The sequence below is a fragment of the Phaenicophaeus curvirostris genome, chromosome 18 (assembly GCF_032191515.1).
Source record: "Phaenicophaeus curvirostris isolate KB17595 chromosome 18, BPBGC_Pcur_1.0, whole genome shotgun sequence".
Taxonomy (NCBI): domain Eukaryota; kingdom Metazoa; phylum Chordata; class Aves; order Cuculiformes; family Cuculidae; genus Phaenicophaeus; species Phaenicophaeus curvirostris.
The window spans coordinates 6,427,194-6,568,338 of record NC_091409.1 but is presented as its reverse complement, the minus strand read 5'-3'; the positions used below and the strand labels follow the sequence as shown (position 1 = coordinate 6,568,338).

Genomic DNA, 141,145 nt, shown 5'->3' with positions numbered 1-141,145 from the left:
TTGGACCCGCTGGAGGTGAATTTATCGCTGTTTCCTGACGAGGCAGATAAGCAGCTCAGTGCCAACCCCTGGCAGGAGAAACTGGAAGTGTTTCAGCTGGGGCTTTGAAGGCTGGAACCATCGTTACTGTGCACGTGTAACAATGTACAAGATAACGCAGGAAACCTCACATATTTTCAGCTGAAAGAGGGGAGACTGAGATGAGATCTTAGGAAGAAATGTTTTCCTGTGAGGGTGGGAGGCTCTGGTCCAGGTTGCCCAGAGCAGTGGTGGCTGCCCCATCCCTGGAGGGGTTCAAGGCCAGGTTGGATGGGGCTTGGAGCCCCTGATCCAGTGGGAGGTGTCCCTGCCCGTGGCAGGGGGGTTGGAACAGGATGGGCTTTGAGGTCCCTTCCAACCCAAACCATTGTGTGATTCTGTGATCTTTACCTGAGAGAAAAAAGCAACCAAGGGTTGCCCTGCCCCAGCCATTTGGACTGGCTGACAAATGCTTTCAGAGTCCCTCCTGGTCTTAGACGATGAGGACCATATGCAGCAATCATATCTTAGTTGGTGGCAAACCAACAGTGATTTGGGTTTTTAATCACCAACCAGCTTCAGGTGTGGAGGCTCCATTGACTTCAGCTGCTGCAGTAAAGCCCAGCGAAACCAAAGGCTCCTGAGGCCACACGCCAGGGTCAGACCAACCCCAGCCGGGCAATACACGCAGGGGGGTTTGGGGGCAAATCCCCCATCAGAGTCAGGGAGGGGTAATGAGCAATGGAAAATGACGTGGAGAACCCTTAGAGGGAACATCTCAACGCAATCCGAGATCAGATGCTTGCAAGTATAAGCAAGTGACCCCCACCTGCCTAACCAGCGCTTCTGCACCCACAGAAATGGGCCATAATCTCTCCCATTACCTACAGCAACGCGGTGCTGATTAATTTGAGCTATTGATCCTGCAACAATTGAGGCGACCAAGTAAAACGCAGCAGCCTACGATGTGCGTAGCTATTTCCTATTATTTAGCCACCAAGATAGTTTTCTAAATTGTGTTTTTCCCCCTGAAGCAAAGGGAGACCTTTATGAGTTTTCTCACTGTCTGGAGCAGGTCTGAGCTCTCCTTCTTCTCCCAGCAGTTATTGCATTTTAACGGGATTTTAAAGTGATGGTTCTTCCTTGGCCCTAACTCCCTGTATGGCTGTGCACACTGTAGGATGGAGAGATAAAGACCTGTGCAGCAAAACTAGTCTTTACTCTGCTTCTACTGACAATATTACCGAGGTCTATTGTCTGCAGTGAGTATTTGCAGCTAGGAAAAGCAAAACCCACGTGCAGCAACGCTGGTGCCTGAAGAAGGTACAGGTGAGAGGAGCACGGCTCAGGGCTAATGGATTGAACCCAGGAGCAGGCTGAGAGCAGCCCTGGTTTCAGGGCAGGGGGGCAGGAGGGGATGCTGTGAGCTCCCAGCCTTTTCTCTCGCCCCGGAGAGGCCGGCAGGGTCACTCCAGCCCCAGCACTGGGGCACGCAAGGAGGTTTGAGGGGTCAGAGGGGGAGGCAGCCTGCTTGAGAGCAGAGCACAAAGTGCCACGTGGCTCCTTCCAAGAGCAAGACACCACTCAAAGCGCAGCTCAGACACAGAAGGGACTGCCAAGCCGAGCCGTTCTCCCAACAAGCCTCCTCCCCAGCTGATGTTTTGGCAAAACGCCTGTGAATTATTTTCTCTTGACTTCTATTCTTTTTCAAAACCACCACGTAAGTCACTGGGTATATGACATGGTCACAATGCTCCCTTGGATTACTACTCCATTCTATACGTTTATATTCTTTTCCTCTATGTTTAAATGCATCAGTAGAGGCTTCTGCTCCAAACAAGTGGGGAGTATAAAGACAGCTTCAGACGACCACTCGCTCCGTAGGCAGCATATCCAGCTAGGAAAATCCACTCAAATGAGTGTCAAATGTAATCACGAGCTGCCCACACCCACCTGAAAGCATGGCAAGAATTATTTCTCTGCAAGGACAATGATGTGCTTGCATCAGAGGAAAGAGCTTTGTAAATGCATTTTCTCCTAATTATAGTTATCAGAGAGGCTGCCGATGAGTCAGTGTTCTGCTCAGCACAAAACAACAACAGCAAAGCTTGTAGGAGAAACCTCGACTAGCATAAAAGGGAAAAACTAAAACTCTCCTTCAAAAACTAAGGAAAAACTAACAAATCAAATAGTTTTTGCAGGTCACACTTAGAGAAGCGGAGCTTCACCAGTGTTAACAAATTAAATCTAATGGTTTTACTGATGAGGGAAGTAGAGATAATCTGTGCTGGAGATAACCAGACTGAGTCAGAGTAAAGCACATCGAAACCTAAGGAAGTCACAGCCATTGGTGTCATCGGTGTCACCTTTCCCACGGACAGACTCAGCATCTCCCCACAACCTTATGCTGGTCGTGGCCGACCCCTGGCTGTGTGGGGCAAAATCTTCCATCAAAAAGAACTGCCACCTCCAAACTATTGGCAAGGAAATCACTGAGGCTTGTCAGAAGCCACCTAATTTCCTTAATTGGGTGTCACATGAGGGTGGCAGCTCCTCGCTGCCCAGTCAGCGCTCAACTGACCTGTCATGCCTTTCTGCTTACAAAAACCAGGCACTGCAGGTGCATCCTCTTCTGCATTTCACTGAGAACCTCCTTACCGAGCAAAGCAGCCATGCAGCTAGAAAACACTTCTTATTTCATAAACCTTCAACCACCACCCAGACAGACCATAACAAGCTCAAGCCCTAATGACTCTTCTGGGTGGCTTCCTCTCGGGCAGCAGTCCTGTATTTGAGCGGCTCCGTCTTACGTCCCTTCGTTCTCCTCCTCCAAACGCAGCCCCATGCACTGGGTGGTCACAGCCTTGCTTCAGACCATCCAGTGATTCCCTTGTGACCCCGCTCCTACCAACCAAACAGGTCCCCCACCTCGGGCAAGGCGGTTAAGACTGATTTTCAAGGATGCCTGAGAGCCCCAAAGAGGCAAAACCAAGCCGAGGTGCTCTGCGGCAGAACGAGAACCAGCAGCACAGGGTATCTTTATTTGCAGTGTTTTCCTGCTGGAGGAATTTCTCCGGTACATGCCACGGAGCAAATATTTATTTAACTTTATTTCTCTTGACTTGACTCCCTCCTTTCCACCTCTCTGCAGGTCTGTCTGTTTGCAGACACTGCAGGTCACTGTTCAAACGGCCTTGCTGGAGTTTAGATTATCGATCGGTTCACAGTTTATCACCCCCCTCAAGGCATGAGCCTGGACCATCAGGTATTTTCAGGTGGTGAGAGAGCTGTGCTAGACAGCATGCCTGCAAACAGCCCATTCCAGCAACAGAAGCCGTCTCCACGGTTTGTGGGTGTTCTCCATAACTGGAATTGAAAGTGGGAGAAGAACTGGGAGCTGCAGCTCCTGAGCTGCGTCAGAGCTGTGCCGTGGCTAAGGTGGGAGCAGGTACTGGCGGTGGGGCATATCACCGACCCCCACAGCATCTCTACCTCAGTTCTCTTCTATAAAGAGAATAAAACTAGCTCTGTGGGAGATGCACACGGGGGGCACCTCGGCTGGAGCCACCTCCAGTGCCCCCAGCCCGCTCACTTGTCCTGGCTGCCGGCAGCAGACACTGCCCCATCCCTGCAAGAACCTCAGAGCAGGATAGGGACGAGCCCTCGTGGTGATGCTGAACTCCCAGCGCGCTGGAGAGCCACCAGCTCCAAGCCAAGGGCGCCCAGCAGCACAGGGCCACCTCCCAGGGGAATGTCCCCAGCATGTGCCTGCAGTCCCAGCTGTGCCTGCCTGCCACACGGCTGCCTGGGGACATTCTCCTCCCCATGACCCATTCCCAAGCCCACTGGGAGCATCCCCCTTCAAAAACCTCTTTTCCAGCTTACCTGCCTGTGGCTTTAATTTACAGTCATCTCCAACACGACCACAACCTGACTGACGTGGCGTAAACACAGCAGCCGTGCTGCCGCTCTCCTGATACCCAGGTAGTTATTTTTAACCAGGTTTGACAGTCCTCTCACTTGTCTCTCTGGTTTTCCCAACAACGATTTCCCCTTCCCTTGAAAATCTAACAGGCTTGTCGAGAGAGAGAGACGTTTTTTCCCCACCTCGAGTTGATTTTGTCGTGCTGCAGACTGGCTCCAAGCTAATGATTTGTCGCTGTCAGAAGTAGCTTTGGGGTTTCTAGGAGGGTTGTTGTTTTTTTCCAATCCACCAGCTAACAGCCAACGAGAGCAGCTCAGAGGACACAGGGCTTTTTTTTGCTGGGAAAGCTGCTGGTTTCCTGTCAGCCTCCTGTACACAAACTCCTTCCACAGAGCCACAGATGGCAACAAAGTGGTGTTCAGCAAGCGTGGCTCTGAGTTTATTCCCTCTCTTCATTTCTTGCTTTCGGCAAAAGCAAAGATGAAATTAGATTTCAGCAGCTCGTATGAGCTGGAAATAGTTATTAAGTCCAGGCAGAGGCAGTGGGAAAACATAATAACAAAGCACACGCGTGCTTTGCACACTGATCTAAGGGCACATTAGGATCAGCCAGGAATGAAACATGTCTTGCTTACACTTTTCATGTGAAAAAAAGTTCTTAGCAAAAGTATGATTAAAACCAGGGTGAGGAACTTACACAGTAAAAAAACTTCAACCATCGGAAAAAAAAAAAAGCCACTAAAGCTGTAATGTTGTGTTGACAAAAGATCAGGGCACAGAGCTCAGAAAAAAAAAAATGTGACCGATGGCTCTGGGCAAAGAGTGCAGTCAGATGAGTGGAGACCAGCTTGAGGCCAGCAGAGCAACCCCTCTTATCTCTGGAGCTTAAAGAAACTGCTGTAATCATCCCTTGTCTTCAGGTGTAGCCAGAGGCTGGGAGATGCAGAGGGATTTCAGGGGTCATTCACTTCCCAGGACACTCTGCCTTTTCCATGTTGTATTTCTCTCCTGGAACCACCATCCAAAATGTGATTTTCACCTCTACTGCTGGACCTGCCCATGGCTTTGTGTACAACCTTTGGCCATGGATTTCTCTTCTCAGGGCTTCAGTCTTCCCCAGTTAAACCAGAGGTGCTGACACACATCTGCTGCCTGAGGAATCCTACTTTGGCACGTTAAGATCTCCATTAAAAAGTCCTACCTAAATGTCCAGATGCACTACATGAACAAGAGGGCTTTTCCAAGCCCCAAACAGAAATCCCCAAGCGTTTTTCTTGGAAGAGCAAGACGTGTGATAACAGAGCCATTGGAAACCTGCAGAAAAGTTAGGGAAAGGCAGATGGAGAGGCAAGGGCAAGAACAGTGGAAGAGGAAGGAAAAGCCAGTTGAAAAAAAAAGGGAGGACAAAAGAAGAAGCAGCATGAACAAGGATGGAAAAATAAACCTGACGACATAACTGTTTATCTCTCCTTGCACTGATGGTGCAGGCAGATCTTGGAAGGCTGCCTGGCATGTGTTTTGTTGGAGCACGAATGGAGAACCCATGTCACTTCCCCCACTTGATGAAACCTTGCCTCCATGGCAATAACTCATTACTTAGAAATAGTGAGAGCTATTTATTTGCATAAACTGTCCACCCAATTGATTTGAAACCATCCAAGGGCGTATTTCATACAACTCTACCAACCTGCTTGCAGGATCTGGCGAATCGCTCCCCCTTCTTGTTCCCACCCTCCACCACCCTGTTTACTTTAGACCATAAAGCTTCCATAAAGCCTCAGCAAACAAGGGCTGGGACCACGTGTGTGCATCTACACCAAACAATCTATCTCTGCTTTTGTGAATTACTGCAATAGAGATAACGATCTGATTGGAGTCATGTTTATCCTGCCTTAACCAGATTCTTGCAATTACCAGCAGCACTTAAGATGGTCAGAATCCCTTCAAATATGTCCCTCTTGATAAATAAATCACCTCTTTTGTATTGAAAAGTGTTATGCATTGTTTGCATTTTATGAAGAGAGTTGGGAAATTTGAAGGTTCCTTCTGGCTAAATGTATTTATCTTTTTTTTTTTAGAGGAAAAGCATCTAAACGGAAACTTTGTTACATGAAACTTTGGGGCGGGTTTCTTCCTCTCCCACCACTCCCGTTCCGCACAGACTCAGGGAAAAGGTGGGAGTGGGGAGACAGAAAGAAGGAATTTTCCTAACTTGGGGGAAAACCTTCAGATTTTAAGCAACTCTAGTGCCAAAGGTCTGCTTTTGAGACCTCCCCCTCACTCTCGAGACAAGCACGGGTTTCATTAGACTTCCAGGTCTCCGATGGCAGGAGAAGTCTCCCTCAGGAAGGCAGTTTGAAGCTGGCTATCAGCCTGCAGGAAGCCATTGATGATAAAGCTCAACTTATCCAGCAGCTCATTGTTAATTGTTCCTGGACAGGGTGATTCTTCCTCTTTGGCTACGTGTCCCTGTGCATTGGCACCAACGTCACCTGCTCCGTGGCCGCTCCCGCTGGGGTGAGCTCGCCCGGGTCACGCTGGCCAGGACACGGCAGAGCCAGCCAGACATCAGCTCCTTTTCGCAGCAGCGTTAAACCCAACCAAATTTCAAAAGCACGTGGGCAAGACAGCGGAGCCCAAAGGCTCCCAGTTTAGAAAAAGCCTCTACCCGTGGCTGCCAGGTGCCACATGGCACTTCTGAGTGTCCATCTCACCTTGCCCCAGCTGGGAGAAGCAACGGATCCTGAGGTGGAGGTGCGGGAAGCCTTTCCCAGAGGAGCAGAGAGGAGCATCCCACGTCTCCCAGCTCTGTCTGGGGTTCGTAGCCTCTGCTCCAAACACAAACCCACCCTAGGGCCCTGCTGTTTAACGTGGACAGCTTGGGCTTAACGCCGCTTTTAACTATTTTATTACTGAACTTCAATAACAGTTCGTGCCGCCCACCTGCTGCCCAGCTACTATCCGATACTTAATCTTAATTAATTACTATCGCCCGTTCAAACATCCCTGCTGGAGCGCTGCGATAGGAACCTCATACTGATTTTAATGACACGTTTAAATAACTGACTGCAGGCCAGAAATCAACTCAAGAGGCTTTTCTCTTCTTGTGTTTTACAGTAATTCTCTGTCTCCCCGCTCTTCTCTGTTGGAGCCAGGGACAGGGGCCGCCGGGGCAGCATCCTCCGGTACCGGGAGAGGTCCCGGACCTGCCGCATCCCGACACCTCCCGAAACCGCCTCCTCGGTACCGACTGGGGCTGCCTGACCCCCTCCATCCCGAAACTGCAGCTCCTCCGGGAAGGGGCCTCTGGCTGAGCTCGCCCGAGGATGCCGGGGGTGCAGGCAGCGGGGGTACCGGGGGATGCGGGAGTACCGGGAGATGCTGGGATACGGGGTACAGGGGTTGCAGGGAGCGAGGGTCCCGGGGGATGCAGGAGCGGAGGTCCCGGGGCCGGGAGGGAGGGACCGGCCGGGGGATGCGGGATACGGCGGTCCCGGGGGATGCGGGGAGCGAGGGTCCCGCGGGATGGGGGATGCGGGGGCCCCGGAGCCGGGAGGGAGGGAGGGAGGGAGGGAGGGACCGGCCGGCGATGCAGGAGGGGGAGCGGGGGTCCTGGGGATGCGGGAGAAGGGATCCCGGGAGATGCGGGGAGCGGGGGTCCCGCGTGATGCGGGAATCCCGGAGCTGCGTGGGAGGGACCGGCCGGGGGATGCGGGGATCCCGGGGGTCCCAAGCGAGCGCTGCAGGCGGGAGGAGCGGCTTTCCCGGAGCAGCCCTACCTGGACCAGTAGGGGTCCGCGGCGCCGTCCCTCCGCATGCCGCCGCCGCCCCCCGCGGCCATGCGGGCAGCGCCTTCCGCCTCCGCCACCGCTCACATCGCGCCGGGCCGGCTCCCTCCCCGCCCAGCCACGTGTCAGCGCCGCCCGCCGCCCCCGGGCAGCCTCGAACCCGCGGCCCCGCGCGCGGCAGGGGCCGGAGCGGCCGGGGAGGGACCGCGGAGAGCATCCCGCCCCACGCCTGCCGGGCACGGACCCTCCCGCTGCTCCCAGCCCCATCCGACCCGGCCGGGGACACCCCCAGGGGTGGGGCAGCCACCGCTGCTCTGGGCAGCCTGGGCCGGGAAAACATTTCTCCCCGAGATCTCATCTCCATCTCCCCTCTTTCAGCTTAAAACCGTTCCCCCTCATCCTCTCCCTGCCCTCCCTGATCAAGAGCCCCTCCCCAGCTTTCCTGGAGACCCTTTCAGCGCTGGAAGCTGCTCTAAGGTCCCTGCAGAACCTTCTCTTCTCCAGGCTGAGCGACCCCAGCTCTCTCAGCCTGTCGTCGCACAAGAGATAGAATCACAGAATAACCAGGTTGGAAGAGACCCACCGGATCATCGAGTCCAACCATTCCTATCAAACACTAAACCATGTCCCTCAGCGCCTCGTCCACCCGTCCCTTAAACACCTCCAGGGAAGGTGACTCAACCCCCTCCCTGGGCAGCCTCTGCCAGTGCCCAATGACCCTTTCTGTGAAAAATATTTTCCGAATGTTCAGCCTGACCCTCCCCTGGGGGAGCTTGAGGCCATTCCCTCTCGTCCTGTCCCCTGTCACTTGGGAGAAGAGCCCAGCTCCCTCCTCTCCACAACCTCCTTCCAGGTAGTTGGAGAGAGCAATGAGGCCTCCCCTCAGCCTCCTCTTCTCCAGCCCTCTCATCATCTTCATGGACTCGCTCCAGCAGATCCGTGTCCTTCCTATGTTGGAAATGTCTCTCTGTTTTTATGGAAATAGATAATTCAATGTGTAGATAAAATATAATTGCACCTACGATATCAATAATTATAGATAAGTATATAATTAAATATGTAGACAACTAAGATCATGGTTATCTCAGTCCAAAACAACAAGACTTGTGACTCACTCCAGGAACACGAGCAGGTGGAGTTCAGACACCGTTCAGGTGATCCGGTAGCAGCTTGGATGCAGGCACAGCGCAACATCAGGTCAGCAAAGCACGGAGGAGCTGCCGCACAGCCTGACCGAGGTCATACATGGCCCTGGGGAAAGGTATCAGTGCTTCTGGGCTCTGCCAAAAAGCACAAGGCGCAGGTGCAGGGCAGGCATCTCCCATCTGCTGCTCCTGCAGCCAGAAGCCTGTAACTGTTCATTAAAATTAAGCCTGTAGTAGACTAACATTTAGCTAACACACCTATTCTTCTCCCCCAGGAATACTTTGCAGGTCCCTGAAGAGGGACCAGCTACTTAAATCAAGAGTGGTAACTATTATTGTGCTAAACCTTAGAGAGGGAAGTAACAAAAGCTTCCTCGCACACTGCAGAGACAACTCCAGGAGAAGGAGGTCACCAGGGCTGAAAAAATCAAAAAAAATAAACATAAAATCACATTTTGTCCCTAGCTTCAGCACTTCTTCCTCAGAGGAAAGATCTTTCACAGTCACACACAGCCACATTGACCTGTGCCACCAGCAGAGAAAGCAAACAGGGCAGCACGCTTGGGTACAAGTGGAAACAGAGGAGAACCACATGTAGTAACCACAGGGCTTACCCTCAGTCCAGCTGTGGGCTTTCCTCCCTCTATTTGGGCAGGAAACGGAAAACTAGAAAGTATTTATATTCACCTTGCTACTGTGCCCGTTTCCAGAAGAGGGAGCCAAGTCATGGCAAAACGCAGCCAAAAATCCGAACCACTGTTTAATTGGTTTGTGCATGGTGTGTTTCACATCTTTTTTACTGTTTTGTTTCTTTTAAATGGTGCCTATATTTAGAGTTCTGTTAGTTCTAGGCAGGAGGAGATGAGTGCTGATGTAACTACAGAAATGAAATGCACATAGTCAGCTCAGAAAAGAACCACAAAAAGCCTTGGGCATGGTATAGTGATCATAGATACACAAAACTTATTAACTCATACCCATGATTGGCTTAATAGCATATTAAGTTTCATTGCTAGGGGATGTAAGCACCTTCAACGCAGACACTATAATGCTGGCCACTAACTTGCTAAAAATAGTGATAAAGCATGTCACAGTTTTCTTTATTTGTTGTACCCTCCAGGTCCTCCTTGTCCTGCTCAGCACCACCTCCTCAATGAAGAGCTGCTTTGACTAATGTACTTCTCACATAAGGAGCTGATTTCAGTGTCAAAAATAGCTGCAGTTAAAAACAGTGTTTGAGCAGAGCATCCATCACACGCACATGTAAAAACAGAGACATCGTTCCTATCACTGCTGGATAATTTTCTAGAAGCAAACTCCCACCAAGCTGATTAAGCAAATGGAATCTGTTCAGGAGTTAGGTGCTGACTAAAGAAAACAACCTTATGCAATAAGTCTCCTCTTGTTTTTCCTGCGTTCAGCTTAATTTGTCAAAAGATTCGACGAAACAAAAGATGATTGGGTTAGTATTCACACTGACATTTAGCATCATTGATGTTTACCCAGACAATGGTTGTATTATTTGAAGATTTTATGAAGTTAAACACAGATTGAGACCAAATCCCGAAGGGGTGTGAAAGGAGAAATAGGCACACACATTCCATAAAGGACAGTTGCTGTCTCCTGTAAGGACAGTACAGTGGTAGCTGGAACGGTCCCTGCTAACCAAGAGTATTTTCAATGTGACTTGTCCATAGCCAGAAGGGAATGCACATATTTTCTAGTACGAAATAATGCAACTTTGCAAAACTGCTGTGGACAGCAATATGCTGAAAAATAAATTATCAGAGTTGACAAATGGACATTGGTTTTGAGTGAGCAGCAACTCCCATGCAGAAATTAACCCAGACAGGTATAAGGTAGCAGCATTTCGGTGGAATCCCCCATTTAACACGAAGAGCACAACAGAGAACACCGTGGGGCTTCCTGGCTCCGAGACGCCCGATCGTACCAGCCTGCAGCTCACTGGTACTTTGACCAATCTTGTCCTTAATGTAATTATATGAAGGTAGGAGGGGAGAGGAAAACAAAAAAAAAAACCACCCCAGTTTTTAGCACTTAGAGTTGTCCATTGAGAAATACAAATCCTTTTGAGGATGCTATTTAAAAGCTGTGTGTTTTGTTTCTGCACAGCTGAGCACTTAAAGCAAACCAGCAGGGCTGGGGACACTTGCTCACGCAACAGCTATCAACCCTACTCATCCCTTTTCATCAAGAACATTAGAGCAGAAACAATCACTGACCGGTGACATTGCTTCTGGATGGAAGAGATCTGCAGTGCAGGGCAAAACCCTTCTCTGTAGCCTAAAGAAAGATTTAGGGATGAACGACTCTATATCCTTTTATATTCTTCAAAGTAACTGTCTCAAGAATGCTTTCCGCTGCTGTTGACAGCAAGAGGCCCCATTACCCATGAAGATAAGACACACAGGGATCACGCTCCAACTCGGTTTAATAAGCTTTGTAACAAACTTGGACAGAAAGTGGTTTGAAATAAGTCGAGCAACACTCATCTACTAGTCAAGGAGGTTTTTTTAAGTAATGCTTTTAAGCGTATACTCCAGCATACAAAGCATAAATGTTACAAATTAAAAACAATAAAATCATCCTAGGATAACGTAATGGCTTCCCCATATGTACAAGGAGTGGAGAGGAGACACAATTCCTTCCAGGTAACTTCACACACCTCAAATGCTACGTAAGTGCTCTCTGCATTAATTTCAATTTTCCTTTAAATGTGGGTGGAAGGAGCTGAAAGCGTTTGGATGAAATCATCTCAAAGAGAGAGAAAGGTACTTCACCTGAATTCAAAGTGGATGTTTGCCTCTTCGAAAGTCTCAAGAAGAAAGGCTTGCTTTACCTAAAATTCTGCTGTTCATTTCTTTGCAGCAGCCACTGCTTTCCCAGCTACAGAAAATTAAACAATTGGGTAAGTATTTCTCAGAAGATTCTACCAGTGCTCCATCTTCATGGAAACCCTTTATTCCCCACCCTTCCCAAATGACTCCATCGTACAACAGAAGCAACGACCTTTTAGCTTAGATTTGACAGGCAGAAGAGAGACATGGTAACAGTGGAAACAACAGTTATGAGGGAGGTGACAGGTTTTGGAAAAGGGGAGAGATTTGCCGTCTAATCAAAACACACCTGATACGCAGACTTTCCGGAGAGGCATATAAGACAGGATATTTTACAACTCAACTTCTTCATGTCCATAATATTAATAAAAAACCGCTTATTTGCTATCAGACAAAGGAACTGCTGGGGGAGGAATGAGCGTAGTGTACCATGTTTAATCACCAGATTTGTTTGCCACCACTGAGTTTGGAACAGATCTTCTTACAAAAGTTATTTTCATATTGTTCTAAATTAAGTGGAACAAAATATGTATTTTTTTTACACTAAAGCAAACTGATCAAAGTGGCATTTAATAATATTTGTTAAAGTGGTTATCTAACAAAAATGGGTTAACAAAATCCCATTCATTAGTAGTCACCAAATAAGACATTTCTCATGCATATGACAAAAGTTCATTCGTGTACTAAGAGGTCTGTTTACTGTGCACAATATTTCCATAAATTATGTTTCACAGCCCCTACCATTCAATATTTCAAACAGATTATATATTATATTTGTATATGCAAACTATTTTATATACACTAATATAAAGATCCTTAGAAGTACCATTATCACTACCTTTATGCTTTCTCTAAAATGCATAGCTTTCGAATATTTTCTTGCAGTTACCAAAAACTTTACAGATTAAAGCTGCTTATCAATGTGGCATGTTCATAAAAACAAAGTGAAATAGTTCTATATTAATTTTATATTAAACCCCTTAAAAACATATTTTTAATGGGAAAAAAAGACAAGCTAGTGAAAATTCAAGTAATCTATGCTGAATCTATGCCCAAATACTATACGAAATTAATATGTAGCGTTCTAGAAGTAGAGTGAACTTCTCAACCAGGACTGTAAATACAGCATTTCTCATGGAGAAAAATGCCAGTCGTGCCCCAAAAACGCACCACTTTGCACTTCATCTGGGAGAAGCTTTAGATGAGATTTAACAACTCAAGTGTAAAAACACAGGAAAAGCTGATCAGTTACATAGGAAGAAATAGAGCTATTCCAGTTTTGTTTCTGCAGTTTGTTATTAAACAAAGTTATATTAACCATACAGTTTCTCACAAACTAAAAGTTATACATGGTTTTCAGACATCAACCGACTGGATAAAAAAACAACAACAAAAAAAAATCAACCAAAAAAAAACCCCAAACCAAAAACCCCACAACTGTTAAAAGTTTGGTGTTAGAATAACCAGCCTGGTGAAGGAAAGCCGCTGTTGGAGTTGCGGGGCTACCGATAGCTTTTGTGATGTATAAACTTTAAAACCTCCATACCACAAATGCCTCAAAGTGGAAAACAGAACAATCAGTAACACATGGGAACAAATCGTTTTGTTATATCCATTATTTAGCTTAATCTTGGCGCTCTGCATCCCTAATAGCTGCTTAACAAACAATGGTTTCCCCCACAAAAAATAGCTACACAAGTAAACAGTGTTCACAGTAATGCAATCAGTAACAGGTTTTGTTAGTTCCCGCAAGTCAGGTGTATCTGCAAAGCTTTATACAGTTTAATGCGTAAGTATTCCAGTAAAATTAAGTGAAAACTAGGTTTCATTCTACAGGGTAATATTTACCATACAAGACTAGATTATGTACAGTATGGGACTGGTGTGACAACTGCCAGTGTCTCATGATGTTAAGCTATTCCACCCATCGACTCGGTCTTTGTTCAGCAGATCTGTAATAACGTGATATACAGATCTAAAAATCTACAGATCGATTTGGCAAGATTAGTGCTCACTACCACTGGATTCACACCAGTGCTCAGTGCTGCACAATCAGGTCGACCAGAACAACCCATACCCAGAAGATTACAATTTGTTGACTTGAAAGTCTGGACTTCACGTATAAAACATTAGAACTACAATCCTAACTGGAGTAAGGACAGTTATTAAACAAATATAGGTGAAGATGAACTGCATCTCTTCAGAAAGGTATGGAACAAATGAGGGAACGGAAATTTCTGGGGTTAGACAGCCCTGCTCTGCTCAGCTCAAGGCAGAAAAACAGCCCAAGTAGCTCTAAAACTACAATTCTTACTCAGCAAGCGCAAAGGAAGATCCTGCACAAAGTGATGCATCAGAGGCTTCAACAAGCACCTCTCCCCCACACTTAATTCCCTAACACAAGCATTATCTCCCAGCTTACCAACATCCAGTGGCCTCCAAAGCTTTACCAGCCCACTGGAATCACTGCAGTGTCTACAGCTGCAAATTCAGCATAGGGGGAAAAGGCCCATGTTAACATAAATCCTCAAATGCCTTTGGGGGCCATTTTGGTCATTTGTGAAAATTAAGGAAAAACAACCTATTTCCAACAATACTCATCCTGAAAAGATGGGTCACTGATCCATTATGAACATAGCTCTCACCATATAAAGCACCAAAAAGTCAGAAACAAGGAAAAAAAAAAAAAACCAAAGTCCTTAAATTAAGATTTACAAGTTTGTACACTATTTCCTAAGCAAAAGGTTGACCTTACTGCAAAGTTTATAGATGAAAACTTGACCAGTTACTTTTAAGGGGAATGTATATCTGGCTATAACTTAAAGGTAGAAAATATTCACTGTTCTATATACACATTTCAAACAGGAGACAGTTAAACTTAACTGAATAGTTGCCAATATAACTCCATGTTAACTCACTGGCCACTAAACTAGGCATCAGTAGCCAATTAGAAAGTTTGAGTTCTGTACTTTTAAAAATGCTATATTTCCTGTCCTGCTTAATTTTTTTTTTAAAAAGGTATTATAGTGCATAGCCTAAGTCAGACTTTCAAAGAGATACAGCGCCTTTCAATGCAGTTTTTGCAGCATTTAAAAGGGACTTTTCTCCCTTCAAATTAGATGTTCATTGAAAAATCTGAATTGAGTGCTGTACTGTAGTAAAAATATTTCAGTCACAGACTGATATAAATGTATACTGTGCAGTACTAAGATTGTTTGATGTCCATCTGCACACATTTTACTTGGGTTCTTCAATCGTCCCCTTGCTGAGGTCTGTCATTTTGGGATATTTCACCTTCTTCTGGTCCAGCTCATTCTGAGCCCACAGTAGTAATTTCAGTAATTTTGCCAACTTGGGTGTCGATTCACGATTTTCATAGTCTAGAACAGCTTGATTAACCTCACTCCATACCTGGAAAAGAAATAGTGGAGTTCAGTAATAGTTTCCCTAAGATTAACACTGCTAATGTCACACTGACACTGAAAAAAATCATGCCTAGCATGCTAATTCCTCAGAAAATGGTCAGGACAAAGCTCCACAGCCCATGAGCCTGGAGAAAACAATGAACAGAGCCAAGCAGCTGAAAATTTAACATCATTTTTTAAAATCTTGCTTAAGAAATCACAGAATGGCTTGGGTTGGAAGGGATCCTAAAAAGCCATACAGTTCCAATCCCCTGCCATGAGCTGGGACACCTCCCACTGGACCAGGCTGCCCCATCCAACCTGGCCTTGAACACCTCAAGGGATGGGGCAGCCACGTCTTCCTGGGCAACCTGTGCCAGGGCCTCCCCACCCTCACTGTGAAGAAGTTCTTTCTAAGGTCTAATCTAAATCTTCCTCCTTCTAGTTTAAAGCCATTTCCCCTCATCCTATCACTCCAGGCCCTTGTAAAAAGTCCCTCTCCAGCTTTCTTGTAGCCCCTTTCCATACTGGAAGCTGCTCTAAGGTCTGCCCAGAGCCTTCTCTTCTCCAGGCTGAACAACCCCAACTCTCTCAGCCTGTCCTCATAACAGAGGTGCTCCAGCCCTCAGGTCATCTTCACGGCCTCCTTTGGACCCGTTCCAACAGTTCCGTATCCTTCTTATGTTGGGGATACTTCTGTTCTTTTGCATAACACTGCATACGTTTTTTCTAAAAGTTTAAAAAATATTCAGCCATCATTTTCACCACATAGAAATAAAATACATCAATTTCCTTTTGAGAAAGGACTACCTTCTGTCGTTGCATCATGTTAAGCAAGTCTCCAAATGGTGATTCTTCGGGATTATCAAAGGCAAGCAAAGCCAGCGTACGCTCCATTTCTGTCAGGCATTCCCTGCTCTCTTCGCCTTGTTCTGCTAATTGGGTCTGAGCAAATTCCAGAGCTGCTTCTGTCTCACGCTGCCGAATCAGTTCAATCAAATGCTGCTGCTGCAAACGAAAGACAGAACAATACTAGCTTAAGAAATTAACGAATCTTCAGTATTTCAGGACTGTAATCTTCAGGCATTAGCGTGTAATTTGAGACCAACATCAAACCATAATTTGACAGTTTGAGGTCAGTTCTCAATGTGTGAGACAAAGAGCAGCAGACTCGTCTGCAAAACCTACTGGAAAAGGTAACCTGACGCGTTCGAGTAACAGGTTTTGACAAGATGTGTTAATAAAGGAACTACTAGAAATTCAGACTAACAGTTACTGGAAGTTCATAAGGCACAGGCAGTGCTGCTGTTACGAGTTCTCATATTATTAATAGTACAGGATGGTTCCCACATCACACTACAGTTTCTCATTGCTATAAAACAATGCCAAGAACCAACACCTGAAATTGCATCCAGGTTCAGATGCAAACCTCCCAATATTCATAAAATCTGTACCACTCTCCCAGTCTCTCAACAATCTCTAAAATAAAGTTTGCCACCTGTCCTTACCTGCAAATGAAAGTAAAGGTATCTGTTGGTATCTAATAATTCTGGATGGAGGCTGTTTATTAATGCAATGGCTTCTTGAATCTGTCCTTTCAATATCATTTCTCGAATTTTTATTCTTTCATCAAGAGTCTCTAAATCAACACTGGGTTCAATTCCAGACTCCATCCGAAATTTCTCTGCTGCTTCTTTGAAGCCCTCTGAAACAGAAACATTTTACCTATAAAATATATGTTATGAAACACTTCGAAGAAAAAATGGTTTAAATTAAAAGACTTGAACATTGCTTGACATTTTAGGACTTTAAAGATTAAATTTGAACTTCTGAAAAATTCTTATCTATTTAAATAGACGTTTATCCAACAAGCATCTAAGAGCACAGGCTTAATTCATTCTTAGCTCAAGCACCTTCATTCTCTAAAGACGCATGCGACTTGTAATCCAATATCTCTTAACTTGAAAGCTTGTTTTATACTTAAATAGAGCAGCACACTTATTCCAAAATGGGATTTTCAAAATCACGTTTTCAAAATCTGGGTGGATTTGGCTTCTCCCTCCTGCCCCCAAATCTGTTTACACAGACCCAGCAGTTTTACTGAGAAGAAAGAGAAGATTAATTTTGCTTTCTCATACTATTTTTCTTTTAAAGCTGCAACAGCTGTGTTAAATCCTAAGTCATGCTTCCATGATTTACACAACTAACATGCTCTTTCTTCACTCCAGAGGCTACACCTCCATGCCAGCGTAAACAGGGGTGTAGATCGGATGCAAATGCCTCCACCCCTGCACAGCGTACTGGGATGGCACGCATCATAATTGCTAGGGACAACCTCCAAGGGGTTTTGGTTGTCCTGAGTATAAAGTTCAGCTGTCTGCTGAAAGGGTTAATACTTTTGGTTTCAAACCACTTTGACAACAGTGTTGTTTAAGAGTCTATCTTTCTACCCCGTTAAAACTTGCCATGATCATTGTCAGCTTGCAGCTTTCAGAAAACTATCTAACAACTGCAACGTATCATGAACTCTGTTTGAACTGCACAAAAAAGGACACAGTAAAGAAGCAGGTCATGCTCATTATCAGCATTCCAGAAAACACTTTCTTTTCTATCTCTTTTAACGAAAGAGTTAATAAATATCACTTCCATTGCACAGTAACTGCTCAGTTGGTTCCTGAATCTTACTCGGGTTCTACTTAAGAGAACTCAAGAGCAGTTGTCCATTGCTAAGGGAAGCCAACAGCTATCACAAAGTCCTCAAAGTCCTTCATTTCACTCCACCTAGCCCAAATCATTTGTCTTGGCAAAATAAGCCACACACATTTAAAAGCTTCCTAGCATTATCACTCATTTTTTACCTGTAACAAGGTAGTTCATGATAAGGCGGTTCATATCTGCTCTCTGAATATGCAAGTTATTAAGTTTTTCCATCCATTCATCTTTCGTAATGTCATCAGGTTTTTCTGTATAACTCATCCTGGAGTCTTACTACAAGAAAAGAAAAGCATCTCATTTAACGTGATTCAAAAATAAGTTCAACCTGTATCAGCACCATGTAACTACCAACTTTACAGAAAAAAATTTTATGAGAACTTTTAAGTTAGCAGTCCAAAAGAGATCAAACAAATTTTCATCTTCTTCTTCGTGTTCCTGCATGTTTCATAGAATCACAGAATAGTTTGGGTTGGAAGGTATCTCAAAGATCATCCAGCTCTAACCCCCTGCGATGGGCAGGGACACCTCCTCCTGGATCAGGCTGAGCCGAGGCCCCATCCAGCCTTGTTTGCAACAGTTCTCCTGGCTCAAAGCTGCCTTCATGGACCGTCAGAACACAAAAGCCAAATACCACCTTCTCGTTCTTACTCTTAAATGCACTCCATGTTTACAAGTTATAGAGAACACATCACAGTGTGAAACAAGCGAGTCAAAGAGTTTGACATCTACGCAGAAAAGCTGTAACAAACCTTTAAAGCAAGGCCTGAGTAAACACTATGTGCTTTAAAGTTTTCACAGGACAGCGATATAATCCATACACTATCCAACCTACACCTAAAGACTCACGCTACCTTAGCTTTGCTGCCCGCAAAAGTCCTCCTGTCAACTCTACTAAGATAACTCTTCGTATTATTTATCGATTGATCTTTTCTTCTCAGATCTGGAAGCGAGGCGCGCTGCTAACCCGGTGTTTAACCATTTCCCACCATCCAGTCGCAATCAGAGGCGGCGCGGAGGGGGCCGAGGCGCCGCCAGCAACAGGCACGGCCCCCGTTTCTGGCACACACGAACCCGGCCCCGCTCCTCCCTCTCCCCGCACGTTTTTCCTCCCTCTCAGCCACCTCCACAGCCCGGGGCGGGTGGCGGGGGGGCACGACCCGCCGGGGCCGCGAGGCGCGCGGCCCCGCGCTCAGGCCGCTCGCAGCCAGGCGGAGCCGCGGGGCTCGCACCGGGCAGCCGAGCCTTCCCCCCGCGGGCACCGAGCCGCCCGGTCCCCGCTCGCCACAGGCCCGGGAGGAAAGGGGGAAGGGGAAGGGGGGGGCAGGGCAGGGCCCCGGCGGCGCCATCTTACCGCGCCGGCTCCACGCACCAACGCGGGCGCCTCCGCCGCCTCCGCCGGGCCGCACGCGCGGGTCTCGCGAGAGCGGCGGCAGCGGCCAATCAGGGCGGCGAGAGCGGCGCCACCAGCGAGACGGCCCGGCGGGACAGAGCGTACGCGGGCGGGTGGGCGCCCTTCGGTGCGGAGGCGCGACCATAGAGACGAGGCACTGGCCCCAGTCCCACCGGGGCCTAGTCCCACCCGTCCTCAATCCCACTGATTCCCAGTCTCGCCCATGCCCGGTTCCACTGGTGCTCAGTCTCACCGGTGCCCAGTCCCACCGGAGCCCAGTCCCACCAGTGCACAGTCCCACCAGAGCCCAGTCCCACCAGAGCCCAGTCCCACCAGTGCACAGTCCCACCGTTGCCCAGTCCCACTGGGGCCCAGTCCCACCGGAGCCCAGTCCCATCCGTCCTCAATACCACTGATTCCCAGTCTCGCCCATGCCTGGTTCCACCGGAGCCCAGTCCCACCGGAGCCCAGTCCCACCGGTGCCCAGTCCCACCAGTGCCCAGTCCCACCGGGGCCCAGTCCCACCCGTCCTCAATCCCACTGATTCCCAGTCTCGCCCATGCCCGGTTCCACCAGTGCCCAGTCCCACCGGTGCCCAGTCCCACCGGAGCCCAGTCCCACCGGTGCTCAGTCCCACCGGTGCTCAGTCCCACCAGAGCCCAGTTCCACCCGTCCTCAATCCCACTGATCCCCAGTCTCGCCCATGCCCGGTTCCACTGGTGCTCAGTCTCACCCGTCCCCAGTCCCACTGGTGTCCAGTCCCACCCGTGCCCCGTTGATACAAATACATAAATATTTTTGAACTATATATAAATATATAAAAATACAAAATAGTAACTACTAGTTACTATTACAAAGAAGTAAAATGTTTTATTTCAAGCTAAAGTAAATTTAAGTTTATTTAAGTAACTGTATTTTTTGACAGTTAGACAGAATGTCCCTCTGATAGCGTGCGTTTTTTTTTCAAACGCGTTTTTTCCAGACGCTGCTCATTCTTTGCAGATTATAAAGTCTTGTGTTCATATGATCTGTGCTGAACAGATGTCTTCTACAATCACCTCTGTTTGCAGTCTCTCCCCATCTCAAATGCAAAGTCAGGCAGAGCTGGCTCCAAAGTTCCAAATTAGCAAGAGTTTTGACTGTTGTGAAGTTCATAATAACATTAAAATGAGGCGTTGGAAAATTTATCCATATGCGTGTAAGTGGGAAATCTATTCTGTCCCAGCTTTTGTCTCACTGCATGTGATCGATGGAGATCACTCCTCGTGTTGCCCAGGCCTGATAAAGGATGCTTGCTTTCTAAGACTCCAAAATGAGTCTTAGAGAGTTAATTTGCTGGCATTTTTGATATCACGGTCCCCTCCACTGCCTGTTCCTGGCAAAAGGACACCTTGGCTGGAATATGGACATGGAGAGCAGGGTTAAGGCGTCCTGCTTCTTGCTGCAAATGATCTAGGAAAAGTGTAATTTTGCTTTTAGACCAATAACCCAGGAGTAAATTTCCCAAATAAAGGGAAAAAAAAAAAAAGAATTAGGGAGGAAAGGGAACAAGGCAGGGAAATGAGGTTTAAGTGAAGGCAACAGAAGTGCTCAGTTGGCAGAGGCAAGTACTCAGACTCGGGCTTTCACACAGAGGTGGGGATTTGGGGATTGAAGGTGTTGTGTGCTTTACACAGTGTTCACTGTTGGTGCACAACTCTTTGTTTTGCATGTTCCCTTTCCCTTGGTGCATAATTCCTGGGTTTGAGCAGCACCCAGATGCTAACTTTATCCGTTAACATGTAATTAATTAGCTCTTCCCAGGGCATAAATCACAGTGCTGCTTGATCTACCAAATAATAAGGTATTTCCTCACCACATGCCTTTCATTGATTGTAGCTTTTTAGCTACCAAACACAAATTAAACTTCTGCTTGCCTTTAATAATGGTGCTTTGTACATTTGTACAGGAATCTGTTGGGTTTTTTACCTCTTGGTGTTCCTCTGTGAAGTAAGTATTCGTACTGCTCGGTTTTACAGGTGAAGAAGGAAGCTGATGGTGCTATCGGGCAAAAAATACCTAGTTGTAGCTTTTGCCAACATTACCCTGAGCTTTTATGCCCAGGAGGTTTGGGTATAGTGGCTCTGGAATGTCGACGTCTAAAAGATGTAATGGAATTATGATAGAATCCTGTGGTACTATAGAATTAATGCTAATATGTTTGTTTCCTCATGTTTTCATTCCTTAATCTATCTTGGCAAACACTGCACTTGTCTGAAATCCAATTGAAATCAATTTTATCAACCCATGAGGAAAAATGTGCAGGATCAGGGTGAATCAAAGATAAAAACCTCACACCCCCAACTGCCTGAAAGGCTTTGCAGGTGTCCAGGAGTCTTTACCTTGCCTCACAGACCCTCCTGTAAACCTGGAGGCCCTCAGTGACTCTGAGATGTAGGTGTTACTGGTTGCCAATACCACAAATGCTGGCAGTAGGAACAAAACATGTGAAAAAGGAGTTAACTCTATTTATAGCATCTTGGATCTGGAGTTTTCAGAGTAGCCTAGCCATTTCTAAAGAGCGTTAACAGGGAAGCCTCCATGCCTCCCTTGGGCAGGGACACTTCCCACTGGATCAGGGGCTCCAAGCCCCATCCAATGTGGTCTTCAACACCTTCAGGGTTGGGGCAGCCATCGCTGCTCTGGACAACCTGGGCCAGGGCCTCCCCACCCTCATCATGAAGAATTTCTTCTTAATGTCTACTCTAAATCTTTCCCCTTCCGATTTAAAGCCCTCATCCTGTCACTACATGCCCTTGTAAAAATATCCTTCCCCTAGAACTACCTGAAAGGAGGTTGTAGAGAGGAGGGAGCTGGCCTCTTCTCCAAAGTGACAGGGGACAGGATGAGAGGGAATGGCCTCAAGCTCCGCCAGGGGAGATTTACGCTGGACATTAGGAAAAAATTCTTCACAGAAAGGGTCATTGGGCACTGGCAGAGGCTGCCCAGGGAGGGGGTTGAGTCACCTTCCCTGGAGGGGTTTAAGGCACGGGTGGATGAGGTGCTAAGGGACATGGTTTAGTGATTGATGGGAATGGTTGGACTCGATGATCCGGTGGGTCTCTTCCAACCTGGTTATTCTATGATTCTATGATTCTTTTTGGTAAAGAAAACCAGGAGCAGCATTGTAGATCCCACAGAGCTGTCCTGCAGAGGGTGGTGACCAGGGTGGTTTGCCTTCCTTTTTCTGCATCTCGAGTATTGTGTTCAGTTTTTGTTCTGTGAGTACAAGAAAGACATTGAGGGGCTTCAGTGCATCCGGAGAAGGGGAACAGAGTTGGTGAAGGGGCTGGAGAACAAGTGTTATGAGAGGCACCTGAGGGACCAGGGGTTGTTTAACCTGGAGAACAGGAGGCTGAGAGGAGACCTCATCACTATCTACAACTGCCTAGAAGCAGGTTGTGGTGAGGTGGGCGCTGGGCTCTCCTCCCAAGCGACAGGACTAGAGGGAACGGCCTGAAGTCGCACCAGAGGAGGCTCAAATTGGAAATCGGGAAAACATTCTTCACTGAAAGGGTTCTCAGCTCTGGCAGAGGCTCGCAGGGAGGTTTTGGAGCCCCCATCCCTGAAGGGGTTTCAAAGAGGGGCGGATGAGGTGCTCGGGGATGGTTCAGGAGTATCCACGGGTATGCTCGCGTTCGATCTCAAAGATCCTCTCCAACCAAATCATTCTACGAGCCTGCGGCCGCTTGGGGAGCCGCGGGGACCCGCTCGGAGCGGCCCGGGCCCTCCCGCCCGGGGGCGGAGCCAGCGCCACGCGGAGTCCTCCGAGGTGCCGCGCGCAAAGGGCGGCGGGCGCTCTAGGCCGCCGTCTGTGCTCTCGGCGGGCGCTCTAGGCGGCTGCGCGGGCCGTGTCTATGGGCCCGTGGGCGGAGCGTCCCCGCCCCGTGCTCCGGAGCGGCTGCGAGGAGGAAATGGCGGCTGCGCTCTGCTGAGACCTGCAGCGAGATTTCTCCGTTCCCCCCCCCCCCGCGGTGAGTGAGGGAGGCGGCCGGAGAAGCACCGGCACGGCAGGAGGAAGGGAACGGCGCCTCTGTGGCGGCGGAGTGGGTCGCGGGGAAAGGGGCAGGGGCGGGCGGGCGGGCGCCTCCCGCGGCCTGGGCGCCTCTGGGCTGGGCGAGAAAATGGAGGCGGGGGGGGGAGGGCGCGGCGCGGCCTGTTTGCAGCGGAACCGGCGGCGCGGAGGCCTGGCCCGCGTCCCCTGGAGGTCGGAGAAGCCCGGAGGAAATAAAAAAAAACAAACCCAAAAAGCCGCAGCTCGGCGCGGTTGGAGAGGAGCGGAGCGGGCTGAAAGCGGTGGGGGGAAAGGAGAGGACGGGTGCGCTCCGAGGCGATCGACGTCATAGTCAAGCAAGCTTCTCCTTCACGACGACTGTTAACGGCCGCTCTCGTTCTGTTGGCACCATTGCCCGGCACCGGACCAGGGGATCCCGGTGGGCGGCTGCCTGCGAGGCAGCGCCCGCAGTTTGGGCTCCGCAAACCCGGCCGCATTCCCGTCTCGGAGGGTGGGACTGGCGCTGCCCTGCTCCCAGGGGCCCCTCGCTGTCCCTGGGCGGCGGAGGGGACCTCTCGGCGGTGAGCGACACGGGAAGAGCCGGACCGCGGCGGCGCCTGGAGACTTGGTAGGGGAAGGAGGAGGGGGTTGGGTTTTCAGGCAGCAGTAATTGTTGGCTGGCCTTACATGCACATTGAATTCCCTGTCAGTAGCTGTTCCCCACCCCTTGCACTAGCGTGCTCAGGTGCTGCTTTTTGGAGGGGATGGTGCTTTGGAGCTGTCTGTTTGGTTTCCACAAAACCGTTCTTCGGTGACCAAATGTTTCTTTTTTTTTTGTGCGGTTTGTAGAATCGTACAATGGTTTGGGTTGGAAAGGGATCTTAAAGATTGCCCGGTTCCAAACACCCTGCCATAAGCAGAGACATCTCCCACTGGATCAGATTCTTCAAAGCATCATCAAATCTGGCCTCCAAGGATGGGGTAGCTGCAACTTTCTTGGGCAACCCCATCTCCCCACCCACATTGTGAAGAATTTCTTCCTAATGTCTAATTTAAATCTTCTCCCTGCCAATTTAGAGCCATTCCCCCTCGTTCTGTCACTCCATGTCCTGGTAAAAAAGTCCCTCCTCAGGTTTTCTGTAGCCCCTTCAGGTATGGGAAGGCTGCTCTAAGGTCTCCTTGGAGCCTTCTCTTCTCCAGGCTGAACAACTCCAAGTCTCTCAGCCTGTCCTCACAGCAGAGGTTCTCCAGCCCCTGGATCATCTTCATGGCCTCCTCTGGACCCATTCCAACAGTTCCATATCCTTCTTATGCTGGGGATTCCAGAACTGGGCACAATGATAGCTACATTTTAGTAGCAGGTTAAGAAAACTAGGTTGTAACTTTTATCTGGGAAAAGAACATTGCAATCTTTTTAAGATGTTACAAAATGAATGCTTGTTAAGCTCTCCCTGCTGTTTGTATGTTCAGTAATTTGAAATGTAACATGCTGTTTTTCTTGCATGGGCTTTCATGTTTTCTTTCTAGGAAATTCAGGGAGACAAAAAAAATGCCAATTTTTTTTGTTCAATTGAAAAGTATGTATATGGCATTCACGACTTCCCTAGTATTTTTTTGTTGGTTTTTTTTTTTTTCCTGGATAATCGGACATTTTCTTGCATAAAGAGCTCTTTTGAATACTTAATCATCACAGCCTTGTTTAAGTAAATTCTTTGGCAGCTGATGTTCAACTATATTTTGTTTTATTTTATGGGAACTTTTTCACTGTTTGCTTTTTTGTCTATTTTACAGTTTTTTGTAAGCAGTAATTTGAATTGATTTAGCTTCAACTGTCTGGTTGCTGCTTCTGCAAACAAAATTCACTAGATTTTAAAGCAATATAATTGCTGGTCAATGAATAATGATAATGTGTAGTTACTGTATAAGTGTAGCATATACTGTGTTAATTGTAGTCGTTATTTTGGGTTCTGCTCCACTTTTATGTATGCCAGCTGCTTGTTATAATTTTTTGATGTTTGAAACTTTCTATAGGAGTAAATATAGAAGTCAGCTCAAAATAGCTGTGCAGTTAGGCCTTATTTTTTTTTCCCTTGATGGCTCCAGAAACATACTGCCCATACAGGATTTTTAAAGCTCTTTATTGCAAGAATGTAGGCTCCTGTTTGCCTTCAGCCTACTTGAGACCACATAACTGCAGTGATTTGCAAATTGAGTAATTGTTGATTTCTAGACTAGCATTTAAATAATTTTTCTAGCAAAGTTTGTGTTATTTGTGTTTTTTAAGGAATATTTTTGTTGGTTTCTGTTGGTGTGCGCGTGAAGCTTTTGCTGTGCTGCAAATTTCTGCACACTACAAAGAAAAAATTTTAAATTGTTCACATATAATACATTCCTTCAGAGGGTACTTTTCATAGAACTAAAAGGTCTTAGGAATTTTAAAAAAACAACCTCCAAAACAATGTTAATAGGTTTGTATGAGTCCAAAATAGTAAATAAAATTGAATAAGTATTTTCAGTGTCCAGTGGACTTGTCAGAAGGCAGTGCTTAATTCAGCTTCACTATTAAGATTTTCTGGCATTAGATTGTTATTTGATTCTGGATAAAGTTATTGTCTTTATAGTTGAAATTTACAGGTGTAGGATTTTGTGTAGCCTGGAACTTCAGCTGAAACTGTTGAATGGAGAGAGGAAGGGCAAGGATTTAGGGGTTAGGCTGAGAGTTTATCAAATCTAACCAATAAAACGGAAGAAGCAGGGACTGCACTCAGCATGAGTAAGATTAGGTAGGGCTTAGTTGGCAGAAAGGTTTCTCTGCACTGTTTTTATTCACTGGTGCAGTTTTTCTGCCCCATGTCTCTTAGTGCTGCAACTGGTAGGACAGTGGTAGGAGACTTAAGGAGAGGATTTAAATATAAGTAAGGTTTATCTAGTTTACGCAAGAACTGGTTGATCTTTCTTATGTGCTGGCAAGCCGCTCTCCTTACTAGGAGAATATTTAATCACCTGTCAGTTAACATGCTGAGGGTTGTACTACTATTAATTTTTTACCTAATACAGCTTCCAAATCAAGTGAGTTCTTCACAGTTACTAATGGAGGGGGTCTCAAGAGCACTGGTAGGCTTTGAGGTTAAGAAAAATCTTGCCTTTCCGGTTAGGGAGCTAATGCACAAAGATTAAATATGCATTATGTGTGTTCTCACAGTAAATCCTAATCAAAATTGGGAATGGAACTGTGTTTATGCATTTTTAATAATATCATTAGTATGCTGTAATTACTGTTTCACTAAATTCTGAAGAAGAAATTTCTTTGTTTTGCTGCATTTAATGAAGCCTTTTTGATGGAATAAGAATGGAAATTACAACTTGTTTCAGATATTACATTTTATCTCACTTTTTCGAAATGAAATGATGGAAAAACAAAGTGTAAGCATGGATTTTTTTTTTTTTTTATGTTCTTCAAGGGCTGCGCTGGTAGGGTCAGAAATTATAATCCTCCGGTTGTTTTGAGTCCATTTCTGTATTTACAGTTCTATTGACAACAATAACTGGGCATGACGAATGATTTGGATATTTTAATTATAAAAAAAAAAGTCACACATTCCAAATATTCTATGTAAAAAGAGGTTATCTAGTTAATGTACTGTAATAAAGGCCAGCGTGACAAAAAGGCATACAGCATTACTGATTTGCATAAAACTGTTTGAAAAGAGGGAGTTCTAAGTACAGTGTAAGTATTCAAGCTGAATTTTGACAGTTGTAGAATTGTGCTCTTGTATGTTTAGAAATAAACAGGCTGTGAGAAGTTGGAGAGTTAAACTGTGAGGTTTTCGGGCTTAGCCCAGTAACTGTTGCTGTTCAGAAAACAGCCATGATAAAGAACTCATTTCTCTGATACTTCAGCCAAGGAATGCCAGGCTGTGGGGATTCCCTTTCCAAAGCACAATGTTTCCTTTGCAGTTGCTAAAAATGTGTTTTCGGTGCTGCTGGAGAGGTCCCATTCAGTAGCAGAAATAGAACGTTAGACAAATTAAGTAGTGTATATTTGTAAAATGTTTTCATTCAAGATGTTGAAAAGGGATGGTAAAGATACTGTATATTGATAGCTACCCAATCACAGTGCAAGTTTGTGGTGGATATTTCTGTTGCTTAAACTTTGGACCATGTCTTGTAAAATTGGCTTGTATTGGGGCCTTTCAAAGTTTTCTTGTACAGAGGTGGTTGTGTTTGGGTTTTTAGTTTAAGATTTTGACCACAGGAAGCTGTGTTTTTACTCCTTAACCTATAGAAAAAGGAAAAAGAAAATTAGTAGAGTTATCTGTGCTGCTTGTGATTCTGGTCACAGCTTTTTCTAATGGGTAGGATCTGTTTGCTCTCTCATATTTTGCCCATACTGTTCAGACCCTGAGAGCAGAAGTAAACCTGACCAAAACATGTAATTTTATTTTGTTGTCTTTGGGTAAATTTTCATTGTTAGGATAGATACGAGAGTAGCTTACTTAGAAGAACATGGATAAAGGCTTCAAAAGGTACTATAGCAGCTGTGAAAAAGCCAAGTGTCAGTCAGTAATCTAGGAGAGTGTTTCCACCCAGTCTTTTCAACAACCGTAAAGCTCTGGACTAGAAAATATCAATGGCATGTATATAATGCTTTTCTTTCCTCATTAAATTAGTTAATGCAGAAAACACTGATCTGAATATGAGTTTGTTTATCAAACACAATTAGGGGCCTATGGGTTGGAGGATGTGCATCGTGCAAGTGGCGTGTGTTAAGGTTTGTCCTTCCCCGAAGTTCCCTCAGTACAGTCGTCACTCCTGGTTTTCTCGTCTGTTACTGACACTGTGTTGGCCAAAGCTGTCACGTGTGCACAAGTATTATAGAATCTAGTTGCTCACATAAGGAATTTGATTGAACTTCCAAAGTCTTGCTTCCTCCTGAGATAAACTGATTCCCTACTTGGAAGAGCCTGCACTAGTGTGTTGATTGTGCTTTCTGTGTGCAGCCACACTGATAAGACTTGGCTGCACCAGGATGGTGCACACCTACTGCTCCACCCTGCAAACAGAGCAACTCATAGAGGTAAAAATAGTTTTGCAGGTATATTTACACCGATAGGAGGTGCTTACACCAGCCCAGCTCTGTTGATTAGGGATTATACCCCTTAATGTTTTTGATTTATGCAGTTGTGACAGTCAAAATCTGTAGTGCAGATCTGATCAAAGGCTTGTCTTTTATTAAATAAAATCTTAATGTTTGCCAGATTTCTGGCCTGCTGCAAAAGTGCCTTGAGTGTTTCCATGAACAATTGCTATTTAGCTGTGAGTACTTCACTCTGGTTCAAAGAAACAATTTTTGCTGCTTACCCAGAATAAAACATACTTCTAATACCTGATACTGTTCTCATTCTGCCGCACTACTGACTGAGTGGTACATCCCTCCTTTAATTCATGTTTTTTTGACTGTGACTGTTCTGAAACTGTTTGATGCAAACTGAAATAAGTTTGTATTTTTTTTTTTAAAGTTTTACTTGGGGAGATCTTTTTTTAGTGTGACAGACATCAAAATAAAACTCTGTGTGTGTGTGTACTTTGTTTTGCATAAGTCGGAGAGCTACTTCATCGGTTTTACGGAGTAGTTATGTCGTGCTGTGGAGTTGCTCTAGTGTCTTCTGTCTCACTGCTGCAGTGCACTAGAGCCTGCTGTGTGATAGTATGATTCAGTGCACACACATTAAATTCCATGCTTCCAGGTGGTCCCATGTTCACTGCAAATGGGCAGGATTGCTGTCCTGTATGTGCGCAGTTATCCATCATGTGAGGCGATTGCCTTCTTATGAGGCTTATGTAAGGTAAGTGAGAAGCCTGACAGAAATCATGGGAAGAATATGGAGGTGCATATTGTTTCCAGACATACGGTAGGGAGGGTTTATAATAGTGACTAATGACATTTTAATTTGGAAAGGTTCATTCCTTTATTACTACAAGCACAGACACTAAGTGAAGGTAGTATTGGTTTTAAGGGAAGCAGTTTCTGTTATTTCTTGGAATGATTATATTTGCCTAATTATTTTAAAAAGTAAGCTGTCAAGTTTGTAAAATTTATTGTCAGCTTAGCATACTTCAATACCTCTAAAGTGGAAAAAAAAAATGATCTTGTGAAATTTGTAAGCATAGAGTTTTGTTTTTCACGAGAGAAAAATCTGAACGAACACTGAGCACATGTTTGTGCCTTTGGAAATAAAAACAAAAAATAGTTAATGTTTACATTTAAAATATCATCGGTTGATTGGCATCAGCATTGTGTATTGGTAGTTCTCAGTGACACATAAATGTGCATTTCATGGTCTCTCCTATACCGATACAGAACAAGTGTTTTGCACCGTGCCCTTGACATATGAAATAGATTTCAACACCAACAAAAGCAGCTGCATTTAAAGTCAGAAAGTCTGCAAACCACAAAACTTCACTAAAATAGTCTGTCTTGACAGTAGAGATGTGCTAGTGAAGGACACTACTGAGTTGTTTGTGATTACGCTTCATTACACCACAAGGTCTTAGAGCGAGTTCAAGGACTTATTGATAAAATGTTGGTGAAGCTGTGGAAGGGGATCTCAACGGAGGGGCAGAAGCCTTGGGTTTTTTTTTTCCTCTTCAATGCCCCCATCCCAGTCCCCCGTGAGGTCTGAGAGCACTGTATGCTAGGGTGTCCCTGGGAAACTTGACCCTTACACTTTCTGCCGTCTTCAAAGATTCTCTATCCTCTGGTCCAGCTATTTCTATCCTGGGGCAGCCTGATCTGTCCCACGCTAGTCAAGTGAGTTCTCTCCATTACTTCTGGTGGGGAGCCAGCCAGATGGGGGAACTGCCTGACACTGAAAAATGAGGTTTTACAAGTACTAGAACCTGTCTTTGTACAAGGGGATGGGGAGGAGAGAGGAGAAGCAGCAGGTTTGAATGGAAGGGTGTGATGCAAGACTGTTGTAGAAGTCAGTGGTGCCATCCCTAACAAATTAATACTATGTGTAATGTGTATCTGGGGTTGGAATACTGTTCTGATGCAAGCTACCTTAAAACTAGGTCTTGGCAGTGCTTTGTCCTCATTTGGCTGCATAGCACTGTTCTTATTTGCCTAGAATTATTCCTGCTTCATGCAGTATGTATGGAGAGTACGTTTCCTAAATTAGAATGGGGTGTTTCTGAGGAATGTGGCTGTATTAATGAATCTACATAATGCAAATTCAAAAGCTTGTTAATGTGTTAATTTTTTAAATGGGAATAATGCATTGACTCTGGAATAGGAAGGATTTAACTACCATTTTAAAGTTGTTAGAATTGTGGGTAAGTGAGGTGGTAGGTTTGTTTCTAATCTGGGAGTTTAGCGTGTTTAATGATAGTGAGCACAGCATTTACAGTTAAGTGTTATGGATTTTGCAGCATTATTTCTGTTTGTTTTTATTCTTCTAGGTTAACTACAAGTGTTGACGTTCTTAGATTTTTATACAAGTTTTATTTTTAATGTGATCTTTCAAGTGTAAACTTCTGGCATAAAATCTTTGCATTTACTTGGGATGTCTGCACTTTTGACCTTGAACTGCAGCTCATCTGTAGCAGTCAAGTAATGAGAGTAAATTAGTTGCAGGGCAGGGGAAGAGCTGAGGATCAGAACAGTTTTGTCTCCCTGTATCAAGATTTGAGCCTTAAGCACTGCTGCTTCTCTTACTCTTCAGCTCTCACTGCTTGTCTTGTCATAACATTCGCGTTTCACAGCTCTTTGAAAAGTGTTTTCCTTCTTTCAGAAGGGCGATACTTAAATCAGTAAGCAGTGGATATATTCATAGGAAAATAAAAGACCATGTAGTAGTTCTACTTGGTCATCTAATTTTCTCTTGCTTCTCATGTAAGTAGCCTGCTCTTGCATCTTTTGTGGATGAACAGCACCACAGCCCTATGCGTAGGTGGCTTTTGCCAGTGCAGAACTTTTTTCCTGCCGTTCTTGGGGTTCGATTGATTGTAAGCTTTATCCATGGCCTGAATGAAGCTGCTCATTTATGTGCAAAGGAGGTTTTTGCCCTACTGACTTCCTTTGGGCTGCTTTTGTAGGTCTTGTTGATGCAAGGGATTAATTTTGCTGCTGCTTAAGTAGAAAGAGCTCAGGTTTCCCAGATGTCATCTTTGACAAATACTCAGTGGGATCAGTGTTCTGAGTGGGAGTGTCATCAGCTAAGCCATAGCAACATTTATTTTATTTGCATCAGAAATTGTGTCCTTAACATGAGTTCTCAGACAATAAGGTTTTTTCTTATGTGATAATAATATATTTGCGCATTAGGAATTTTTTAACACCTGGAGAAGGCATGGGACAAGCCCACTGCCTCTTTTACACGGAATAGAATGAGCAAACAGTGTGAACTGTAATTGGAATCACTGTTAGGCTATTCTGGAATGGATGCTTTCTGTTCACATAATCCTGCAGTTTTGTTAATATTTAAGGAACCCATCCTGGATATTTTTGATTCTAGCCAAATACTCTGCATGTCAGTCCTAATTCTGAAGGAACTCACAGAAACGTACAGCTAAAGGCCAGGTCTAAGCCATTCTGATTGAAGCTAATGTTTTGCGTCCTGGCACAGACTGAACTTGTGTCAGGTTGTGGAGATGACACTGGTCATTGATGAATTATATGTGCTTTTAAAAGCTGGTGTACGAATACAATATAACCACAAAGATGAGAGAATGTTGATGTTCTTTAAAAGCTTTGCTCTGTCATCACCAGATTAAGAAGTTATATTGGGGCATCTTGAAAAGGGTTTAATGAAGTCAGCATCAGCCGATCCAGGTGTCTGAACTGCCTATCCTGCACTTAACATCTCTAGGCTCTGTGCTGCTGGTGTAGATAATCTCTCCTCTTTGCCTGAGATTTGTGGGTTACGAAGACAACAGTACATTGTCTGCTTTTCTTGGGCCTTTGCGATTTTCTCTGAATAAGACAGTGATAATGTATTTACAAGAAGTGGAGTGAGATTACAAGTTTTCTCTCTTTTTAATTGTTGCTTAATAAAGGTGTGATGGAGGTTTGGGTGGTTGTGAACAGGTGTTGTTGCAGTAGCAGGGTTTAGAATTTCATAGAATAACCAGTTTGGAAGAGACCCACTGGATCATCGAGTCCAACCATTCCTATCAAACACTAAACCATGCCCCTTAGCACCTCGTCCACCCGTGCCTTAAACACCTCCAGGGAAGGTGACTCAACCCCCTCCCTGGGCAGTCTCTGCCAGTGCCCAGTGACCCTTTCTGTGAAATTTGGGAATATGCGTATTTTTGCAGTAGTTGGAGAATCCACAGCGTTGGTGAATGTGAGTGATGGCTTCTCTAGTCCTGCAGAGTGGGCAGTCCTGTGTTTTTGGGTTTGTTGCTGCTTGAGAATAGTCGACCAAACTGCAGTCAAAAGCTTCTGGCAGTTCTGTGATTTTGCTTGGAAAGGATGCATTTGTACTTCAGTTGCTTTTGGAATTTAGGGCCAGAATGAATTCAAATGCCTAACTTGTTTTAGGGAAACTGGAACACTTTACCTACAAACTAGTGGGGGAGGAAAAACCTAAATAAATGTTTTCTTGGCTGAATATCCTTATGATATCGTGCATGAGCTTTATGCTCTGCTTTTAGGGAACTGACTGTTCTGTTTCACTGGAATGCTCACATTGTTATGGTTTGCAAGCTAAAAGCAGAGCCTTGACTGATGGGGCAGATAATGAAATCCTGCTGGTAAAATCTGCTGAGCACTTGCTGTGTGGATGATGGTGTGCGTGCAGCAAGGTGCTACACCAGCTCAGCCTGCTTCAGGGGATGTTGTTCTCTATCCCTGTTCTTCCACATCTTTGTGCTAGTTATGATGTTAATTACTTTTATCCTTTTGGATCACTATTTGGTAGGTTCATGTTCTGCTGGATCCAGTAGTTGTGTGTTTCTTAAGGAGTTGTGTGACTGTTTCTGTGGCAGAGGTGTGTGGGTCCAAGTAGTGTTAAATTTGTACTTTGTTCTTTACAGTCTGTAAATATAGATTTAATAACCGCTGGGAATCTTTTGTTTATGAGGATCTGCTGTGTTGGTATGCAACCATTTAAATCAACCTAGGGATTGTATTGGCAAGCTTTGATGTCCACGAAAAGAGATTTTTCCTTTAAGAAACCCTTGATTTGTGTTTCTAACTTCATTTATAGTCTGTCTCAAAAACCTTTCGTGTTTTCACAGTGGGTATTGGTTATCATAGAAGTCGTTAACCTAAGCAAAACCAGAGGGCTTTTGTATAAGCAATGGTATATATGTCTGTTATTAACATTTTTTTGCCTTTCTGTGCCCCATCGTTTAGAGATTCTTGCCTCAGGTTTTTCAGAGGTGCTTAATATACTTTCTAAAGGAGAAGTAGCAGAAAAGGGAGGTTGATGCTGGTAGGAATTGTTTATTAGGGGAAGTGCAATAATCTTCTGTTTTCAGCTAGGACTTGCACTTTCAGAAATGTAGTTAATGTACTGCATTAGGAGGAATAAGATGAAGTTGATCTTGGGTATTCAGTTCATTTAAAATGAGATAGCCAGGTTGCTGCTTCAGCTTATGTTTCTATTGATATCTCAACTTTAATTGAATAGTTGAGAGGAAACAATAAAATGAACAAAAAACCATACTGAATTGGGAAGAGAAACAGATATTTGGAGAATTCCAAAGTTGCCTTATATTGTAGTAAATAGTTTAACAGGCAGTTAGTAGAGCATTTGCTTGGAAGTACCAGTGAAGTTGTTAAGGTTTAAAAAGTGTAACTGTGAGTTAAGGCCTTTTGCTTTTAAGTTTTGATAATTTTTGATTATTCGACTTTTTACAGGTGATGTTTTAAATTTAATCCACATTAAGATGAACTTCTGCAAGACCAGATTCAAGTTTGAAACTTACTCTGTTTTTCATGAAAAATAATTTGGACCAATGAGGAGAGGAAAAAAATGAGATAGTGAATAATAATAAGAAATCAAGCGTTTTATAGCCAATGTAGGGGGGCTGCAATTTTTGTGGCTTAAGTGTGCTGAAGATTTAACACCTCTCAAACTTGAAATTATCTTGAAATTGCAGTTCTGTTAAAGTGTTTTTGTTTTGGTTTTTTTTTTTTCTCTAGCGGTAAAATTACAGACAGTAATAATGAGATTACATCTTTGAATGCAAAGAGAAGCATGATTATTGCATTGAATATCTTAGTTTTCAATTATTATTTGTGTTAATGATGCTGTTTATGTTACATCAGAGCTGTCGCCTGTGCACTGTGCAGCGTTGCCACTGGGTGGGGTGTGACGAACACTAAAATGTATTCTGTTCAACCAGTTGGAGGCTCCTCAGAAGAGAGGATACAGATTCTGGTTTTTTTGAAGGCTTAAGTGATACTGACTCTGTGGCTCCAACGTAATTGTGAAGAGCTCGTTGCACACAGGACCTTGAACATGCAGATCGATAATTCTGCACTGTTAAGACAATCTCTTAGACAATTCCTTCTTCAGCGTGTTACATTTTTCAAACGGGATGCACTTCTATCGTGTTCTGGCATGGTTTGCTTTTATAGTGTACTATTGAATTGAACAAGAAGTGTTTAGCTGACTTTCCCTCTTCCTTTAGGTGTATCACTTAAAACTTGCATGATGTGTGATCAATTGGAGGTTCTCATCAGGGAGATCTGCTCTAATATGTAATTTGTCTGAGTCAGTGAATATATCCAGGGAGTCAGTTACTGATGGCTGAAGCCAAACTGAGTTTAAAGTGCCTTCTTCCACACTCTTGTTCTCTAATAACCTTTGAAAGAATTACAAATGTTACAGTTATTTCCTACACCTACTATGGCAGTTTCCCTGCATCTGTAATTGCAGAACACTGGCACAGAGTCAATGTCCAGTCATGTTCTTTTGTTTTTACTCTGTTATTTTATAGGCCAGGTCAAAAGTGACTTTTTCCTGTCCTGTGTATTTGTTCCTCCTTATCCTCCCAAATTATTTTCCCGTATAGCTCTAGTTTGATAGATTACTTTGTTTTAAATACAAGCATTTCCTACTGCTTTTCAAGTTCATGTGGGCTGGGAAGTGAGCAGTCAGTGCTGACGTTTGATTGATGCTCTGTGGGTGAATTGGGACCCTTGAACTAAACAGTTGTTCAGATGATTTAAATGAATACCTTGTGACTTTGAACTTTTTTGCAAGGGTTAACTTTAGGGAAGATGTGTTGTAATTGATGTAATCTGCTGCCCTTGAGAGAAAGCTTCTGAATTATTCTATATCGCAAACCTTATTGGTGAAAGGGACAGTGATAAGGAATGTTCCTTAATTCTGAAGTTCAGCTGTATGTTTTTATTATCCTACCTTGCAAAAACACTGAGTAGCCACTTGGATTTAAGTCCTCAAAGCTGCAGATGTTTTCTGTGATTAAATTTAGTACAAACTGGTAAATGTTCCCTGCTGTAATCTTGGGCAAGCTGATGGAGTTTAAAGTGTTTCTGCATTTCCCTCTTAGAATGCTATTAAATACTGTAAATGGAATAGCCTTGCTAATTACGGTTTGTTACTGTTCTTGTATGTCTTTAATGGGATCTAAATGAATTGATGAGAATACAGTTGTATTTCTTGTAATTGTTTCTAAGGTCTCGGCTCTTGGTAGGTGGTGGAGGTGGCATTGCCTGACTCTGACTCACCATTCTGGCTTTGATGTCTTTCTGAAAGTAGAAGTGTCAAAAAGGCAAACTGACTTATAGTGCTTTGTAATGTAAAAGAGGCAAAACCAATTCCAAAGTTATGTTTAAAATTGTAAGATAAATTAATAAATATGTAGTTGCCTTATTTTGTCTCTTTTTATTTTCCCCAGGAGCCAGTAGGAAAAGGAGGATCAATAGCGTTTGGTCCTACTGACAACTCTGAAACATCTGGCGCTTCTGCATGAGGACATTCAGCATGTGCTGGAAGGATAATGCTGAATGACTCCGATCCTTTGCTGCCCTCTTCTGGCTCTCCGTTCCTTTCAGCTTTGCAGGGAGGAACCTCTCATGCTGAGCCAGGTAAAGCATATAGAGGACATTGAAGACTGCTTATTTCATTACATTTTATCTAGAATGTAAGTCTCAGAATTTGGATTACCTCTGCCTGTAGCTTTTAGTAGTTCATCTTCCAAGGTAAACAAATATGTAAACTGTAAATGTGTTGACTTGTTCTGTTACTCCCATTGCAGCAGTTTACTCAGGTGAATAGAATTTTGATGTTGCTTTTAAAAAAATATATAGTTAATGATTTGTTTTGCCAGGAAGCTTAATGGAATTTCCTGCTGGATTTAATGGGTTTCAGGTTTTTACCTGTGTAGTACAGGCTTAAAATTCACTTTTTTTCTGGCTGTTATGTTAAAAGGCAATCAGTTACTATTGAAATTGGTGTTCTGGAGTGTGTTGCTTTACAGCAATCTTAGTAGTATCTCACTGAAATGACTCTTTAAATTACAACTTCAGTGTTAATTTCCTTAAGGTATCTGCCTGGCTGTTTGTTTCCACAACATTGACAGTTCTGTTTTAACATTGTTAAATATAATACTAGAAAGCAGGGGAGTTGCGGGATTGTGTTTAATATGGCAGAACAGTAGTGCAACCAATGCAGCGTGTGAAATAAGGTGTTTATCACCAGTGTACACCGCAAGACTGGGAACAGCTTACTAAGGGATGCCTTGGAAAACTTGTAGCTCTGACACATACAGCTGTTAGAAATACCTTTGATTCTTTCAGCAAGTAGTGTTGCTGAGGTATTCTGTTAATCTTCTCGTTTGGCTCACCTGTGCAATTCCTGAGCCAGGAATATGTAGATAAGTACTCCAAAAACATGCTTGAGGGAGAGTCAGGGGGTTTCTTCTTGTTGTTTTAACACACTATTTCTTTTTATTGTAGTTTTACTGTATATTGTAGTTTCACATGAGCAGCGTATTTGCAGTGACAGCAAAACATAGTTTCTGCATTCATCTAGGAGAGTATTTACGTGGCGTGCAACTCATTTAAAACATTGCACCGTGGTACCATACTAACTTTAATACTTGTTCAGACAAGGTTATTCCTGAACTGCTTGAAATGTAGTCTCCTGTTTTTCAATTATTTCTCTCACTTCTTTCTGTCCTCTCAAACAAGAGTCTCCCAATATGCTGGAAAAGACTTTTGAGGGGGGAAGAAAAGGGATCCTGGCTGTCAGCATGGATTGTATTTTGTTTCCTATGGGTCCAGCTGTGATTGCTGGAGGTTCTGTGCTCGATATTTTTTTTTTGGCCATTTGGGTAGATGGTAGAGGCTGAAAACCCTTTTGTAAATAATCTTATCAAGGAGCTGCCTTTCTCAAGTTTCATCCAACATACTTTTTTTTTTTTTCACCAGGGAGATGTTTGAGAAGATTTTTATTTTATTCTTTTCTGTATCATTTCTTTTATCCTATAAACCTTGTTAGAGATATGATGAAGGGAAAGTGTGTTGCTTTTTCCTGAATTACCTACCGGTATTTCTGAAACAACTTAAAAATGGCAGCTGAACTGTTCAATAGACAACATAGAGACTCATTTATTTTAATAAGCAACACTGGAATGTTTTTCTCTGTGTTTACTTTTTGGTGAAAACCCCAAGCCTCGTTATTCTTAGGCCAACACTGTATTATCTAAACAGCAGTAGCTTTGGATTTCTTTAAACTGGCTGCTGTTTCCACCTTGTTTCTTATCCTGGGGCGGGTAATCAGCAATCTTTTCTACCAGGAAGTGTTACTGGTATCAAATACTATCCTCACTGTGAAAACAATAACCATGTCTCTGTGTGTTTGACTCCTTGGGCATTTGGTCTGCTGCAGGTGTGCTTGCTGTGGCCGTGTACAGAGTGGAACTGCTATGGGGTTTTCCACAGACAAACCCCAGGGAATAGATTTATATGACAAAAGGATTTTTCGAGAAATACCAGCAATCCTTAGGCTATTTAATAAAATACGTCAGTATAGTGTCCAAACCCATATGTTTAACTTCATCTTTGAAGGGATTCGGTCAACTTTTTGTTGATATTCAGTGACTATTGGTAGCTTGAAATTCAAATTAAGTGTTTATTACAATAACATAATGCAGTTAAATGAGAATATTTAATAATCACTTAGGCTATGAGTATTTTTGAGTCTGAGTTTTGAACCTTATGTTTCTCTTCAGCATTTCGGAGTGAGGACAGTGGTGTCCATACTATGGAGCAAGCTGTAAGTTCACAGCCAGTGCCATTAAAATCTGAATCTAATACTGACAACATGGAAAATAGTTCACCTGGTAAGATTTTTTTCTCTTTAATTGGTCAGAAAATATGCTCATTTGTCCATTGTGTGTGTACATGTATGTATATGGGACTGTAGACATGTATTTTGAAATAACAGAAGTGCTTGTAACAGCTGGACTATGTTGGCACAGTGTTTAACGGTCTACTTAATTGCTATTGCTGTGGTGTTACATTCACAAAGCATTTTATATGTTTTTAGGGTTGTAAAATAAGATGGAGATGATGTATATTATCACAAAGGAAATAATACTATGCTGAAAAAAACTTTAAGAAAAAGCTTCTTCCTTCACCACCAATTTAATAACTGTTCCCTTGTTTTTAGCATCAGTTTTGGATGAGAAAGGTGAGCAAAGCAATGAGGAGGAACAAAAAACTATCAAGCCTACAAGTAAAGAGTTCAGGAAAACCTGGGGGTTTCGAAGAACTACAATTGCTAAGCGAGAAAATGCAGGAGATGCTGATGTGGATTCTAGTGAGCAACAGCCACAACAGCAACAAAGCCTAAATCTCAGGCGTAGTGGACGGCAACCAAAGCGAACGGAAAGAGTGGAAGAATTTCTTACAACAGTAAGACGCAGAGGTAGGAGGAATGCTCCCACTGCTTTAGAGGATTCAAGTGAACCAGCATCTTGTCCAGCTACAGATGCTGAAACTGCTTCTGAAGATAGTGTTGAAAGCACTCCAGATATAAAACGTACAACTCGGAGGATTTGCACTAGGAGTAGCAAGGATCCGAAAGGCCCTAAAAGGAGACACATAAAAGAGGAGGAAGAAGAAGAGGAGGAGGAAGACGAGGAGGAAGAGGAGGAAGATGAGGAAGATGATGATACTTCCGATAGCGATAGTGATGGCTTAACACTGAAGGAACTGCAGAATCGACTAAGAAAGAAACGTGTTGAACAGAAGCCTGTGCAGTTGGCATTGAGGGATATACAGAACCGCCTGCGTAAAAGAAATTCGGAACAAGAGCCTGCTGAAACAGGTGAAGTCCAGTCTGAAAAACAAGTTGAGTCTGAGTTGCCTGTCAAACAAGAGCCTGAGACTGCAGACAGCACCGAGATTGCAAATCAGGTGGTCGTGTCTGAGGAAACCACTGATGATCTTCAGGTTCAGGAGGAGGAGGTAAAACCTTCCCCTGGCACGGAAGGGATCACAGATGAAGAACCTGAAGAACCACCCAAAAGCAAACCTGAGTCTGAGATTTATGACCCAAATGCACTGTACTGTATCTGTCGTCAGCCTCATAACAACAGGTGGGCAAAGGTTTCAGTTAAAAATGCAAGTGGTTGGAGTTTTTCTATGATGAAACATTAGACCCAATGCTAATGTTTACTTTTTGAGTATGTGTAAGTGAGCTCTTAGGTTGGTTTAATGTTTGGGGTGAGTGATATGAAATATTTAAAAGAGGGAATAAGCAAGTACGGAAATGAACAGCAAAGTATAACAGTATGTAGGTACGTTGACAGGGTACTTAAGATCTTTTGCTTGATATCTCTGTTCAGCATTGGTTGTCTTCATTTCACAATGTTTTACTGTTCCCTGCTTTTCTTTTTTCAGGTTTATGATTTGTTGTGATAGATGTGAGGAATGGTTTCATGGTGACTGCGTGGGTATTTCTGAGGCTCGAGGGCGATTGCTGGAGAGGAATGGTGAGGACTACATCTGTCCAAACTGCACCATTCTTCAAGGACAGGATGAGCCCATTTCAGAAACAGACCAGCAGGAAGCAAAAGTAGGACAAGTAAATGTGGATGGCACAGAATGCACAAGCATAGGAACAATTGAACAAAAATCTGTTGAGGACCAAGGAATCAAGGGTAGGATTGAAAAAGCTACAAATCCAAGTGGGAAGAAAAAACTAAAGATATTTCAACCTGTAAGTATTTTAACTGGTTATTTTTCATATTTCACCAAGAACGTTGAGATAATGGCTTACTTGTGCAGATGTAAATCTGACTGCTTTTTTTAAAGCTAAATATTACGGTTCAGCAGAAGTTTATCCATAGTTCTGTCAGTAGAGGAACTAAAACTCGTGTTAATTTGAAGTTGGTGTATTTAAGTTTTATGTAGGTGTAAGGAAAAGCCACACTACTAAGCTTCGCGTTATTCCGCCCTCTGTTTTGGATGTCCAATAATAAGTAATTCTTTTCTAAAAATATTAGAAATATGGGCTAGTTTACACTAGCTTTGAAATAGTCTCAGTTTTGGATGTTTTCCACGATAGTGAAACTTCTCACTAAACATTAAGGATTTAAGTCCAGCTGTGCTTCCCCTTAGTCTTTAAAGCTCTGGGTTTTGTCCTGATGCTTTTCAGGTTATTAGTACATGGAGAATTGTTTCATGCTGCCATTTTTAATATAGAAATGTGTATTTTGCATTACTGTGAGTCTGGCATAAAGGAAGTTTAAATTTTGTAATAGCAAGTTCCATGCCCCTTTCAAAAGCTTCTTCAATGTATGCAAACTAAAAACTTTGTCCTACAGTGGTTGTCTTTGTACTGCCTAAGCTACTGTAGTTATTTCAAGCTCTTGAACTTGTTCCTTTTGTTCTTACTGTGCCTTCAAAAGCATGTTCAGTCTGTTTGCTGTTAGAATCCTACAGCTATTAATATTTTTTTCTGTATGAGGCTTTGATGCCTAATCTTTAAACTTGGAAATTACCTCTAGAGTTTACTCTAAGTATTACAAGTTTGAACATAAGCATATCTCTGGAGATCATTTGGGTTATAGAATGTTTTCTACGAACCACGTCTGGAACACCCCCTGCCTCCAGTCTATTGAAATAGCAGAGCTTCCTATTGTCAGCACAGGAAACTTAACGTAGAGATCAGAACGTTTGAGCTTAATATACAAATACTTACTATTGTGAGATAAACGTTTTCAAGAACAGTGTTGTTCTCAAACGTTTTCAAAGACAGTTCTGCTGGTGGTGTTCTGCATTTCACTGACAGGTTTACTGTTAGTTTTCAGTTCTGTTTCTGAGCATCCCCAGTTACTCTTTGATGTTAGCATGCTAACAAGTTACTTGAATGTGTTGGGCATCTCTCATTTGGTGAAAGAAAAACATCATGACAATTAACTTCTTGCCTCTTACGGAGGAGCGGCTAATATTTTGGGCCTCCTCTTGGCATTTGGAATTGGAATGCAGTGCTGCTCTGTGTTGCCAGGTGGATCCCAGGTTCTGAGAGAAATGAGCAGTCAAGGCTGGCTGCATTTTAGCCTCTGGTGTCTCTCGGACTTCCGTTAAGATCCCTCTGCGGCACCACTCTCTTGCTGCAGGTTTTTCTGTCCATTCTAGGCAAAAAGATAATTGCTATTTCATAGGTTGGTGTGCTGAAATCACTATATTACGGTGACTGAACAGTCTTGTTATTCAGTTTATCAGTTCTCTTACACCAGTTTTCTGAGAACTTGGAGAAAGACTCCTTTGTGTAGCTGTCCATAAGCAGCTGTAGTTGTGGAGTTCTGGCTCATAGTTAAAACTCCTAGAAGTTATGTAAGTACAGACATCAACACTGAAAGTTTGATCTGAGTAAGTGCCCTTAATTAGAAGTGACACCTCATATAATCTGAAGTTTGAGGTACTGCTTAGGGAACTTGAATTCACACTTTGTTCCTGTACTTCGCACTGAAGTACATGATAGAAAAGTATTGTAAAGCGTAAGCTTAATTTTTAGGAGAAAATTCCCGAACCCAGACAGCAGTATATGATGCTGTCATTACTGACTTTTGATAGGGGAAAAATAAGCCATGCTATGCAAATAATAGTTTTTTAAACTGAACGTATTCCTGAAAAAACAGTTTTGGTAATTAGAAATTACAGTTTACTTATAGGGGAGAGACTGTCTAGAACTACAGTAGTTCTGAGTGTTAGGTGAGTTGTAGGAGATTTTAGGAGTAAAATAGAAGAGCGAGACTAAGGCATCATACCTAGGAGTGATACGTTAGAACCTAAAGGGCTTTCAAATGTTTCTAGGCTTTCACCTAATGTATTGTTTTCAAGAAATGTGCTGTTTTGTACATCTTAACATTTGGAGAGGAAGTGCTTAGTAAGTAACCTTTGAATGTAAATGGAGAGTGATGGTGATGTAGAGGAATCTATGGATGGCATATGCAAACTTCTAACTCTGCGACAAGTATAGGCCATGGCAAAATTGCCTAGGAGAGTGGTTTTGTTTATGTAAGCTGGAGATTTCTAAAATTAAAACTAGTAAATCTCTAGAGCAGGAATTATCTGTACAGCTGAATAGCTGAGTGCTTCCTTTTGCGTGCGTGCGTGGTTGAGGACAGCTACTGACGGTGATACATAAGTAAAATGTGTTTTAGAAACCTTGCTCTTGAGAAGCCAGTTCTGTATTATTGAAGGGATTTCTCACATGATGTAGAGAATCAGAAAAAAGCATTCGTGTGCTTATGGGATTGGAAAGTTTAGGAAACAAGCCTCACATAGTTCACTGCTGGCAGACCAACCACTTGAAAATACAACACGTTCTGAAAAGAGTGTTTTAAGAGTGAAATTCTTATATTTTGCATGGGTCGTTTCTGTTATGTTATAAATGAAAGTTGTTTTCATGCTGGCAGTTGTGCAGGTCACTAATAGTCAAAGCTGCAGTGTGCACTTACTATGCGTAAGCATTTCTTTATGTTATAAGGGTGTGTTTCTGTTGTTTCTTCTTTTGAAGTTTGAACTCGCTCCATTTCAATCTGTAGGTCATCGAAGCTCCTGGTGCATCCAAGTGCATTGGTCCTGGATGTTCCAATTTGGCTCAGCCTGATTCTGTGTATTGCAGCAACGACTGCATTCTCAAACACGCTGCAGCCACTATGAAGTTTTTGAGTGCTGGCAAAGATGCAAAACCAAAACCAAAAGAGAAGATCAGACCAAAATCTGAAAAACCTGGCATGTCAAAATCACAGCAGCAGGTAAGCTGATATTCAGGATCCAAAACAGTTGTCCCGGAGCTGGCCTCTTCTCACAAGTGACAGGGGACAGGACAAGAGGGAATGGCCTCAAGCCTCCGCCAGGGGAGATTTAGGCTGGACATTAGGAAAAAATTCTTCACAGAAAGGGTCATTGGGCACTGGAACAGGCTGCCCAGGGAGGTGGTTGAGTCCCCTTCCCTGGAGGTGTTTAAGGGACGGGTGGACGAGGTGCTGAGGGACATGGTTTAGTGTTTGATAGGAATGGTTGGAGTCGATGATCCGGTGGGTCTCTTCCAACCTGGTTATTCTATGATTGTATGATTCTCCTTTTTGAGACAAATAAAATTCCCAGGTCCTGCATTAAAGAGGAGCTTTCTGGTTCTGGGTTTCTTTTTTTCCTCTTGCCTTTTCTCCAGTAAAAGCATTGTTTAATTCTTCTGACAATAAAATGTTTTCCTGCCACTTTTAAAAAATCTTAATAACTGCCTCTATATAGAGATGGTTTCTTGAAGGACCTTCTAGATGGCAGTGCACCATTTTTAATAAAAAATATTTAAAATTATGTAATTCAAATTAATTTAGCTTTTAAATATATAGGCAGTACACCATTTTTATTTTAATTCTATTTCAAATTAATTTTACCTTTATAAATTCCAAATTGCTGTGCTTTGGGCTGTAATGTGGAGTTACTGTGAATTGTAAGCTAATGTGACTGCATAATGTATGTGCTTTGGGAAGTAAAAAGATGAAATCAAAGCCTTGTTTCCTTTTCAAAGCCGCTATAAACCAGGCAGTAGTTCTTCAAACAAAGGAAAAAAACCCACAGCTTGATTATAAGTACTGGTTTGAGGTGGTTTCTTTAGCATTCTCTTCCTGAAGTTACAGTCCATATTTGCTTTATTGACTTGAATGTGAAATATTGACATTTCAGGTGTATCTGCAGGAGCTTACTATGGAAGAAATCTGTGTGAGTGTATGTAACTCTGTGCTTGTTTTTAAAATAGTTATTTAATGATTATTATTAATTAAGCTTCTTTTAATCATACAGGCAGGCATTAAGCCTCTTTCAGGCCAGAAGAGACAATTTCCTGAGAAAAGAGAGATAAATATGAAGAAGACTGTTTTGACAACTGCCAAGACTGAAGCAAGCGCCCAGCCTATTGCCAAAGAGGCAGTAGCAGAAAACAGCACACCGTCCTGGGCAAGCGATCATAATTACAATGCTGTAAAGCCTGAAAGGACTGCTGCCATTTCATCTTCAGTATTGTTCAAATGTATGTATTGCATAGGGATATTCCTGAATAATCATTTACATTTTCTTGAATACCCATCCATTCTTGGCTCTACAAGACTAGGGAGTTTAGGATTTGGGTTTAGTTTTTTTAGTATGGCACCAAACTACTTATCTTCACCTTCAAAGATTCGCACACAGAGATACACACAAATGGGAGACACTTGTAGAAGTTTCAATTGTATCGTATGATAAGAGCCTGTCAATCTACCCAACTGATTCCTGTATGAGAACTACATGATTAAGGTTTAATTTTTTCCCGTAAAGACAATAACTGTTTCTAATCTAGAAAAGGTAAGTATGGACATGTTTGTGTTAAATTTTACAGGAAGGCTGCACAGTGTGTGCACCGTGAATCGGCAATTGACTGTACTGGTTGGGGTTGTATTTTTGTAATTTTGGTTTGGCACCTGTGTCAGGTGTTGCATTTTCAGTGCCAGTGCCGAGAGTGAAATCTTCCAACGTGGTATCCAACGATACTCTTCTGCGGACAGCTTTTACCTGTCAAGTATATCCAAGTTCTTCCTGCTGTTTTTCTTCCTTACATGAAGTAATTTAAGGACCATTCTTTACTTTTTACGTTTGGGGGGAGGCACTATTCTTTTTTCTCTTTCCTTTCTTTGTATACGTTCATACTTCACACATTATCCACGCACACAAGAACACATCGTAAGGGGATATTAGGCAGAGATATCGCCTTGCATATTTTTGCAGGTTTTGAATAGCATCCTTGTAACTCTCATAAAGGTAAGTAATGACTGCTTTGTAGCCTGAACAAGTATTTCTGCTAATGACATTTTCTGAATGACTCAAGTTAAGTAGTTTTATAATACAGTGGTGGAACTTCAGATGAAGTCTTACGTATCGCACCTATAAAACACATGACCTGGTGTCTTATGTTTACTCATTTGAAGATTAATGAATTCTAAAATTGAATTCTCACAGCTTTCATAACCACACTTTAGCCAATTTTATATTTCATGTTCAGAAATAAACCTAGGTATTAAACACTAACTTTAGATGTAAAGTAACTGATAAGTTTATAAATTCTTTATGATGAGATTTTTTAGATCTGATTTTTTAACAGAGGAAACATCAATTACCCCAAATTACTGCTAATTATTATAGCATGTAGTAGACTTACTTAGTATGTTTTAATTGTTTACCCACATCAAATGTTGAAAAGGTTATAATTTTTCCCTGCATATATTTGTTGTATATTTTGTTAGTTGATCCCTTCACCATTTTTATAGTGAGTTATTAAGATAGATATTTTTATAAACTTCCATTTTAAGCCTCTCTTAAAGAAACTATAGCTTTTTGCCAGAAACAGTAATGATTTAAACATAAGTAGAATTAGAAAGACTTAAATGAAACTTAAAGGGCTTATTTTTCATGGCAAATTTTTATGGCACTTTCTATCTTGTAACCATAGATCACTTCAAATGTCCTTATTGCTATAGTATTTTTTTCTATGAGACAGGAATACAGGTTTTGAGGCAGCGAGTTTAGGGATTTTTTTAGGGGGGTTGCTCTCAAGATTTACTGCACTAGAGGTGATAAGGATTTAACTAATTCCAGTAGAAAATTGGATTCTTGTAGCTAAATTGTTCATTTGGCTCAAAAATATGTGTATGTATGTATTAGTAATGAATAGAAAACAACTTAGTTGGTGTGATGAAGAACTCTCATATCAAAAGCAGGGAAGAACTTCAGATTGCTGTTACTATGGTAAGTTGTACTAATGTGGAGACTCGGTGCCATTGCTAAATTCCCAGGTGAATTGTATGTTTGTGAAGAAAACTACTACTTTTTGATCAGGTGGGCTTGAGCTGTAATCTTCCTGAGAAGCTGCTATTGCATCATCCTTAAAGGTCTTCTACAAGATTTTATTTATTTAACAAATCTTTATATGCTGCTCAAGACAGAAGTTACAGCATCATGGAAATTCGTGAGAGTGTCACTTCGCTTCAGGTATCTAAAAGTTAGAACTCCTCAAGCCTGAGCTGATGTGTCAAGAAAAGCACCTGTGGACAAAGCATATCTGGTTTAGATACTAATCTTAGAACAAAGTGGCTCCCTGTTTAGAAATGCTTATTTCTGAACATATTTTTCAGAAAGACATTTAAGATGACTACTTCAGACATCTAAGTGTCAAATTTTGGGGCTTAAGGTCGCCTAGAGGAGGCCAAGCATACAGTATTCTGCATACAGTATTCCAAAATACAGCCTGCACTCCAGAGCTTCAAGCCATGTCTGCAAATCTTTGTGATTTTAGTGCACGAGGCCCCTTAGGAATTAACAAAACTTAACATGATTAGCAGATTCACTCTAATACTCTTTCCATCAGGCAGTTTGTCATTTCAGACATGGATTTACCTCATACACTTACTCTCTGTTTGTCAGGTACAAGAATTTGTTACATGATGGCAGCAGTTTCATTAAGTAGAAGCAAGAAGAAAATCAAACTTCTCTTACAGATGTACTTGGTGATAGGGACAAATAGTATATTTGCATCTAAACCCTGCCACCAAGCCCCCTTTTCTCCTCCCAACCTGTTTTGCGCTTAAAAAAAAAAGGAAAAAAAGATATTTGGTGGTAGTGCACAGCCATATAGAGCAGTGGTTTCTTTTAATGTGTCACCCCATTAGTTTTTCTTCACTCCCTGTTTTTTTTTTCCTGTAGCTTTTTGGGGGCTGGATTAGGGTTGTACTTGGAAGTGACTTTGTACACCAAAACCTGCATCCTGATAATGATGCTGTCTAACATCTTGATGTTCCCAGGGAAAATATTCCTATTTATTCATTTAATAACTGCAGTAGGAAATACCTTGAACTTACTTTGCCAAATGAATATGAAGTACAGTACTTTTGAAGTTGCAAGTGGTGTTTGAACTACACATACAAGAGGAAGGCAGGTGTGAGTTAACGTTCCCTTTCAGAAGCGATTCTTTTAATTTTGTTAGGAAAATTAATCTAATATACAGTGCTCAACTTCTGTGTTGAATTTCAAGTCATCCTAGCTTTCAGATTTGTCCATTACGTTCACTGCTGCCCTTTAGAAAAGGAGTAAAGGAACACTTCAAACATGAAGTTTGATGCAAAGGTTTATCAGCAGTATCAGCGTGTATTTCTGAAGCACCTGAACTCAGGTTTTCTGCGTGATAGAGGAAGACTTGAAGGGGACCGTTTTCTCTGTTTTTGCTGTTAATTGTCAAATAAGAGGCAGCAGCAAATGTATTGGCAGTTTTTAAATAGAAACTGAATCCAAAAGGAGGGGAAGAAGGTAGATGTTTTGAGATATCCTGATTTTTAAACTACCCAGTCATAGTTACACGAAGTATTTGTCAATGCTTCAAGCCTTTATTGAACTTCAGCTGATTTATCTTATTAGACTTAAAAGAAATAGATGAACTGGTAATTTACTCAACTCAGATGCTAAAGCTACTTAAGCATCTTAACTGCGCTTATTGATAAATGTATACTGCTGTTGGCTTAGCTTAGCTAGTAAAAATATTTTCCTCAGAGAAGCTCTTCTAAAGTCATAAATATGTTTGTCTGCAAGGACTGATTTAGTTAAACTTGATGCCTCTGTTTTGGTGTGAGTGCTTCCCCATAGAAAAAACTAGCCCATGCCAAGTTCCATACAGTTGGAACTAAACTACTTCTGGCATCTGGAATTAACTCCCTGAAAGCTGAGGGAGCCTAATGCTGTGTTCTGCAATGTAGACCCATACTAACAGATAATAAGTATTGAGTAGAACCAATAAAAATACTTCGTTACTGGCCATTTTCTGGGACATGTGGCTGCTGTCTATGTAGGTCTAGCCTTAACCCTTTGTAACTAGAGGAGTGTTCAGAAAGGCTGCTGGCAGACCAAATAATGGTCAGAATGCCTCAGATGAGTCTGACAGAACTTCCATTATAATTCGTGTCGGACGTCTTCTGGCTTTGGAAGGATCATAGTGGCGGAGTGGCTGGTGTAACGCAGCCGCGGGTGCTGTACTTGCATCATGAGACTGGCATGGGGGCTGGCACATGATCTGAACCCTGGCTGCAGAGTGAGGCACACCGGTAGTGGCTGCTGAAGCCAGTGTCCCCTGGGACCCAGCCAATTAAAAGGAGTAGTGGATCCCTGGGGAGTGTGATTATCATCCCCTTCCTGTGAACTACTGGAGCTCCCCTTCTCTGCTCTACAAGGTATGTTACATCTATCCTGTGGCTGTCAGCCACGTGAAGATTTTTGCGGAGTCTCTTAAGTTAGGAGGGCTGCTCTCTGCTGCTGGCGTGTTTCCTGTTTTGCCTTTCAAGCACCTAACATGCCCAAGGCACTTGGATGACAGAAAGCCAGCGCTCGGCCATCGTGGGTGCTTGGCTTCAGTAGAAGGAATCACTGCTGAGAGCCAGGGTTGGGAGGGGCAGAAAACTGGTACAACTTACAGATGCACTATGAATATTAGGGTGGTTTATCTCTTGTCACCAACACTGAAAGTGATGAAAGATTGATTAAAAAAACCTCACCACCCTCTACTGCTGTTTTGCTTTCTTTTACTACTGTTACTTTAGTTCTTTGAACTCGTTCACTTGACTGCATAGTGAAAAAGATCTTCCTCTGCTAGTACCCAAATAAAAGGGTGTGTTTTTTGAGGTGATCTGCACTTGAGAGTCAAGTTTTACTGCTAATGAATTGCTGTGTCTGATCTGAATTTGGAACCTGAAGATGGCCTGTGCCTGCAAGGAGTGATGTTACCAATCCATAAACAGTCTGGAAAACAAGGACCCCTTTTTTTGCAGCAGCAGATGGTGCCTCTCTCTTGGGAATGGTGTAGTTGTAAAGATGTAGCGATCTACTGTAGATCAGATAAATCTCTATCATTTCATGCAGATTAAAACAGAGCTTTTCGTGTTTAAGTTACAGATATGCATCAGCATCGCTACAGCATTGGCTTGAATGCAAACAAATCACCACTACAAAAAAAGGTCCTTGTCACAGTTTCTTTAAAGACGGGTTTGCTTTCTTTGTGTATCTGAATGTAAAGCCTTGGCACACAGGCAGCTTAATTATGAGCTTCACGTTGAGGTGCAGATTAGAAGTCATGGCGGCTTTTGAAGAAAAACCACAGGGCAGGAATACTGGAATACTATAGTTATTGATAGTAAAATTTGATTAAGGCTCTAAATTAGAAGCAGACACGTTCATAGGCAGTTAACCGCAAAAACTAACAGCAAAACCTATGTAAGAATAGTTCAGTACTTTAAAATTATTGAGAACTAATGCTAAGTTATCTTTGAGGGAAATGACAAAAAGTCTAGCAACAACAGGTTTCAGGGAAGCAACAGTTGGAACGTGGTGGAACCAAAGCTGCTGCAAACTACACCTCACCTTCTCAGCCTTGGGCACTGAATGTTCAGTGCCACAAGAGGGTGCTTCAGCGGCACCTAACAGGACTGACTGCTTGCAAGTCTGAGATGTCAGGTGTGCATCCCAGCAGTGAGACTGTGCAAAGGCTGCACTTGAGAAACGCCTCGTAACTGGTAAGTAACTTCCTATTGTAGAGTGCTTTATAGCTGGCATCAAAAGCACCAGCTCACCCATGTGTTTTGTTCAATTTTTTAAGTTAAATAATGCATCGAAGAGTTTCACTTTAGAAGAAGACATGGATTAAACTCATGGATATCAGCCCCTGCATTGGGGTGGAAGGGTTATTTTAAGTTCTGCTCTGTAAAATGACTGCTGGCACAAGCTGTGCAGAAAGGGATCATACCCAGCTGCATCCAACAAGTCTGTTAGGACATGACGAGGCTGAGTGGCAAAGGGAAGCTGTTGGAACACCACTAGTTTTAAATTTGATATATCTTGCCCATTATCTGTTTCAACAGCTTTACAAAGGGGTTAATGTAGTTCCTAAATTCTCTGATATTGGTAGATAGAGGTGAGGTATTTTGTTTTCTGAGAGGGAACTGCCCTTTTCTACTGTGAGATGTGCCAAAACAGGCTGCCCTTGCCTTCTGTAGTGTCAGACTGGACAGCTGCAGCACACTGGGATGACTGCATCTGGGCAAGACGGAGCTGCAGGAGCATACAGAACCTCCCAGTGCCATTTCACGGGCCAGTTTTTGAGTGACACTCAAAATGCTGGCTGGATTTTTTTGGGAAATCACAAATAGATCATTGCTTTCCAGTTGGCCTTTTCACACCTACAATCCTATTGGAGGCTTAAGCTTTTGTAAAGGCCAGTACTGTTGCCTATCTTCAGATATAAACTCTTTTCGAAATACAGAATAACTCTGCATTGGCCAGCCTTTACCCAAGCTGTTGAAGGTTGCCTTCTACAAGGTCGTTTTGTTTTTTTAGCAACCGCAAGCCCTCACTAGTGTGGCTTTTTTGAAAAGGACACGAAAATCCTTCTAAGTGTAGTTAAATGAGCCACTTTAAAAGGCAGATCACAAGTAGCTGTACTCTGCCTGTTGAGTTTTGTTACTCATATTGTGGAATCTTAGAGAATTTATTTTTTAATGGAAAATTACTGAATGTTAACTCCCAGCTTTCTTACTGTTGCTGCTACTGGAGCTTGCATGCTGTGCATACATTTGAAAGTCAGTTCTTTGGGGTTTCCCCCTCCTCCGCCCAAACACTATTTTTGAGACAGAGGAGCATGAAAAGTAGCTGTAGAACCCGTATTGGTTTCATCAGCCCCACACCCCTGGCTGATGCGCTGAGCAGTGTCTTTTGAGGTGCTGGGTTGCCAGCTCTCTGCCTCTGGGCCAGTTCTGCCACTGTGGGAAGCTCCGTGCAAGCTGGACAAGACAACGTGGTCCTCAGCATGTACTTCCCACACAATCCCTTGAGGAATTTTATCGTGGAGGGGGGGAGGGGAATGTAGATGGTGGAGAACACAGGGATACTTTAAGACAATCTTAAACACCAGAGGCAATAGTTGAGGTGTTTGAGCAGCCTTACACCAAATCTTTAATTCCATAGGGAAACTTACTCTAATAATGCTATATAACCAACCAGCTTGCATGGCTGCTTCACAAAAGCTTGATTTCCGCTCTCTAGTTAGACCTGTGATGCTTTTTTTTTTTTAAAGTTGCTCTTTAAATCTGAGCCTTACAGACTCCTTATGGACGAGGCTCTTCGAGTGTAACTGCCTGCGGTTTATCTACAGCATTGCCTAAAACTTGTAGCATCAACTAGATTGAGGGACTGAAGAAATCTAAAGTGTGATTTCAATTATCAACAAAAGTAGCAGCCCATTTTCTCAGGTATTTAAAATCTGGAAAAACTCAATCATGTCTTCAGCAAAGATATTCTATGATGAGATGATTTAAATAGAAACGGGGGGAATGAGGGTGTATTTTGAAGTGACTTTCTAATGTTTCTCTTCCAAAGAAAGATTGGTTGGAGAGGGAAAGGGAGGAAAAAACCCTTAGCATAGGGTTGGACGCTATACAGAAATATTTTTAAGAGATCAGAGAAGGAGCAGTTTCCTTTGAATCACTTCTGTGCTGGTGGTGTAGAACACGGCCTCCCAGTGTAGGTGAGGGATAATTGTATGTATGCATCCCACAAGTACTTCACACAAATTTGAACAGTGCTGCGCTGTGGAAATCGTACTTAAATTGGGCCTCTAGAACCATGCTGCAGCCCTGAAACATTAGGGCTGCGATGTACATAAGTGAAGGGTGCACAACCAGCAGGCGTTCAACAGGCTTCTCTGTAACAGGATGGATAATGTGGCTGTGGCATCCTCCACTGCTCACAGAAGCTTTGTTCTTAGCTGTTATGTCTTAATATTTGGATAAGCATCACAGGGAATTCCCTTAGCAGAGAGTTTCTGTTGACATCTAGTGGGGGGGTGTAGATTATAGTTCAGTCTGTAGTGAACATACCACAGTAATGCTATTTCTTAAGCCTTGCGAGGAATGCACTTTTCTCTGCCAGAGGATTTGCTCTGGAAGCGAGCTGACGCGTGAGCTCTGTCTGAACCTCGCAAGTCTTTTTAGCTCATACCTCTTCAGTCAACAAGAGTCCTGTTCCTGTCCTAATAAATGGCTCACAGAACAAAATGGGGAAAATGAGAATTAATACTTGTTTTGTTTTAAATATCATTTCTAATATCAATCCAAGGGAAGTACGCCTGGGTGTTCAGAAGTGCTGACTAAAACTGCCACTAACTGCTGCCTTCTGGCACTAATATTCTGTCTGTGATGAAACTCCTGATTATTCCATTGGGCTGGACTGGCTAATGCTCAGTAGTTGTCTATCCTTTTAGTTTAAATTTGTTTAAGAGCACTTAGGTATGCTGGAGATGCTGCTGAAAAGGACCGTAAACATCACAGTCGAAATGCAGTGGCCAGTATATACAGTAGTTACTGACTGTGCCTTCTCTCCAAGTTGTTCATTGACTGAAGGCCGAACGTTTTGAAGTCTGAGAGATCACCTGTTCCTTTGTGTCCTGTCAGTTTGCTGAGCAACTATGGCATCTGCTCAGAAGGCAGATTCTGAGTATGTTGGGGTACTGCTCTCTGAAAAGAGTTAACTCTTCCAAACATACGTTTGCCATAGTTTCACACCTGTCAGAAGGCAGTGTAAGCTTTGGGGTGTGCTCATGTTGCAGCCAAGTCAACAACCAAGTGAGCTGCTACCAGAAGAGGCAGTCCTGCTCCTTCCACACACTCAGCTGGGCGCTCCTGTGTGTTGGATCCAAGACCCATGTAAGGACACAGTGAGTTGGTTCATCTGGATTATGTGGCAGCACATTAATCCTGTCACTCAAAACCAAAACTCAATAGGACAACAATTCTGGTTTCTCGTAATCAAAATAACATAGAAGGTTTTTTAGACTAGGTTCATCTACAGCTGTCACCATTTATTTGTATATGTAGGATTTAAGTAGTCTTGATTCTCTGTCAAAATGCTGACACAATTATGAGTGTCCTTCAAATACAGTGATGGGTCCTGTAAATCTGAAGAAGCAGTTGGTAGGTGTTCAGAAGCTCTGATTGAGCTATGTGTGGCTGAATTAGCACGTGCAAAGCCTGTGCTGTCCATTTCTCTAATCAACATGTAGGTAGACAGTTTTAATTGGTATAAAGTAGTATTGTAGCATAAAACTGTGAAACTTCCATGAAGCTCATGAAGTGTTTGCACGTTTTTCCATTGGCTGAAGAAGCACAGAACTACATGCCTTCCTTTAGAAACATGTCTAAATAGTCAAGATGGCAACTTGCAGAACAAAGGATGCTTCAGCCTCTTTCTTGGGCACATTGATTCTGCTGCCCTTCAACCCTGGGAACATCAATCTGCCTCTGTACTAGTGACTTTCATTTATTTATTTATTTTCCAGCTACATATTCTTGCTCTGATAGAGCTGTTTGTAGCACAGAAGTTTGTGGTGGATGTATAGTTCTCATCTATACAACATCTGAATGAAACAGATCATATTGGCTCTGCTATTTTTAATTTTGGCAATGTAGTTCTTATTAATGAATTAGAAGTAATCATTGAAAAGATAACGTCCAGAGGAATAAACGCAAGTTTAGAATTTCATATTTTGTACCTTTGCTGTTAACTGAAAGAATGGAATGTCTTAGCACTGAGGACTGAATTTTGCTGTCAGCATTTTGAAACCTGAGCTGTGCCGTCCTGCCTTTTCATGATGAGTCACAGGAACATTCTTCTCTTTTACCTGCCTGCAAAGGTACAAATCTGTGCAGAAGATACAATAAACCAGGAAAAAGAGAATGGAAGTAGAGTAATTCCTGCAGCATTATCAGCACGCGTGTTTTTGATATCTGCCTTCTCTCTGTTCAAGGCCATTAACTCAAAACAGTTTGGCTTTTCAGCTCTGTGAAGTTCTGAGTGCCTGGTGCGATCAAACCAAACCCATCAGTTATAGCTCCTGATCCCACTTCTCCTTCCTGGGATTGCCAGAGCCCTCCTGACAGCTGGTGTGGTGTTGCGGGTACGGGAGGGTGAGGACGTGAGGGGAGACATTGTGGGTCATGCGGAAGGTCTCCCGAGCTCAGTCTGTGACACTGACCAAGACCAGTCTTGAGGGAAAGCTATGGGAATAGTGTAAGAGTAAGGAGATATTACTATAAAATACATAAAAATTCAAATTCTTTGAAATTATTTAATGTATTGTAGCTGCTGTTTTATTTTCCACTTGAAGCGGTTAAATCTCACTCAGAAAAATTCCTCAAGGTGTCTCCTTGTAAAATGCTGCTAGGAAAACAAATGAGGATTAAATAGGTAGTGTTTCTGGAATTTCAGGATTCTCCGTGGGTTCCAGCAGACGTTCAGCACACACCCTTGCACTTAGTCTTACTAAAGTTCACCTATGGTGTCGTTCCATAGTTCATCTTGACCACCAGTGTCTGTAGGGGTGGTGAACCTGCCATCAGTAGGACCCTATTTAAAGAACATGGGATGAGAAGCATCTTTCTGCTGGAAGTGTTCCTTGACGTTTAGGGGTACCTGAGTGTCAAGTATGGAGAAAGTTTGCAAGGCCATTTCTTCCCAGAATGAGGGAATATCACATAGGTCTCTTAAGCCTTCCAAATCTCCCCTGGTTTGAGGGGTTTTTCCATTGAAGCTTGGGCTCATTTGTGGGGTTTATTGGATCAGACATCACAGGAAAGCTTGGTCCCCATCAAGGCCGTCTTGGAACAGATAGATTGGACAATTTAGACTCCTAGTAATTACTGCTCTTGTTACAGGAGGTCTGGAAGGTGAAGAGGGATCATTTAATCCTTGATCAAGTTATCAAAAGTTAAATTCCTGCATCTTTCCCAGGAAGTATCCCTCATTTTACAACAAGGGCTTCTGGGCTAATTCATCAACAAATGCTCACTAGCTAAAAACATAGAATGAAAAATGAACTTTAACTAGTGGTTATCTACAGATTTGTGAGGAAAAAAGGCTTTTTGGGGGCGGAAACTTGGCTTTTCTAATTGAAACAAGTGTATTTCAGGAATTGTTTTTTGGTAGTTCCCATCAGAACCCTTTGTTGTTTGAGCTTTTGGGATGAACGTACTAGTGTTAGCACTCTGTAACCTGGACGTCTTGTGAATGATGTTTGCAACGGGGCGTGTGGTTTTTGGTTGTGGCTTTTTTGCTGTGTCGAATTGCTCCTGTCAGCACCAGAAGGTGGGCAGGTGAAATACAATTTAAAGACATGCTTGCGTTTAAATTCTTGTGCAAATGTAACTTCAGCACAGGTGAAAACTGGAGCCTTGACTTATACGTTGTACATTTTCTCATGTAAGACATACATCAATTATTTTATTAGTGCTAGAAATAAATATTTAAGTGGTAACTTTTAATATTGTGAATGGAATAGTCTGAGAATGGTGGGAATTAGATTGTCGTAGCCTGAGCAGCAATATTAATGTTTAATTATTGTATAAATCTAGATTGTAGCTAGGAACTGAATAGGCTGTGCTAATGATAGTTTATGGCAGCATAATCAGTGTGATAGTCATTGTATATCATGAAAGTTATATATATATATTTTTAAGCAACTTCAGTGCTATGTAACTTGTCTGTCTTTGCTTTCTCCGGGTGAAAGGTTTTATTAAACTTGAATAATACAATACTTAAGGTAATATTAATGCAATTTCTAATTCATGCATTGTATCATCAGCTCGGCCTCTGTCATAAATGGGCTTTGTGAGGTGCCATGAGAGTTTTTTCTGTTAAATATAACGTGGATTCTTTTTAAACAAGTTTGGGGTGTTAATGAAGCTTAACGATGGAATCCCACTTGTGAATCTTTGAAGGCGGTGCCATTTTTTTTCTGTTTTTAGCTTTCTTGCATAAATTGTAAATAGAAGTTTCAACTTTTAAAGTCAAAGTAGAACTTCAGTCTGCCTCTGAGATGTAATACTCTCTGAAGGATCAAAGACAAATTTCTTCAAAAAAACCTACAACCTCTGTGTGGTTTTTAAAATGATCTTTAGAAAGACTAGTAAAAGGAAAGAGCATAAGTTCTCTACTTGATTGTTGAAGATGCCATTTTACAGACTTTTCATTATAGGTTGCTAACCAGTCCTCTTAGTTAGGAAGTTAAGCCTTTAATAATGTATTTTCTTCTTTGTTTTAACAGCTCAAAGAGAAGAGAAAAAACAAGACAGTAGAGCAGAGTCCACACCAGCATCAAAGAAAGCTGTTACATCAATTATGGAGAAACAGATTTCTTCTCTCACTAAAAATCTTCCATCAAAGAAGCCCCCATCCTTCTCTAACACATCAGTAACTAAACAGCCACTTAAACCCGCTGGAAGTTTCAAAGGTGTAATTCCCAAGAAACCTTGGGCTTCATCAGGCGGCGTTCCTTCAAAACAGTCGTCTCTCTCTCATGGTTCATCTGTTTCAAAAAAAACAGCTATATCTTCCAGTTTGGGTGGAGGACTCAAAAAGCCTTCACTGTCTTCCATTTCTACCGCATCTGGAAGCAGTCAAGCAAAAGCATCAGCCAGCCCTATCCAGTCACAACCCAACTCTCAGATTCGACAAAATATTCGACGGTCCCTAAAAGAAATTTTATGGAAGAGGTGGGAATTCAAAGCACTTACTTTATATAGGAAGCTGCAAGTAGAAGTAAATGTTTAGCCTGCAGAATTTTTACTTCTTGAGAAGGGATCTTGAGGGATTGAATTTATGCCACAAATTACTACAAGGCTAATTGGCATTCTGGGTCTATACTGAAAAATGAATATCAAAAAATCCTGATATAAAAACTGCTCTGAAGTTTTAAAATCCGGTGGTGGCAGCATTTAGAGATTTGAGGTTGAAGGAAACGTAGTATAGAAAATACCATAGTGAAAGCTTAAAGGCTTAGTGAAGTAGAGATTCCCTTCCAATAATGGCAGCAAACCCTGGTAAACAGACAGCTGTATCACCTGGGAAAGAAAAGGGAAAAAACAAACAGAGCAGATTTTCTTACAATGATTATACAAACTGATGCCAGCCGTCAGTACTTACGGCCCTCTGCATGCTGGTGTTGCCTCTGAAATGGAAATGCCATTCACAGTGGAGAATTGGAGTAAAACTCATGTGCCTGGGCATCCTGTAGTGTTCATGGCAGAGAAACTCCTTGCATCACTGCTATAAGCAGGAGCAGAAAAGGCTGGCTTGGTTCCCCAAAGGCTCTCTTCCATGGCTGCCTGAGGACAGACGGTAGAAGTGGTCGTAGTTCACAGTTCAAGGTCCTGAGATAGACTTTGGCTTTGAGATGTCTTTTAAAGGAGTCTTGAGTCCTCACTGAGTCAGGGGAGCCTCGGTTAGCTCCTTCCTCTGAAAAGTTAGTTTTATGAATGCTACCTGAAGATTCATGCCTAACAAACGCGCGTAACCCTTTCTTGTTTTTAACAGAGTCAATGATAGTGATGATCTGGTCATGACAGAGAGTGAAGTAGGGAAAGTAGCACTCAATATTGAAAAGGAGATGTTTAATTTGTTCCAAGTTACGGACAACAGATACAAGAGTAAATACCGTAGCATCATGTTCAATCTCAAGGACCCCAAAAACCAGGTTTGGAATTTCCTTAAACAGTAAACATACACTGAAATATACTCTTGGGTTTTAAATGTCAAACTCTACCTTCAACATTAAGAGTTTCAAGATATTGAGTTAAATTTTACTGTAACAGACTATTAGAAAGCCATTCATACTTTTTAAAAAAGTTAATCAAATAGGAGTGCGAAGTCTACCTCAATTGATTGTGGGTATTTATTAAGTTTGGGTATTTAGTGTAAAATTCTTATTTACAGAATGGCTTGCTTAGAATAAATACTGGCTTTATTAATGTCTCTTCTTGTGATGTTCTCTAATGTGTCTACGTGGTCATGTTTACGCTTTAAAAGAAAAAAACGGGTGCTGGTACAGATGAAAATATTCACTAGAGAACACTTGAAACTTTTTTTTTTTCCTTGATTTCTACAATAGTTGGGGAAACAGCAGAGTGGCCGTTCAGCCTCTGCCATTCCTATTCAGTTATAGGTATAGTTATTGAGAATAATCAGAAAAAATCATACTTAGTGTTTATTTCATCCTTATTTTCTGGTTTCTGCACCTTTCTAAATTTGCCTATAAGTTATTGGTATTTTTAATAAGGAATCAGAACAGCTTTGCCTGTTCAGCACTGCAAACATAGTTACTTTACCAAGCAGGTTCTCTTCAGCATGACAACAAAGTCTGTTTTGTTTTCAGGGACTTTTTCATAGAGTTCTTCGAGAGGAAATCTCACTGTCAAAACTAGTGAGAATGAAACCAGAAGAACTTTTATCTAAAGAACTGTCTGTATGGAAAGAGAAACCATCTAAAGGAGTAAGTAACAAAATTTTCCGGTGTCCTTAGTTAACAAATTAAGAGGGAATTCGCCAGCTCTTATCACCCATATTATGTTCATATGCCACATTCTTCCTAGTGAAATACTAACAATGTTCAGTTTCAATAAACTTTTTCCCTACCATGCAAAGTATGGAATAAAACTATAAAATAGATGTGTGGGCTTCTTACCAAAATGGTTTTATTTTTTTCAGATGATTGAGTCTAGAAGCAAATCTCATGAAATCAAGAAAACAGCTGTAAAACAGGAACACGTTTCTGCTGTAAATATGGAAGATTCTCCGCCAGTGTCAGATTCTGATGTAAGTATTGGATGTTGTTTCAGCATGAAAACAGGGAGATAAATGGTAACTGGGGTCTCGATATTTCATCAGAAGTACAGATTGTTCCAATGAACTGTAGGGATGTTGTTACCTATTAGGTGTGCTGTGAGTGTTTTTCCTTTAGTTTGACAGTGTGCAACAACCAAATGGTAGGCACATTTTGCCTGCACTTCTAAAATGCTGTGTTTTTTCAGACCCTGCTGTCAGTTTACAGAGAACTCTTCTGTTTCTGAGCACTAATGATCTGCTTCAGAAAACTGTGGACTGAAATGAGGACAAATATTGTTTGAGAACTGTTATCTGATGTAGTATGTTTGAACCAAGGCCTTTAATTTTATTTTTTTTTTGAAAGAACTGAAGTTAATGTATGGCTTCTTAAGTATTTTTTTATGATTGAAATTAATGATCAAGTGGAATATCTTTTGTGTTTATTCACTTTTAGGAGCAGCAAGAGTCAGCCCGAGCTGCACCAAATTTAAACAGTTCTCCATCTCTGGATGTTTTTAGCAGTATGTTGAAAGATACAACAAGTCAACATCGAGCCCATCTTTTTGACCTGAACTGCAAAATCTGCACAGGTATCTACAGTGCTGACTTTGTGCAGAGTAAAGAATTGTTATGTTGAGTGTTTTTTATTTGTTTTTCAAACTATTTCATTGTTAAATAGTAATAAGACACTTTAAAATAAATTTATAGGTCAGATTTCAGCATCCGAAGATGAAGTACCAGCTAAGAAGACGAAGTTAGCAGCTCCTGTTAAAAAGGGGGAGTTGAAATCAAAAGCAGAAGTTCAGCCAAAGTATGAAGGCTCTGCACCAGACCCAACAGCAGAGCCTGACAAAGAGGCTGTCTCTGAAAATGCAACAGAAACTGAAGCTGGACCAGCGTCAGAAACAGTTTCTCAGTCAAGTCAAGAAAGAACTTACATTCCTACAACTCAGGGCCATAACAACATGGATTCTTCTGTACCTGAAGAGGCTTCTGCTTTTCCTGCCTCTTGTGCTGGCACCGTTGTCACAACTGTGACAGTTTCTGGCAGAGACCCCAGGACAGCAATGAGCAGCAGCTCTGGGACTGTGATACCAGCTGTGCGTCCTGGTCCTGCATTGGACAAAGTTTCAACAGGGGAAACAAAGCAGGAAACTTCAAAACCGGTTATGACTGTCCCCAAATCAATATTAACAAAACCGTCATCCTCACCAGACCCAAGATACTTAGCAGTTCATCAGTCACCCAATATCAAGTGCGTATACTTAATAGTAAGCCAAGATACTGCGTCTTTAATGTGGTTATCTTAAAAGTCCTGTGTGTCCCTTGTCCCTTTCCCCCACCCTCAGTCAAAAGGCATCTTCAGCTTCAATGTTCAGTTAACCTGAGATCAATTCTTTGGTTACCATCACCTCCTTTGCCCTCTCTAGTTGGTAAAATTTCCAGAGCATCAGGGTATGTCAGCAGCAGAGATTCTACAATATGTTTCAGAAGCAACTTGAAGGTGTTATGCAGACATAGAAGGCTGCACGTACGTTAATGTATAGAAAGCAAGTGTATGGGAGAGATAGCTTAAAGGCATTTGCAGATTTTCATCCTATATTAAAATACTGTTACATCTGAATTTATAAACACGAATTAAAATTAACCAATTGATCAACTTGAAAGGAAGTGGATTTCTTGCATATTCTGGGAATATGCAATAGTTAAATATTGCAAACTATATGGCTGTGGAACTGCAGTTTGAAGATTTTAGTTCATATCAGTTTCTTTTACTTGAGAATTGCTGTCACATGCATGTTGTTGACTCAGTTAGTGGGAAGTATGGAATTCAGATTCGTTTTTTACAGAGTCAGAATCACAACAGTTATAGTGCTAATCTAATTTCATAAAAGCCATGTCTTTCGACATCTTTTGCCCATCTGCAGCTGCAAGTTTATGTTCGGTTACTCTTTGCTTTTTTTCACTAGTACTGAGCTTATGGAAAACGTTAGCAAATCATTTAGTGAACATTCTGTTATTTGTTTAAAGTAAAGTATTAGATCATTAGGAGGAGGGAAGGAAAAAAAAAGAAGAGATCATTCTTGTTTGTGTTCTGTAACCTTTCTGTTTGGATTTGTTTTGCAGTGTTGCAGAGCCACGCTCACCTCAAGACAGCGACACCTCCCTCTTTCTCTCTCGTCTCAACACCATTTGGAAAGGATTTATTAACATGCAAAGTGTGGCCAAATTTGTCACTAAAGCATATCCTGTCTCCGGGTGTTTTGATTATCTTAGCGAGGTTAGCACCAACGTGTTTATGTGTTTAGAGTAAATCTACTGCAGTTCCTGTTCCTAGCAAGGCTGGGGTCACTATATTTGTATTGTTACATTAGAACTGTGGTAGAGGTAAGCGGCATCCCTTTAGAAATAGAAAAAGCAGCTCAGGGGTGTTAAAAAAAGCCTTTTTAAAATTATTCACAAATCTGTGAAGAATTCTTATGTCTTTAAACACATGTATGTATTAGGATCAAACATGGAATAATAGCTTTATTTCAGCTTCCTTCTTTAAGAAGATGTTTTAGAGCCAGTATTTTAAAGTAGATGTTGTGTTCTGGTCTCAAGATGGGTCACTGCTGTGATTTACTCAAATTTTTTTGGCCATTTATGGAGAACAGAATCCTTCCTACTAGTTTTTAAATGCACGGAGTTGGATGATGATATTCGGGGAGGGTGTACATTGAAATAATGAGATAATCTGAAGGCTTGCACTATGACAAACTTTTTTTCTGGAGTGCATTTTCTGTGAGTTAGGAAGTTTCAAACAAATGTGTGGTTTAGGACTGTTACATTAGAGTTGGTGGCTCATGACAGGACACTCACTAGAATTTATGTGTCTTCAAGTGGAGCATTTCCTGAGAAACTGAAAGCATGAGGACAGGCTGTGTTTCAAACAGTAGGTTCTCTATAAAAACCGAGCCAGTAACAGGCATACAGAACTACTGGACGTTTTGCCACTGTCCTTGTTTGACTTTTCTGTTAGTCTTTTGGCAACATGCCTTAATTAAACACCTTGAAATTTAGAAATAGCCTGTTGGGAATTAGTAAAGTATGTATCAAGGTTTGTTAAAGCATAATGATGCATTATCCACTGGGCTGCTGGGATGGGACAACCCGCACTGCTTTGAATCGTTGGTCTCTTGTTTTTTTCTCATGCTTCCATCTAATACTTCTTGTCTAGGATTTACCAGATACAATTCATATCGGTGGGAGGATCTCACCGAAGACAGTCTGGGAGTATGTGGGCAAACTCAAATCTTCGCTTTCAAAGGTATTCACTTAAAATCCTTTGCAAAATACAGAAGGAAAAAACAGCACTATAAAATGACAACTTTTTAGAATATAAATTAGAAAAAAGTAAATACTGACATAGATCACACCTGGAAAACTGCCAACACCACTTATTCCTTTCAAATTAGTCATTTATTTGAATAAAAATGTTTATTGAGCTCTTGAAATCTCTCTCCTGTTAAATCTTAAATTATGAAGTTAAATCTTCATACTATTTTTTCATTTGTAATGGTTGAACATCAATAACCTATTTATTCAATAGGTGGAAGTTTAAATTTTAAAGAAAAGGAACATCATTAAATGTTTTTAATAGATTTTGCTATTGTAAACACTTTAGAAGTGAAGATATGTTGAACAACGTATAGATATAATCATGAAATTAAGAATTTTCCCTTTCATATTAATTTGAGCCTCAAGATGTTTAGTTTTATGTAAGATACACAGTATCTTATTCTTCTGAAAATGAAAAACCTAGTTCAGTTTTAGTATTACCAACTGAACAACAGTACTCTCTTAAAGCTAGACTATTGCTTTGAAAAGATAGTTGGAGTGATAAATGTACAAGTTATTTTTACCCCTCGGATTTGCCCTTTACCGTTGTATTTGCTGGTATGTTACAGGTTGAGTTTTTCCACTTTGCTTTTGTGTTACAGGAATTGTGTTTGATTCGGTTCCATCCTGCAACAGAAGAAGAAGAAGTTGCCTATATCTCTCTCTACTCCTATTTTAGCAGTCGTGGTCGTTTTGGTGTTGTAGCTAATACCAACAGGCATATCAAGGATCTCTACCTGATCCCCCTGAGTTCTAAGGACCCAATTCCTTCCAAACTCTTGCCCTTTGAGGGACCAGGTAAGCACAAAACAGGGGAGGTTAAATGCTAGGTAAAAATCACAAAATTCAATCTGAGACAAGTTGTTGTTGAATCTAAGTTTAATGTAATGTTAATGTAAGCATTATTAATTTTTTTATAGAAAAAAATAATTTTAAAGTATGTTAATAGGGAAAAATTGGAAATTAACTCAGTTCAAGATAAAATTTTCTAAAGTTTGCATAATCTTTCTGACAAGACGCTTATATGCCATTAGGAGGACGAGTTTACCTCTAAAGACAAGTAGTGGAATAGCCACTACATTGAGAAAAAACCCCAGTGTCCCCCTGATCTTCAGAAACCCATAAATCTACAAACCCTAGGCCCTTAGGAGCCATTCACCATCACTTAAATCAAGCAGGAAACTTAGCCCACTGACAAGTCAAGAAACCTGTGAAGATGAAGGTAATATTTACGGTGGTTTCACTACATTGTTGTCTCATATTATGCTGCATGTGCAATATGATGCACAAGGTGTTTGAGGTGTTTTGTTCGAGGGGTGCAAACTCCTGCCAAATTGCTGCCTTCTGAAAACTGGTTTATTTGGTTAGGAGAATCCGCATTCCTTAGGTTTAGTAGGAGCAGACAGTAGTTGACAGAGGCACGTGGTATTATAATCTTCTACTCTTAGATAAAATCACCAGATGTAATGGTTGGCTTGAAATTGTCCCATGTTTGTGCGTCGAACATTGTGACAGAAGAACTGAGAATGAATTCAGCCGCGGAACGCCCTTCTGTTGCAAAACTTGAAGTTCTCCTGATGGAGGAGGTGGGGCTTTATATAAAATAACAGATGGAGAAGCTGAAAAACTGCAGGTTACACTGATGGTAATAGAATACTTCCTTGTCCTAACAGTGGTTTCCAAAACATTAAATGGTAGGTATGAAATGGGAAACGTGCCGGGGGCTGATCTTCCTGAGAAGCTGACTGTCCTCTGCTTCCCAAATACAAATTCAGGACTCAATAGAGCACTCCTGGAGCTTATAGTCGGGAGCAACAGTATCTGGGCCAGGTTTTCATGTGTTACTGGCATACAGCTTCAACAGCAAACGATACATCCTTAGTAAAATGTGCTTCCTTCCTGCATGAGATTGCAAAGGGCACTTGCTCTGCATCCTCAGACAAGTCTAACTTACCCGTCATCAAGCAGTGCCTGACCTAGGTCATTGTTTTTAGGCTATGGCTGAAATGGGAGGATTGTTTCTGTCTAAATTAATCTCATAGTCTCCATATTTTTTTAATCTGTGCACCTCCGTAGTCTTTAATGTACTGAATTCTTGAAAAGGCAGGCAAAAACTGTTATTCCCATTTCATAGCCAAGAAATGCAAGAGTCTTTCAAAATTGGAGGGGATTGCTTAGAAGAGATACAGGGATCATTTGTAGATATCGTTCATGGAGTCAGGTTTTCAAATCTAAAGACATATTTGTGGGCAAAGTGGATTAAAGGACAGCAGTAGAAACAAGGTTCCAAGGCAGAGAGGCCATATGATTTCACATTTTCATAGAAGACCCACCTTGCCTTCTGCCATTGATTCACACCTCTTGGAAACTTCTGTCACAGCCTTTGCCTCATAGTTGGACTAACTTGTGTCCATATTTTCAAACCAGATCCGCTATGGTGGGTGCAAAACAATCAGGTAAGCTGTTTTTCTGGGTTTGTATTATGTATTAAAACCACAATATGAAAGACATGTAATCCATACTTTTTAATGAGATCTGATGGAATTTACTGCTTTTTCTTTTACAATCAATAAAAATATTTTATGGAAAGTGGTCATTGTCTCCTTAAGTTTAATCGTGTACCTTCAAATGCAGTTTAGTAAGGACTGGAAAAGCATTAGATAGCTTAGGGTGATTTGGTAAATGTGACTGGGGGGGAGGAGGGAGAGGACAATAATACCCTGTCACTCCAGAAATCCTAGTTAGAAGATAGATATTCCAGCTGTCTCATCCAGTCACGTCAGGCATGTATGGATTAGGAATTTCTCCCCTTTTCTGGTGGACTGGATTTGGAACACAACTGAGGACTTCTGAACTGCGCTAGTACCTAGAAGAGCTACAAAAGCCTCTGACATGGGTGACGGAAAACCAGAGGAAAATGGAAGGTCTTCCATATTTATCCATAATTCATCTCGGCCACTTATTACTGGATTTGATGTATGAGCAGGCTGTTCTGCATTGGCTCTTGCAGTGGTTTGCTGTATGTGAATTAATTTCTATTTCACATACACACAGGTTATTTAGCACTTTCATCTCAGATCCCAAAGCACTTGGTAAAAAAAAAGTGTAATCAGCCCTAGTTACTAACAGAAATAGTGGTTTATGGAGGGATTTAGTGGTAATATTGGGAATGTAACTATCATCTTACATAGTTGAAATAAGTTAATTTTAATGGACCATCCATATACTAGCAAAGGATTCCACAAATAGTATCTCTTTCCCGGTAGTTTGCAAGAGGAATCGCTTTTTCTTACAGTATGAAGACAGGACCTGTCTTTGTGCTGTTGGGAACGCTCTTAGAAATTGTAGCAAATGGAACAAAACTTGTGATTGACCTCTGAAGGGAGTTAGGTGTCTTCATCACAGCAGAAATCACTACGAACAGCTGTAGTAGAAGAACATGGCATTATGAACCTTATTTTTGATGCCAGCCAGTTGCAGTCAGCAAATGTACCTTAACGTCCAGCAGTGTTGCGATGCTGGAAGCAATCCATATCCTTGGATTAAGGGTGCATGAATTTGATCATTGTCAGTTGCTCTCATCATTAATTGGGGCAGATAATTAAATGGTGTTGATAAAATTTAGTTTGTATTGGTCTCTGCAGTTAAATGTACACCATGGGTGTGCTCAGTCCATTCCTGATGTTTTCCCTTCCATGTATGGAAATGAAGCCTGTAGGTAACGGTGCAGGCAACTTCTTACCAGCTGATGACACTTATGTGGACCTCAAATAGATAATAGGACAACAACTGTTTTATAAATAACATAGCACTGATAGCTCTAGCTCTGCAGGCAGAGACTGCAGCTCTTCTAAAATGCTTGCTTGTGAAAGGCAGTCATTGAGCAAAAGTTGGAGAGTGTAGCTAACGTTTTTATTACATGAAATTAGGGACTTAACTTATTTGTGGATGTTGAAGTGGAATGGGACTGACCTTTGAAATGCTGGTGCAGCTCTATGTTTCCATTCAAAAGAAGCACTTAGGATTTGATAACTTTGAACTGAGTGGATAGAGAAGCCAGGTTAGGCAGAACTTCTAATATTTGTGTAAGAGTACAGAATCAAAATGTAAAATTTTAATGGATTTATTTTATGATAACTAAACTCTAAACAGATTAAATTGTAACTACTGTTCTTAACTTATTACTGGAATTTATTGTCTAGAAAGGGTATTAAAGTTCTACCCTGTTTTAATTAGTGACTTGAACTCTACTTCTTATAGGGATTCAAACCTGATTTTTCAGTAATTGTTTATTAGCTATCCTATCTGATGGGTTTTTGAAACCTGTTCATTTCTGTTACTCAGTGTTTGAGATTTGTTTTGTGACTAATTGCATATATCACTTTCACTCAAATTTCATTATTCCTGTTTCTCAATGTAATTATAATGAGAGCCATTTGTGACAGGACATCTAAAGCAAATATTTTAGATTGCCCTCAAATTTTCATTATAGTTTTGCCTGGTCTTTTTTTAAAAAGACTGTTTCTTGGGAGCAAGCAGTTTCTTAATTAAGTCAACACAGAATCTTAGTCATCAAAAAATCTCATAGAACTTTGCAGTTAACTTATTTTATTTGAAAAAAATTAGTTCCTTTGTCTTATCTGGAGTTCATTATTTGGAAAATAAGGTTTTTATGGGATAAGATTTGATTGTAAGAAGTGGAAAATTGGTGATTAGAGGGGGCATTCTGTGAGCAAAAGTTATTTCTTAATGAAATATGTAGCAAGTACTGAAGAGAAATAGTAAGTTTAAAATATAAAGCAGCAGGTTTTAGTGTGTTATTTAGCAATCTGAGAAGAATTCCTGCAGTATGGGCTTTCATTAAAGAAGGAATCTTTACTCAATTTGTTCTGTTGCTTGGGCTTTCCCTTGGCATCAATTCAGCCAAGTTTTTTGTCTTATATTTGCACAGGTTCTACCTTAATTTAGTTTATGCTGTAAGTGATGTATCTTCTCATGTATCTCATATCTAGACATAGATTTAGGAAAAGCGATGATATAATTTTCTCATTAGATGGTAAATTTAAGAGTCCCCTTGAAACTTTTTAAATTCAGTTGTTTCAGCAAAGTGATATATCTGTGAGTGTCGTTTGCTATTGGAATATATTTGCAGCTGTGGGGTTTGGGGTTTTTTGTTGGTATCAAAAAGTTTTTAGCGCTAATTAGAAATTGTTCCTTAATGAACAATTGGTTTGGTTTACTAAGAACAAGGAACACATAGGCATATATATAACTCATAGGATCATTAATAAAAGGAACAATTCAGGTCAGAATCCTCACCATATAATTAACCACAGTGCATATTATCTGTTCCTTCACAGATTCTGTTGTGTTTCTATATCACTCCTTCCTAGCTGGATGGAAATAAGAACTTATGGCACATATGATAACCCTTTAAAAATCATTAAATCCAAAAGTCAAATAGTTTCTCTCCATAGAGATTTTCTGCATTTGCCACCAACCCTATGTAGAAGGATTGATTCCCTTCCCTTCCTTCTGGACACGTTTCTCTTTCTCAAGTTCCAGTGGGAACTGTGCGTGTAAAAGGAAGGAACACAATAACATGAAACAGACCTACAGACCCTCTCATTTTTCCCTCTATATTTGATATATTCTTCTCCAAGGATTCAAGTCCAAAGCTTTCACAAAGGAAGAATCCTACTCACGTTTTTTACTTATAGAAAGGCCTACAGCATCAAACTGAACCCTGCAAGAGAGGGTTTAAACTCACCCAACCATTTTCTTGCAGTGTGTCCCTTTCTCCCACCTGTTTGACTGGTGGCTGCTTAGCTCTCCTTTGCTTGTTTGGTGCTTTGGCTCTCAGTTTCCCTGCTTCTATCCTGTTTTAAAATATGTCTAGCTGGGAAAAAAAACCCAAAAAACCAGGAGTGGGTTACAGGCTTTAATACTGTCTCCAAACCCATTTGTTTGAGGTGCTCTTCTTAGCAACTACTGGTATATGTTTAACTTAGACCAAATATTTCTAGACTGTCAATGTAATCTTCTAGCACAGATTATAACAGAAATGTAGGTACAAGGTCTAGCCCAGGTTTTTTCACTTTTCGGTCTCTGTATACAATGTATTTGTGAGCTATTTAAAAGTAAATCTGTGATTTTTCAGAGGAAGATGTAGGGTGGTTGAACAACAGCAAAACCAATGTAATAATACAAAAGATATGAAAACTTTCTTTGGTTTTGAACATTCACAGAGGCATTTTTTAATAATCATGCCTGTTGTGGTAATCTTTTATTAAAAATATCAAGGAAGGAATTAACATTTCTTTACTTATTATATACAAATGTATATGAAGAATAAAGAAATAGAGATGTGTATGCTTGTGGACTACTGAAAATTGCTGTTGGTCATCTAATGTAAATTAGAAAAACTGTTATCCTGCGACTTTTATAGCTTTTATAAAATAGTAAGTGTCTCCTGAAAGCAGAATTTAAAAACCAGGGGTTTACATATACAATCTTTGTGCTTCCTTTCAGGTCTTGAGTCATCTCGGCCAAATTTAATTCTCGGATTGGTCATCTGTCAGAAAGGGAAACGTCCAGCCACTGGTGTTGAAACAGAAAAGATAGAGGAAAAGCGAAGCAGAATTCAAACACATGAGGAAACCGAAACATCTCTGTTCTCTAAAGGGCCGCTAGCTGCTTTGCAAGAGAAGAAAACTCAAAAATACTCACTTTATTCAGCAGATACAACTGTAAGTACAACACCACCTGGATCTCCTCCACCACCTCCGCCACCACCACCCCCTCCAATGCCCATTCCTGATACCTCAGCAGTTACACCTTCGGTATTAAAAATACTGTCCTCAATGAAAAGTGGAAGCACAACTACTGTAACGCCACCTGTTTCAACCGCTGCTTCTGCAAGCATTACCGCTACTCATTCTTCATCCTCAAAAACTGCCACGCCTCTCGAGCACATCCTGCAGACGCTTTTTGGAAAAAAGAAAACTTATGAGCCTCCTGCTAAGGATTCTGAAACTGTCCAGTCTTCAAATCAGGAAGGTCAGGCTGTTGCTGATGGAGGAATGCCAGCTGCTCCTTTATTAGATCCCATTGTGCAACAGTTTGGACAGATGTCAAAAGACAAAGCTGTAGAGGAGGAGGAGGATGACAGACCATATGATCCTGAAGAAGAATATGGTCCGGAGAAAGCTTTTGAAATGCAGACTGGTGAAAGTGAGAAGCGATATAATGTGGAAAAGCCATCCAACACAGCAGAATTGGAGGATGAAGCCTATGATCCAGAAGATGAAACTATCTTGGAAGAAGCAAAAGTTACTGTTGATGATTTACCTAACAAAATGTATACAGACACTAAAAGCAATTCTTCAGAAACACCTGCTTCGTATGTGCCAGATATATCTGCATCCTCATCCTTGGTAGAACAGCAAAAAATGTTGGAAGAATTAAACAAACAAATAGAAGAACAGAAAAGACAACTAGAAGAACAAGAAGAAGCCCTCAGACAACAAAGAGCGGCTGTCGGTGTTTCAATGGCTCATTTTTCAGTGTCTGATGCTTTAATGTCACCACCACCTAAATCTTCCCTAGTAAAGACGGAATTGTTCCATCAGGACCAGCAAGCTGCACAAAAAGTGGATTTACCCTCATCTTTAAATCAGCAAGCACAAGTTTTAAACCAGGGCTGTGATCCGAGGCAGAACAGAGATCCTCGACAAGCCAGAAGAATGGTGACAGAGGCTAATGACAGCGTTGACCCTCGAATAAAGCCACAGGTGGTACAGAATGAGATAGCCACAAGAGAAGTCGCTCCAGCAAGTTTTCCAAATGTTTTGCAGGCTTCACTTAGTAAGGAAGATAAAACTTTAATTTCTGCTGCTCAGCCTGGTTTTAGTAGTGATAACTGGGTTTCAAGTGAAAAGGCTCCTACAGTGCCCCAGAAAGAGGCATCCAACAGCAAATTTGAAAACACTCTTCAAGTTACTTTGGAAAACATTAGTCAAACAGTTACTGGAGAACATTCTACATCCAAACCTTTACGTAAAGTGCTGCTTCCAACACCTCCAAGTACATCTTTTCAGCCTAATTTCTCCACATCGAATGACAGTCAGTCTTTGCAAGATATGCATAAAGTATCGTGGTCGAGTGAGTCAAAGGAAATAATGGCAAGAGATTCTTTTTCAAATATGACGTTTACTTCTCAGGAACAGGCAGCTGGTCACTTTGACCCAGAGAGGGGTCTTTCATCGGTACAATATGATGAACAAAGAAATCCTCAGTCTCATCAATTCGTAGAACAAACTGAATCTCCATCCATTCAGAGCGATGGTGGACCTTCCCCACAGCACTTCGAAGAAAACCGAACTGGACCTCCATTTTCTTTGTCTGGGCAGAAAGCAGAGCCTCCATCACTGATGCTCAGTGCACCTGGAGGACCTCATGGACCTAATTTTAGAGGACCCGCACCACAGTTCTCTGAAGAGCATGGTTCTCCAAATAATGATGGGCAGAGAGGGCCTCCATCTGGCAGATTTGGAGGTCAGAAGGGCCCCATTCCTTCCTTATTCTCTGCACAGCATGGGCCACCTCTTTTTGGTGATAATAGGTGCCCTGCCCCATCTTATCATGGTGTTCCAAGAGGAATGTCACCATCTCAGTTTGAAGATCACAGGGAACCTCACATGGACCAAAGGGAATTCTCAGATTCTCAGTATAATGAAATGATTAGGCCTCCAGGACAGTTCGAAGGACCAGACCCACCTCAGTTTATGGGAAACAGAGGACCTCCACCTTTTTCTTTTGGAGGTCAAAGGCGTCCCCCACCAGCTCAGTTTAAAGGACAGAGAGGAGGCCCTCAGTTTGGAGGGCCAAGAGGCCCCGCCCCAAGTCATTTTGGGGGACCAAGAGGGCCTCACCCAAATCAATTTGAAGGGCAGAGAGGTCCAGCTCCAAATCATGTACCTGGTCAAAGAGGACTTTTGCCACAGCCATTTGAAGAGCGGAGAGGGAGTCCACCTCCCAGATTTGCCAACCAGAGAGGGCCAGCACCGCTTCCGTTTGGAGGACCAAGAGGAGCCGCTCCTGCATTGTTTCCAGAAGAAAATGAACCTCACCCTTCTAGATTTCATTTCCAAGGTCAGTCATCGCAAGGTATGAAGTCAGCCCCAAGACCGCTGCTGGACCTTCCAAGCCATCCACCATCCCACAGAAAAGAGATGTGGGAGGAAGGTGGACCATCTGCATCTCTTTCCAATATTCCTGGACAAGGATCCGAGTCGGAAGGACAGTGGTCAGCATCTGACTTCCGAGAAGGCAAAAATCCTGAATATAGAGGCCAGACATTTGAAGGGAGACAGAGATACGAGGGAGGAAATAAAGACAAGGGTTTAGATCAGTCAGAGCCTCAGCATGCGGATAATCGACAAGGTCGGCCCTTTGAGGAAAGACGAAGGGATCGAGACCATGGCAGACCCTGGGAAAGAGACCGTGGCAGAAACTGGAATAGAGACAGAGACTGGGAGAGACACAGAGACAAGGAATGGGATAAAAGTAGAGACAGAAACCAAAACAAAGATAGAGAGAAGGATTCAGAGCGGTCTAGAGATTGGGAAAGAAGCAGAGACCGAGACAGAAGAAGAGAGAGAGAATCCTACAGAAGACGTGACAGAGAGCGATCACGGAGCAGAGACCGAGATCGCGACAGAGAGAGAGACAGAGACCGAGATCGAAGCAGAGAAAAAGAAAGAGATCGAGAGAGAGATCGAGATCGTGAAAGAGAGAGAGGAAAAGATCGCAAAGACCGCAGCAAGAGTAGGGAAATTAGTAAAGAGGTGAAGCCAGAAACACCGAAGGAAACTCAGAAACCACCAGAAACAGAGGCTTCATCTTCCACTAATCAGTCATAGAAATATGATTGATATCATTGTTTCACGTATATGATTTACTTTTACAACACTGCAAGGACTGAATCAGCATCTTCTGTACATACTGTATATTGCCACCTTCACGAACTGCTATTGTAAAACTAGCCTTACAAACTGTACTGACAAATTAGCAACTTTGGAACAACTGTGAATCAAAATACTCAAATAGATAAAAGGCAAGGACATACTGGACTTTCACTTGCTGCATTTTGTGCATAATGTTTTTCTTACAAAAAATTCACAGCATTACCTGTACTGAAATTTTGGTTTTTTCTACTCACATCTTTATCTTAAAATTTCCATTTACAGTACAGAAATGGAAAAAGTCTAAGAAGAGCATATTGCTTTTTAAGATTATAAAGTTATGTTTTCCAGTAACTTGAATTGTAATTTTATAAGAGAATTTAATCCAGACTTTAGGAGCCATACCTTTACATCTCATTTACCTGATATTTTAGCGTCAACGTTGTTCCTACAGCACACGCTTTAAAAGAAGGAGCCCACCTTGGCTGTATCTTCTTTATTTTACAACAGAAAGGTTGTGTGTGTTTAGGAAAAAGCTGCAGGAGAACAGTGTTAATAACTACTTGTGACTGATGGAGGATTTGAGAATGGAATGTTATAAGCTTAAAGTGCACTATCTTCCTTTTTATATCCAGATATTTTGTGCTTTGAAATCCTTCTGTTAAGTGTACTACAAAGAAACAAGCCGTACTTGTTTTTTTTTCCATGAGGCTGAGGGGTTTTAAATGTCGCATTTTTACAAATCTGTGATTAAAGACCATACAAGAATAGCACCCTTAGAACCAGCAAAACTTCTACAGTCATTGGACGTAGATTTGAAAAAGGCCAAGACTACAAATGAATTGGAACCAAAGGAAAGAAGAATAACTTGGTTAAATAGGCCACTAAACCTGTTACTTTGATTGAACTGATTTAGTGGAACAATTTGTTTGGATTTGTTTTTGCAGAATTTTGCCATAGATGTAAGAAATGTCCCCATTTTTATTGTACTTCTCATTCTGAAAGTGTTCTGCTCCTGAAAACAAAAAAAGAAAGTGTCACTTTTTTTGTTAGACCCTACTTGGGCAGGTGGTGAACATCAAACTCTCCACTGGAAAAGGTGTAACTGCATTAAGCTTGTAAAGACCAGGGGTCCTTCATGTTGAGATTCAAGAGGGAAGCTTTCCACTGTGACATACATTACTACTTCTTGTATTCTTCAAGTATGAAGTCCTTCTAGTATGAAATAAAACCCTGCTAATTTATTTGACCGTGTAGATTAACAGTCGGGTAAATATTTTGTAATTTTTCTAAAATAGCTTTGGAAATGTCAGATTAAAATCCTACAACCTTTCACATCTTGAAGACTACATCACGAGTAGCATGTATGCCATGCATCTCACTACAGTTGCCATTGGTGCATCTTTGAAGTCCTTATCCCTCAAGGATTTGCTGGTTGAAATGGTCACCTGTATTCAGAACCTGTAGACAAAACTGCAGAGAACTGGTATTAACTGCAAACATCTACTATGGTGTAAGATTTTTTTCTTAATGCAACGTTTCTAATTTAAAGACCTACATCAAAGTATGCAAAAAGCGTGTTTGTTTAGGTTTACTTGATAGAAATTTCTGTAAATTGTATTTTATATGGCAAAATATATCGCTATACATGAAAATAGGGGACATCACCGCTTTTTGTTACTGTAAGTAGAATAAACATCTACAGAGAACTGTTGTCCATTTCTTAAATCTGTATGTGTGTATTATTTCCTAAATATTGCTACTTCTCGGTGAACCACAAGAGCCTGATGGCACACACTGCTCATTTCCTCATCCTTCAATTAAAGATGGTTTGCAGGACATCACTGCCAACGAATGTTTAATTGTAGGCATTCTAAAATACCTGTGAACATCTGGGCTTATGATTTTTCTCTCAGTTCTAAACATCCTCGCGTTTATTCTGAAGGCTGAGGAGCAGGCCTGGAAGAGGCGAGGGGGGGGTGGTGGTGGGTCCTTGAGGGGCGGGGCTTGTGGAGATGAGGGCGGGGCTGATGGGTCCATGAGGGGCGGGGCTGATGAATCCATGAGGGGCCAGGCTGATGGGTCCATGAGGGGCGGGGCTTATGGAGACAAGGGGTGGGGCTTGTGGAGATGAGGGGCGGGGCTGATGGGTCCATGAGGGGAGGAACTTATGGGGACGAGGGGCGGGGATTATTCTATGGGGCGGGGCTTGTTGAGGCGCTGGGCGGGGCTTGTGGGTCCATGAGGGGCGGGGCTTATATAGGCGCGGGGCGGGGCCTGTTGAGGCGCGGGGCGGGGCCTGTTGAGGCGCGGGGCGGGGCCGGCGCGGGCCGGTCTCGCGCGCGGCGGTTGCGCGCGGCGGTTGGCTCCGGCCGCTGCCCCGAGGCGTTGGGGCGGGCTGAGGGGGCGGCGGGGCCCCTCGCGCCTTCTCCGCTTCCTCATCCTCCTCCTCGTCCTCCTCCTTCTCCTCCCCGTTGTTCCCCCTCCGAGGGCGAGCGCCGTTTCCCGTGAGCAGCGGTGTCGGAACGGGCGGGAGGGGAGGGAGAGGGGCCCCGTGACCCCTCGGTTCCTCGCGGTGCTGTCGAATAAGCGCTCAGTGCGATTCATTTTGCCCTTTTTGGTTTATTTTTTTTAAATTTCAATGGATGAAATTGGTGATTCCTGCAGGATTTGTGGTTTTCTGTTGAAAGAGACCCTGGTAACTGGTTAGGTTTTGCTGTAGTTGTGTCAGGATCAGCCCTGGAGGAGCCTCCGCCCTCCCTTCCTCCCAACACAGCTTAAATGTAACTAATTTTTGTCTTATTTTAAAAAATTAAGTAGGTAGTGCTGATAATACTTGCAGGTTTTGTGGTTTTATGTTGAAAGACCCTGATAACTGCTTAGGTTTGCTCTAGTCACGTCAGGATCAGCCCCAGAGGAGCCTCAGAGCTGTTTTCTTGCACACACAGCTTAAGTGCAATTAATTTCTGCCTTTTTTTAAAAAAAAAAAAGAGATTTAATTGGATAGTATTGATAATTCTTGCAGGTTTTGTGGTTTGCTGTTGGAAAGAGACCCTGGTAACTGCTGAGGTTTCCTGTAGTCATGTCATGGTCAACCCCACAGGTGCCTCAGATCTCCCTACCTTCAAGTGCAATTATTTTGTGCCTTTTTAAAATAATTAAATGGCTAGTACTGATAATTCTTGTAGGTTTTGTGGTTGGCTGTTGGAAAGAGACCCTGGTAACTGATTAGTTTTGCTGTAGTCATGTCAGGATCAGCCCCAGAGAAGCCTCAGACCTCCCTTCCTCCGAGCACAGCTTGTGTTCCTGATCCTGCTCCCGTCGCTGGAGGCCCAAGTGACGTTGCCTTTGGTGAGCAAAACCTTAGCTTCACCGCCAAAGACATCAGCCTGGTGGAGATGATGGAAATTGAGTATACCCAGCTGCAGCACATACTTTACTCACATATGGAGGCACAAGCTAGTGAAGGTGAAGTGGAAGCTAGGCTCAATTGTCTCCCTTTGCCTGGCAATTCTGCAGACCCTCCTCTGCACCAGACCTCACAGAACACGGGTCAGGAGGGGTATTCTTCAAACAGCTCGGGGAACCAGGTGGTTTACCCAGTTGTCTGTCAGTCAGGGTTACCTTCTGAGAGCAGTTTGCTGAGTTCAATCCCACATTTGGGCTATGCTGACTTCCAGGAGCTCAGAATGATGTTACTTAGCGAGTCTAACCTTCCCTTGAACCAAACAGATAGAACGCCCAACGGTAGCTCTGTAGAAGGCCCAGGACACAGCTTAGTAAAAGTTAAGCACGGTGAAAACTTTGTTGAGATGAATAAAGAAAACATATTTGTTGAAAATTCGGCACTGGCACGAGGGCCGAGATCTAAATCTGCAGTCAGAGTTCGGTTGGAAGACAGATTCAACAGCATCCAGAGAGAAAACCCCAGATGTCAAGAACCCCAAGAATCTGGAGTAACTCGTAACAAGTGTGTTGCAATTAATTTTAGTTTATGTTGTTAAACTATGTTTCGTCATGTAGTTCAAAACTGATTTTCTAAATGAAACCTAAAACCAGTTGTTTTTTAAAGCACGAGATTGATGGGTTGGACTTTAAAGTGTGTCAGTCAAATGCAGCTGCAACTCCACTGACCTTCGATTGGTTATCTCTGTACATTGCATAAGTAGTACAGCATGTCATTCCAAAATTAATTGCTTTATAACTTTATGCTTGATAACGATGTCTAATGTAAATAAAAGTGAGAGAAAAACATTAGCTAGTTGTAACGTGCAACCTTTTGATTATAATAAACTATAAGAGCAAATAGTTTTGTGGTATGGAAGCCTGGCTATGGGGGAAAACTTCCAGCAAAAATAATGCTTTACAATCTGACCCTATAACTATTGTGTTCTGATGAAATGATTTATTGAAGCATAAAGCTGAATTGTTACTGCACAGATTAAAATACCTTCTCAGCTGATTATTTTTTGTCTCTGAAATAGGCAGTTTGGCAATAACAATGATTTCTGCATACAGTAAACAAAAGTGGTTTCTTAGTGTGTAATGATAAATTTTTCTGCACTTGTTTTCAAGTAGTCAGTCTGTTATGTTTTCTGTGTTATGTTTTGATTTTTTTTTTCTTATTTTCTTTTAAGTTTAGTAACATTGATTCAACAGCCATCAGAGTTGATAGGTGTTCCTCTCCATCAGCAAGAAAACAAGTGTCCTGCATTAGGGAAAAATCAGACAGCACCTACCACACCTTCTTTACCACTTACATACCCGTTATTTACTGTGAATACATGTTCTACCACTGGAAGCGCTAATCCTTCACAAGCACAGGTAGATAACGCATTCACTGCTAATATCAAATGCTAATGATGTTAGCCTGTTAGGTGTAATATAATTCTGAAGGTCTGTGTTAAAGTGTGACTTAGTTTGAATAAGGATTATCAGTATGATCTGTAGTGCAATTTATTTCTTCCTATATTAATCTTTAAACCATCAAAAGTAATTTGTCCCACACAGCAGTTTTGTGGCATTATGTCATTTGTAATAATATGCAGTCGGGTAACGCTCATTTGGCCATTAGATTTCTTACAAAAGAAGAACTCTTTCTTGAATCTCTTATCTGCACAAAACGACATGCAGTAACCTCTGAAGCATGACAATAATGTCTGTTAGAATTTTGTGGTTGCTGTGTGCAGAAGTCATTGGGATTTATTCTTATACAACACATTGAATCATGGGGCTGAAACTTAAGAAGTTAACGTGAAGATACTGAAACAGTCTCTTTTTTGTGTATGTAGTGCTCTAAGTGTTTCCTTTTTTGGTTTTCACAGACTTCTGGAACGTCTTGCACTAGTTTGGAAGCTGTCAGACACCAGGACGTTGGGGTACCCAAGACATTATCTATCTGCTATCAGGAAATTCAGTCCACAAAACAGACAGTAGGTATGATGCATAAAGCTTTTCCTGAGGAAGTTTGGATTAAAGTTGGAGGTAAACCATTTGTTTTCTTTTCACTTGGCTTTCTCTTGGCCTTCAAATCTACATTATTTTTCTGAATCTGTGTGTTTTATGGAATTACTTTGATCTTGGTGAATCTCTTGAGATGTGAGATTTATGTCTGAGCTGTGCAACATGGGACTGAATTTCCCTAAAAGAATTAAACATCTATTAGCTTAGCTGTGCTTTCAAAATTGTTCTAGCTTGAAATGAGAAAACCCAAGGTTGCAAAGTACCTTTGAAACTTCTGGTTAGAGTAAGCAGCTGGTTTCTTTCTATGCATTTTGACCCCAAAGTTGATATAGCAGATCCATTCAGTATCAAACTGAAGAGCATTTAAGGGACTGGCTCAAATGCTAATCAAGGACAGGCATGACATCTGTGGGTTCTCTGAGAAAACTGGAGCTAGGTGGATTTTGAAACAGCAAGCAATGCCTTAGGGCTTCCAAAGGACGTGTGCTGCTGTAGGAATCAGTCTAGGTAGGCAATAAAGTTTCAAAGATTATTCCACGTAAATAAGCAACAAAATTCTTAATTTTCAGTGATTAGTGGGAGCATTATAAATAGGTTTTTCTTTTCCTCTTTTTTTTTCCAAGAAGACGCTTTATCCAAGCAAGTGATCAACAGAAGAAGTTACAGCCTAATAAGCCCTTTGGATACAAACATGGATCACAGACCTCTTGGTGAAATTCAAGATATGCATGAGGATAGCCAGAGTAGTGCATCTTCCGTGGGTCCCTGGCAGTCAGTGCAGTCAAATTCAAGTGTGCAGATGCACGGTGTTACACAGGATGGAATCACTCAGCGAAGAGAAAGACATAACCGCATGGAGAGAGACAGAAGGTAATTCCTGTGGAGAGTGACAATGGAAAGTTTTTGAAGCCTAAAGTAATGCTGTTGTCCAGAGTAACATGTAAATTTGACATATTTTGTTTTACCTACGAGTAAAAGCAATGCAGATGGTGAGGGTCTAGTGTTTGTTAGAGGAAAAGATGTGTACATCTCATTGTGGTCCTCTTTGCTGTTTCTTTTTACTCTATAAACAAAGAGATTTCAAAACATTTAGCTCATTCTGTAAGGATAATTTGCGTAGAATGTGACTAATATACAAATACAAGTCTTGTAGCAAACAAAAAGAAGTCCCCCAGATCCATGGCTTGTAGTGCATGTGAGCAGGTTTCCTTTTCTTTATTTATTTTCTTTCTTTCTGGCCTGTTGAGTAATAACCTTTTGCATCGGCCTGTAGGCGCAGAATCCGGGTTTGCTGTGATGAGCTGAACCTTCTGGTTCCTTTCTGTAACGTTGATACTGATAAGGCAACAACGTTAAAATGGACGACCGCTTTTCTGAAGTACATCCAGGAAAGGCACGGTGATTCTCTGAAACAGGTTTTAAATCTAATTTCATTTTTGTTCTTGATAAAAACGTGAAATGTTTTATAGTTATCATAACATAGCTAAAAGTATACAGCATGCTTCTCTTTGATGCTGTTTGTGAAGGACCTAGATATCATTGAAACTTCCTTTTAAAAATGCTTTTTTTTTCCCTAGTAGCTGTCTTTATGAGTTTCAGTTGAGTACTGTGAAATCTTAGGCTGTCCTAAGTCAGGGCTTTCAAATCAGATTTTAAATGCTCTGTTTGTTTGTAGTTAGCCCAGTTCCTTAGCATGATGCTATCTGGGCAACAGTAGAATTGAGGTCCTCTTCAATCAGTCCTCCCTGCCCTCCTTTATTTTCTGCTCATTTCACAGAGTTGACTTGAGCTTCTTTTCATGAACTGGTAATTGAGCGATGGGATGCTCAGCTATGCGCCCATGCTGTCTGCAAGGGGGTGAGAGCAGAAAAGGCTTGTGTACTCCGTAAGCGGGTCCCCTGCAACTGCATCAGGAGTTGCAGCCCCAGAGTCATTCTGGCTCTGTGAAATATCATAAGGGATTAGATGGAGTGTGTACAGGAGATCCTGTTCTTGAGATACTGGGGAGGCTCCTCAGTACTTCCTCTTAAAGGTCTATTGTTTTTTTTCCCAGAAGACACAAGTGAAACAAAACCATAGATCTCAAGTAAACAGCTATATTAAATATAATTGTTATTTATTTTTTGTATTTTGATTTTTAGGAATTTGAGACTGTGTTCTGTGGTAAAACAGGCAGGAGATTAAAAATAGCAAGATCAGACTCATTTGTAACGTGTCCAGTGCAGGAAAACACACGTGGCCGTGGAGACCAAGTAGTCTGAGCTGCCCGCCTTGAGCTGTATGACAAGCGTGGCTAACTCACTGTGGCCCAAACCGTATTTACATGCTGAATATGAAATGTGAACTTTCACTTATAAAAATATATACAGATTTAAAGTAAACATTTCAAAATGGAAATGAAATTTAGCGACACCAGCATTAGCAAGCAGTGCTCTGTTAAAGGGGCTTTGGGACCAGAAGCAACAAGAAAATGTTGTGACAGCTAAGTTTTTTCCTCTTCAGTTATTAAAAAATGTGTTACTTTTCTGTTTGTGGTTCTGCTTTGGGGTTTTTTGGTATGTTTGGTGGTTTGTTTTTTTTTGAAGACAATCCAGTACAGTTAGGAATAATTGTAGAGCATCAATCTGCCCTGTTCTTATAATGACTAGACGCAAATGTACTCAAGTGTAAAAAGAAATTAAAGTTACCTTATTATAATGCTATTTTTTTGTATTAAACGTTTATAGGCTATATTGGTTAATTGAGTAAGTGCAATAAGAGCAGCACAGATTAAAAACTGTGTAGTTCTTATTTGCCATGCATATTTTAACATACTTGGCCCTTAAGTGTAATACAGTGGTGTTGGCAATTTTTTTTAAACTAGAATACTATTTTTAATGCCCATCACACAACTGTCCAACAGGTTCTTGTATTGTTACTTTAGTCCACGGGTGGTGTACTGTAAGCAGGAGAATATTTAAATGAACAAACTGTTTTCGCATTTAAAGATGAACGTGACTCTTGTTCATCAGCTTTAGCATATAGGGCAGAAATACAATAGCGTGTGAGCTGAGAGTGGGTTTATTATTTTTTTTAAAATAGATGATGGTAGCAGGTTTTAAAGTACTGAATTTCTCCCAAAATAAATACTGTTTTAAATCACGGATATGGACAATTTTGCAACAATTTATTTCCAAGCAATCCTTGTAAAACTGGGTCTGGAACATGGAATTCAGCTGAGTTAATTTGATGCATTTAATGACTCAACATCACAAAGAAAAGGTTAAAAAAAATCTCCTTTTATTTTTACAACAGTTCATACAGTTTTTTTTTGCTGGACTTTAGAAGAGCATCCTTTCTTATCGGCAGTTTCATTCGCTGTGCAAATAGCTGAAGTAGAGGTCTTGAAAATGCTGTTACTTAATTTCCTTTCTTATCATATGGAAATATAAAAAAAAATTCTCCCCTGTAAATTAAAATATATACATTACACCTTTTGCAGAATTTGATTGCAAGAGAATTACTCTGCACTGGTCTTGGCCAATATTTGAGGTGCAATCTGAAATTGGTAATGGACAGCATATACATAGGCTATGGCCTTTGCTTAGGCCAGAATCTTAACATATTAAAATATGGGCTATTTAAACATCTAATTTCCAGCTGATGTAAGTAGCAGTTAGGTGCCGGAACGCCTTAGAAATGGGTTTGTCCCCTAACTAGGGTCAGTAGGAGCAGCACCAAGGAATTCAACTGACAAGGTTCAAACTTGTATCCAGAGAATTCATGGTCTTTAGTACAGTTGGGAATGGGAGGGTAAAAAGGAACAATGTTTCCTCTTTACAGGGCTCTTGAACAAAGACAGAAAGAGAAGGTGAGGTTGTTTAGAAGTGAAAATAATGGGAGGGGAGGAGAAAATACTCATAAAGCATCTTTAGTAAAAGTTTTCATCTGATGCTTTCTTTTTCATAGAACTGTGCCAAAGTCTGCACTTAATACAATAGAAGGAACATCCGTCCATTTATCGCTAGGAGGTTTCTGTCTGTTTTCTTACAATGCACTGTTTATTTAAATATTCAGTCACTTCTCTTCTTGTACTGTTGTTTTATGATTTTTTTGAAGTTGCTGCTCCAACAGCTCCCATGCAAGCTGATGTGTCACATATTCCTGGAGTTCCCTGAGCCCCAATAGCACCGGGAGTGCCAGGATCCCCTGGAAGACCAGGTTCACCCTGAGCGCCGTCTCGACCATTTTTAGTAATTCCAGGCACACCAGGTGGTCCTAAACAAGAAGGAGAAAAATTTCATTATTACCTTCCTTTTTTTAAATTGATATAGTGTTTTACTTTTAGATTGCTTAAAATACTTCAAATGTCTGTTCATCAGACTTGTTATGGCCTGTTGAGTACAAGGTGTTGAATAAATTTAGCCTGCATCTGGAGTTATGTGCGTTGGATTTTTTAGACTACCATTGGATTTACTGGAACTCCCTGAGTGTAGTTGAAGGTGTATTTTGCTTTTGTCACTGCATGCAGAACTGATTCCATTGCAGCACTGTCTCCATTATTATTCACGGCATCATACTCTAAGTCATTTGTTGCCAGAATTATTTTACGTCATCTCTGACTAATTTGTTCAGGGGCTGTGGTGGATGTGTGCAGGCACAGCTTTCTTATTGTGACAATGTCCATCTATTGTCCCTCCTTCCCTGCCCCAGCTCCCTCTTTGGTGAGAGGCAGCGGCCTTGAGCTGCCTCAGTTCATCGCATCACCTTGAGTCTAGTTGTAATCAAGGTTCTCAATAGGGAAGGAGAATACAGACGGTGATGGTACAGAACATCTCCTTGACGTCACAGGTAAGGAGTTTCCTTTACCCCTATTTCTAATTTCAAAAATTTGCATATATATATTTTGTTTATTGTCAAAAATAATATCTGCTTTGGGGGGACTCAAAAGTAGGACAAATGTTCTTAATATCCCATGTGTTAAACACAGCCTCTTCTCATGTGCTTTGGAAAAGAAAACATTTATGGAGTAATGCAATTGTTTTATGGAAGAATCTGAGACAATTGGGTATAAATATTCTGGTTTCATGAAGTTATTCTTCTGGGTTTCTAATAGGTATTCATTAATTTGCATAAATTACTCTTTGAATCTTTTGTTAATGGATTAATGACTTCAGGAGCTGGGATTACAGCCAGGTACAGAGCAATAACACCACTGCGCTCTCAAGGTTGTTACACTAGGAAGTTATATTTGTTTCTGGTAAAATTAAATATTGGCCCTATTTCTCTTGTTTGATCAATGAACATGGACTGAATTTGGAGGACTATAGCTGGAGGCCTAGGCTGCAGCCTTCACCGTGAACATTCCTGAAGCAGAGCACCAAAAAGACGTGTGTCTTTCAGGAATCATCCCCTTGCCTTGGTCTGGAGCCAGAGCCTCAGAGGTGTTACACACCCTTAAATGAACAGATACAGCGCTTGTTAATCAACTAGTTAGTTGCTGCATACAAAAAGCCAGCGAGAGGAATAATCTGACACTGGCAGCTACATGGGGAGTTAAGAAGGGTTGTGACTTCCTGATCTAGAAAAGCTCCTGACCTTTCACAGCCATTAGTGCAAAATACCAAAAGTGACTGAAGTGGCTGTCCCAGCAGCCTTTTTGCAAAACTGTTCTCCAGAACATTCGGGAATAGACAGGAGTGGTGTCAGGAGGGGATGTGCCAGTTAAGTTCTGCTGGTTAAACTGTCTGCATCTGCTCTGCTGCACCCACAGGAAGACGGCCCTGCTGTGATGGTTACAGGGACAAAGTGATTCTGATGCAGAGCTGTCCCTCTTAAGCCTTTTCTTTAGTCATGGTTTGTTAAATGATTTGCACAGCCTTACCTTGAAGGCCTTGGTCACCATCAGGTCCATCAATACCTTGACCAACAGGTCCTTTATCTCCCTTTTCGCCAGTGTCACCTTTAATCATAAACAGACAAGTGCAAGTATAAGTTCTGCTGCAGCTGGATCCAAGGACACAAAGAGGAAAGCAAAAAGAAATTCATAATCCTCAGGAGACTGCTTGGATCCCTGCTTACACTGCAACCCTGAAGATGCAAAACTGCCCTCCACAACTGCACCTGCTGCCCAAGGCCTGATCTTTTCTCCTTTGCTGCTGACATTAGTATTCATTTGCAATTTATTTCAGTAGGCATAAAAGAGAAGCAGTTTGGTTTAGTCTCACTTACCTCTGGGACCAGGGTCACCAAGTTCTCCTGTTGGCCCTCTGTACCCAGGGGGCCCACGAGGACCGGGATGCCCAACACTTCCTGTTGCTCCAGGAGGACCTGGGGGCCCAGCTGGGCCAGGACGACCCGTCATGCCAGGAGACAGGGGCTTTCTTAGGTTAGCAGCTAACTGGGCAATTTGATCTGAAAAGGAAAACGGAAAACCGTGTTTCTGGCATTCTCCCTCTTTCCTGTTTGTTTACCACCAAGTGTGTGTAATTGCGCGAGCAGCCAAACACCGCGGAGCTGGCAGAGAAGCAGAGTCGCACGCTTGGGCAGATTTTGCTCCCTGCCCCTCCTGCACGCTCAGTGCTGCTGGCAGGAGGTCACAGAGCACACGTCTCCTCTCAGCTCACCTGGGGCTCTTTGACTTTAAATCTCCACAGAGGGAGATCTTGGGCAGAAAGCTGCAGGTTTTTGAACTATTGGTATTTCCCCTTCCCTAAACCACTTTAAAGGATGTTAAGTATTCTAGAAAATGATACTTTAAAACAAGTTTTCTGAAACAGTATTGCAGAAGTTAACTTCATCCCAAACCATGAATATAACCTCTAAATGCAGAACAGTAACATCGAAGAAACAAATGTGGCCTGGGAGCCCTGCTTCAGGGAGAGGAGGTGGGAGCTGAAGATGGGAGTTTAGGGCACGCTCTTGTGCTTGCACAATACTTGTGTCAAAGCTGCTTTCAGCACACTTCACATGTTGTCGTGATGAGACATTTACAAATGTTAAGAAAAATGAAAGACATCCCCGAGAACAAGGTGCCCTCCTAAATAATTCCGTTACATTAAAGGTCAGTGTATAATTTCTTATTAAGACAGAAAAATAACATCTCAGGAGCCATCTTATGTTAAGGATCAACTCATCTTCAGCTGAATACAGTAATTATAGTCAGTTTTCTCCCAGTAATACTCACTGCTTATCATTTCCCCACAGAGTTCTCTGATACGTTGTTCGCTGGCCTCTCTGCCCTGCAATTAACAGAAGAAGGCATCAAGATACAAACCACGTTATCAATAATCATCCCTGACAGAAGCTTCAAGACATGAAACATCTTTCCAACAGCTCAGTAAGAGGCATAGGATTCCGTGTGAAGATGAGTGGTAGTTTCCCCTGTTCAAAAGATGACAGCTTCAGTTTAGAAGCTCTGTCATGTTAACAGCGCAGACTATTTTTAATTTTAGGCCAGATATTTAATCTGGGGCTTGGTTGGCCTTTCCTGAATGATGAAACATGAGCTCCAGCCAATACAGAGGTCTAACATTTGAAGTAGTATGTAGGAGTTGTAATGACCAACTTCCAGCTCTCTTTTGCAACGAGAACAGTGACTTTAAGCCTGTTCCAATGGACACAGATAATCGGTTCATCTCTCACTGTGAGAGAAGATTCATTCTTCAGAACAAGCACTCGGGGATTTTAATTCTGACGCTGACCAATGGCTTGTTGATCTTTCTGCACTGGTGAGCTCTTGAAGCAAAACTGTCAGCTTGTGTGTGCAGTTACCAGCTCAAATACAGGACCTTGGTTTTTTGAATATGATTCCAAAACCCATGATCTATTTGTTCACTCCAGCGACTCCTTGGCTGCGACCCAGAAGCAGATCGTACTTACAGGAGGCCCAGGTTTTCCCGTGATGCCAGGAACGCCTCGCTCCCCCTGATGTCCCATGGGCCCTGGATGTCCTGGGATCCCTGGTGCTCCAGCTGTCCCATTAGGTCCTTGGACACCTTTTGGACCAAGTTCTCCTCTTTTTCCTGGCTATAATGAAAAAGGAGGGAAAAAGATAAAAAACACTACAATTAAAACAAGACATGATCTGTTATTTTCTCATAGGGATTTAGTTAAGCCTTTCTTTGGGTTTCACTGACTGATGTGGCTGATCATGTACATTTCTTGCATCATACTGGTGATCTTGCACATACAGGTGATGATAGTGAGAGTTCGTGCTGCAGTAAAATGATCACTCACAGCTGAACATTTTGAATACCAAAGAAAATTGCCATTGTCCTAGATTTTATAGTGTGGTCGTGAACAAAAATGTGCTTCTAGGAATCCATGCTAGAACATAGTTTATGGGGATACGTTGATCAATACGCCTGTATACTCCCAAACTTTTCAGGGCATGAGCCCACTGTGTCTGACACATACCTCTCCTTTTTGGCCAGGGGGACCAAAGGGACCCTGTTAGGAAGAAAAGGGAAATAAGAAAGAATGATCCATTCAGAAAATTCACATCTAAAGTCAAATATCTTGAGCTCGGAGAAGCCATGATGACATCTACATGGCATCTCATGGGCTTTTCTAGCAAAGGGGACAGGATACGAGGAAGGTCAGATTCAGCCCTGGCACAACAGGGAGAGGACCCTGATGCCGAGACTTGCCCCAGTTACCAATGCTGAATGCAGGCAACCTGGCTGCTTCTTGAGATGGACCAACCCCCTCCCCGGGCAGAGTGATGCTGACCACTCTGAAGAGCAAAATGACAAATGAGTTCTGCAATGGCCACGTGGACCATCCAGCGCGTCCTGAAGGCAGGAGGGGAGCTGACGCACACCATGAACACTGTGGTGGAAAGACTTGGGGTGTCTCCTCCTTTTCACAGGGTTGGAGCTCTTGAACAGTTAATTCTGATGGACCATGTTAGTTTTTGATACATGGTTGTGTATTTGAGGAATCAATTCCGCTGAGTGTAAGGTCACCTACCAGTTCTCCTTTGTCACCAGGGAGGCCGTCAGCTCCAGCAATGCCCTGAAAATGAGATACCAGAATTAACACTGTACCTGTTGGTGCACAAAGATTATTGACAATAAGGCTCTCTCTGAGACTTGGATAATCTCAGGTCCTATGGAAAATGGGAGCAATTAGCATCTCATACAGCTGCTTCTGCAAGAGAAAATTCTCTTTTTCCCCAAAGCTGAGCTCCACAGTAGCTGTTCCTGCTGACAGTGGCACTCCCGGAGCAAATCAGCTTGCGTGAGGACTAGGTGTCCTTTGCAACAAGCTGGTATTTGGATGAAAGGCTGAAAACATACAGATGAGACCCCTGATGGCGTGGACATGATCCACAGGTTGGCACTGACATTCCTCATATAAAGAGTCTAAATTTCAGATTCCCCAGCTCTGGGTCTCACAGAAAATGAGGGTTTGAAATGACAGCTAAATATTCAGTGTGCAGTGTAACTGCGTCTTCTAGGCTTCCTCAGCAGAGTCATCTGCAGAACAGCTTCATCCCGCTCTTAAACAGAAGTGATCCGTCACTCGGTGAGGACAACCCCTCTCATAGCTCTGGTGACAATGTTACTAGCCGTGACAAGGAGCATCAATTTGTTGATCCCCTCCCTTAAGCCAACAGCAGCGTGTGCACTTTGAGCATTGCTGGGGGTGACCCAGATCGCTGCCATCTGCCACCACCGGCTGCACGGGCAGCGCTCCCCGTACTGAATGCTCTGCAGCAGAGCTGGCTTATTACACAGCAATTAGACCAGATAATGAACATTTTTATGGTGACTCTAGGGCTTTAGAGAGGAAGTTATTTCAAGACAAAGATCGGGTTGGTCTTTCCCTTAGCAACAAAACAGAGGCCACACAGACACTGACACTGGTAAGCAAAACAAACAACAGTTGCTGGAAAAGCACTTGTTTTCTGCAAAAACACACTAATGCAGTAATGAAAGTCAGATATTTGAGGAAAACTGGCTCAAAAGCTCATCACTGAGATTAATCCAACTATGGAAGTTAAGCAGCAGAAAGTAAAAGATCAGGTCAATTAGTGTGCCAAGCTTGGAGGCTGGGACAAATCCTCTTCATCAGGCTTGTAAAGTTCAATGAAAAACTGCCCTTCAAACTTAACTTGGGAGGAACATGCTGTGAGGAGCTCATATGCAGCACACCTTGCAGTTACAAAACACCCAGACAAGGGTCTAGCATTCTATCACAGCCTTTTTATGCGCCTCCATTAGAACAGACAATATCTTTTTCACCAATGCAGGGAAAAAAAGGACCAACGAGGGGTTTCTGTTGGTGCCTGCTCCAGAATATTTTCATTTGAGGGAAGAAAAGCAGTTTGCACTGTCAAAGGGTGCGCCTAAGGTGTGGTTTGAATGGCTCTGCTGGCTGCGGCATGAAAGTTATCACTTACCTGGTTACCTTTGGGACCAGGAGCACCAGTCGGACCCTGAGAATAAACAAAAGAAAGAAGGCAAATGAGCTTGAGCTATTATTTTCCTGTGAATACCTGGTGCAATCAGACATTCACTCACTTAGCAAGGGGTTGAGGATTTGCCTCCCAGCTGCCAAGGAGGAGGATCCAAATCTTATTCCTACTTCCTACAAACAAGAGGAGATTTTGAACACCCTTGTTGGCTTTGTAGCACTCTCAGCAATCCAGGGTTTGTGTTGTAGGACAGTTCCTGGGGCCTTATGCCATGCCAGTGACAGCATGGAGCTGGAGCCAGACCAGGCTGGACCTCCCAGCTTAGCCTGTGGTCTTCTGTCCACCAAATCCTCAACCAACCCAACCAGAGAGACTTTCTTGACGTGGCTCAGCCATGCACTGCTCCCCACCTGCCTGGCACATGTCACTCACACTGGCTTTTTTTGTTCCATCCTCCTTGATTTCCTAAATAAAACTAAAATGATTTCTGTGTTCTTAACCCAGTCTTTAAAACCTGATTCACAAAAGTCATCTTTCACATCCCTCCCAGAGACCAGAACTCTGCTTTCCTTGCTTCTCTCTGCTTTTCATTATCACCATCTCACTATCATGACCGAAATAGCAATTTTACAAATTCACAGGTTAAAGGATGAGGTCCAGGAGGAGACTGGTGGGTGATTGATCTCTGCAGATCACCTGCAGGTTTGAGAAGGAGATTGAATTTACTCACGGTATAAAATGGACAAGAGCATTTTTGCACCACCAGGGAAGGACAGTTTTTCAAGGCTTTTTTAGACTGTCAGTTCTCCTGGGGATTTAGAGTTAGGTGCTCCTTTGAGATTCACACAGCAACACGGGCACAGGAGTAAAATACATTTAGATGATGAACTGATTATCACCTCAGGAATAATTCAGATAACCTGAAAAATCCTTCTGACTTTATATACCTGGCATTCACAGAGATCACACAAGCCATTTTTAGCTCTGTTCATAGAATCATAGAATAACCAGGTTGGAAGAGACCCACTGGATCATCGAGTCCAACCGTTCCTATCAAACACTAAACCATGCCCCTTAGCACCTCATCCACCCGTCCCTTAAACACCTCCAGGGAAGGTGAATCAACCACCTCCCCTCCTCCATGATGCAGATCCGTACAGTAGAGCCAACAAGGAGTTCAAGAGAACCCCAGATTTTGGGAGATGGAACTGGATGATCTTTAAGGTCCCTTCCAACCCAAACTATTCTATGATTGTTTTCTCTGCTGCAAAACCTACATAGCTAATTCAACTGTTCCACCCTTCAGACAGGGTTTCTGCAGCACATTCATCAATCTGGCATCTGCAAACTGAACTTATTTTAATAACAAGCTCTGGAGCTGGCTCAGCAGAACAGAATCCTTGAGGAGGACAAGCCCATAGAACAAGGCCATGTCATTTTACTCAAGCCAAGCACTGAATATGTTAAAAAAGGAGGGGAAGGGGATATTTATTAAAGAAAACTAATTCTCAGCAAAAACAGACAACGGAATATGGAAATGCAAGAATGGCTGCAGCTATTTATAACTCCTATTTTATGTTTGCTAATGGCAAAGGCAATAGATTATTTTCAGAACATTATCATCTAGATTTATACCTCCGATTTCACAGAGTCCCAAGGCTTCATGAAAGTTCATGGCAATAAACCACAGCTTAGTCACCAAAGGCCACGTCCTGCGAGGAACACTCCTTAAAATCAGGAGTGTTATATCTCCTTATATCTCGCCATCGAATGCACTAAACCTCTGGTATTTTTCACACCAGCAAATCCACTTATCGATGTGCTGGTTTATATTCCTGGCCACAGGCAGTCCAAGGACTGCGAAAAAGCCTATCAGTACTTGTTAACTTAGGCTTGTGGGAAGATGTTGGGGTCTTTTTGCGAAGAAAAGCAAGCCCGAATTGATTTGAGGAGAGTGTGATGCGTTAGGCTGCAGCTGGGACCGTGTCACTGTATTGATCCCATATCTGCAGTTCTAGTCATACAAGGCAGGACCAGCAGAGCAACCCCAGGGCAGCTCCTGCCCGGTAATAAGGATGGAAAAAGGCAGAGCTGGTGGCTCCAGAGCTCTCACTGCTGCTCACTCAGAGGACTGGGGGCACACGTGGCTGTCACCAACACCAGTGGGGTCTCCAAACAATGAGCTGGTATTAAGAAACAATCAACCATTATATCTTAGAGTAGTTACACTTCAGAGTCAGAAATAAAACCAAGATTTTTTTTTTTGCTATAAGTGTAACATTGTCCCTCTCTCCACTCGGAGCAGCTCTCTGGGCCTCTTCTACTCTAAATATACATTTTTCACCACAGCAAAGCGCTGAATGTAGTCAGGACCCTGCAAACTCCACAATAACCCTCCTGTTTAATGCTTCTCGGCTCGCAGTCCCTCCAAAGAGGCTTTTTTAAACCTGCCTGGAGCCGGCACAGAAGGGCCATTGTGAAACCTGTGGTGCCGCTGCGATAGCTTACACAGAAACTTCACCTTAAAGCTGGAGTCGGGGGAGCTGGTGAACACACGGCTACTGTTCTCCTGCAAGCCCCAAGCAAATGTCATTCACTTTGCCCTGCTGGTTTCTTTTAAATGAGAATGAATTCATTTAAATAAAGAGTTGCATGAATTCTGAGGTGCGAGGCCCAGGTGTGTTGCTGTTCAGATAGAAAATCACAAAGCAAACTTTAATTAAAACAAATATCCAGAAACACTAATCAAGCACCTGTATAACAAAAAAATGTGTGAATCGGTTCTCCTGTGCTCCATGGGAGCAAGGCTCTGGTGAAAGCAGCACACTGAGCAGGACAAAAACCCCAATCAATCATCAGTTCTGGCTAGGATGGGATCCCAAAGTCTCTTTAAAACAACCCATGCTGTCTAAATAAAGCGTGAGTTCCTGAGCTGACATGGAAACAAGGACAGGAGTAGAAGAGCGAGGATGCACGAATCCTGCAGCCTGTCACAAGGTCCTTCGGGCCCACCTTCTACCCATGCTGGGCTGACATCAGCTGCATTGGGTTTGAGGACCCGCATTACGCTCTAATTTCACATCTCCCAAACATGAATTAGGACAGATGTCTTCTGCTTACCCTGTCACCTAACTCTCCACGAATTCCAGTTGGACCAGGAAGGCCAGGCTCCCCACTGGCACCTTTGGGACCCTGATGGGAAAACAAAAAAGAGTGAGCTACAACCTCAAGTGCCAAGAGACCCTGAATATCTTGACATCCCCAAAGCTCCCCGGTTCCCATAACACATTCAAAAAGGTCATTTGTCTCCTATTTCCTCTCTCCTTTTTCCCCAGGACTGTTTGCTGTCTGCTGGTATCGCTGGAGCTGGTCAGAGCTGACTCCTGCCTACCACCTTTCAGCCACCCTGAGAAGTGCTCCAGCCTTTGGCTGGCCCAGGTCTTTCACTAATAAAATCCCATCTGTGACTCCCGATGAAGCGATGATCCCAGAGGGATGCACGCTATACTGGTTTTTCAGCCAGTTTCACCAGTGAGTGGAGAGTGGTTGTAAACTCTCTCTTGAAGAGGGGAGGAAGAAATAGGAGCATCTCTAGTGCAGCAGAAGGGAAAAGTTGTTGACCGAAGTCGTAAATACTGGGGGTGTCTAGATTGAGGAGAAATTAAGGTGTCTTAATGTAGGTCAAACTCAAACTCTTCTTTTGCAAATCAGTACTAAATATTATTTGATCCAGCAGGCAGCTTATCTGCATTAATAGAAGTGTCAACCTGGTTTCTGGCAAGCAGAAAGACATTTCTTCCTATCAATTGTTGCCATCATGCCAAAGGTCTGCAGAGAAGAGTGGCCTGTGGACATGAAACTCCCCCTTTCAGCACACCGACCTGGAAACCTCTGACACCAGGGGCTCCTATTGGGCCTTGAAGACCAAGCGGTCCCTGAAAAAAAGAAAGATAAGCTTTGGTAAGGAGAAAATTTAGGGTCAGGTAAGTCACTTGTGGAACCAAATTGGCTCGGTTCTAACAGAGAGCGAGCGTGCAGCTCTGCACAGTGGCACTGCTGAACCTGGTGAGCCTCTGTGAAGTGGTGCTCACTGTTTATTGAGCTTTATTAAAATTATGCTTATTTGTGTATATTAATGGTTAATTACATCATACTTAGCAGCAGTAAATATCAGTGACAGCCAAAGGTGGAATATACATTAAAGAGGATCTGCTCTACCAATATTACACTTCTAATTGATCCAGTTCAAGAAATCACCGTAAAACATGTGCTGCATGCACTTGGACATGAAAAATGGCAATCGCATCCACTTGCGTGGACTTTGTACCAGCAATATAGAAAAATGCATCCTCCTCTGCTGTTAGTGCAGCTGCTTCTAAAAGCCCAGCTCCCTAGGCAGAACGTGAGTTTATATTGCTTTCTACTGAGAAAAATCACATATGCAATAAAGATCTTGGGAGGAAAAAAACCACCCCAAGTAATTTAGGCATCTAAATCTCATTTTATAAAGTGTCTTCTTGCCATAGATTCTTAGGGAAACTTCTGTCACAAGGTGAGACTTCAGCTTTCTCTCCTGTCACAACTATCTCTGCTGGGTGTAGCATTAAGGGGGTGGCAAAATAATTCTGTGACTCAATGTACAATCCAAACCAGTTGCCTTCATCCCTGCCTGGCTCTCAAGACCAGCACGGCCGTAACCTTGTGCAGAAACCAGCATCTGCCCAGAAGAGCGAGCTGATGCGCTGGAATAAAGCAGCATTATCTTCAGAAAGCTAGAGAACTGCTCAGGTATTTTTGTCATTATTGTTTCCACTTCTGATCGTCTGCTTGTCTTCCACAAGCAGAATTGTAATTCAGCGAGGAACTTGGAGGGTTATAAAGACAGAGCTCCAGGAAAGTTACATTGAATAGTATCAAAAAGGACTCTGCTGTGCAGGAGCCTTTAAAAGGTAGCGGGACCTGATGGAACCTGACAGCCTCTGAATGGGAAGAAACCCTTGGTAGGCTCTAATAAATAAAGTCAAATTGGTTTGAGCCATATAGCCTTAACGCTAGATAAATCCTGAAGCTCTCTTAGAATAGTCTGAGCTTAGTGATATCTCATATAAATTATGACTCTAATAACATAAATCAGAAATTAGAAACCCAGGTTAGAAAGAAACACAGGCTCATCGGCTATTGCACCCACGTCAGAAGTCTGCACCAATGCAATTAGCTCGACTGCATTTGATTTTTAGCTATAATAACAAGCTACCTTTGTGGGCAAACTCTTTTGATGAAAAATTGCAGGCATTATTAATTTAATTTATTTCTAAGGCTGATTTCCCTCTCCTTCAGAGTTTAAAAGAGTACCTGCTCACAAGCAATAAATCATCATACTGTTCAATTCCTGTCAAGTGGTGCATGCCAGAAATAACGTTAGACTTTCTGTAAGCTGCAGGATTTCTAAATGAGGTTAAGAAGGGAAAAAAATGAAAAGAGATAAAAGCCCCAAACCACTGGAAGGTCAGGTCCAACCACAATAGCAGCACTAGCTAAGAAGAGGCAAAACAAAAGGGATCCTAACCTTTTAGTGCTGCGAACAAAATCAAGTTTTTATCATCCTGATGCCATTTATTCATAGTTCTGCTGTTCAGAGATATTAATATATACACTTCACATTAATGTTCATGTATATAGTTTGTATTGCAGCCCCTGCAGCTTTTTATTTCTCAGGCTCTGAGATGATGCGGGAATGCGGTGAAAGCAGGAAACAAGATGCTCCACTGAGGACCTCAGTGGTTCCTAGCCCTGAAGTTTCAAAAAGCTGTCAGTTCACAGAATAAAAGTGGAAAGTGCCAGAGCTGTGGATGGGTTTTTGTTTCCTAGGGCTCAAATCTACAAGCTCCCAGCAAGATAATGCTGCTGCAGTACTGGGTGCGAGATGGCAACGTGTGATCAGATTCCCTGCCTGAAAACCATTCTGGTGTTGCACCCACCAAATGCTTGTGAATTTTAAGGTATTTTCAAGCAGTTGGGAAAAGCATGCATCTATGTACAAGAAAGGTAAGAGATTCCCACCAGGTCTACCTATATTTTAATGCTTTTCAAGCCCCTGTTATTCACTGTGGTGATGTACAGGCTTTCCAGTTTTGTTGCTTGTACGGCTTCAGGTTTTGCCATGAACCCCTACTGCTCCAGGGAAAGGGATACAGGAATAGGAAGGATTTCATATTTCATTCTATTTGCACGTTGCAATAGCTTAACAGGCTTTACTTCTTAATGATTCACTTTCAGAACAAGCTGAACTATTATTACTGCCTAAGCAGGGAATTGATGACTGTCCAGTCTCTGCTGTGTGACTGCAGCAGCTCCGCAAACCTCTTGGACAGCCACAGCTTTATTTGCCAAACAAAATCTGAGGAATCACTTTGCATTTGCATGGAGCTGCCAGTGAGAGCAGGATCTGACCCACTTATGGGAGAGTAATTCCTCTGCTACCAAAACTCCCCAGAGACAATACCAAATGAGAATGTGGCCTTTTATTTTATCCAGAGAGTAATACAAGGTATGGAACTCGATTTTGCTACAAGCAGTGTTGTACTTACAGTTGCTCCTCTGGGTCCCGGCAGACCTCTCTCACCAGGAACACCGACATCGCCCTGGCAATAACACCAAAGTCAGCTGTGCCGTATAGGAGCCGCAAATCCACCCTTCCCCATCCACTGCACAGCTGGAATGTATTCCCAGATCCTAGGCTATTTCAATCTCAAGCTCCCTCTCCCGCTGCCCCATCCACTAGATCCCACCACCTTGCCTTAGTGGACTTTGACCTCCCAGTATCTGTGCATGGAAATGCCAACCCGGCCACCTTGCATCACACTCACTGGGAAGCTCCATACAAGCATGGGACTGCCTGGGAGTGCTCATCGCCCTGGGCTTGCATGCATTGCAAGGCAGCAGAGCGATATCATGCTTCTAAAAGCTTAATTTGTGCAGGGAAGGAGCACGTGAGCTCCAGCTTTGCAGTTTGGTTTAAAACACACTGACAGCAGAGCTTATGATAAGTGTAAAGGATGGAGATACGTACAGGGATGCCTGGCTCCCCAGAAGGACCTGCCTCTCCCATCTCTCCACGACTGCCCTGCAGAGGAGAAAGCAAACACTCAGTGAGGGCATAACTTAGAGTCATTTCTGTCCTACCTAGAGCAACAAATGGAGAAGGGAGTTAAAACCTGCATCAGGAAGTAAACACAGCTTTAAGCTTCTACAGTTTTAAGCCCAAGAAGAGAAAACTCTAAACAACAGACATTTAAAGAACAGATGAGCTGTACGTCCTGTCCTGGGACCAGTGATTAGGGAGGGCTGCCAGCCCCAAGGCAGTGCCACCGCATCCTATCTCGAACTGAGACAGGGACGCTTTTTTGGAGGCGTGCTTGGGACACCCCACCTCATTCATTTCTACACCACCTTTATGCAAGGAGAAGAGTCTTCATGTGTGAGGATTAGCAAGAATAATGATATAGGTGCAGAGGGGAAAATCCAGAAAGGAAGGGGAGGGGCAGAAAAAAAAGACACGTTTCAGAATAACTTTGTGCTGGATTGCTTTGGTCTGTCTGAGATTTTCTTCTGTCTCACAGGTACCAATCTAAAGCTCCATGGAAGCTTTTCTCCCGAGGTAGAGGGAAATGCTCTAAAAGGCAAGATGAGATAATCCTGCTCCTGCTTGCAGATGCTCAGACTTTTTATTCCCAGGGATGAAGCCTGCTCTTGGGGCTTTGACAACAGAGAATGACTCCTTCTGAGGTTTACTCAACCACTGATGACTCTCCTGTGTATCTGCTATGTCTTCACTGAACCAGGTGCAGAAGATGTCTCAGCAAGAGCAGGGTCATCGCAGCCATTACACCTCCTGCCTGCTCCTCTCTGCCAGGAGAACTCAGCCCTGGCAGAAACCTTGACACCATCACTTCTAGGTAAACCCTCCCAGGGTCTACTCGTGGGCACCAAACCCCAGTGGCTGAAAAGCCTCACTGTGTCAAGTTAGTAGTTTCCCCATCAGAACCCATCATTAGAGAGACTCACTTACTGGTTCACCCTTTGAGCCTTTAATACCCGCTCTTCCAGGCAGTCCCTGAAAAAAAAAAGAAGCCAACAATATTAAAGCAATGTCAGAAGAAGTAGAGTTATTAGATTCGTTATTCTGGTCTCATTTGACATACATGGAACAACACTTGCTTGAAGCAATGGAGGAATTACATTTCTGCAACTCTCACCATGAAAATTATGGCTTCAATTCCTCCCTTGTTTGCTGCCCTAGCAGCTCTGCCTACACTAATCCTTGAAAATTAGAGCAAAGAGGAGCAATATGCAAACAGAGCAGCAGCAGCAACATTTTCCACAGCAGAAACCTCTCTCCAGGGGGGATCAAAATATTCTGTATGCAGGAAGAAAGGAATACTTTACCTTTATTTAAATAGTTGGAAGACTGGAGAGATGAAACATTTTGCCAATGAACACCAGTGAAGCAGGGACAGAGCTCGGGAGATTGTTTAGTTACAGTTACTTGCATTCCAGATCTTACCTCCCAGCATAAGGGATGCACTTCACTGGGATGTGAAAGAGAAAATCCCTCTCAAGTTTAAACAGAGCCAGAGCGACCAAAAGTCAGGCTATTACTACCATCACCATGGTGCTACTCCTGGTGTTTTCTGTTCTGTCTTCTACGCTCTGTCTGTATGGTGGGAAAAGTGCTTAAACACCCCCTTCTTCCCCTGAAATGATCTCTGCACGCAGGCCAGGCTGCTGTACCCCCCGAAGGCGACGGTTCCTGCTGCCATACTCACAGGCAGTCCATTTGGCCCCTTCTCTCCAGGAACACCCACGCGACCTGCATCACCCTGTGGATATCAAGAGGTTAGGAAGGGCCCGCTGGTACTGGAAGATGGCCTGACACAGGTCGGAAACATATTCTCAAACAGGCATTTGTAATCTTCTCCCTCCCCACATATGCAGGACCAAGAGCCTGTTGTGTCTGGTGGACATCCATGTTTCCCTTGACTCCTTGCAGCTCCCAGCCTCCCTTGGCAGCACACAGTCCATGTTCCTGTGGGATCACCGTTCAAAAACCAGGCAACCAGTATCTGACAGCATTTTGTCTACAGACAATTAAACTAAACAGATGTCTCTGTCAACAGCTCTGAATAGGCATCTCTGATGGCCTAGAGTCAGCAAAGACGAACCACTAGGAACAGGGACACAGAAGAGTTTAGATCAAGTCATCTTTCTTTAGGGAATTTCCCTGAGATTAATTAATAGAAGCAACTTCACTCTTCTTTGCTAGTTACGCTGTTGGAAAACCCTAGAAGCGAAAGCTTTCCAGCCATGCTCTTTCTTGACAAACATCAGTGGCTTTGCAACACACATGGGACAGATCGAAACCTTCCCTGCAGTGTTTAAGTAGGACTTCACAAACCTTCTCACCATCGAGTCCAGGAGCTCCATCCCGCCCATCCTTGCCAGGCATGCCCTGCAACCATGTGCAACACAGGTTAAGGTTATTAGGAGACTCTCTGGTTTCCAAAACACAGTCATAAAGAACCTTTTGGCAATGGGTCCAGCTGTGGTTGTACTGGGAGGCAGGGAGATTTTTTCATCAACAGCAGTACGAGCAGGACTTGGTCCAACCAGGGTAACACTGAAGGTTACACAGACCCACAGATCAGAAGTTTGATAGCAAAGACTGAGATGCAAGATTTATCCTATCATTTTTTATCTCATCATCTGCAAGCAAAACAAGTGAGACATGCATCTTAATTGACTTACAGGTTCTCCTATGAGTCCACGAGGCCCTGGGTTTCCTTTTGGTCCAGGTCTACCCTAGAAATCAGCAAGAAATCCTCTGTTATTAACCCTTAAGAACACTGAGTCAACAAAGATACTACTCCAACTCTGCTGAGACATTTAATTCAGTTTGTGCTGGCTCCTCTTCTGTTCATGCAGGCATGGAAGTTCTTTTAGAACACTGCAGAAAACTGGCCCAGTGCTGGCTGCAGCATCTGGGATGATTGATTCAAAGGATGGAGATGTAAGATCATACCCCTTTGCTCTGGACAGTAAGAATGTTGACATCTTTAACAAAACTTAAACAAGTGAGGGTCAAGCCATAATAAACTTGTCAAACAGATTCCTTTGAGCATCATATCCAATATTTGAGTAGATGGGTGTTGCATTTCACTTACAGTATCGCCTTTGGGCCCCCTGAATCCTTGAGGTCCTTTGCTTCCTTGGTCTCCCTGTGACAGAGGGGGAAAAGGCCATTAAGCATCTTCATCACACAGTGACAAAGACTAATGTTTCAAGGGTGTAAATGAAGGGGTTTGTGCTGTTTGCTGGCGTTAGCAGAGGTGTGAGTGTACTCATTCCCCTTGGACCTCAGCTGTACTTTCTCAGTAACACTCCAGGTCCTGACACACAGATGAATTACAGCAGGGACTTTGCCAACGATCCCTCAGGGCAAAGACGATCTTCCCCTTCATTTAATGAAGTATTTTCTTTAACCAGAAATGGAGTAGGAAAAAAACCCAACCTTTTAACATTTATTGTCTAGGTCCTGCTTGGCATAATTAAATGATTGGTGGGCAGTAAGCATTCCATTTTAGTTTGGAAGAATTTCTTCTATAATTACAAAGAGCAGAGAGGAGTGCCCAGAGGATGGCACTGCCTCTAGGGCAATGCAGGTTGTGGTGTGTTGGCTGGTGTAGGCAGGTGAAGGTGCCTGCTATAAAGCAGATGCCATATTATTCACGTTAAGGAGAAACTGGGTGGCAGGCAGAGGAAAATGCTCTTGGAGAGGCCGTAAGGCTGAAGATGCAGCTCTGGTCTCATATTTAGGTGCAGTGAGGAGGGCACAGGGGTCTGCCTGTAGGTACATGTGTAGTTTCAGTGTTCTAAACTTCACCCTGGAGCTCTGTGAAATGATAAGGATTGCATCTTTAACATCTTTTTTGACTATTTCTGCTTGTAGCAAAAGTCCTTGGGAGCTGTGGGTGTTTGGGCACAGACCAAGCTTAAAGGATGTAAACTCAGGATAGCGCTTATTGCCACTGCCTCAAAACTCTCCTCCTCAAAACCAACACAGAACTTGCTAACAGTTGCTGCTGCTCAGGGAACAGCAGGAAAGAACAGAGAACCATGGAAATGTGATGAACTTATTCTGGCATGGGATGCGGCTGAAGGAGAAATATCATGGGATCTGGGTCAGGTGAAATAACACTGCTATAGCTGGAGAGAAAAAGACAAAGGGAATAATCAGATAGAGGTGGTCAGCTCGTCCCTCCTGTTCATTGGTAGCAGAGAGTTTAGTGCAGGAGGGACAAACTTCAGGATTTGGCCACGGAAGACAGGGCCATGGAGATGCTGAGTAGATACATACAGGTTTCCCTGGAGGTCCTGGGATTCCAGGTGGCCCTCTGAAACCGATGTCACCCTGCAAAGAATAACACATCATTGTAATGTTGTGGCTGGCAAAGGATGAAGTAACAGTATCCTGACCTTACACTGCAGTCTACAAAACCACGAGAGTCCTGGAAAGATACCCCATATTCCTTGCTAGCTTGTAATGCAGCCATGTGAAAAACCCCTCTCTGAACAAGCAGGTTTTCACTCTGGGTCTCCCCACCATTATCTGTGTGATACACTGCTATCTTTCATGGGCTCGATATCTTGAGATCATCCTTGCTTCTAAATAAATGCATGACTTCATCAAATTCAAAACCATTCAGCCTCCAGGTTGATGGTCAAGGGACCCAGGCAAAAGTCCAAAGCCATGATAAGCAGGAGATTGACCCTGTTCTTACTAAGGAGGCTTCTCATGTCCTGAAAAATCTGTCCATCAGTGATTCTTTGGCTTCTTCTTGTAAAAGAGGCAGAAAAGAAAGGGAAATGTGAAACTTCTAGCATTTTTCGTAAGATTCTTGAGCATTGTCAGTCCTGCAGGGGCAGAATTTTGTCCTTCTGGTCTGAGTGTATAAATCAACACCAGGCCTGATCGCATCCCTGGAGGTGTTTGAGACTAGGTCGGATGAAGCTTTGAGCTACCTGATCCAGTGGGAGGTGTCCCTGCCCATGGCAGGGGCTGTAACTGGTTGGGTTTCGAGGTCCCTTCCAACCCAAATCATTCTGTGGTTCTATATGATCCTGTCAATCCCTCAGGCAGACAGACTCCTCTTGCCTTTGGAAGGTTGTTCTGCTTGGGGTTGTACAGGAAAGACCCTGCGCTCTGCATCTTTACAAACTCCCCAGTAAGGACAAATGCCACCTGGACTTTATATGAGAAAACTGGGGATGGGAGGGGGAAAAAAGAGAAATCAGAATATTTTTCTTACTCTGTCGCCAGCTGGACCCATTGGACCAGGGAGGCCTCTTAGTCCTCTTGGGCCCTAATTAAGAAAACAAATCAGTTACAACCAAACCACTGCTAAACATAAAAGGGCAGAACAGCACGATGTAACAACTTATCAACACAAAAAAACCATTAAGAAGCAGTGAAGAATTGCAGAAAGTTCAGCCTTTTGATGCACAAACAAGACATTTTCCCCTCCAGCGACGACCTCGGAGCAAGTGACACTGGACATACCCCATGCAGACACACAGTCAGGGTGCCTGCTCACCCCAGCCCCACTCCCAGGCTGTCAACCCAGCCCAGAGCTCAGGCTCAGATCCACCCAAAAGATGTCCAGGGTACCAGCAAGACAGTGGCTGTTGCTTGGGTGTCTCATCCAAGGAGAGGTGCCAACAGCAGGACCTGAATTAAAGCTCAGTGAAACCAGTATGATTTATTTTTTCACCAGTGTTGACTTTTATATCTGTTATTATGCAGAGGCAAGAGCTGTTCGTGTAATGCAAGATGATTGATGGCACCATTGGGTTTTACAGTAAAAGATCATGGTAACTGGTCTGAAGAGCAGTTGTTACCTGCAGGCCAACGCTGCCAGGAATGCCTGGAGGACCGGGAGGGCCAGGGTTACCCTGAGAGAGAAAAATTAATTAGCCAAGGGGATGCACATCGTGATCCTGCCAACCCAAAGCCAGGGACCTTCCCATCTTATTTCTCACCGAGCTCCCTCCCACCCAGATTTTTGCTTCAGGATTTGCTTCTACATTATAGACCATTTCTTCTACGTTCAAGAACACTTGATCAGTCAGGAATTTACCTGAGTGATTAATGCAGGGCTTTTTCCTGAGCTGACATCCCTGCATGTCAATACAAAACAATAGGAGTTAACTTACTGAACTGATCTTAACATTATGATTATTGGGAAGATGACTTCTCTTGAAGTGTTAGCACAGTCACACATGCAGAGCAAAGGAAGCAAATACACTTCAGTCCTAGTAACTTCTTGTTGTTTAGCCAATTGCCTCATATCTCCCTGCCTTCTTCAAGAAGCCACTTGTTACGTTGCTTTTAATGAGAAAAATGCTGCCCTGCTCCCTTTAAATTGAGGTTTACCTTCTCTCCGTCTTTTCCTACTTCGCCAGGTTCTCCTTTGTGGCCTGTGTGTCCCTAGAAAGAAGAGCTCAAATTACCCACATACAGCCAGGTTTCAAAGCCTAAATCTTGCTAGATTGCTGCAAGACCTAAACCCACAACACAAATCACTTACTGGCAAAATAATCCACGTATGTACTGTAATTACGTGACTGGAAGTCACCTCTGGGGTTAATTACCCATGCAGCATTCCTGGGCGAGGCATCGTTGTGTCAAAATTGAGGTAGTTTCAGGAAATGCCTGAACATGGTTTTCAAGAGTGACTTGTGAGCCTAGGCTACAGGATGTTTCTCAATTAGAGGTCAGGGACCAAAATTCAGTTCCTATCACTTCTGATAATAGATTTGAGATGCTTCTGAAAACCCCATTCTGCATCTTAAACTTTGCTTAATGCCTCATTAATGCCAGCATCATCAAGCTTGCAAAGACATCCATGTCCGACTAAAATCTTTTACATAAACACAGATTAAACTTGCTTCTTGGCTTCCTTCCTATTATTGTGGGAGAGACCTAGTCTAATTTTAGCCATGGCAGATGTTATTCCTCACCATGCAAAAGGTCCTGTCCACCATTTGCATCATAATTGGAGACCTTCACAGGTTTTTCCATTTCATAAGTTATGAATTTTGAAAAGTCATGCCCTAAACATCATGTATTTCTAACAATATTTATGACTCAGCTCAGAGACCAAACAGACCTGCAGAAAGTCAGTTCATCAGGAACTGAGGGCATGTTCGACCCATTGCCATAGTTAAATTTTCCATCTAATAAAGGCTGCAATCCTGCCAGGGATGGAGCCACAAAGCAACACACCTGTAAGTGCAGGCAGCTACTTGGAGGATGTAAATCCTCTTGCTGAACTTGCACACTTTGCAGATTTGAGCTCAGTGGCAGAGCGACTGTTGCTATGACCATGGGAACAGCATGCAAAGAGGGCAGGATCAGGTCCTTCCTCCTCCTCCTGTCTCATATTTGGCTGCTTTAAGGGTTTCTGTCTCAACAGCATAAACCCAGGCAAATGCATGGCTGATTTGGAGAGGTGTGGAGCTCACAGGAGGCTGTGCTCTGTATATAAACCAGTTTAATCCCAGGGGTTCACAGTAGTATTTATTTTGGGAGACAGACCCTAGTATCTGCAGGTGGTGTTTTTCTTACCTTGAACCCTGGCATTCCCGGGGGACCTGGAGGACCTGGTGGGCACAGAGCCGGGCACTGCAAGGAACAAACACTCTGGTTTATCGAGTACACACAGTGCACCCAGGGAAGCTGGTTTCATTACTACAGAGAAAACATGATGTGGGTTTGGCTCTAAATTCACTAAATCCAATATATTCATAGCATCACGCATTGACTGGCATTTCCCTACATTGAGGGGTCCTAAGCAGGTCCCCGCTAACCCACAAAACAATGATTTATGAATTATCTGCTTCACTCTGTGCATGGGCAGCGAGAAATTGTGGAGGAGGGCAGGTGTCCACAGTCCAAAATGCTGAAGAATCACAGTTCCCCAGCGAAGCCGGGTCAGTATCTTGTAAGTCCTTAGGAACACGTTTAATCTTGTACATTAATTGACCCCTATTGATTTCCTTTAGACAGATCACCTCACTGAAACAAGGACAGGCATTAGAATTTATTGGAGGGGGGACCTATAAAACAGTAACCCCAATGGCATCTGTGGATGTCTGTGGGGGGATTAGCCCCTGCTGGGAACTCTAGTTTGACTGGAAACAAATCAGAACATGCATGGACATTTAATGGGGGCTCAAAAGGCCATACTCTAAAAACTTTATAAATAAGGAATGAGATTTTCTTCTGCAACTTTTCCTTAATTTGATTTTTTTTTTCCTTTCAATAAAACCTCAGGCAACACCTCTGTAGCAGAAATTTAATTTTCTAGTATATTCCACAGGGTAACTTAAATTAAACTTGCAGAAATAGTATCATTTTCGATTAACTTCCACATGACTTGCCATAAGGCAGTCTAAACTGACTCTGAGCTTTTTTTGGGGCACGCCAATTAGAAAACCAGAGCTGCTGTCACAACAACAGCTGCGAAATCTGGAGATGTCACTTCCATCGTTCATGGACTTAACACTCCTTTCATTCCCTTGAAAGAGAGGAAGCAAGACTTTCCCATAAGGAAGGGAGTCTAAACAAAGCATATGCCCGCAGGAACCCGGTGCCACCATCCATGGAAATAAACAGTGCTACATGCTTGACCTTTTCTCTTTTGGAAACAGATGCGTGAAAAGCTGTTGTCATTTACCAACTGCTAAAGTTGTTCCGTAAAGGCAGAATGTACGTAAAACCTGCATTTTGAAAAGCAAACTGGAAAGCAAAGATCAAGGCAAAGCATCAGCACTAATATACCTACTTCCTTGAAAGAACATTTCAGCCTTGTAAATACGCACGCAACACACGGACTCTGCAAAAAGGCAGTTTAGACCCACGTCTGCGGGTCTGAGTGGAGCACCTTCAATGGTCTGACAGTCACCCAAGTACATCAAAAGTCAAAGCAAGCACTAAGCTAAAAAATATTTTCATGTTACATGGAAAAGAACTTACCTGAAGGTCCCCACCGCCATCGGGAAGGGTGCCTGGAAGACCCTGCAATTCATGAGAATGGTCTTTTAGAATACATCAAGACAAACACCAGGAGGAAATACAATTTATAGGAAATACACTTTACAGACCCAGCTCAGCTGGAGCAGCACAAACAGATACCCAGCCCCACAGCATAAAATGCAGCCCCTGAATGTGGAGTGTTATGAGCTGCACCAGTCACCAAGACAGACATGTCAGGGGTGTAACCGTCCTCTGGAGATGCACAGATGAGCTTAGGGGAGAGCCTTAGGTGATGAAGGCTGCAGTTTGAAAAGAGCAGCTCTGTCTGGCCTCCTCCTGGAAAAGCTCCTTGGGAAAGTCCTCTCGACCCCACCACTCAACCCTCCAGAGAGACCACAGCAAACCCAAACCAGAGACTTGCTGGTTTCAAGCCCAACTTGCTGGCCACTACAAGAAAATATCAAGACCCAAGCAACCACACAACCTTACTTAAGAGAATAGAAAGACCACCCCATGATCTTTTCTATAGCATAAAGCCTGTAGGTCATTGGATTTGTCCACCCACAGAGCACAGATAATAAACAGGAGATAATCAACACACCAAAGTGTAGTCAGTGAAAAGTCACTGCTCTTCTTGGGACTCAGTGTTCACGGCCTGCTGAAACTTAGCTGAGAAAGGAAGTGCTCATGGCAATCGCAGCAAATAAAAAGTGCACATTCTGGCAGCAAGAAAAAAAATCTGGACTCCCCATGGGAATTTTCTCACATTTATTTGCAAGTCTCAACTTACGGGAGGTCCAGGTGGTCCAGGAGGCCCTGGGAATCCTGGCAGACCAAAAGGTCCCTGAAAAGAGTGAAAAATAGTAAGAATTCCCCTTCTTAACCATTTCAATGAGAAGAGAAAGGGAGAGGAAGGGTGGCTACCAAATACCATTGCATATACATGAATATGGGGCAAGGTATCTCTAATGGCACTAAACTGCACCTTTCTTTCTGCGGAGGCTTCTGTGATAGCAAAGAGAAGAGCAGATGCGTATGTAAGGATAGGGATTAGGACAGAAAACCACATCCCTGCACCCACGTCCCTGCTTCCACTGGCTCTGTACCTCTCCAGTGGAGCTGCAGGCACCCAAAATTGATGGTCTGCTTCTGCTCCTTCAGATCAGAGCCATTCTGTGCAGTAGTTTCTTTTGCAGATGCTGAAAGTACACATTATCTGGTATCTAATCTCTGCTCTTTTGTCCTTACTCAGAGCTGGTAAAGAAAGGTACGGCTGCAAGCAGCTGCACATCTTTTACACTGCACTGCTTGACTCGGGTGATCCTACATGAGGTGATACAAGGAATAGTAATGCCCACAGGCATTTGTAGAGCTTTCAGTGTTCAGCATATTCATGTTTCTAGTATGTGGTAGGAGACCAGAAATGAACCTAATTCTGCGACTGCGGCACAATCAGTAAATGAGGATCAAATGGAAGGAGAAACTCACAGGAGGACCCCGAAATCCATTTCCACCGGGGAGCCCACTGGGTCCTGGAGGCCCCTGTTAAACAGAAGGAAGATCCTTACAACCCAAGTTGAGTGCCAACAAACAGTCTGGCCCTACTCAGTTATCTAACCCCTCTGAGGAGCTCAACACGGCACCCAGTCACTCACTTTACCAATGCACATCTATCTTTTTGCTCCACCTTCCCACTGAACATGCTCTTGCCAGAGCTGCGTGTTGCCAGCATCTGCCCCATCTGACATAGCGCAGCTCTGAGATGCTCCAGAAACTCCCCAAACAAAAACCACCCCAGAACTAGTCACTTGCAGCAATTACAAGTCTGCTGTGCCTTGAATTTACATCAGTGCCAGCTTCCCTGGATTTAGGGTAAGCATAAAACACTCAGAGTACCCAAAAAAAGCTAGAATAATAATTTAAACTTCTTTTTTTTTTTAAAAAAAAGTCCCTCATTACTTACTGGAGGTCCTGGTAGTCCTTTGCCCTGGAAACGACATTTAAAACAGTAAAAGATCACTTAGAAACTGAACATACAGGAAGAAAAGCAAACCTCACAAAATGCTGGCTTAATTCTTCATTTATTTTAAATTTCCTTAGCACTCCCCTGTCCCAAATTATCATAATTTGCAATCAGACCAGTGCTGGAGGCTTAATGAATACTTTTGTTGCCTCTAATAATTTGTATTCCCTTTACATCTGTTACCTGTGAGACATCTCCAAGTAAGGCCACATACGGTGATGTGATAGTGGGACACAGACATCTATGACAAACTTCCTAGTTTATCTACTTTTCCTTCCCCCCCTTCTCTTTTATTTTTTATTAGACATCACCTAATACCTAATAATTTTGATAGCATTTGATGTACTAGTCTTTATGGCAACCTGACTTGCTTTTAACATCTCAGAGGCTAAGAACGGTCCCTCTATTACCAGAACAGGTCATGCATACATATATAAACACTGCAAACAATATTTTCACTCATTTGGGCTTTGATCCCTTTGTTTGGGATACAAGGCTTTCCATCTTCACTTGATGATGGTTTTCATGTAATAATAACTACTATGTAGTTCTAGGAGTTACTTACAGCTGGTCCAGGTGGCCCAGAAGGTCCTAATGCGCCCTAGAGCAAAAAAAACCAGTGCAATTTAGCAGGGGTAAAAAAGGGGAGACACCAGCGCTGGCTCTCCTCGACACCAATCTTTCTTTGAAAACTCCAGCCATGTTATACAGAAACAGAAGTAGATGTTCAGAACTGGCCCCAGGAACTTTCTTCACCATTTGCTGGGCAAGAGAGAGCAGAGATGAAAACATGAGCTGCTCCTAAAAGACCAAACAGATACATCTGCAAACCACAGCTGGCCGTGGATTAGTCTCCACGAATATCTAAAGGCTCATAAACTGAATTTCATCCATTTGAAATAGTCTCATTCATAACGCTTTCATGATGTAGATCCAGTGACTAAGTCATGTGAAGCTATTTACGGGATTTGGGTTTGTTCTAGTTAATTTTATGAATTCATACAGTTTTCTCTTCAAGCAAAGACAAAGATTTGGCAGCTTCTGCATCTTCATTAGCTTTCCTTGGCAAATCCCCAATCTCCATTTCCCAATTTGCATTCTTGCTCTTAAGCTCGACTAGAGCTTGGTGATCTTATGTCTTAGACTAGAATTAAATCATTCTTAAGTCGTTACACTCCTGCTTAACCGAAGACAGTAAGGCAGACAGACAGATATTCTTAATCTCTTCATTGCACTGCAAAGATGACAATGCTGGATGGTAGACTGTAAAATTAACTATAGATAGTAATTCAGAAACAGAAAGTAAATGGAAATATAATAATGAACAAACCCCCCAATATAGTGGGTTGACCTCAGCCAGCAGACGGTCAGATCTCTAAGAGACACTGGGTGTATGTTGAGGATTCTTGGGTCCATGAGCCTCCTCAGAAAAAGCTGCTGCTGCGACAGGGAAAGGAAAAGCAGGGACAGGTGGATGAGAGCAGGCTGGTTCTGTCACTCTTTTTGAAAAGAAAAAAGAAGGAAAGGAAAAAAAGCCCAAAGTAGTGGAGGTGCAGAAATGTCAGTGTAACCTAGGGCAAACGATAAATGAAATAATAGTTTGCTCAACAGCACTCAGCCTCGTGCCAGCCAGATTGCCCAAACCTGTCTTTCACACATTCTCAAAATGCTGCACAGAAACATCTCGAGAACGATGTCCTGAGCTGCAATTAAATGGTATCTAACCCTAGGACCAGGAGAACAAGGCAGATACCCCAACTTATTGTGATTCCAGGGATGATGCCAGCCCTTTCCTAATGTTCTACATACCAAATGAGATTAGAAATATTTTCCCTTGTTAAGCTTAAAGAGAAAGATATTGAGGAGCTGAGACCTCATTAAGAGCCGTCTTGTGAGGAGAGGACTGTAATCCAATAAATCAACTGGGTTGCAAATGTCAGCTCATTCACTTCTCTTGCTGCAGGTTACTTTGCTTTCCTCCAGTCCCACTTATCTTTAGGCTGAAGTCCTTACAACAACCGATGGTTGTGAGGGACAAGCTGGGATCTCCTCCTGTAAAGAAACCACTGAATTTCTGGCTCTAGTGACTTCAACGCTGCTCCCGTCTGCCCTGAAACCAGGCTGCACAGCTCCTTTCTGCTTTGGCTGATGTGCCAAAAGACGTTGGCACTTTACCCTCCTTAACTTTGATACCTTTGAGGGTGTAAGGTGCAACATGCATCAGTGAAACTCGCATTATGGTAAAAGATCATTGAATGCGAGTCCATTATGTTCAAGGGAGAGACTCTAATTTACGCCTTGATTTTAATAACATCGTCTGACTCAACTCATTCTCCTGGTAACAATGTTCTTTCTCTTTTGACTAGAAAACAATCTCACAATAATTTTTCACTTTTAAGGAACACACTTTATGAATATGCAACTATGGAGCATAGGAAATACTTGATTAAAATGACGTTCATAAATAAATATGAATAAATCTCTTTTCCTCATTGCTTATGGTGCAAAGCACCAAACATCAAAACAGCCTCTGAAAACTCGCCAATGAAGGACACCAGTATCCAGCACTGAGGTTAGAATCCAGCTAATTCCTGGCTAAAAACAAAGCATTTTTGTAATTGGAAAAACAAGTAGGCTTGATCTAATCGGCCTGTGAGCAGAACCGTGAGAAAAGCCAATGGATGCTGATAGCAATAGGAGTATTTAGGGTAAAAGCTATTTTGGTCTGCTGCCTTCACAGTTATCCATCCCTGATCAGACAGGACTCACTGCTGGACTGATGAAAGGTGGCATATAGAGGAAATGAAATGTTTAGCAATAACATATTATTAAAAATTGTCTTCCATGAGCCCACTTCCACATGCCAGACACCTTCGCTCTCAGACACTTCAGTGAGAAAAACATGCTTATGCAGAAGAAGTCATAGGGTTAAGCATGAATTCAATCCCACAACAGTAAGGAGACGCCTGCTTATTTCAGTGATTCCTGGGAGAAATACATTCTTGAAGTTGGGGAGAAGAAAGAAATCTGGGATAACAATGCTCTCCTATTAGAGTGCTAAAGCTTTTAGAGTTTTTTTCCTTTTTCCAGGTTTCTATTAGACTAATTAAAACAATTTTCCAGATGGACATCTGACTTTGAAAAGCTCCAATAAATGACAACAGCTCCCAGATTTGCCTCATGCTGACAGATTGAGTTACAAGACACGGGAAAGCATGTCAAATCAGAGCATGTAGTTACGGTAACTGCATTTGTGTGCTTCTACTGAACAGCTGAAGAGGAAGTTCTAGTGCCCAGAAATTATCTGTGCAATTACCCTGCGAACTAAGAGCTTGTATGCTAAAGAGGGCACTGACAAATACTAGCACCAAACACAAAACAGGGGCACAAAACTGCTCACAGACCCAGAATTAACAAAAGGCAAAGTTTTAACACAGTAGCAGTGATGATAAACATAACAGAGCTGTGTACACAGACTGCAAATAAAGGCCAAAATAGCTCCACTTCGATGAACATCAAAATTAAGTCTATCAATAGCTTCAAGGAACTTTTTAGATACTTGAAATATCACCAGAGTTGTTGTGCACTGGTATTCCCACCACTGAGGCTGTCATAAGGCTTCAAATGGGCTTGGAAAGAAAGGTGGATCTCATGCCTTGCCTAATGAAAAGCCATTTGGAGCCTCATTTCAGAGGTCCAAGTACTTTGCAAGGGTTTACAGATAAATAGACTGTCATCATTGACACCCAAATGTCACCAATTTACAAAGGAATGAGAAATCGTCAATATCAGCAGTGACAATGTTCATTTAAAGGGATTTAGGATTTAATGTGGTACTCACACGGTCTCCTGGAGGCCCATTTGGGCCAGGTGGACCATCAGTTCCTGTTAATCCCTGTAAAAAATAAGAGGGAGAGGTAAAAAAAACAGAGAAATACAGCAATCAGAGGGTGTAGGAAGTCCCTGTCACCAACACAAATCATCTGGATGCCAAGCTCCCAGGAAAGCCTACCCATTTTATTTCTCTCTGTAATTAATCACAAAGGAATTGTCCTCATACTCCATAATTCAATCAAGAGATCCTTGCAACTTTTAACATTTCTTCTGATATGCAAGGCACACGTAGACCCAGGACTCAGTTTGCTTCTCCAGTAGACACAGAGAAGGTTGATGAGACACTTTGGGAGAACACCAAATCTACGTGAAATATTTAAAAGACTTAAGGGAAGATGACAAAATACTCACATCGACTCCAGGAAGGCCAGGCAATCCAGCTTCACCAGCTGCTCCAGGCTTCCCTGGTGCACCTTTTGGCCCCTAAATCAGACAAATAGGCAATTATTTTTAACATCATAACAATAGAAACATGGCTTGTGTTGACACGGGTTATAAGATGGAAGTTCACTTGTTGGTGTGTTTATCTTACACCATGCAACTTGGAAGAACTCCTGCAGAGACATGAAACTAGCAATGAGCAGGAGAACATGTTTGTCCCCAGGAGCATCCCTACAATCCCGTGTATCCCTTATGGAAATCAGGCTGCAGATCAAGAGGAAAGCCAAGCCAGTAAGTCTTAGCTGTTGTGTACCGTGTTCCTCTCAAAAAGATGTGAAAGTTAGTGTTAGCCAGAAAATACTTACTGGTGGGCCCGGCAAACCAGGAGGACCTGGCTCTCCCTAAATGAAAGAGAAAAGACATCAGTGTTAGTGCTGAACCTCTCCTTTCTGTTGACTGTAGCAGTGGTGTTCCCAGCTGTCATAGAGCTCAAGACTTCCTTCACGCCCACTCCAAGGTTTACTGCTCTCATTCTTATGGAGCTGATGCTCTGGATCAAGGATGAACCTGGATAACATTTTCGCTTCTACAGTAGCAGATCTGGTAAAACCCACATCCTCAGCCTCCCAGGGAGAACCAGTGGTTCTGAAAGGTGACCAATACCTGCAACTTTTCCCAGATATACTTAGAAATGACTTGCACTTGGGCTTGCCTGCAAGTGGGGGAGAGAGGAAGCTGGGTGGCTATCAAGGCTTTCCAAGATCTTCCTGATACAACAGAGGGATACACTGACAAGCTCTAGGTAGCCAGGACACAGTATGAAACTGTGGTGGTACCAGGAGTTAGGGACCATCAGAAAGCAAAGAATGAACAAACTGTCTACAATGATTTTCTTCATATGACTGAACTTCGACAGGAGAAGCAAATGAACAAAGCCCCCAACCGATTTCCACCTAATCCAATTGCACAGTCTGGATTAAACCCAATTTTTAGAAAATATTTCAAAAGCACTCAGTTTTTCCTATCCTAACAGAAAACAGCTTTTAAGAACAGCATTAAAGGTGTATGGGATACATTATATAAAAAGCCTTTGAATCGTTCCTTCTAGCTCAGTTGGCTGTAACGTCCTTCACAAGCTTGTAGTCAACAAGATATTTGTATTTTATTGTTAGCCCCCAAAAGAAGCAATCATCTGTGAACAGCAGCAATGTATCTGTAGCTTAGTTTCCCATCTCATCTCGTGGAAAACTACTCCGTGCCCCAGATCCAGATGTCTGAACGGTGTGTCCCCTTCTGGCTTGCACTAAATATTGAGAGAGACTCTGGTACTGTGGGCAAGCAGAGGGGAAGGGGCATGTTGATACCCCAGGAGATGAAAATCTATATAGAAAAGGGACAGTTATTAGCAGACCGAGGCTAGAAACAACACCATCCCCACCGTGGGCCTGATAATTAGGAGTTAGAAGGCAGTAGGCAAAGGCGTGGAATTTATACCATGTTTCTATATTTACCATGTCAGCAACTGTGAAGTCTGTGGGCAAATCTCAAGTCTGGCTGCCTTGATTTGCTCAGGCAAGGGTTTATGTACTGCACTGGTGTCAATGCACAGACCAGAAAGTCAGGAAACAGAAGGATCTTTATGCTCTGCCTTGCTGAAGCAACTCCTTTGCCCACAGATTTTCCATAAATAGTTATCATTATCATAGGGGGGGAAGGTCCCCTGCCAAGGAAATGAAAGGAGCAGTTCTTTTGCAATGAATGGTTTGAAAAGGCAGCTAGAAATGGCAGTAAAGGTGGTTTACTCCCTCCCTCCATCACTCCAGATTGCCAGTCCCTTGCATTTTTCTTGTCTCTGTTATCTGTACAGCAAAGCCCCGGCAGCAGCGAAGGCTGTCTGGGACAATCTTAAACCTTGATCCGGCTGCTGTGGACCCCCTGCAGGACTCTGCAGGAGAACCAGGACTTCAGGCAGCTGAATTCAAAGCCTAATCAGTGTTTATAACCCTAATGTCAGATCACTGGGAATTAGAGGCAAAGGCTGTCAGCAAAAGGCAGTGCTCTCCTGGTGCTACGTGAGAGGGAAGGAAGTTCACTCTTTCTTAGCAAGTAAAGGCAGGAGACAGAAAGCGGGGGAAAAAAAACAACCCAAACCTTGATTTTTGAAAAGTGACAATTGCTTATTAGCAATTTGGGGAATTATATCCCCAGAAATAATCCACAGGAACTTGTCGCTAATTCTTTCAATCACAACATGCTGTTTCTATTCTTGGGAGGGAGAGATTTTGCTTGTTACCGAGTAGGAAACGTGAAGCATGTTAAAGGCTATAATTATAAAAGGTTTCAGAGGGACTTAATGTTGCAAAGGCACAAATGAAAGCAGCAGCTTCTAGAAATTGTGCTTATGGGGTTCATCCAAGGTTTGTTCAGAGATATCCTGAATAATTCAGCTGCGTTATGCACTGCTCACTGCTCACGGCCAATGATAAGGGACTGCTGAACACCTTGGCAGCACTGATCCAGCTCAAAGACTGCTCAGCATTCCCACACAGCGCTCATCCAAAGCCATCTGTGAAGATGACCCAGCTGGAGTGGCTTTCAGAGTTCAGGAAACTTGCACGGTTATGGCCCAGAAAAGTTCAGATTGTGCTTTAAAATAAAGTCTCATTACTAAAACAAAGAAATACAACAACAGCTTCGTTTTTTGCAGTGGTAGAATTGACACTATCGCTCAGGCTCCACATATTCCTCTCCATCCAGTGCTATCAAAATGCAGAGCAGTGCTGGATTTTATACACCAGCATATTTTGGAGGGTACTGCCAGAAAAACGGTAGCCCTTAAACTGGGAGGATGTGTGACTGTGCTCCACAGCAATCACAGCTCTGTCTCTGTCCTGTGCAGCTTCTTAAAGGACTCAATGTCCCATTGAATATCAGAAACAATCCTGGACCCTGTTCCAACAGAGCTGGACCATCTCACATGAACAAGGGCACCTACAACCTATGTCCATAGGAGGGATATAGACCAAGTCTGTCTGAACAAGAAACTTCCTGCATAGCCAAGACTCCAGACTCAAGCTGGGACTGCAAGACTTAGCACCTTAAATACCTCACCCAGACATTTGATTTATTAGGACTAAGTTCTTCATATTAATTAGATGCTTTCATTTGGTCCTGTTCCACAGGGAGCCTTCCAAAGCTTTTAGCAGTGGATAAAAGGACACAGGCTCACGTGACCAGCGTCTCTCCAGGCTCCTGTTTCCAAGAGTAATCAGAAGTGATGCTGGTGCTGTTCCAGAATTAAGGTGTAAAATATCCAGTAGAAAGCAGGAGCTGAATGACACTATTACAGGGATTTATTTCCTTCCAGTTGCCTATATGCAGAAGTTCGTTACGATTTGAAGACGAAAAGGCTTCATCCCTCCCAAATTCCTCTTTTTCACCCTGTACAGAGATGCAGCCATCCTTTCCTGAAGCTTGCTGGCCGCACAGAGGTTCTGCTGCAGTGACTCCACAGGCTCACTGCTGCTAACGGAAACGCCTGCCCTTTCCACTCTCCCACTGCGTCCCATTAAGCCCTTCATTTCATGAAAAACAGTGGAGGTACCAGCTCTGAACACCTCATGCTACAAAACCAGAGCGGGATTTTCAGTGAAACAGTCTCCTTTAGCGGTGAGGACACTGTAGAGGGACTGGCTGCAGATCAATGAAGTTCTCTCTTCAGCTCACAGAGCTGCTATGAAAGCTCACCACTGCAGACAAAAAAGCTCCTTGTTCACCATATAGCAGGGAACTCATAGATCTTTTTTAACTTCCAAAAGAAAATGACCTGCATGGAATGAATAGATTTTTTCAAGGTTGCTTAAATGTCCAATGCCAATAAACTTACTTCAGACAAGCCCTAAGAAACCCTGCCCTATTCCATAAGCAGCTTAGAGACACAAACGCTACTCAAACTCAATATCAGAAGGGGAATCCAGACTTTTGAGTTTGACATGGCCTTGTTGAAGGCCCATCTGATGCTTTTTCTTATCCACTGCAACTGGACACAATCTAGTCCTTATCCAACTAATGTGCAGAAGCATAATTTTTCATGGAAACATCAATTAAAAGCAACAGGAGGGGTTTTTCTTCTACACTAAGTCCTGAGGCACATAGTCTGTGGATGGGTGCGTAAGGAACCTCTTGCTGAAATAAAGGCTGCTCATATAATTTGATTGCGTGACAATAAATGTAACTCACGTCTGGCAACACATGAGCCAGATTCTGACCTCTCACATGCCAGTGGAAGTTAGGGATAGTCATACTGACAACACTGAATTAAAATCAATATAAAAACATTGCCCAGTGCTGTATATTTGAGTTTCTTGGAGCCTCTCTAGAGCCGTGGTTCTCTGAAGGGTCACATAAACCTCTCTCTGAATTACAGAACATGCAATGACTTTGGCACACATCATACCCACGCACTCAACCCTACGTATTACATTCCCCCTCCTCCCTAGACATCAAAGAGAAATATGCAGCTTTTTAAGCAGGGTCGTGAACCCCTTCGCACACACTAGCTTTGTCCTGTACCCTCTTGAGGCAGGGGATTCACCCTGCAAAAGGACCTGGGGCCACTCAGCACCCCCACTCCCTGTTCTGACTCTTGCAGAACGAGGTCTCTTGCGAGCAGGCTGGTTCTCTGGGTCCATCCACCTCCCAAGGGTGGCCCAAAGACTGGGGCTCTGGAGAACAAGAAGCTTCTCTGCTCAGTTGGCTCTCCCGCCGCTCCACCCCTCGCTCTCCCTCGGCCATATGGCACTTACATCTATGCCGTCCTTGCCCGATGGTCCAGGCGGTCCCCGTGGTCCAGGAGGGCCTTGTGGTCCTATTCTCTGAAAGGACAGGGGGAAAACAGAGCGAGAGGAGTTGATTTTTGCATCACATGAAACAGAGGGGCTGAACCAGAAAGCAATAGCCAAATCCTAGAGCATAACCCTAAATCTGCACTACTACTCCATCCTCCAGCCCCCGTCCTGGGGGGACTCGGAGAAGCTCAGGACTACAGAAAGTATCTTTGGAAAACTCTTTTGACTGGGCACATCATCAGGGCTCCCAGCTTGTTTAACTGGTGGTTCATGCTGGGAATCAGAGCTGGCTGCTGGGCAAGGAATGGGTTTGGTTGTATTGGAAATGGGTCTCACTGCCTACAGGCACGTTTCGTTTTTGGGCAGAGGAGGAAATGCAAAGCTCACGGAAAATATGTGCCAAGTGCTCGGCATTAAAAATTAATTTACAGTCTCAGTCTGATGGGGTGATAGCAGAGCAAGGCAGACACCATTGAAGACAGAAGGAGAAAGGGAAAATCTCCTCTCTGATCAGGATGCCACTTGAAAATCTGGGATTTTGGAGGAGGCCTGCAGTGGGGAGAAAGAAAGAAGGGTCCAATAAATGACTTCTGTATGGAGAGTGCTCCAGAGAGCAACTTGCTGTAGGTTCAGCAAACAAAGCTTTCATTGTGGAAGCAGCTCTGCTAGCAGCAGATGAGGGCAGCTCTGAATTCCCAAGCCAGACTGCAAAAATTCCTCACTAACACAATGAAAAATCTCATTGAGGAGTTAATTCCCCAAGCAATAACATTAACATCATACAGGGAAGTTTAATATAGCTTCACATCTGAAGTGACCAAGGGTTAAATATGCTATTTACATGTTAAAATTGACTGAGGGAAGAATAAGAAATTCTGATTCAGCTGAAGACCCAGATCAGGAGCTCAGTCTCATTGGCAACCAGGTACTTCATTGTAAAAGAAAACTGCTTCTTTTACATCAACAGGTCTCCCCTTTCCCATGGCTTTCTCTCTCATAACCGCAGCCCTGAATGGGAAGACAATACTTGTACTGAAAGGAGCAGTTTCTACAGGTGATAACAGGATCTAAAAGCCTACCTGTTCAGGTACAAACCCAGAGGTGTTTGCTAGGCACTCTCTGCATAACATCACGAGCAACACACACATTTTTAACAAACTTTAGGCTCTAATAATACGCCTGTTGCCACTTCTCATCCTGCAGGTATTACACAGATCGTTATCTTTTTCCCTTGAACATAAGCCATAAAAGAGGCTTCTTACCTGAGCAGATGTTGTAGCTAAGAGCTGACATAGGAAGAGAAGCCCAAGAGCAGAGAATCCAGCCATGGTGCCCAGGCTCTGCCTCTCTTCCTCTGGGGCAGCTCAACCGTTTCTCCTTTGGGGTCCAGCAGATCCCTCCTCCTCCTCCTGGGTCTCAGCTTACAAACCAGACTCCTCTCCTCCAGATAAACCTGTGGCTCCAGCCAGAGGGGCTGAGCTCAGGAGCACAGCAAGAGGGGTTGAGCCAGGAGGAGACAGGAGGTTTGGGAAGGAGGTGGGAGAAGGAGGGGGAACAGCAGGCAGCCAGGAAGAGAGGCTCATTCATGCCCTGCTGGGCAGCCCCAGACTTAAGCAAACAGCGAAGGAGCCTGAAGAAGAGCTGGACTAACAGACATGCAGCAGGAGCAAAATTCAGCTGCTTCTTTACGTCTCACCTGGACCATTTCTCAAAGACCATCAGCACTGGACAGATAAAAAGCAACACAAAGCAAGGGTTATTCAGTCCCTGAGGCTACCTAACTTCACTAGAGGAACCGATATACCTGTAATGAGTGCAAGATGAGCTATAAACACGTTTACTGCTTTGTGAGACCATTTATTAGCTCTGGAGGTGTATTCACATCTGTAATTTGTTTTTTTCAGGGAGATCTAAAGAAATGCCAACTGAGTTCTTGAGAAAGCAATGAATCCTGACAAGAAAACAGATGACTGCAGACAGACTCAACGAAGAAAAAAAAAGGAGAAACATTCTCTGAGCCACAAAAAAAAGAGGAAGAATTGCCTTTGAAACACTTGGAAGGAAAGAACAGGATGACAGCTCCCAGCTAGGTGATCCCAAACTGCAATAATGTTCATGAAGATGCATCTCCTAGAAATAGCTTTATGCTTCCCTTTATCAATCAAAGACAACTACATCCAAAGCAGGGCTTGGAAGCGAAGAGGAACAGCAGGAAGATTCATCAGGACTGAAATGATACAAGCTGATTCTGTTAGCAAGAGGAGAGTGGAAGTGGAGAAAGCAAAGTTGAATGAAATACCAGGTTCCAGTTAGGCATCCTTAGTCCGTGAGGTTGATATGAGCACGCCGTGTGTGCCTTGTCAGCTGCCCAGCAGCTAGCATTCCACCAACCTTGACAGAGGTATAAAGGGCTCAAAGATTTACTGAGTTCCTACAAGATTTTGTGGAACAGGCAGCTGGGAACAGAAGGGAGTGCATGTATCTGTCTTTGGATGGCTTGAAAGTAACTGAATGCTTTATTATACATCACAAACCCTGCAGAGGTAGAGCAGTGCAGTTGCAGGAACTTCTTTGCACTGAGCTTGTACCTCCCCCTTGACACTGAGGCTGACTGATGGCACAAGAGATGGCAAAGCAAACCCCAATTCCTTGGCCACTTTGCTCATGGCATGCTAGGACTTGGAGGGCTGCTGCAAGCTGAGCCTGCTCATGAACAGCAAGGGAAGAGCCCTCGGAGTGTTTGGTTTCAAGCCGACCTCACAGAACAAGAGGACGACTGCTCCTTCTCACCATCCACATCCCCAGGCAGAGAAGCACAGCTGAATGGACAAAGCAGCTTACAGAACTCATTACCACAGACACCCCTGTGCTTTTGTCCAGAAGAAAAAGACCCACAAGCCTGAAGCCCCACACGCAGGCTGGGCAGCCCCCTGCCTGCCTGCCAGCCCTGAGAGCTCCTCCAAAGCAAAGTCCCTGTTAGTTCCACAGAGCATCACAACACACAGTTGGGAGGACAGCAGCAGAAAGCCAGGACAGGACATGCTGAAACATTTCAAAGAACACCATTAAAACCCAAGCATGTGAGGGGGTGTCTTTTGCGCACAGATTCACCAGCCACGTCTTACAGCAGTGGAAGAAAACTGAGCATCGTCTCTATACAGCTCCAAGGTGAGGCCACCAGACCAGATCTCTGGTTGGGAATGCGGGACAGCCCCGTCACCCACTCATTGGAGGCACCCAGACAAGGTCCTGCCCTCAAAGATGACAAAACAGAAGTGGAAACTGGTATGCACTGAAGTCATGCTTTAATAGGTGACATTAACGATACAGCTCTGAGTGCTGGAAAACACCCTGTGAACTCGCTGCTAACACCCACATCCAAACTCTAACCCTGATCATGACAGGGAACAGTTTGGTTCCAGCACTCCAGACCAGGGCTCACAGTGAAATCCCATTAAACACAAAACCAAACCACACATCACCATAACAAGATACGTGGTCTGTGCCCCCACCGAGCACAGACTTACAATGAAAAGTTCATTAAATAAGAAAACTATTACAAATCTGTACAAAAGCCATAATTAACAATTTCTGTGAATCTTTTATGAAAGAAATTTCACCCAACATCTTCAAGTATTTGTATCTGTCACTAACTGTATTCTTATTGGCTATTTAACTCCATTTGTTCATAAGAAAAAAAAACAACAGGAAAAAAAATAGGACTATTTTAAAACTGTTAAAGCCTTTCTCCAGCATGTGTGTGACCATGAAACCTAGATGCTAAGCTTGCAGACTTTCATTCCCACACATGTGGCATGCTGGATCAGGATCTACAGTCTGGGAAGGCAGTCATCGATCAAATTCCTTGAAGGATGAATCTTCTTAAGAGCAGTAGCAGAGAGGAAAAAAACTAGCATTGCACAGGCTACTGCATTTGCTCTCTGGCATGGCAGGCAAGCCTCAAACTGTCTCCTAAACAAAACAAACACTTAAAAACCCCAAAACTAAACCAAACCATCCAAGCAAACAGCAAGTCCAGACCTTCTGGCAGCTGGAAACGCTTTCCTCTGGTTCATGACACAGCTCCTCTGTGGAAAACCTCTAGGAGCAAAAGTGCTAAATTGTTTAATGCTCCTTCAGACTTGGGTGAACGCTGTGTAAGTCAAGCAGAAGAGCTAACGGGGAGGTCAGGAACATTAAGGCAGGCAAAGAGCTGGCAAGGTCTGAAAGTAAATTCTTGAGCACTGTAAATAAATGAACCAGACAAGCGCACCCCCTCCAATTCCAGTTTGAATTAACTGCCCCACAAAGCCCAGTGGTTTCCAGACGTGCAGCACTCAAACACACTCTCGCTATCTGACATGCTGGTCATTAATGGTTAAATAACCCTGCCCTAACGAGGAAGTGGGTTCAGTCCGACGTGTTGAACTTCACACCACGGGCCTGCAGAAAAGAGAGCCCCACAGGCAACTGCAAATCAACAGCAGAGCTCAAAAAGATGCAACGACAAATACTGGTTCTATTTTAGCAACTGAGGAAGGAAGGCCTTTGAACCAGCAGTGGGCATAAATATTCGTGGAAGACTATCCAGGGTCTGAAAAAGGTGGAAAAATATGGGGAAGAAGAGCTCTAGGCAACTTCACGCAAAGATGAAGGTTTTTCGTTTAGAAACCAATAGGTAATTCATATTCTCAATTCTAACAAGCACTACAAAGCAACTTCTGCAGGAGGTAAACAGAACAAATTAATCAGCACTTTGTGCCCTAGCGGACAGGATCTGTACACAAAGGTTAATACTGGTCAGATACAGTTTGACTACGTGTTTTATCCCAGTCTAAAGCCAAACCTACTCTTTAGTGGAGGAGACAACTACAGTCTTACATGACGCAAAACACATACTCATCTCTTTCAGGCAAATGCCACAAAAATAAGGATTTATCCTCTAGGAAGCAGAAGCAAAGTACCTTTGCTTGCCACAAATAAATCTCCTGGGAAGGTACAGCCTTTCAAAATAACAAATAGAAGTTACGTGGTAATAGAAATGCCTGATAAATTAGGTCATGCTGTCTTACATTAAAACCTATGTATTTAATAAACACTTGACTGGTTCAAACAGGGAAATAGATTAGTTTTGCTCTTCTCTTTAAGAAGCAACACGCCAGAACCAAAGCAAAGTGCAAAATCCCCTCTTACTCCAAGACCATCTTGAATATTCAGATAAAAAACAGAAACAGGACACAGCCTGTCCGGGAAGATGATTGAATTTGAGTTATTCTCTTTAGGATGACCAAGAACTGGGCCTCAGTGGTTGCTACAGATGATTAAAAAAGGAGGATGAAAATCAGACAGGGATTAGCCTGGATCAGCCCAAAGGAAGTTTATTCTTCCCTGTACCTCTGCAGTCCAAATCACTAAAGCTGGCTCCTAGCAGTTAGGGCAGGGTCATTTCCGCTTGCTTGAGCGCTTGCACGCTGGTCTCACTCCACTGCTGCCTGCTCTGCATCAGGTTCTGCTGCAAGCTCAGAACTTTCACGTTTCTGTGTCGTAACCTCAGCACTGTCTTCTTCAGGACAAGTGGGTGCCATGCTCTGCTCAAGACTCTCTGGAACTTGCTGCTTGCCTGTGACTTCTGCTTGTCCTTTTCCATTTGTATTTTCTACTTTTCTATACTTTTCTACCACAACTACTTCACTTTTCCCTCCCAGGAGTGTGCTGTTGCAGTGGTCCCGATCACTCCCTGCTGTGACTTCATCTCCATTTGACTTCAAGCCATCACCTACTGGAGTACAGCCAGCCTTGGGGAGCCTGGAACCGGCTGAGGGTCTCACAGCCCCACCATTTGCATCACCGCCCCCCTTCTCACTTGCTGCTTCCACAGCTGCATTTTCCTCACTGACAGTTTCCTTTTCCTCAGTGTCTGAGACAGATGGATTTAAGTTGGCACTGGAGGCAGGTGGCCCCATGCTCAGGTTTATGGCCAAATTGGATTTTTTGCTTCTCGATGTTCTTCTATCTACTTTCCTCCGTTTCACAGCTGCATCAGCTGCCTCTGGCCCTGTTGAGTCTTTGGTGTTTGCATCATCTTCTTTCGGTGCTTCCTGGTCCTCTTCTGCTTGTAAGAGTGGATCTGAGGAAGGGATTTCTGCATCAATAGCACATTCTCCCAGATTATGTGAAATGTTCTCAATATCAGTAGGGTTTTTCAAGGGTCCAGTCTTTTTAGTGTCTGCCATATTTCCATCCAGTTTTCTCTTCTTGTTCTCTTTTGTGCAATCATTCTCTGCCGCACCCTGCACTTCTTCAGTCTCACTGTTTAAATCCTCCTCCTCCTCCTGCTGGGTAAATGACACCTCCTTCTCCCCTTCATCATCCTCTCCCTTTGATACGCATTCACTTAACTTCTCTTTTACATCTTCATCACTCACTTTAGCCTGCAAGTCTGCAGCATCTCCAGCTTTTTGTTCTTCCTTTAGAGACTGGTCCTGATGATTTTCATCAGAACCATTACCCTTTTCACCAGGACATTCCTGTTTTTCTTCAGCCTTTTGCTGTGGCCGTGACTTGGTTAAGTGTGGTTTGTACTTCAACAGTTTGTTGTGTGGTCCCCATACAAAGCTGCTTCGAGGTTTGAAGTGCTGCCAAGCATAGTGCACTAGTTTTCTTCTCTTCCGTTTGCTTCTGATGGTGAACAGGAAGTAATCCAAGGCACTTCTCTTGACATTTGGTAGCATCTCCTTAACAAGAGTTTCTGTTAGAAAAAACTTTACCAAGTGCACTTGATAGTGTTCATATCCCATCTCCCCCAGGCACTTCAGGATGCGTGTAATCCGCAAGTTGTTGTGGCTATACCTGAAAGAATAAGGTAAGCAAAGCTGTTAATTGAGTCGTAGACCCTTGAAGTCACAATGAACCCTCAAAGTATCTGCAAAATGTTTTCTGCATTGTTGACTGTGATCCATTAAAGACACTGAGAGTACAGGTTGGCTTACTTTTAAAGTACCTACTGCTGCTGCCTGCCTTTAGCAGGGCCTTCCTAGCCTGTCTTAGATTACTTGGATTAAACATCTAGGCTACTTGGAAAGGTTCTGGCCTTCTGCATCACCTACCAGTAGATAAGAACCACCATACTGGGTCAGATATACAAGCCCATGCAGCCCAATATCCTGTCCCTGACAGTGATCCCATAGAGAAAGCCTGTAGAAAAGTCTAAGAACACAGGCATTAAGGATGATGCCAGAAATTCGTTACTTTGGGACTTTAGCTACACACAGCTTTTATTTTTTTTAATACTTGACAGTCTTCATGTTGGTTTTTCCTTTGTGAGTATGCTCAGTCCTTTTAGGGCCCTTGTTAGTCTCCTGAGCGGTGCTAGAATATGAAAGCTCACCACTGTCTCTGTGGTAAGACCTGCGATAATATAAAAACATTAACACCAATTTGCGGAGCACTTTTCAACCAAGGATTCTATAAATAATCAGGGAGGCCTATGGAAACACTCCTGTTTTGTAGTTTAACAGGATACTACAAAGGCAATCTGGCTACCTGTGGAAGTGTTCCGGTTTTAAACACAAGCTTTGCTAGAGCAAATATTAACATCTCCAAGTCTGTATTTTGTACTTGAGGAGGCTGATGTGAAGAATACCTGCTTTTATCAGCTGCACCGGGAACAAAAGAGAACCAGCCTCACCAGGTTTACTCATTAAAGTGACACCATGATGATATGTAGTCATCTTGGCTAAGCCAAGTTAAAAATCCTTTAGCTAGCTGACTTTTTAATCAACAAAAGCTTCCAATCCTCAAGGGCTGATGATTTTCCCGACTCAGAGAAGTACCTGGCTGTAGCAACCAATCGGCAGCACAGTGACTCACCGGTTCAAGTTTTGGAACCGCTCAGCCCAGTTCTCTGCTCTCTTAAGTTCTCCAGTTTCCTCGTTGACCAGAACAATTCCATAAAATCTCAGCATGAGCCGATAAGCACGGACAAACCTTTGCATAACTTCCTTGGACTTCTTAAAAGCCTGAAAACAGGACAGACCAGTGAGGACAAGGGGCAACTCCTTAAGTACCCACACCAGCTTAAGTGACACCTGAATTATAAACAAGGCTTGATGGAATCACCAAGCATTTCATTTGCTGCTGTAGCTGTAAGCAGACACAAGATACATTAATGCTTTACACTACAGCCCCAAGAAAGCAAGGGAAAAACCACCTAGACTCCAATATAAGGCATTTAGGGAAAATCCCAACATCCTTCAGATCTCAGAAAAGGAAAAATAGCCAAAAGCTTTCAATACCTGGATTTCTTGACAAGTGAGTGGTTTGGCACGCCGGTTCATCCCGTGTTCACGTAAGGGGAAGAGCCTGAAAGGAAAGAAATTTTCAGCCCAGACAAGCAAAGATGACACCCAAACCAGTGTATTCATTTTGTTAAAACTAAAAAAAGATTCCCTAAATTGTGATATCACAGGCATCTCTTGGAGACCTCAAAACCTTATGGACACAGAAGTAGTTTATTACATGACAAATAAAAGCAGTGTCCACACCAATGATAAGAACCGGCTTGGCTTATCTGGATCTCTCATGCTGCCCTAAATACTTTCTTCTGCACTGTGCTGGAAGATGAAGCATAGTAGAGATCTATTGCCACAGCTGAACTGGAAACCTGTGTCTTCAGGATTCCCAGTGCACTGTTTCCAGAAGAATATAACTCAATTGTAATAGAGTGGACACAGGTTTTGCTCATGAGTAATTCTGGGCCTTTTGGGAAGCTGAATTTGGGAAAATATATAAAACTGGGAGCCTAAAGGCAAGCTGGGGAAGAGCTCTCTATCAGGGGTTGCAGGGATAGGATGAGGTTTTAAGCAGAAAGAGGGAAGAATTAGATTAGACATTAGGAAGATTTTTTTTCATGTGAGGGTGGGGAGGCCCTGGCCCAGGTTGCCCAGAGCAGTAGCAGCTGCCCCATCCCTGGAGGTGTTTCAGGCCAGGTTGGATGGGACTTTGAGCAACCAGATCCAGTGGGAGGTGTCCCTGCTCATGGCAGGGGGTGGAACTAGATGGGCTTTGAGGTCCCTTCCAACCCAAACCATCCTATGATTCTAACTGACTCTTCAAAGAGGCACAGCTAAGGAGAGGGACTATATTCAGGCAGTTTACCACTGTATGTAAGAGTGGTTTTCCTCCAGAATTTCATAGTTGTCCCACCAAGATTCAAGCAGATCTTCAATATGCAAGCCTGAAAACAAATGGAAAAAGTCAGGCAAGAAAAAAAGATACCAAATGAAAATTACAGTTACCCAGTCACCCTTGGTGGCTCATTATCTGGAGCAAGGTGTTCGCAAAGCAGCATTACTTCCTTAACCAGACAACCATTCTGTTAAGCCAGAAAAAAACTTAGATTTCTATCATCAAACAGAAAATTAAGGAACATACTGCAGGAACAAGGACATTTAAAATGGAAATCCTCAGTGTTTTTTTTGTTTGTTTTGGTGGTGGGTTTTGTTTGGTTGGTTTAACAGTTGCCCCACATGGATCAAGCTACCCTTTCACCAAGTCAACCAGCTGCAGCAGAGTTGCATCAGACATCACACAAGGTACTTACCACGGGGCAAAAAAGAAATCTCATTTTTATAGAAGCTTAAGTTCCACATCTCTTCCTCCTCATCATTTTCTGGTTCTATCAAACCCTAGAGATGAGAACAAGAGATCAACAAGCAGCAATCTTTTAAAAGGCAGCAGTCACTTCAATACTTCTCCTTCCTTTCCCTCAGGTTTCCTAAACATCTCAAGCTAAATCCTTGGAAAGTTTTGGGAAGGAACATCTTGTTTCCAATACATCCACATGCACATCATCTCTCCCCCCTCACAAATGACTCTTAAAGGTTTTGAGCCTGTCAATGCACCGACAAAAGGATGCCCTCAAATCTGGAGTCCTCCTAAACTCAGGATGTGATGTGGAAGCACCACACTGTCAGTAGTCCATACCGGGTAATGGTGTCTGTATTGCTGCAGGTCTCTTGCAGCGTTCCAGTTGCGCCTGCCTGAGAACTAGAAAAGAGAGGCAGATCAGAGATCCAAAGTAGAATTGTCTTCTGCAAAAAAAAATAACCCTCCACTGACTGAACTCAGCCTCTCTCACCCACGCTCCCCTGTTGTTTGCTCTCCTCTGTCCTCCATTCTGCACTCCAGCACCCCCAGCCCCAGCCAGGTTGTCACTGCTGTTGTTTCTCTGCATTCTTGAGGACAACCTTGGACTAAGAAAACTTCACACCATATCCTTTCACTGAGACATTTCTTTTTCTTTCTAATTTTATTAATCAAGGTCTTCATGTTTTATGCGTATTTTTTATCTCTAGTCAAAACCAGCTGCAAATGCCAAATAGCAGAATATCATTTTCTTCTCTAACTCAAAGGTTTTAAAACAAAACAAGCTAAATCCTGTCTGTCTGAGCCACTATATACCCAAGTCAAGACAGAGATCAAACTACAAAATCATAGAATTTAAGATGCAGAAATATTCCTTAAATTCAAAATCATCATTCGCTATAGACATTATCAAAACAATGTTTTCTTCATGTTTGCTTTATACTTGGATAGTGAACAACAACACGTGGGCACACGGGACATTTATTTTATTGGATTTCTGGACTTCTGTTCTAATCATCATCTTCATTATTACTCATCTCTCCAAGTAAACAAACTTCATGTCCAGCTTACCTGAAACACCCACTGAGACAGCGGTGAGGAATTCAATCTTCGCTCCTACAGATAAAAGGCATTTTAGTTGAAACATTTTGAAACCAAACTTCATAAATAAATATATAGGAAATGAGAATCCCCACAGCAGTGACTCACATGATCCCTATTAGTTGCCAAGTGACAGATTTACCTAGTTACAGCTGAATTCACTTGATTTTATTCTTAACTCAGATTGTTAGAGAAAAACCTGCAATGCCATGTCTGCCTGAGAATTAGGTGTCAGGTTCTCCTCACTACACAGATGTTCAAGAGTCATTCCCAATGCAGCATTTAGACAGAAATAAAAGAAAAGCTTCACTTCTCTCTCTGAACTTCATGGAAATAAAAGTTGAAAGTATGACTGTATTTAAAATGCATTTTAATGGAATTATATACCTTTTTTAATTTTTAGAGTGGATTATTTCAGTGTTAAAGAGGTTTTGTTACACTTGATGAGCAACACAGACGGGTTTAGTCTTGCTGAGCGCTGAACCACCTTGTCCCAAAACATGAAAGCGCTTAAAACTGTTCTGTCAAGGCAGAACCCATAAAATGACCAAGATGGCTCATGAATTAAAAAAGGACCCACCCAATGTGAAGCACCGAGGAGTTAGAAGGTTCAACCGCAGCTCACAGCAAGAGCAGGGTCTTGGGAAACAGGGATAAGATGTGCAGACTCTTGCAAAACATTTCAAGAAACTTACAAGAAAGAAACAGTAAATGCTTTCCTAAACTGTTCTTTTTTAGCCTTGTTTGCACAGAAAAATAATAAAACCCACAAACCCACTTTCTAGCCAACATGATCAATGGTTCATTAATTATTACGGCAAGAACTGTGTTAGATTTCTGTAACACGTTATTGTAATGATGTTATCCGTTCAGCTGCCCCGTTGATTGTTAAAACTTTACATTTATGAAGCATATATTGCATTTGGGGGATCAAACCTTTATCCACAGAGGGAGAATATCAATGCAGAACTGTTAAAATCACATTTAAAAAATACATTTATACACTATGATTCCCCCATATTTTGGTGACAGGAATTAAATAAAGCTCAGGTTGTTTTTTAAAAGTAGTAACTTGTGATGACCTAAAATAATGCCTGTCTACATTATAACACATTTCCAGCTTGTACACCACAACATAGACCAAAATAGGTGGCAAAACTTCCCACAGCCACCTGGCCCACGCAAGATTAGTTGGTGTACATCCACGGAACCTACCCAGGCTGCAGGAATGCACAAAACTATAAAAAGACAAGCTACATGGCTATCATTCAGGGAAAAAAAGTCTGCAAACACAAGACTAAGAAATACGTTCAGCCAGAACACATCAATATTATTGGCACAGGTTGCCCAGGGAAGTTGTAGCTGCCCCATCCCTGGAGGGGTTCAAGGCCAGGTTGGATGGGCCTTGGGCAGCCTGATCCAGTGGTAGGTGTCCCTGCCCATGGCAGGGGGTGGAATTGGATGGTCTTTAACGTCCTTTCCAACAGAAACTATTCTATGATTCTACATTTATTCTTCTGCTCAAGATGTAAGCAGGGATAAGGATGTAGCACTTGGAAATTCATCCATGTAACTTTTGAACTGCAAGGATGAAACTGTGACACAGGTAGGATTAATGAAAATTTTGTTCCCAGTTACAGAAGAATCAACTTCCAGATAGTCTTTACTCTCAAGGTTCTAAACAACATCCTTTAACAGGGTCGGGGAGAGGGGGGGACAATGTGACTCCAGTGCAGGATCAGTTTCACTTTGCCCAAAAGGGGAGGAGTTGAAGGAATGGAGGATGTTATAACTGACCCAGGAAAGCCTGAAACAGAGTCACAGTTTGCATTTGCCAAAGCAATGCTGTAGAAGAAACTGCTGACGTTTAAAGTCAAAATCAAAACCACCGATTCTAAAGGGAGGAACTTTGCGTAAGAGCGACAAATTCCTTTTACTTCAAATCAATATTATGTTAAGGCACCTGAGACAAGCGTGCACATTTTGCAACACTTCATTCTTTCTAAACGCACGCATACTGGTGTTTTTTAACATACGGAATCACAGAATAGATTGGGTTGGAAGGGGCCTTAAAGCCCATCCAGTTCCAACCCTCCTGCCACAGGCAGGGACAATCAGCAGATCTTTGTTGTTTTCAGAGCCGTTTTATAACATGGTCCCTAGAAAAGTAACGTGCCTAAAAGAAACAGAAAGTTACAGCTCATTTTTGAAAATGAGAATCACAGAATCATAGAATAACTAGGTTGGAAAAGACCCACTGGATCATTGAGTCCAACCGTTCCTATCAAACACTAACCCATGTTCCTCAGCACCTCGTCCACCTGTCCCTTAAACACCTCCAGGGAAGGTGGCTCAACCCCCTCTCTGGGCAGCCTGAGTAGATGTTATAGGACAGGTTTTCACGGATGGTATGAGAGAATACAAAAAGCCACCATACAGAGCTAAGGATACAGACAAAACTTTTAAACCCAAGGCGCTGCTGACGAACATCAATGTTGTAACCCAAACCCAGGCGCCATCAGTGTGTGGCTAATAAGCAGGTGTCATACAGAGCTTGTAGTTATGGGATAAAGCACCCAGATCACAGGGAACGGTGGGGAAAAAGACACTAAATGCTGTGTTTAGTTTTACTAAACTAAAAAGATACCAAATGCTGTGTCTTTTGAGCCCCTAAATTCTGTTGTGCTGGAGTTCCAGGGACACCTCTCACCGGGGAGACCTCATTGCTCCCTACAACTACCTGAAAGGAGGTTGTGGAGAGGAGGGAGCTGGGCTCTTCTCCCAAGTGACAGGGGACAGGATGAGAGGGAATGGCCTCAAGCTCCACCAGGGGAGGTTTAGGCTGGACATTAGGAAAAAATTCTTCACAGAAAGGGTCATTGGGCACTGGAACAGGCTGCCCCGGGAGGGGGTTGATTCACCTTCCCTGGAGGGGTTTAAGGGACGGGTGGACGAGGTGCTGAGGGACATGGTTTAGTGTTTGATAGGAATGGTTGGACTCGATGATCCGGTGGGTCTTTTCCAACCTGGTGATTCTATGAATCAAAGCCCTGTCCAACAGGGCCTTGGGCCCCTCCAGGGATGGGGCTGCTCTGGGCAACCAGGGCCTCAGCGTGAAGAATTATTTCCTAAAGTCTAATCTAAATCTTCCCCCTTCCAATTTAAAGCCGTTCCCCCTGGTCCTCTCACCCCATGCCCTTGCAAAAAGGCATCTCCACACCTTCGAGTGGAAAAGGGGGAGACAAAACTCAGCTCCTTCCCATCCCCCCGGCGCGCAGCAGAGCTTCGAGGAGGGAGCACAGAGCAGCTCTGCCCTCGCTCACTTCTCAGCGGGCTCGGCTCTTCTCTTTGAGGAGCTGCTCCAAGAGGAGGGCACAACAAACACCAGCACTGCTGCCCGGTCAGAACCGCTCGGACTTCCCGGAATTGCGTGCAGGCGGCTCCAGCTCCGCGCAGAGAGCGAGGAGACGAATCCTCCCCCCCACCCCCCGGAGAGGAAGGCGGGGAAGCGGCCCCGGAGCACCCACCTGGCTCTGCTGGGAGCCCCGCGCCCGGCCCGGCGCCGCCTCAGCGCCCGCATCCTCCGCCCCTGCTGCCTCCTGCTCGACGCCATCCTCCTCCTCCTCTTCCTCGTCGTCGTCTTCCTCGTCGTCCTCCCAGGTGGAGTCGTACCTGGAGAAGGAGGCCTCGTCCTCCGCCTCGTCCTCCTCGGCCCTGAAGCTGAGCCAGGCGGCCATGGGCAGCGGGAGGGGAGGGGAAAGGGAAACCGAAAGGGGCGGCGGGGCGCGCGCCCGGCACAAAGCGAGGCACGTGGGGCGGGGAGCAAGCGCGCGACACGTCCCCTCCCGCCCCGCCCCGCGCCGAGCGCGCCCCCGAGGCCACGCCCCCTCCCTTCGGCCACGCCCCCTCCCTTCCCCGCGCCCGCCGCGCGGTCCCTGCGCCCGCCCGCTGCCCGGCACCCATCCGGTTCCGATACCGAACGCGTAGTTCGTGTATCAGTTCCCCCCCTGCCACGGGCAGGGACACTTCCCACTGGATCAGGGGCTCCAAGCCCCAGCCAACCTGGCCTTGAACCCCTCCAGGGATGGGGCAGCCACCACTGCTCTGGGCAGCCTGGGCCAGGGCCTCCCCCCCCTCACTGTGGAGTATTTCTTCCCCAAAACTAATCTAAATTTTCCTTCTTCCAATTTAAAGCCAATCTCCCTCACCCATCACTCCGTGTCCTTGTAAAAAGGCATCCCTTCCCTTCAATAAACACACGTGGAAACGCAACTCTGCTCCTTTCCATGCACCCTGGCACTAGGCAGTTGCAAGGGTTCCTGAACCCCCATGCACACCCTGGCCATCCCCCATCCCTCGAGGTGTTTAAAAGACGGTAGATGAGGTGCTCAGGGATGTCGTTTAGTAGGGAGCAGGTATACTTGGACTGGATGATCTTAGAGGTCTTTTCTAACCAAACGATTCTGTGATTCTATAACATCATAGTACAGTGATCGGAGCTTTGCTCTTTCCTTCAGAGTGAAGAGTTCAAGACGTGTGTGTTAGTCCTTGGCACAGCAAAAACATTCCCCTTCCACTTCTCCAGCAGGAAAAGCAATAAAAGAACAATCTTCCCAGAGCTGCAGCAGCCAGGCCATTTGCCCACAAGACCCTGAGACCCTGTAGATCACAACAAAAAGAAACAGCTCTTCAAGTACTCTTATTTCCTTAACAATTAAGAGGCATTCATCTTTCAGCACTTTGATGATAGATGGGGGATTACAACTACTGCAACTTGATAGTACCAACAAATAAATTAAGAAGAGCATCTTAAATGCCAAAATTAAAACCTGGAGCTTCTTCAGGTAAGGTTATATAAGTTTGATTTCTTCCCACACAGAAATCCTAAGATACCTGTAGCATCCTTCCCGCAAAGCAGAGCTCCCTGGAGCTGCCAGCTGGCAGGTTACCTTTTGGAAGGCTCTCTACTTGGAGCACAGCACTACATTCTTGGCATTTTACACCAGCTGGCTCAGAAGTGGTTTATGCCTTGCTATTTCAGACCCTGAAGCAGTGAGCTTGCACCACGCTGTCCAAGTGGTTACAAGTGGCCATCCTGGCCGAGTTTAACCTCCTAGAGCTCAGCAGTGTGTGCAAGGGCAAGCTTGTGACAGATGGCAAAACCCCTACATCTTCTCAACTCAGTGATTTAAAATTGCATCATGCTAGTTAGAACACAGAGAATCCCCTAGCTTGGAAACTCGCAGCAATCCATCCATTGACTGCAGCAGGCCAGGAATTCTTATCAAATATCTTAGCAGGGCAGCAGTTCCTAAGCTCTAGACAAAGTTGGTAAAAACAATCCCCTAGGTAGGCACTTTTGACCAATTTCATTAAAGGCACACGACACCTAAACAACTTTAAAATTAAGCTGGGACACCATAAGCATTTAGTAAAATAAAGACAAGTCAAATTTATTCTTGTTATAAAATAAGTGAAGCAGATAACGCAGACAAGAACTTGTCTACATACCTAGAATAAAACCAAACACTAGTAAAGTCCTAGTTCCTCACCTTGAAGGCAATACTGACAGATTGAGAAGTAATTTTTTTTTTTTATGAACTGGTAGTTAATACAGTGGAACAAGTGCAGGAACAGTTCAGCCTACTTCATTCACCATTTAACATGTGTTTGTTGGTCTTTCACAACACAAAACCAGGAACTTTAACAAATGTTAGTATTCTGGCATCTAAAAACTAAGCATTACAAAGTCAGTAAGGTCCTTAAGTTGTAGGACAGAATTAACATTTTGGATTACCAATGCCATTAACATCTACTAGAAATGCTTAAAAATGCTTAAAAAAATAAATAATAATGTATAAACCCCATTGTTACACACTAGCAGAGCACTAACAGATGAATCAACATCTCCAAGTTCATGGATAGTCCTTTACAAAACCATGTGACATCACTGGGTGTTTTATTTGAGATTCTCACTGATTGTTTTGTTTAGGGGTCTTATCATTTTCACTTCACTTATGGGATAAAAACTTGAAGACTGAAAAATGTTATGTCAGTATGGACAAAAGAAGTAAAGGTTCTTCCAGAAAATAGAGTAAAAAATATTTCCACTCAGTAGTTATCTATATGTAACAGAATTTTACTGAAACAATTAGTTCAGGCATTTGATACAAACGCTATGTTTGTAGTAAGTAAACTGGCCAAACATCACCCACAGAGGGTCTGTGATATTCAAAGACAGAAACAAAGCAAAGGCAGAAAAAATAGCCCAAAATTTACAGAAATAACCTATGCTTTTCATGAACAAAGGCTCTGTGTTTCACCAGCACGTGTTCCATGAACTGTGCTGACACATGGTGCGTTACTTGTTTGAAATGCAACCAGTGGAATCATTGCAAACAAACTCTTAACACTGCCAGCATCTTCCCTTAGCACCCTGAGAAGGTGGCTCTTGCTCAGCTACTTGACGCTGAGTAGAAAACACATCAGGAAAGACAGGCCAAGTCTTGCGTGTATAAAGCCAATGTGCAGATTCTTCAAGTACCTGGCTCAGATACCTTCTCCTTACTCAAAAAATTTATGCAGTGACTATCTTGCTACTTGTTTTTCAAGTGCCCTCTTCATGTTCATTTTGTTACTTCTCTGGCTCACAGCTTGCTTTATGTTCTGCGTCGCTTCGCAGCGCTTGGACTGGAAGGGTTACTGTTTGCATTCAAGACCTTTTCAGTGACTCTGTTGCGCTTCCTCTTATCAGATCCTTCTTTGGACCCAGGATCTGATGAAGTTTTCTCTTTCTCTTTGCCACTTGGCTTTTCAGTCGTTTTTCCTAAACTTCCAGAGGGTGCAAAAACTGAAACAGGATCAAAGTAATGATTCCAGATCAGAGTTATATGGCAAACCAGAAGTGATAAAAATTTCTTTATATTACATATATTACATAAAGCTTTTCAAACCAATCAATTCTCAGCATATTTAACCACCATTTCAGCACTACTTACACTTCTAAAGGAAAAACCTTCTGTAAGAAAGGCACATTTTGCTTTTATTATTTGCTTTAAGGACAGACATGTATTTTGACAGGCTAAAAGTGAAATTCATTAAAGGGAATTAAACAGAATTTAAAATTAAAATACTTAATAGGAACACTTACAGAACATAAGACCAATCTATGGAATTTATATTCAGCAATAGTTGTTACATTTGGTATTATAGATACCAAATATTGAACATTCAACTTTAATGTATTTTTAAAACATATTTCTAGATCTTTTATTACACTCAAAAGCCCACTTATTCTGTGATATAAATATTAAGAAATTATATACTTAGTGGATGGCTTGGTCTCTTAAGGTAAACAGCAGGGTCTCTGCTGTTTGCATTTGACTTTGTTTTACAGCAAAGTGTCAGGAAAATAAGCCTTGTATTTAAAAGAAGCAAGATAATGCAATTAAAGTAAAATAAAAACCAGTCTGCCTGCCTTCCCAGTTAAGCATACAATCTTACAATCTTTTTTGATTTATGGGTCCTGTTTTTCCCCATGGCTGCAAAGATCCTAACAGAGAGTATTTAGGTTCACTAAAACTGGACTTGACTTTCTTTCAGAGATCCTTAGTCCCCGGATTCCCAGGGTTCTGTCAAGCACATAGGAAAATAAAAAATTCCAAAGCTATACAACTTTGCATGTATGAATTAGTAGCAAACGAGTAATCTTTCCTAGTATCAGATATTGGCAACTGCCTACTCTGCGTATTCTTAAAATTATTCTAGTTCTTGGTATGACCATATGCCAAGTCTGAATACAAACCACAACACACACCATATTTGGGATTTACACTTTAACATGTAGTTCTCAAGAGTTACAAATGTTTTTTAATGTCACACCACACAGTAGAGAGTTACAAATTTACCTTCTTCTGGACCTGCATGCGTTTCCATCTCTTCTTTTATTTCCTCTTTCACTTCTTCTTCTAACATGACTTTTCCTACAGAAAAGATTGTTAGGTAACCATTAGAGAAGCTGAATCTAAATGGTATACACAGAATCTGTTCATGCTACGCTAACATCCATCTATGTTACATTTAAGAACACAAGAAATACTGTGTGGGATGTGACCAAAGGCCTCTTTCTCCCACTAGTCTGTTTCCTGCAGTAGTCAATCACAGAGGGGGATGGTGCACATATGGACAGCACAAGCAGCAAACCTTTCCCCAACAGTTGTTACTGTCCTTTCCTGATACATCTCACGCACCAGTCTGAAAGAACAGCCTTGGAGTGGCACGTTATGTTCTCTTTTTGGGGAGAATTCTGCTTAATTACCTGTTCTGACACGAGATTAGAGCAACCAAGAATAAGAGACTGCTGTTGTATCTTACCTTCTCTTACTTCTTGAATCATTTCATCAGGAAGAACAAAATTCTTCTCTATATTAGGGAATGGAAGAATCTCAGATTCGTGCTTAGAAAGAAAAGAAAGATATCTATGAATGACTTTAGTAAGAACTTTGATTTCAATGTAAAAGTTCATAAATTCTATTTTACATGCAATTAGAAGCTAAATAATTTCTAGCACACTTCAGAAATCAGAGAATCAGGAGGCTCCTGTTGTCAAACTGATTACTAAGGTCAAGGTACCCAAGATCATGACTCATGATAATTTCGGATCATTTCTGGAATCCAAACATGGAAAATTCATATATAAACACCCTATAATCTCCCAGTCTGACACCTAAATACCTATGCTAATGCTTGCTGGATCAGCACTTGGACAACTTCAATACGCAAAGTCAGAACACAATATGGAAAAAAACAGAACAGATACCGCAGATTTTATTGTCTCTGACCCAATATCCAATTTTGATACAGGGAAAACTCCATCAGCATTGGACCAACACATAATTGTTGGTAACCTGAAAAATCTGACAGGCCAAGTGACTTTGATATATCAAAACTGCTGAATTGTAAGAAATAATGCAGCTGCATCAAGACTGGATACTCACAAGAGCCTGCATATCGTACATGGTGCTCAGATGGTCCCAAATCACTCTGGAAGAAATCTGCCGCCCGATGTTCTGACTGAATTTATCTCTGATACAAATCATGTGGAAATGGCGATTCACACCTAGGGCAAGAACTCAGTGAAATTAACACTATGGAACAGTTTTATTTTTCCCACAACCAACCCTGTTGTTACAAAGACCTCATGGAACACGGGGCAGTATGGGAGCCCTGGGGGGCAGGTGTTTCTCCTTGTTATGGGTGCTGTTCTGTGGAGGGTGCCCCACTGGGTAACACAGCCAGAGCTTTTAGAGAGGCTGTGGGGAAAACAACAGAAGGAGGGATAAGACATCCAGTCAGGAAAGGGGAATCATAGAATGGTTTGGGTTGGAAGGGCCACCAAAGCCCATCCAGTCCCACACCTGCCATGGGCAGGGACACCTCCCACTGGATCAGGGGCTTCAAGCCTCATCCAGCCTGGCCTTGAACCCCTCCAGGGATGGGGCAGCCACCACTGCTCTGGGCAACCTGGGCCAGGCCTCCCCATCCTTATAGTGAAGAATTTCTTCCCAATGTCTAGTCTAAATCTTCCTCCTTCCAATTTAAAGCCATTTCCCCTCGTCCTATCACTCCAGGCCCTTGTAAAAAGCCCCTGGGGCTGGGACCAGGACGAGGACTGGGGATTGTTACTGCGACTAGAATTGCAGCCGGGGCTGGGATTGGGATTGCAGCCGGGGTTGGGCTGTGGACTGGGGACAGGGGGGACTGGAGGGACAGGGGGGACTGGAGGGACAGGGGGGACTGGCGGGACAGGGGGGACAGGGGGGATGGGGACTGGAAGGACGGGGGGAGACTGGAGGGACTGGAGGGGACCTGGGGGGCCAGGGGAGGGGCCAGGGAGGCGGGATGGCGACTGCGACTGCCCGTGCCCGGTACGGCGCTGGGGCTGGGGCTGCGTCCCCGCTCCCGGCCCGGCCTCGCCGCCACTCGAGCCCGCGGCCCGCGCTCACCCACGGGCTTGTGGCCCAGCATGGCGTGGAACAGGCACACCTCCACCTCGGGGCTCCACACCACCGCCGCCTCCTCCGCCACGCCGGGCTCCGGGCCGGGCGCGGCCGCTGCGGCGGGGAGCGGGGCCGCCTTCTCCGCGGCGCCCGGCGCGCCGCCCTCCGCCTCCCCCATGGCCGCGCGGGCCCGAGGGGGCGGGGCCTGGGGCGGGGACACGGGGCGAGGCGGAAAGAGCGACAGAGGGAAGGCCTGTCCCAATCCCAGTCCTAATCTCAGCGCCAATCCCAGCCCTGGTCGCAGTCTCAACCCCAGTGCCAGTCCCTGTCCCAGTCCTGGTTCCAATCCTGGTTCCAGTCCGTGTCCCAGTCCCAATCCCAGTGACAATCCCAGCCCCAGTCCTGATCCCGATCCCAGTGCCAGTCCTAATTCCAGACAAAGTTCCAGTCCCAATCCCAGTCCCAAACTCCTTCCCAATCCCACTGGCAATCCTGATCCCAATCCCGATCCCAGTCCCAATCCTGATCCCAATCCCGATCCCAGCCCCAATCCCACGGCCAGTCCCAAGTGCCCATGCCAGTCCCAGTCCTTGTCCCAGTCCTGCTTCCAATCCCAATTCCAATCCACATCCCAGTTACAATCCCAGTCCAAGTCCCAATCCTAGACCCAATCTCAATATCAGTTCCAGTCCAGCCTTAGTCACAGCCCCAGTCCTAACCCCGGTTCCAATCCCAATTCCAATACAAATCCCAGTTACAATTCCTGCCCCAGTCCCAATCCCAGCCCTACTCCTAATCCCAGACCTAATCCCAACTCTAGCCCCAGTCCCAATCCCAATCCCAGTGACAATCTCAGATGCAATCCCAATTCCGGTCCCAGTCCCTATCCCAATCCCAATCCCAATCCCAGCCCTAGTCCCAGTCTCAAATCCTGCCTCAGTCACAGTCCCGGTCCAATCCCAGTCCCAGCCCCAATCCCAGTCCCTGTACCAGTCCATATCTTGTTTTTTTCCCAAAAAATTCATTATCCTGAGGGTGGTGAAACACTGGCCCAGATTGCCCAGCAAGGTGATCAATGCCCCATCCCTGGAAACATTCAAGGTCAGCTTGGATGGGGCTTTGAGCAAGCTGCTCTGGTTGAAGATGTCCCTGCTTACTGCAGGGGGCTGGACAAAGGTGACCTTCATGGTCCCTTCCAACCCAAACCATTCTATGATCCTGTGATTCTTTATGTCAACCTGACACCGATGCTTCACAAGTAGCTTCATCTGGCACGCTTGAAAAATGCAGAACCCACCAGCTTTGCCCATCATTTAATGCGTAAAAAAACCATTTTGTTTGGAACGAAAGAGAAGTCTCATTCCCTTGTTGACAGGGGGTTTTGCCTTGTTGGGTATTATTAGACACAGAGGCATGAAACAGGGCTCCTGTTGCTTACGTGATCAGGTTTTCCTATTGCTCACTCCTCTCTTGAAGTCTTAATCCTTTTTGTGATATTAAAATTATTTCCATAGCAAACAACAATGACATCATGCACAAAGAACTCTTCTGAGTGAATAATAAGGCCGTGGGGGCAAAAAATTACAAGCAGAGAGACATTATTTTCATGCAAATTATCCAAATAATAAAAAGTAAGAAGGGAAAGATGCAATTTCCTGCAATGGTTCGCTTTCTGTGCCTTTGATACGCAAAGAATTAACTTGATTTTTATCGTTCTTTGGGGCTTGATGTAAAGATTATAACCAAAACAAATTAATCAAACATGAAGTAAACATTCAAACTGAGTTAAAAACAAAACTTTGGAAAGTTCAGTGGTGTGGATGCTGGGTATGGATGACTAATTACAAATCCTCCTCTCCAGTGGGGTTCAGGCTTGCCTCTCGAAATGGAAAGGAGTCTTTGGTTTAGATGCTGTTGAAATTTTCCGGGAATAACTGTTTCTGCAAGAGCTCCATTCAGAGTAAAAGAGATCTTGCTGAACGGACCTTTCCACATGAAGACTACATGAATGTCTAGGAGATATTTCTTCTGCCTGCTGACCCCTCTGTACTTACATCTTGGTTGCGCGGAACCTGCCTTCACACAGCTCATTCAAGATATATCAAGTAGATTTTGCTGCTCTTAAATACAAGTCTGCATGCTTTTCCAGTTAAATCCAACCCTGGATCTCAGAGCTGTTTAAGCTTCCACTGTTTATTTGATCTATGCTGCTACCTGGTCTTAAACTGCTACTGAAAGAGAGGGTTATGATTTCCTGTGATGACTGCACAGCAGGAGTAAATGAGTTCCTGAACAACTAAATTCCTGTTTTCATACATGTTTCTAGGCGTAGAAAAATGAAGGAATAAAGAAAAGCAAATAAATTACAGAGTAGAATTGTTCCCCTGTAGAACAGTTTTCAAAGTTTTGCAGGAAGACGTTTTTTAATTATTTTTAAGTCTGTGTGAAACCCTGTGCTCTCATGTGTCATGTTATGCATCTACTGAGACTGTCGTCAAGAGGGAATAACCGTGTCAACTCAGATAGTAATTTTTATGTCATTAAGTTCGGATAACTAAAAAAAGTAGCATGTGAAACAGAATGTGAAAAAACATATGGCTACCTCTGAAAGCACAATAGCATATCAAAATAATTAAATTCAGTAGCGTAATGCTAATTCAACAGGAAGAGTACATGCATAAATTGGTTGCTATTTTGTTTCAATCACAAATAATTACATTTCCCTCTGTCTAAATTTCCTCGTCTCTCTCAATGCCGTTAGGAAACATATGGGAACCTATAACAGTGTCACATACAGCCTCTACCTAGATTTGGACCAGAGTTAAATTTTTCTATTTTTAAATTTCAGAGATGTTTTATTCCCCCTCATTGAACATAGTTTTCAGATTGAGATTCTTGTTAAAGTTTAATTTAATTTTTTTTTTTAAGCAGATACCAGTGATGTGAGACAATTCAGTTCCCCTCTTTGTCTTAACACTCTCAAGGCTACGTTCTGCCTTAGAATCCTGGCTGCCTATATCAACCAAGGATACTCGGTCCTTGGCTGAATCAGGTCGCGTCCCTCCGGGAAGATGATCTGATATTTCATAAGATGTTGCAGTCTGAAATACTGAGAAATACGCCCAACATTTGGCATTCTCTCTAGAAGCGTTGGATTTCTGGGATAAGCAATATGGCCACAACTATTTCTGTCACTATTTTAGAACACCATGTGTTACTGCCCTTAACAAAGCAAAAACTTCCTTCTGAATCCTGGATAATTTTTATTATACTACATGTGTGTTTGTACAAGAACATAACCTGCATAATTTTGCATTAAATTCAGCCACTTAACTTTTACTGGAGGGTTTTAGTCCATCTTTGATATAGAAACTATAGCTGATGGATGTGCTCAGCAGTCACTACCTTGTGATGCTGAGTGTGTGTCACTAGCCATAGCCAGATTTAATTTTTGGCAATAAGCTACTGTATTGTGCCATTGTCATTGCATACATAGATTTTATATGCAGAAGTACGTACGTAGTCCTGCACCAAATGGCTCCAAGGTCCATAAATCCTCCTAGGAGATAGTAACCTCAGTGCCTTGACATATTTCAGTATTTCCAAATATAATTTCATTTCTGACTGATGAAGACCTGCTGAAAAGAGGAGTTCTAGTCTGATTTGTGAGCTTTAGCTGTACTTTCAAAGCCTATTCCTTCGCTATGAGATCTATAGGAAATTTTGCTTAACGGGGCTGCATAGGGAATCATCCAAAAGTTGGAGCCTGATCATTTTGCGCATCTTTTAATGAATCAATGAAGATAATTCAATATAGATGTGAATTTCTTCCCATTAAACCCATCAAAGAGGAAGAATCAAAAAGATAAACATATCACACAGCCCTTAGAGGAGCGTTGCCTCTTCCAGGGATTGGCGAGGAGATACTTCCCAGTTACCCAAATTCTTAGCAAATGGTGCCTTTGATTATTTTTGAAGAACATTAAACAGGGATTTCACTCTCAGATCCAGCCTGCATGGCTTCTTATAGGGGAAAAAATACCGAATTTAATGCAAAATGAGGGAGGCGGGAGCAGCAAAGAATTGGGAAGCAGCTGTCAGAGACAGGATACATTCTGTTTGCTGAGACATATGTTTTTGTACCAAATTTTCCCTTGTGATCAGTTGGCTCATTCTCCCAGCGGAGAGAGGCTACAAACTAGTGGGGCATCAGATGGCAAGCCTTGGAAAAAATATATTGAAAACAGTGCTAATAATTATCTCTAAGCACGCACAGAAGCATTTGTTACTGCTGCTGTTAAGCTTCAAAATATCCCCATGCAGAGTGGGGATTGGGGAAGGAAAAGCTGTCTTACTGATTTTTCAGTTTAATAAAACCATCATATTCCAGGTTTACTGAGAAGCGTGAAAAAGAGCTGGTGGATTTAGAAAGAACCACTTCAAGGTGAGCCCAAGAATCAGT

General features: G+C 43.0%; 7 protein-coding genes across 11 annotated transcripts in view; 2 read left to right on the top strand and 5 right to left on the bottom strand.

Annotated features, from left to right (window-relative positions):
- The window catches only part of SLC17A9 (solute carrier family 17 member 9), a 21,486-nt gene extending 13,592 nt beyond the window's left edge, over positions 1–7,894 (bottom strand). The window contains exon 1 of one of the 2 annotated variants that reach the window (XM_069871811.1): positions 7,723–7,894. In XM_069871811.1, the coding sequence (XP_069727912.1) occupies positions 7,723–7,784 (62 nt within the window). In that variant the 5' untranslated portion in view covers positions 7,785–7,894. Of the gene's footprint in view, positions 1–3,903; positions 4,187–7,722 lie in introns of those variants that run through there. The other variant, XM_069871812.1, reaches the window with a different exon arrangement.
- Positions 7,895–11,310: 3,416 nt separating this feature from the next.
- GID8 (GID complex subunit 8 homolog) lies at positions 11,311–19,283 on the bottom strand. The gene is made up of 5 exons (XM_069871645.1): positions 19,205–19,283; positions 17,997–18,126; positions 16,647–16,843; positions 15,949–16,146; positions 11,311–15,145 (listed from the first exon to the last, which is right to left on the bottom strand). Exons 2-5 carry the CDS (start codon positions 18,112–18,114, stop codon positions 14,972–14,974), a joined length of 687 nt encoding a protein of 228 aa, XP_069727746.1. The 5' UTR covers positions 18,115–18,126; positions 19,205–19,283; the 3' UTR covers positions 11,311–14,971.
- Positions 19,284–36,155: 16,872 nt separating this feature from the next.
- Positions 36,156–74,545, top strand: DIDO1 (death inducer-obliterator 1). Its single transcript, XM_069872152.1, has 16 exons — positions 36,156–36,345; positions 38,493–38,603; positions 38,933–39,863; positions 40,168–40,486; positions 43,320–43,532; positions 44,581–44,806; positions 56,936–57,383; positions 58,204–58,363; positions 59,042–59,158; positions 59,374–59,481; positions 59,945–60,080; positions 60,199–60,745; positions 61,618–61,771; positions 62,711–62,800; positions 63,474–63,669; positions 69,403–74,545. The coding sequence occupies exons 1-16, from the start codon at positions 36,258–36,260 to the stop codon at positions 72,792–72,794; spliced, it is 7,236 nt and encodes a 2,411-aa protein (XP_069728253.1). The 5' UTR covers positions 36,156–36,257; the 3' UTR covers positions 72,795–74,545.
- A 738-nt stretch (positions 74,546–75,283) lies between these two features.
- TCFL5 (transcription factor like 5) lies at positions 75,284–81,421 on the top strand. 4 transcript variants are annotated; one of them, XM_069872158.1, is made up of 7 exons: positions 75,284–75,343; positions 76,080–76,806; positions 77,474–77,660; positions 78,161–78,320; positions 78,923–79,169; positions 79,573–79,714; positions 80,441–81,421. In XM_069872158.1, the coding sequence occupies exons 2-7, from the start codon at positions 76,082–76,084 to the stop codon at positions 80,558–80,560; spliced, it is 1,581 nt and encodes a 526-aa protein (XP_069728259.1). In that variant the 5' UTR covers positions 75,284–75,343; positions 76,080–76,081; the 3' UTR covers positions 80,561–81,421. The 4 variants fall into 4 exon arrangements, with proteins under 4 accessions (XP_069728259.1, XP_069728262.1, XP_069728261.1 ...); XM_069872161.1 differs by lacking the exon at positions 75,284–75,343 and having other exon boundaries at positions 75,979–76,806; positions 78,161–78,272; positions 78,926–79,169; XM_069872160.1 differs by lacking the exon at positions 75,284–75,343 and having other exon boundaries at positions 75,979–76,806; positions 78,161–78,272.
- Positions 81,422–81,561: 140 nt separating this feature from the next.
- Positions 81,562–117,576, bottom strand: COL9A3 (collagen type IX alpha 3 chain). The gene is made up of 32 exons (XM_069872157.1): positions 117,202–117,576; positions 115,898–115,966; positions 111,458–111,493; positions 111,063–111,134; positions 110,659–110,712; positions 107,383–107,418; positions 106,758–106,781; positions 106,283–106,336; positions 105,585–105,638; positions 104,795–104,836; positions 103,385–103,441; positions 102,191–102,244; positions 101,656–101,709; positions 101,067–101,120; positions 100,115–100,168; positions 98,922–98,975; positions 98,506–98,559; positions 98,156–98,209; positions 97,527–97,580; positions 96,770–96,814; positions 95,771–95,824; positions 95,289–95,342; positions 92,583–92,636; positions 91,822–91,893; positions 88,687–88,722; positions 87,252–87,296; positions 86,697–86,729; positions 86,160–86,306; positions 85,465–85,519; positions 84,510–84,692; positions 84,163–84,240; positions 81,562–82,556 (listed from the first exon to the last, which is right to left on the bottom strand). The coding sequence occupies exons 1-32, from the start codon at positions 117,265–117,267 to the stop codon at positions 82,381–82,383; spliced, it is 2,028 nt and encodes a 675-aa protein (XP_069728258.1). The 5' UTR covers positions 117,268–117,576; the 3' UTR covers positions 81,562–82,380.
- A 1,651-nt stretch (positions 117,577–119,227) lies between these two features.
- OGFR (opioid growth factor receptor) lies at positions 119,228–130,490 on the bottom strand. The gene is made up of 8 exons (XM_069872156.1): positions 130,213–130,490; positions 126,656–126,700; positions 125,924–125,986; positions 125,541–125,625; positions 125,096–125,174; positions 124,234–124,300; positions 123,809–123,957; positions 119,228–122,788 (listed from the first exon to the last, which is right to left on the bottom strand). Exons 1-8 carry the CDS (start codon positions 130,420–130,422, stop codon positions 121,417–121,419), a joined length of 2,070 nt encoding a protein of 689 aa, XP_069728257.1. The 5' UTR covers positions 130,423–130,490; the 3' UTR covers positions 119,228–121,416.
- Positions 130,491–132,112: 1,622 nt separating this feature from the next.
- Positions 132,113–136,881, bottom strand: MRGBP (MRG domain binding protein). The gene is made up of 5 exons (XM_069871867.1): positions 136,690–136,881; positions 135,682–135,803; positions 135,059–135,140; positions 134,593–134,667; positions 132,113–133,535 (listed from the first exon to the last, which is right to left on the bottom strand). Exons 1-5 carry the CDS (start codon positions 136,859–136,861, stop codon positions 133,345–133,347), a joined length of 642 nt encoding a protein of 213 aa, XP_069727968.1. The 5' UTR covers positions 136,862–136,881; the 3' UTR covers positions 132,113–133,344.
- Between the last annotated feature and the right edge of the window lie 4,264 nt (positions 136,882–141,145).

Bases quoted from the DNA above. Each gene is read 5' to 3' on its own strand.
- GID8 (XM_069871645.1), bottom strand. From the start codon at position 18,114: ATGAGTTATACAGAAAAACCTGATGACATTACGAAAGATGAATGGATG. The intron at 16,147-16,646 runs GTAAGGACAGGT...TTTCGTTTGCAG, and splicing joins ACCTTTACTTTCATTTGCAG to CAGCAGCATTTGATTGAACT. The intron at 15,146-15,948 runs GTAGTCCTTTCT...TTTCTTTTCCAG, and splicing joins ACATGATGCAACGACAGAAG to GTATGGAGTGAGGTTAATCA.
- DIDO1 (XM_069872152.1), top strand. From the start codon at position 36,258: ATGCTGAATGACTCCGATCCTTTGCTGCCCTCTTCTGGCTCTCCGTTC. The intron at 36,346-38,492 runs GTAAAGCATATA...GTTTCTCTTCAG, and splicing joins AACCTCTCATGCTGAGCCAG to CATTTCGGAGTGAGGACAGT. The intron at 58,364-59,041 runs GTTTGGAATTTC...TTTTGTTTTCAG, and splicing joins TCAAGGACCCCAAAAACCAG to GGACTTTTTCATAGAGTTCT.
- TCFL5 (XM_069872158.1), top strand. From the start codon at position 76,082: ATGTCAGGATCAGCCCCAGAGAAGCCTCAGACCTCCCTTCCTCCGAGC. The intron at 76,807-77,473 runs GTGTGTTGCAAT...TTTTCTTTTAAG, and splicing joins TCTGGAGTAACTCGTAACAA to TTTAGTAACATTGATTCAAC. The intron at 79,715-80,440 runs GTTTTAAATCTA...TTTGATTTTTAG, and splicing joins ACGGTGATTCTCTGAAACAG to GAATTTGAGACTGTGTTCTG.
- COL9A3 (XM_069872157.1), bottom strand. From the start codon at position 117,267: ATGGCTGGATTCTCTGCTCTTGGGCTTCTCTTCCTATGTCAGCTCTTA. The intron at 111,494-115,897 runs GTAAGTGCCATA...TCTTTCATTTAG, and splicing joins CGGGCAAGGACGGCATAGAT to GGAGAGCCAGGTCCTCCTGG. The intron at 91,894-92,582 runs GTCGGTGTGCTG...TTTTCCCATCAG, and splicing joins CTGGTGTCAGAGGTTTCCAG to GGTCCCAAAGGTGCCAGTGG.
- OGFR (XM_069872156.1), bottom strand. From the start codon at position 130,422: ATGGCCGCCTGGCTCAGCTTCAGGGCCGAGGAGGACGAGGCGGAGGAC. The intron at 124,301-125,095 runs GTAAACTGCCTG...CTTTCCTTTCAG, and splicing joins AACCACTCTTACATACAGTG to GCTCTTCCCCTTACGTGAAC. The intron at 123,958-124,233 runs GTATTGAAAGCT...TCCTGTTTTCAG, and splicing joins TCACTTGTCAAGAAATCCAG to GCTTTTAAGAAGTCCAAGGA.
- MRGBP (XM_069871867.1), bottom strand. From the start codon at position 136,861: ATGGGGGAGGCGGAGGGCGGCGCGCCGGGCGCCGCGGAGAAGGCGGCC. The intron at 135,141-135,681 runs GTGAGTATCCAG...TTTCTTTCTAAG, and splicing joins TGTACGATATGCAGGCTCTT to CACGAATCTGAGATTCTTCC. The intron at 134,668-135,058 runs GTAAGATACAAC...TCTTTTCTGTAG, and splicing joins GATTCAAGAAGTAAGAGAAG to GAAAAGTCATGTTAGAAGAA.